This window comes from Phyllobates terribilis, unplaced genomic scaffold, assembly GCF_046119375.1.
Source record: "Phyllobates terribilis strain yellow unplaced genomic scaffold, ASM4611937v1 Scaffold_2__4_contigs__length_985480577, whole genome shotgun sequence".
NCBI classification, from domain to species: domain Eukaryota; kingdom Metazoa; phylum Chordata; class Amphibia; order Anura; family Dendrobatidae; genus Phyllobates; species Phyllobates terribilis.
This window is the reverse complement of record NW_027362762.1, coordinates 661,649,409-661,793,587: the sequence shown is the minus strand read 5'-3', so window position 1 is coordinate 661,793,587 and position 144,179 is coordinate 661,649,409. Positions and strand designations below refer to the sequence as shown.

General features: G+C 44.9%; 1 protein-coding gene across 1 annotated transcript; it reads left to right on the top strand.

Moving 5' to 3' along the window:
• Positions 1-50,360: 50,360 nt before the first annotated feature.
• On the top strand, positions 50,361-106,418 carry SORT1 (sortilin 1). The gene is made up of 20 exons (XM_073666807.1): positions 50,361-50,679; positions 64,188-64,244; positions 65,764-65,837; positions 70,082-70,184; positions 76,581-76,745; positions 77,733-77,806; positions 77,909-77,961; positions 78,038-78,174; positions 81,231-81,378; positions 82,613-82,768; positions 82,862-82,968; positions 84,443-84,545; positions 84,617-84,785; positions 85,169-85,359; positions 87,079-87,268; positions 87,362-87,478; positions 90,548-90,656; positions 95,115-95,230; positions 102,737-102,857; positions 104,405-106,418. Exons 1-20 carry the CDS (start codon positions 50,443-50,445, stop codon positions 104,417-104,419), a joined length of 2,442 nt encoding a protein of 813 aa, XP_073522908.1. The 5' UTR covers positions 50,361-50,442; the 3' UTR covers positions 104,420-106,418.
• Positions 106,419-144,179: the final 37,761 nt, after the last annotated feature.

Here is a 144,179-nt window from a genome sequence, read left to right as displayed (position 1 = left end):
CCAGAGCTTATTTTATATGAAGGGGGAGTTACCAGTGTGAGACAAGTAACTAACACAGAACAGGAGAACTGAAATTTGTCTTCTTGCAAACACATATTTTGCTTCTCTCTCAGCTCTGAAGTATTTCAACAATATTGCAACTCTGTCTGTGAGCTGGAAGCTGAGAGGAACCTGCAGATGTGTCAGTTATAATCACACACAGCTCTGCAGTGAGATCAGGAGAGCAGAGAGCGGCCATTACATATCACACTGGGAACTTCCCCTTCGTGTATAATAAGCTCTGGAGTCAGAGTTATCTTCCGGGCAGCTTCCTCCCCATAGCCTGGAAGAGGTCATTTACATAAAGTGATAAAAGATGATTTCTCAACAAGACATCTGACATGAGGCATACGGGTATCACTGTCCTCAGCAGTCTATAACCTGTATGCCCATATTAATAGTTTAGATAGGTCAAATGTGATGACAGGTCCCCTTTAAGGCTAGATTCACACATCCGTGTGTTACCATTTGAGAGAGACTGACTGATTTTTTTCACTGAAGCATGTAAACTGTTTGGACTTAACTTTTTTTTATCCATTGATTCTTAATAATGTATCACTCAAGGGCTTATCCAGCACTTTTTTCCCCTATGGGGCTAAGAACTTACCAGCAGTTAGCTGTTATAGGAAACCTGTCACCAAGTTTGACCGATATGAGATATGGCCACCACCTTTCAGCCCTCATATACAGCATTCTATAATGCTGTATATAAGCCACCGATCTGACCTGCAAAACAAGAAAAAAAGCTTTTATTATATTCACCTGGGGGGCGGTCCAGTCCGAGGGGTGTTGCTTATCTTGGTCCGGCTCTTCCCTTCTTCTTGCGATGCCGTCCTCCTTCTTGCTTCGTGTGGATGACACGTCCCTACATCATTCACACATTGTCCCTGGCATTGAGCTCCTGCGCAGGCGTAAAGTACTGCAGTGTGCATGCGCCTGGGCGCTTTCACCTTTCCCCAAAGAAAAAATTCCCCACTCCTGTATTAGGGTGTGTGTTCACATCGACTTTTTCAGGAGGCCAAAGACGTCTGTTTTGCAAGTGAAGATGTTTAGGGAATCTCTCCTTTTCTCTGTAGTTTTGTAAACCTGAAGATTTTTTTTTAGCATTTTTTTGGTTGTTTCCTAAGCACTTTTTCAACATTTTTTTCAGCCGTTGTTTTTTTTTTAGCATTTTATCAGTGTTTTCGGACAACTTTTTATGTTTCCATTATACAATGAAGAAGTCGCAAGCTTGCTTCCTCTGAGCATCATTTTTAGATTTCCTATTGACCTCTATAGTAAAGTATTGACCGTCTGTTAAGTGAAAAACACTTGAAGAATAGTTTGCTCACTTCATTTAGTCGCATGGCGGTTTTGGAAACCTGAAGTGGTTAAAATACGTTCAATAGTCTGAACATACTGTATATATAGCAAGATTTTATTTTTTACATAGAAAATAATGGAAAGATTCTTTTTAGCGTCTTGTGGAAACAATTTCAGGCGGCTTTCAGCGCAAGCCTGCTCCAAACCTACCACAGAAAAAAACACTGTTGAACATACCCCTAACATTCTAGGATAGGTTTCTGTTAGTGTAACAAGATTATGGCCATTTTAATACTATAGTTATTACCTCCTTAAACAAATGGAAAGTAATTTTCTCATTAAAGGTATTTAGGAATTTTTTTAAATTACATTTTCTTTATTTTTTTTCTATTCCTGAACAACTTTTCAAAGGTGAATGCACATGGTGCATATTAGTAGGTTATAGATATACGGCACTAGTATGGAGGGTTTCACTCTGTCAATAATGTTATAAAGGCCTTCAGAAGAAAATATATGCAGACTATGGTTTTATTATAGGCAATCCAAAAATAATATAACGTTTCGGTCCTATAATTGGACCTTCTTCAAATGTTAAAAGAACTTTATAACATGTTGCATATTAGTCATGGATTTGCTGCCCAGAGTTTCCAGAGATTTAAAACAAATAATTGTTGTCTACACGTTAAAGATATGTCCTACATGGAAATTGACATGAGTTGTGGATTTTCTAACCTTCAGCATGTGAATTCTGTTTGCGGAAATATTTGTGAACTTGACAAAATCTACTGTAATTTTTACTACAAATTCTGTGGCAAAAACCCAAAATACAAATGCAGATTTTGCGTCGATTTTGCTGCAGATTTGTCTTGAGTGCAGGGAACGTAAGGGGTTAAGATAAGCGCCATAAATACTGAAGTCTTTGCAGAGCCAGAAAGTAAACATCCACTACCACTCCCTTTACAATGGTAATTGCTGCTGAGTCTAAGTTAATGAAAGTATATAATTACTGTCTTTTATAATACGAGGGTTGCGTGATGACATCAGAGTGCACCTGTATATACTTACAAAAATGGAGCTGGTTAATTTATAGCAGTGAAGCCCAACCAAGGCAAGCATTTAGGCTAGTGTAGGACACCCACTCCTTTGCAGATGTTATGATGCATTGATATCCCTATGACTCCTTTCAATGAGCAGCATTTACAGCACATATGCATCATAACAATGTATCCCCTCTTAACTTTTTCCTTAACTTGACATATCCCAGACTGTGTGTCATGAGATTCTATTGTCAGCATAGCATCCTATGTTAAAAAAGGTGTATTTGTAATCGGTGTCAGAATGTTGCGGCAAGGGCCCACTAGTAACATTGATTAAGGGGCCCACCGTTCAGCTACATTCAAGTATTATATTACTCTCTTTCACAAATTTCCTATGCTTCTATATAATAATACACTGGGAAGTTTGTTACATGAATGATGAGATGCTGACTTTGTCATGTAGCGACTGTGGACAAACCACATGTCCTGGGTAAAGCTGCCACCAGAGCAGTGGCCGGAGCTGCTGGACCACTATCTGACTGGTGAGCCCCAAAAGGCGTATTATGACCTGGCCTTACAGGATGCCCAGGAATATTCAAAGTTAAAAACTGAGATACTGGCTCAGGGGTGACTATGTCCTAAAGAGCTCAAAGGGTCCATCACTGGGCATATTGCAGTGATAAACCCCCTCGCTCCCCAATGTTCGATCTCCTGCATCTGGCACAGAAGTGGTTGCAACCAGAGTCGTGATGGACAGGTCGTGATGGACAGGTTTATCCACTCCCTCCCTAGGCCGGTGCAGACCTGAGTTGCCCAGGGGGACTCCCGAAATGCGGATGACCTGGTTGGCCTACTAGAAAGGTACTAGGTGGTTGAGAGGTCCCTAAGGAAGCTGGGTGGTGTTGCATCTCCATACTAGGGTACCCAGAAGGAGCCCGAACCTCTACAGATGGGTAGTAGAGCCACAACTGGGAGAAGTCCAAGGTCCCAAGGGACTGCCAAAGGCCACTGGGAAAGACATAGTCTGCTGGAGATGTCACGGTCCTGGACACATAGCCGACCGGTGTCCTATGTGCTCCGAGCAGATGGACTGGAGCCTAGAGAGGTGCCGTTCGTACTATGCCTACCCTGCCTGCAGTGTGGACTATCAGCCCGGCAAGGGGCCACAGTCCCGTGACCATACATGGGGTACTGGTGTCGGGACTTTTGAACTCGGGGAGTTTGGTGACTCTAATAAGGGCCACACTCCCTAACCAGTTGATCCCCGGCAAAAATATGGGCGTCCACTGTATTCACAGGGACGCCAAGGACTACCCTGTTGCCAGATTGACTATAGAAGCTAACCGTGGAGCTGAGTCCCATGAGGTCAGGATGGCTAAGGACCTGCTACACTAGGTAATAATAGGGCAGGACTTTAGCCTGTTCTGGGACTTATGGTGGAAAGCGGGGGTACCAAGTGACTCAGATAGGAGCCGTTTCCATCATGATGAATCCCCATCGCAGTCGGAGGCGGAAGAGTTCCCCATGTGCGTCCTTGCCAGTGACGAGGACGAGACTGTGACCCATGAGGCTGAGATTCCTGAGTTGGGGATTTCTGGGGGGAATTTTGGTACTGCTCAAATGCAGGATCTAACGTTGAAAGCTGCATACGATAATGTGACTGTGATAAATGGATTTTCTCAAGTGCCGGGGGCTGTCACCAGATTCCCATATTTCTGTTATGGGTCCGGATGGTGGAACCACTGTGCCGTGGTACAAGGAGGGACCGGAGGGGCATAACTAGGGGCCTCACATGGACTGACCTTGGCTATATGGCGGTTTAGTCGACTCCGAGATCCAAGGAAGGACCGGGTAGGTGTGCCAGGTGCTACTCCAGGACCGACCTCGTGTGAGAGCAGGCGACTACCACGGGACTGATGACAGGCGCAGACTGGCACGGCAGATAGGCAGGTAGATGAGCATGGCTGATAGGCAGGCTCGGCTGGTAGGCAGGCTTCGTGGGCACGGCAGGTAGGCAAGCTGGCGGGCACGGCTGATAGATAGGCTGCTGGGCATGGCTGATAGACAGGCTGGTGGACAGCACTGGGACCTGAGAACTAACAGGACGGTTAGGAACCAAACTGACAACATTGCACAGGCACCTCCATGTTGGGGGACGTGCCTCAAGCCATTGGCCGGGTACATCTTAGGATGGCGCGCATGGTCCCTTTAAGAGACAGGGAGCACGCCCGCGCCGTTCGCACAGTGCCTGGGGATCTGCTTGCGGTGTGCGCACCCCGGACACAGCCAGCGTGGGAGACAGCCGGCGGAGCGGGAGACACCGGCTGGAGGCCGCGTAGGTAAGGGGATCGGCGTCTCTGCCAGGCAGATATACTGACGCTACAGTACCCCCCCAGAATCTCGAAAGGACCAATGAACCGCGGATCCAACTTGTATGAAGGTATTTTGAGACGAATATACTTGGGGGATAACCAGACCTTGTCCCCTGGACGGAATAGAGGCAGATCCAGACGTCTCTTGTCTGCATGTTTCTTCATCCGCTCAGAGGACTGCAGTAACGCGGACTTAGTGTCCTCCCAGATCACAGAAAATTTTTTAACAAGAGACTCTGCAGCAGGATTGTCAACAGAAGTGGAAACAGGAAACGGGCTATTGGGATGCTGACCGTATACCACAATAAACGGAGATTTGGCAGAGGATTCACTTACATGATTATTGTAGGAAAATTTTGCCCAAGGCAGGAGTTCCACCCAGTTGCTATGGTGGGCGTTGACGAAGTGCCAAAGGAAGCTAGTAAGGATCTGATTTATATGCTCAACTTGGCCATTAGATTTTGGGTGATAGGCCGATGAGAAATCCAGTGCGACATTCAGAAGCTTGCACGTGGCTCTCCAGAAGTGTGAGGTAAACTGGACCCCTCTATCCGAGACAATATGAAGAGGTAGGCCGTGGAGACGGAAGATGTGAAGAATTAACTCTTTAGCCAGCAATGGCGCAGAAGGTAGACCAGGCAGAGGAATGAAGAGAGCCATCTTGGAGAAGTGGTCAGCTACCACCCAAATGACAGTACAACCGTCCGATACTGGGAGATCCGTGATGAAATCCATCGCAATATGCTGCCACGGAGCAGAAGGCACAGGTAAAGGAAGCAGTCGATCCATCAGAAGTTGCCTAGGAGGCTTGTTTCAGACACAGGAAGAGCAGGCAAAGACGAAATCAGCAACATCCTTACGTAAGGTCGGCCACCAATAATGTTCGGAAATAAGCAGAGCCGTTTTCTTCTGTCCGGCGTGGCCTGCCAGTTTAGACGAATGACCCCAGAGTAGGACCTTCTTCCTATCCAGAGCCACAAAAGTCTTACCTGGGGGAAGATGAGACAGATCAAACGGAGCAACCGTAATAATTCTGCAGAGCTCAATAATGTGTTGAGGCTCCTCCTCTTGGTCAGTCGACAGAAATGATCTGGAGAGCGCATCTGCCTTGATATTTTTATCCCCCGACCGGAAGTGGAGAATAAAATTGAAGTGGGCAAAGAACAGAGACCATCTGGCCTGACGAAGGTTAAGTCGTTGAGCGGACTGCAAGTAGGCGAGATTCTTATGATCCGTGTAGATGACCACCAGGTGCAGGGCCACCTCTAGTAAGAATCGCCATTCCTCCAGTGCCAGCTTGATGGCAAGCAGTTCCCAATCTCCAATGGAATAATTGCGCTCAGACGCCCAGACGAAGATTTCTGAGTGAGGACTGCTCCAGCCCCAGAAGAAGAAGCATCTACCTCCAGGAAGAACTGCTTGTTACCGTCAGGACGATGCAGTACTGGAGCACAAGAGAAGGCTTGTTTCAATGACACGAAGGCACTTTCCACCTCGGGAGTCCATTCCTTGGGATTTACCCTTTGCGGGTCAGGGCAGAGATGGGAGCAGTCCGGGAAGAGAAATGAGGAATGAATAGGCGGTAATAATTTGTGAATCCAAGAAACCGCTGATTAGCTTTCAGCCCCTTGGGTCGGGGCCACTTTAGAACAGCAGACACTTTTTCGGGATCCATTTTTAGGCCGGTCTTCGAGATTACATACCCCAGGAATGCAAGAGAAGTCTGCTCAAAAATTTGGAATACAGGCGATTCTTCCTGAACCTCTGCAATACCTGTTGAATGTCTTCCCAATGTGAAGCAAGATCAAGAGAGAACACCAGGATATCGTCCAGGTACACCACCAGGCATGTGTAGAGAAGATCTCGGAAGATGTCATTCACCAGCTCTTGAAAGACTGCTGGTGCATTGCAGAGACCGAAGGGCATCACACGGTACTCGTAGTGGAATCCCGAGTGTTGAATGCCGTCTTCCACTCATCACCCTGGTGAATCCGGATCAGATTGTATGCGCCATGGACATCGAGCTCATTGAAGATTTTTGCGCCTCTGAGGTGATTAAACAACTCAGTGATGAGAGGCAGAGGATACTTATTCTTTATTGTGATTTGATTTAGTTCCCTATAGTCGATACAAGGGCGAAGAGAACCGTCTTTCTTTTTGACAAAGAAGAATCCTGCTTCAGCCGGAGAGGTGGATTTCAGGATAAATCTCCTAGCAAGATTCCCCTCAATGTATTCAGACATGGCATGGGTCTAGGCCAACAACCGGTGGTAGATAAGACCATGGGGAGGGGCACCAGGAATGAGGTCGATGGGACAATCATACGGCCTATGAGGAGGTAGTGTCTCAGCCTCTTTTGTGTCAAAGACGTCAGCGAATGACCAGTAGGGTGCCGGCAAGCCGGGTAGATTAGCTGGAATGGACGGAGGTCGAGCAGGACGAACAGAAACCAGGCAGGTTTTGTGACACTCTTGACCCCAGCGTAGCACCTCTCCCGAACTCCAATTCAAGACCAGTTCGTGTCTCTGTAGCCAAGGCAATCCTAGCAGCAAGGGATGAGAGAGTGTAGCATGCCAATCTGAAGAAATACGGGCTCAGTGACGAACAAGATGGACTCGGAGAGGGGCCTCCCATCCACCGAGGAAACCGCCAAAGGATCCGGGAGACGTTGGATAGGGATCTGATACTGCTCCACAATGGCTTGTTGGATGAAACTCCCAGCAGCAACGGAATCCAGATAAGCAGTCTCGAAAAAATGGATGTTGCCACAGGAAACCGATACAGACAGAGTCAGGGATGGAGAGGAAGAATTCTTGCCCAGGATGACCTCTCCAAGCGATCCTAGGCACTGGAGTTTTCCGGTCTCTCTGGACAGGAGCAGATTATGTGCTCCAAACTGCCACAACCTCCTGACAAGTCTTGACCATCGTCACCTGGTCTATCTGCATAGATTCAGGGGTGGATGCTAAGGCAGAGGCTTGTTGCGAGACCGGCCTTTGGAAGGTGGGTGCAAGGCGTAGAGATCTTTTCTTACGAATCACTTCCTTAGAACCATCCTGGAACCTGATGTTGATCTGTGTGGCCAGAGACACCAGGTCGTCTAGAGAGATGGGTATGTCACGACCGGCCAGTTCGTCCTTGATCTGCCCAGAAAGGCCCTCCCAAAAGGTAGCCAACAGAGCCTCGTTATTCCAGGCGAGTTCAGATGCGAGGGTGCGGAAAAGCACAGAGTACTGGCACACTGTGAGGTTCTCCTGGCACAGATGAAGAAGAGAAGAGGCTGTTGATGATGTGTGGCCGGGCTCATTGAAACCCCTCTGGAAGGCCTTAAGGAAAGCCTGGAGGTTGGACACCAGAGAATCCACTCTCTCGCATAGGGGACTGAGCCATGCCAACGCCTCTCCAGTGAGATGAGACATGATGAATGCCACTTTAGCCCGGTCAGAAGTGAGCCAGGAGCTCAAAGTGCAGCGTGCACTCATTGATGAAGTCCAGACATAGAGCGGGATCACCGCAAAAGCAAGGAGGAGCAGACAGTCAGGGTCCAAAGCTGGGTGCCACATCGCCACTGGGTTGAGGTGCCACCGGATCGGACACTGCTTGGTTAGAGGCAGATACAGCCAGGGTGGACAGTGCCTCCAAGTGGCAGTTTACAGTCCGCAGAAAGGACAGGATTGTATCCTGTTGAGATCTCTGGCGGGAGACCTCTTGGTACAGGTCCGAGACCGAGGGAGCCTGGGAGCCACCGGATTCCATGGCCTGTGCAAACTGTTACAGGTCCAGATGGTGGAACCACTGTACCATGGTACAAGGAGGGACCGGAGGGGTGTAACTAGGGGCCTCACCCGGACCGACCTTGGCAATACAGCAGCTTAGTCGACTCCGAGAGCCAAGGAAGGACCAGGGAGGTGGGCCAGGTGCTACTCCGGGATCGACCTCGTAAGAGAGCAGGAGACTCCCACGGGACTGATGACAGGCGCAGACTGGCACGGCAGATAGGAAGGTAGATGAGCACGGCTGGTAGGCAGGCTCGGCGGGTAGGCAGGATCGGTTGATAGGTAGGCTCGGCTGGTAGGCAGGCTGGTGGGCACAGCAGGTAGGCATGCTGGTGGGCACGGCTGATAGGCTGCCAGGCACGGCGGACAGCACTGGGACCTGAGAACTAACAGGAAGGTTAGGAACCAAACTGACATTGCAGAAGCACCTCCATGTTGGGGGAGGTGCATTAAATAATACCTGTCCTCCGGCCATTGGCCGGGGACTTCTTAGGACAGCGCGCGCAGCCCCTTTAAGAGACAGGGAGCACACGCGCGCCATAATCATAGTGTCTGGGGATCTGCGTGTGGTGTGCGCACCCCAGACACAGCCAGCGTAGGCCGGAGGTCGCGGCGGTAAAGGGATCGGTGTCTCTGCCTGGCTGCTTTATTTGGTCACCAGACCAAGAGGGGAAGTGATAGAGCAGTTATTGGTGCTAGGTCTCTATAGGCATAGGGTATTAGATTTGGCCCATTCTCATGTCTTAGGTGGGCATCTGGGAGTAGACAAAACCCAAGAGTGAGTCCTGCAGAGGTTCTACTGGCCTGGATGTCACCGAAACATTGTGAATTTCTGCTGGTCTTGCCCTACCTGTCAGCTAACTGCTTCAGTATCCCACGTCCACAGTCCCCTAGTGCCATTGCCCATTGTACTGTAGAGGTCCCATTTGACCGGATTGCCATGGACCTTATCGGTCCCCTGGTTAAGTCAACCAGGGGGCACCAATATATTCTAGTGGTGATGGACTATGCGACATGATATCCGGAGGCGTTACCACTGAGAAACTCCTCTGCCAGGAGAATAGCCCGAGAGCTGGTACATATTTTCCCCCGGACGGGCCTGCCAAAGGAGATCCAGACAGACCATGGAACTCTTTTTATGTCCAAAGTGATGAGGGACTTGTGTAAGGCTCTCCAGATTACACAACTCAGAATGTCAGTGTACCATCCGCAGACGGACAGCCTGGTGGAGAGGTTCAATAAGACCCTAAAGTCCATGCTTAAGAAGGTCATGGAAAAGGATGGCCCAGACTGGGATTGCCTACTTCCCTACCTGCTATTCTCAATTAGGGAAGTTCCCCAGGCTATATGGATGGCACCCTTAGGGACCTCTGGACATTGCAAAGGAGACCTGGGTAGCCGAGGTAACACCCCACCAGAGCGCCATCGAGCATGTGGCCCAGATGCAGGACAGGATTGCGAAGGTGATGCTGATTGTGAGGGACAGCCTCTTCAATCCCAAGAGACCCAAGCAAGGGTCTACAATTGGTAGACGAGACTGAGACAGTTTAACCCTACATACTGGCAGGCGACCAGTCCATGTATTATTTATCCTATATAGTATATCAAGGCTGCATTATACAATATATGTACATTCTACCTTTTGTGTCTCCCCCATTTCCTCATAGACTGTTAGCTTGCGAGCAGGGCCCTCACTCCTTTCGATATGAGTTATGTTTATTCAGTATTGTTTGTATAAGTCCCCCCTAAAATTTGTAAAGTGCTGCGGAATATGTTGGCGCTATAAAAATAAAAATTATTATTATTATATTATTATAACCCTGGAGACCGGGTGTTGGTGTTGATTCTCACGGTGGAAAGTAAGTTCCTGGCCAAGCGGCAAGGGCCATACGAGGTGGTCGAAAAGTTGAGTGATGTCAACTACAAGAAGCACCAACCAGGGAGAAGAAAGTCATAGATGATTTGATTATGATATGGAATGATGATTTTTCTGTAATTCCTTGTTTTGTTAACTTCCTAAACAATAATCCCTTTAACTTAAAATTGACCTCCTTTCATCATCGGGACACAATTTGTTTCTAGATTTATGTCTAAATGCGAAACCAGGAGAACCTGTACACAGTAGCACTTACAGAAAAAAAGTAGCAGGCAGCATTCTTCTGCATGCATGCAGTCATCATCCGTCCCATACAATTAAGTCCATTTCGGTGAGAGAGTTGATAAGGGCCAAATGTAATTGTAACAACACACCAGCATTTGATAAAGAAGTAGGCATCATTAAAGATCGATTAAAAACTAGAGGATATCCTAACTGAACTCTGGAAACAGCAACTCATATAGTGAATTCTAGAAGTAGAAAAAAATTGATGTCTCAGAAAACAAAAATCAAAAATTTAAAATCACCACAAAAACCCACCTTAGTTTTGACGTACAGCTCTAATTTTGAATCGATATCTAATATTATTCATCAAAACCTAAATATACTAAGAAGTGACGAAACCATGGACAAAATCCTTGGTGAAGGTATTAGAATTGTCTCTAGACGAGCCCCCACTATTGGCAGTTATCTGTCACCTAGCTTGTATGTTTTGCATAATAAATCTCACTCACAACATTGATTATTAACTACAGGTTACCACAAATGCAGCCAGTTTCCTGGCAAAACCTGCACGGTTTCTCATAAAACAACCACTTTTTCAAATTTAGATGGAACCAAATCATACAATATTAAGGGCTTCTTAAATTGTAACTCTGAATCAGTTCTATTATAGAATGTCTAGCTTGTAAATTAAAATATGTTGGCTCAACAATTAGAAAATGTAAAACTAGGGTGAGAGAACATCTATACGATATAAATCAATCCTCCAACCATAATATTTCAAATGTTTCCAAACACTTTACCAACATTCATGACAGGCAAATTACAAATTGTGCAGTGTATGCCTTTGAGTACATCCCAAAGCACACTGGAGGCGGTAATAAGGAACGGCGGCTACGTGATCGCAAAGCCTTTTGGATTTACTTACTAAACACTCGCGTGCCTGCAGGCTTAAACCTAAGGAGAGAAATTATGCTGCACTATTTACAAATTAACCAAGGCATAACATATATTAGTATGTAATGCATATTCTCACTTTGACTTTTCTGGATGATTTTATTTAATGTTTTATTTCAATTAGTGTTGACTTTAAAACGTCTATTCCAATGGTTGTTCGTTCACGTGATGCATAATGAGAAGTAATTACATTCACACAGAATGTTAAATATCTCTTTCCTGTCTCTCATTTTGTTAAACTGAGTTTAAGAGCACAGGGAGTGCTCGAAACGCATTCAGTTATTCTTTACTGACACTCCTCCACTTTAATGATATGAATTCGTCTGAACAATTACCTATATTTTAATGGATTTTTCCAATAAAGACATATTTTTAATTTCATCTTATTGGAGCTGGAGTACCATCTTTTCTCCTTGCAAGAAGAAAGTCGTACCAGGTGTACCACATTAACCTAATCAAACCATGGTGAGACAGGGAACTGGTGGAAGCTACATGCTTGGGGGCCCATCTGGGAGCCATGGGTCGAGGATGTCACAGTGGCAGAAACACTGTCACCAGCCCAAAAGCAACAGGTTGTACGCAGGTTGTGAAGCATGAAACTGATGGAACTGCATGTGAGGGTGAACCAAAGCTGTTTCGGATTTCCAAATCCTGCTGCGAGATGATCTCCAAGCAGGTGAGGAGAATGTTGAGCCTGGGAGTCATCGAGCAGTCAAAGAGCAGCTGGTCCAGCCCTATTGTCCTTGTGCCGAAGCTGGATGGAGAGTGGCGTTTCTGTAATGACTACAGGAAGCTGAATGATGTGTCCAAGTTCGACGCATATCCGATGCCCCGGGTCGATGAGCTCATTGAGAGGCTAGGGTCAGCCAGATATATTACCACCCTGGACCTAACCAAAGGGTACCGGCAAATTCTCTTGTCCCCAAGTGCCAAGGAGAAGATGGCCTTCTCTACACCTGAAGGCTGCTTTCAGTATACCAGGATGCCGTTCGGTCTGCAGGGAGTCCCAGCTACCTTCCAGAGGGCAATGGACCAGATCCTAGCCTCTCACAAAAAGTACTCTGCAGCTTACCTGGATGACATTGTGATCTTCAGCCCAGATTGTGAAAGTCATCTACACAAGGTCCAGGCGGTAATGGATGCGCTGAGGAAGGCAGGGTTTACCATAAACCCATGGGGAAAGAAGGAGGCAAAACACTTTGGCTACAAGGGGTGAAATAAAGCCGCAAGTAAATAAAGTGGAAGCTATCCAAAATTGGCCGCAACTGGTTTCCAAGAAGCAAGTTTGGGTGTTTCTGGGAATTGTGGGATACTATCCGCGATTTATCCTGAATTTCGCCATGATAGCTGTCCCCCTGACTGATCTTCTTAAGGTCACAAAGATGTTGATGGCCAAATGGTCCTCTGAAGTGGAGATGGCATTCCAGGAGTTGAAGCTCGCCCTATGAAACAACCATTCTTGGTCGCACCTGACCACTTAATAGCTTGTTGTTCAGACAGATGCCTCTGAATTTGGTTTGGGAGCTGTGTTGTCCCAGGAAATAGATGGGGACGAACTATGCCATTGTAGAGAAAGAGTGTTTGGCCATCAAATGGGCAATTGACACGCTGAGGTACTAGCTGTTAGGCCGTAAGTTCAGGCTAGTATCAGATGATGCGCACCTGAGAAGGATGAGGGAAAAGAAGGGGAAGAATGCCCGGGTGACTAGGTGGTTTCTAGCGCTCCAGGGCTTTAGTTTTCATGTGGCGCACAGGCTCGGGAAACTACATGGTAACGCAGATGCCCTGTCCAGACTTCTCTGTTTAGCAAGTGAAGGTGCCAAAACCCCCTGCTTTGGGCAGAGGGGGGAGGGATGTGTGACAAAGTCACTGGCAAAGTGCTAGAGGGGAGTTATGTTTCACTGAGGCTATTAGCTTCAGTGATTTGAAACCCAGAAGATTTTCTCTAGCACACTAAGTGTTGAGAGGAGTTAAGCAAACGTTTTAAGGGCTGGGCTTTTGAGAACAATCATAGAGTGGGTGGGAGGTTGTTCTCCATATCTCCACCCCAGGGTGTGGTCTGGAGAGGCTAACAGCAGAGAGGTGGTGTTGTGCTAACCTGAACAGTTTGTTTGCTAAACTCTGAGCGGGCGAATCCCCATTACCACAAGGACTATGCTTTGTGTTACCACTTTGTTTTGTTTTCCTGTTTTGCCCAAAGGTCCCTGTTTATTTTGATAGACTCTATATTGGTTTATGCTGCAATCTAATAAACCAATAAGAAATGTAAAAGGAGACAGCGTACCTGTGTCTACCTCCGTGTGCAGCCGAATGAGCCGATCTACCATAATATGTACTCCAAAACAGCGTCATTGAAAAAATACAAGCTACAGCAAAACAGGCATTGTATCGACAAGTCGATGGAAAAAAAGGAAACTTATAGCTTTTGAAATGAAGTAATTAAAAAAATCTAAATAAAAAATTACTGCACATTTGACCTTTTCCCGACAGAAGTCAGAAGGAGTTATGGTGTTCTAGACTCCAGTGTACCTGAATCGTTTTGAAGCAGAAGACGCCTATGTGATGTCTTCACAGCAGGGAGACATTTTTTTCTTTATTCCATATATAAAAACGAGCAGCTTCTAAGAGGAAGCCACCAAAATAATGTTTAGGTCACTTCTTTTAGCCGTTTCTTGGCTTATGAAGCTTGAAGTAGTTAAAAGAAATGACATAGCATAGCATAGCAAGTTGTTTTCACATTGCTGTGCATGTGTTCATTCTTTTAGGCATATTTTTTCTCCTTTTCAGGTGAGATTCAGGTAGGATCCACCTGAAAAAGTCATTGTGTGCACATACCCTTGATGTTAGTGTTCTACTGTTGACTACTACCTACAATTCCCTGATTGGAGTTCAGCAGTGCAGCATAGTTTCTTATGTTGTGGTAAATATTTATACTTTGCTTTGGTTATTATTTTAGACAATTAAATCTACCTATATATTTGATAATTTAATATTAGCTTTATAAGTGTTATTCATAAAAGCGATAACACAGGGTGTAGAGCTGTGTTTCTGCTACACTTTCCTCTGTTTTTTTTAAGTATAGTTAATTGTTAGAGAGCTACTTTTAGTTTCAAGGACATCTGCAGATGATTCCATAATTTGCGATTTTGTTATTTCCAATTAAAATGCTAAGTAATGTAAAGCCTGTAAAGACATTCCCCTTTTCATATCTCGGTTGTTGTAATAAATATACTGTATGTGACTGGGCTTCTGAGACTCAGACAAGAATTGTACACTCAGACACTGGCTGTGTGTTATTTTTCTTTTCTCTGATGCATCGTATTGATTCTATTTATCTAATTTGAACCAAAAATGGCAGACAGATTTAGAGATAATTTGATATCTCCATCCAAATTAGCTCTTCTTGGAAGGGCTACCACGACACTTAGATGACGCAGTCAACATTTCTATCACCCCATTAGTTCACAATGTGATTGCAGGATAATGTTTAGTTGTCATGTCATAGAAGTTTGGGATAAAAAATCTACCACTTTTGTACTCCTATTTAAGGGGTATTCTCAAATGTGAAAATTAGCCTCTATCAATGGGATAAGGGATAACTATCCAATTGCTTGGGTCCAACTACTGAGACTACAACCAATTCCGAGAACCGGGACTTTGAAGAGCCCCATGTGAATGGAGAGGTCGTCGATCATGCACAATACCGCTCAATTCATTCTTATTGTAACATACCTGGCGGCGTCCTTGCATGGTGGTCCATCTCCCACTGTGCAAGAGAGCGCACTTGATCTCCTGTCCAGAGTGTCTCTCTGGCTTCCCTCCATGCTGTCTGTTTGTGTCTGTCTCTGCTGCTTAAGGGCGGCGCCCGATCACTTCCTGCTTTTTGTACCTGCTGTGGGTCACACCCCTTGTGCGTCCTCAGCCTATTGCTGTCTGACACTTGGTATATAGCTCAGCAGCTCCCTTCTATCCCTGCCTGAGCATAAGTGTTTCCTTCAGTGTGTGCTTGCACTCTGAAGGTGCCAGGTCCCGTCCTTTGTTTCCTTGTCTGCCTTTCCTGGAGGCTGTTTTTCCAGGCCTGTCTGAACTGTGTCCTGTATGTCTCCTGCTTTGCGGTATTAGTTCCCGTGTCTGAACTGAGTCCTGTATGTCTCCTGCTTTGCGGTATTAGTTCCCGTGTCTGAACTGAGTCCTTTCTGTGTATCTTGTCTGTCCTGTCTGAACACGCTCCTAGCCTGTTCCTCCTGCCTTCTAGGGGCCGATTACCTAGACCCGTTCCTGTTAGAACCTTGCTCTTAGGTTTTTTTTCCTTTGCTGGTCACATGACTTTGTTGGCCTATTTAATCCTGCTCCGCCCTTCTGGCTTTGCTGGACTTCATTGTATATCTACTTTCTAGCTAGCCTGTGCTCTGTATCTAACTCTGTTAGTTTGCTTGGTCTACGGACCTCTATGTTCTATCTATTTTGTTTGTTCGTCTGTCTGCTACTATTTCTGTTAGGAGGTGTCCCATATTCCTCCCAGTCCTTAGTACTTGTAGGGATTCCCTCCCCACATCTATAGGTCTTCGTACAGACTAGATCAGGACTTTAGCAGGTCTGATCGCAGGATCAGGTTCCCTGTTACATCGTAGGGATTCAGCTGAGTCTTATAGTAGGGACAGATCTCCTCTCTTTCCTTAGCTTTGGTAGCAGAACATAACAGTAAGTCCAGCCTGCAAATTCTCTAAGGAAAGATTTTTCTGTTCCATCATGGTGTCGGTTCAGGATTTGGCTCATCGCCTGCAGGGACTCTCTCTGGAGGTGGCCGAGCTCCGTCAGCACGTGAGTAACTGTCCTGGAGCACATTTCTTGGAGCCTAAGGTATGTTTGCCGGATTTATTTTTTGGTGAACACCGAGAATTTTTTTCATTTAAAAATGCTTGCTTATTGTATTTTCGTTTGAGACCTAAGTCCTCTGGGGATGAATCCCAGCGCGTAGGGTTCATAATGTCACTTTTGCGCAAAGAGCCTCAGGAGTGGGCCTTTTCTTTGCAACCTAGTGATTCATGCTTCAGATCAGTGGATAGTTTTTTTTCTGCTTTGGGACTATTATATGATGATCCTGACCGTGTCGCATCAGCTGAGACTGAGTTGAGACGTCTAAAACAAGGATCGGGTAATGTGGAAAAATATTGTACACATTTTCGTCGTTGGTCCACTCAAACAGGGTGGAACGATTCTGCTCTGAAAAGTCTATTTCTTGCTGGGCTCAGTGAAAGGGTTAAAGACCTGCTAATTGCTTATCCTACACCTGAGGATTTGCAACAGGCTATGCAATTAGCTATACGGGTGGATAGAAGACTGCGTGCTAGGGTTAATGAGAGCAAATCCTCTGCTATGTCAGTTTCTGGTTATGATAATGTGTGTACTAACAGTGGTGAACCGATGGAGATTGGATCGGTGGCACCTCGCTCTCAAGAAAAAGACCGTCGTTTTTCGGAAGGCTTGTGCTACTATTGCGGAAAATCTGGTCATTTGATTAAAGGCTGTGAGCTTCGGATGAAGAAAGAAAAAAAAATGGTCAGTCACGCCCGTATTGCCTGTTTAAATTCCAAGGGTATATTTTTGGCTGCTTCCACGATTGCTCAGGAAAAATTAATGGAATTTCGGGTGTTTGTTGATTGCGGGTCTACACTGAATGTAATTGATGGGGGATTCGTGGAAAAACTCAATTTAAAACCTGAACCTTTATCATCCCCCATTGCTGTGGTTTCTGTGGATGGCTCCCCTTTGAAGAATATTACTCTCAAGGTCAGTGAATTTCCTCTCACTATTAATGGTGTTCACCATGAGAAATTGGATTTGGTAGTGTTGAATAACTTGCCTTCTCCAGTAATATTGGGTTTGCCCTGGTTAAAATTTCACAATCCTGTACTGGATTGGTCTACCAGTGAAATTAAATCCTGGAGCCATAAATGTTATGACAAGTGTTGTAATGGGCGTATTGCAGCTTTGGATAGGGGAGAATTGCCTGTTCCTATTCAGGATTTTTGGAGAGTTTTTTCTGAGAAGGAATCGCAGGTTTTGCCTCCCCATAGAGACTATGATTGTTCTATTGAATTTGTCCCTGGAGCGACTCTTCCTAAAAGTCGTTTATTTAACCTTACTATTCCTGAGAGGAAGGCTTTGGAGGAATACATACAGACAAGTTTGGCCGCCGGTCACATTAGGCCCTCTAAGTCTCCTGTGGCGGTTGGATTTTTTTTTGTAAAAAAAAAGGACGGCGGTTTACGTCCTTGTCTGGATTTTCGTGAGATTAACAAAATTACGGTACGCAATCCTTACCCACTGCCATTGATTCCTGATCTGTTTAACCAGTTATTGGGGGCCAAGTGGTTCTCTAAAATTGACCTTAAGGGGGCATACAATCTGTTGCGCATGAAGGAGGGTGATGAATGGAAGACTGCTTTTAACACTCCTGTGGGTCATTTTGAGAATCTGGTTATGCCTTTTGGTCTTACTAATGCTCCTGCATTTTTTCAGAATCTGATTAATGACATCCTTAGACCTTTGATCGGTAAAAATGTGGTTGTGTATTTGGATGACATTTTGATTTATTCGCCAGATCTGGAGTCTCATTGGCGGAGCGTGCGTGAGGTATTACAGTTATTAATGGACAATTCGCTTTTTGCTAAGCTGGAGAAATGTGAGTTCGCTGTACAGAGAATTAGTTTTTTGGGCTACATTATCTCCAGCAAAGGTTTTGAGATGGATCCGGTTAAGGTTCAGGCTGTGCAGGAATGGCCTAGGCCTATTGGTTTGAAATCGATACAGAGGTTTTTGGGTTTCGCCAATTACTACAGAAAATTCATAAAAAATTTTTCTAGTATTGTCAAACCTCTGACTGATCTCACCAGGAAAGGTGCTGATGCGGTTCAGTGGTCTTCTGAGGCCATTGAAGCTTTTGTGTATCTCAAGGAGAGGTTCACCTCTGCTCCCATCCTTATGCAGCCTGATGTTACTAGGCCGTTTTTGGTTGAGGTTGATGCTTCCTCTGTGGGGGTTGGCGCAGTATTGTCTCAGGATAACGGGGATGGATTACATCCCTGTGCCTTTTTTTCAAAAAAATTTTCGGAGACTGAACTGAATTACGATATTGGTAATCGGGAATTATTGGCTATTAAACTCGCATTTGAACACTGGCGCCACTTCTTGGAAGGTGCGGAATTTCCCGTTCAGGTTCTTACGGATCATAAAAATCTGATATATCTTGATGCTGCCAAGCGCCTGAATGCCCGTCAGGCTAGGTGGGCACTGTTTTTCTCGCGGTTTAATTTCTCCGTTACTTACATCCCTGGTACTAAGAATGTTAAGGCGGATGCCTTATCTCGCAGTTTTTCTCCCATAGTCGGTGCTGAGAAAGAGGAAAACATTTTACAAGAAGGTGTTGTGATAGCTGCTTTAGACTCCGTTTTGGAAGATGAGATTCTTAAAGCTCAGGAGAATGCCCCATCTAACACTCCTCATGGGAGGTTGTTTGTGCCTGGGACCTTTAGGAGAGATTTGTTTGTTGAGTGTCACGAATCTCGGTTGGCAGGTCATCCCGGAATCTCTGAGACCAAGAGACTGGTGGGTCGCAGTTTTTGGTGGCCTGGATGGCAGAAGGAAGTCATTAAGTGGGTGCGCCAATGTACTATATGTGCTAGATCTAAGTCCTCACATACTCCTGCTGCGGGGTTGCTTTGTCCTTTGGAGGTCCCCAGTGCTCCTTGGACACATTTGGCTATGGACTTTATAACTGACCTTCCCCCCTCTGAGGGTTTTACTGTCATCTGGGTGGTCGTGGACCGTTTTAGCAAGATGTGTCACTTGGTTCCCTTCGTCAAACTGCCCTGCGCTAAAACTCTCGCTAAGGCCTTTGTCAAGGAAATTGTCAGACTTCATGGCGTTCCTACTGACATTGTTTCTGATAGGGGTCCTCAGTTCGTGGCTCGTTTTTGGCGTGCCTTTTGTGACAGGTTGGGAATTCATTTGTCGTTTTCGTCCGGATATCATCCTGAATCTAATGGCCAGACAGAAAGGAAAAACCAGGATGTTGAGCAGTTCTTGCGGTGTTTTGTGGCAGACAATCAAGAGGGGTGGTCTGAGTTTCTGCCACTTGCCGAATTTGCTCTGAACAATCATACATCTTCTTCTGCTGGTTGTTCGCCTTTTTTTTGTTGTTCTGGGAGACATCCGTCGTTTGGGTCGTTCTCCAAGTTGGGATCTGCCGTGCCTGAGGAGGAGAATTTTTCCGGTGATTTGGAAAGAGTTTGGACGGATGTGCGTGGTAATCTTCAGGAGGCCAACAGAAAATCTAAAGACTACTTTGATAGGAAACGACAGGAGGTTTTGTTCGCTGTTGGTGACATGGTTTGGTTGTCCTCTAGGAATCTGCGGTTGAGGATTCCTTCTAAGAAATTGGGTCCCAAGTTTGTAGGGCCCTTTAAGGTGCTTCAGGTTGTCAACCAATCTGCTGTTAGGTTGGAGGTTCCTACCTCCTGGAGAATTAATCCGGTCTTTCATGTCTCTCTGTTAAAAAAAGCTGTTGTGTCGGATGGTGACGCCTCTGCCTCTGTTCCTCCGGTGGTGGAGGACGGGGAATATGAAATTTCTCGCATCCTTGACTCTAGACGGTATAGAGGTAGTTTGCAGTATCTTGTGGCCTGGAAAGGTTTCGGACCCGAGGATAACTCTTGGGTGAGGTCAGATGATGTTTCCGCGTCCAGACTTATCAGAGCGTTTCACAGGAGATTTCCTGATAAGCCTGGTCCTAGGGGATCCGGAGGATCCTCTTAGAAGGGGGGGTACTGTTAGAACCTTGCTCTTAGGTTTTTTTTCCTTTGCTGGTCACATGACTTTGTTGGCCTATTTAATCCTGCTCCGCCCTTCTGGCTTTGCTGGACTTCATTGTATATCTACTTTCTAGCTAGCCTGTGCTCTGTATCTAACTCTGTTAGTTTGCTTGGTCTACGGACCTCTATGTTCTATCTATTTTGTTTGTTCGTCTGTCTGCTACTATTTCTGTTAGGAGGTGTCCCATATTCCTCCCAGTCCTTAGTACTTGTAGGGATTCCCTCCCCACATCTATAGGTCTTCGTACAGACTAGATCAGGACTTTAGCAGGTCTGATCGCAGGATCAGGTTCCCTGTTACATCGTAGGGATTCAGCTGAGTCTTATAGTAGGGACAGATCTCCTCTCTTTCCTTAGCTTTGGTAGCAGAACATAACAGTTCCTGTATCTTGTCTGACCTGTCTGAACTCGCTCCTAGCCTGTTCCTCTCGCCTTCTAGTGGCCGTTTTCCTAGACCCGCTCCTGTGTCTGGTCTGTCCTGTCTGAACACGCTCCTTGCCTGTTCGTTCCGCCTCTCTGGGGGCCGTATTCCCAGACCCGCTCCTGTATCCCTCTGCAGTGTCGGTCTCCTCCGTACACTCAGTTCCAGTCTGAACTCTCTCCTGTCCTTTACCTGTTTTGCCTCTATGTCCGTTCCCTTCCTTTTTCTGCAGAGTCTGAACTCGTACCTAACTCCTGCTTATTGTCTCTGCAAGTACTGTGTGAGTATCTGGCTCTGTCTTTCCCTTCCTGTCTGTTCCGTGTGAACAGAGCCCTGTCCTCCCTGCTCAGCCTTGTCGGCACTCTAGCTGTGCTTGCCTGTAACCCTCTGCCTGTATTGTTCCTGAGTCCCGGTGTGTACTGGGTCCTATCCCGCCTGTGTTCCTACCTGCTAGTGCCTCCCTGTCTGCACTCTAGCTGTGCTTGCCTGTAACCCTCTGCCTGTATTGTTCCTGAGTCCCGGTGTGTACTGGGTCCTATCCCGCCTGTGTTCCTACCTGCTAGTGCCTCCCTGTCTGCACTCTAGCTGTGCTTGCCTTTACCCCCCTGCCTGCATACCCGCCTGCCTGCATACCAGTCGTGCCTGCCTATACCCTCCAGTCTGTGTGCCAGCCTACCAGCCTGTTCCTGTATTTCCCTGTGTGGGTCAACAGCCGTGTCCGGGGTCTGTCCTGGAGTAGCACCTGGTCCCTCTGCTCGGTTCCTCCTTGGTGCACTGGCGTCGTATGCCGTCGTGCGACCCTGGTCGGATCGGGTGAATACTTAGTCACGCCCCTCCAGGCATTCACTCTCCGGCACGGTCCAGTGGAATCACTACCAATCACACGCACACGCCGCTTAGCCCGGGCGTGTGCATAACAGCATGCTCAGGCCATGGTTCCCGTTGAGCCCCACGGCCTTCGCTCTCTGAGAAGTTTTTCCAGCGAATACATGCATTAAAATAAATAAATTTTTTTTCCCTTAGCTGAGTTCCAGGCGAATTACGCACCGTCCAGATGGATCTATCAGCTCTCGTTCCTGCGGATCCGCCACGTTACTATGGGGATCCAAGACAGTGTCGTGCATTTGTGGAGCAATGCATGTTACACTTTAAGGCCTACCCTCTTTATTTTCCTTCCGATTGGGCTAAAGTGGCCTTTATGATGTCTTACCTGGCGGGTGATGCCTTGGAATGGATCAACCCCCTATATGAAACACAGGATCCGATCCTCCGGGACCTAATGGCCTTCCTGGTGGCCTTTCTAGTGGTCTTCGATGATCCTAACCCGGAGGCTCCTGCTGAAGCTTCACTTCCCAATATCCCGGAGCAGCCCCAATGGGTAATGTGTGTGGGTAGCGCAATAGTCCTCCAGCCCAATGAGACTACTGCCCACCCAGAATCCTCACAGGGTGACTACGCTTTCCGGAATACTTCTCTCAACCTCAAGAGGCAGTCCAGACGTGCTAGACTTAGAGGCAAGCCGTCACACCAGGGTCTGTCCTCCCTGAGACCTCCTGACCCCAACCTTGAAGTCCCTACTGAAGCTTCATCTCCCTGTATCCCGGAGAAACCCCAATGGGTAATGTGCGTGGGTAGTGCACCAGTTCTCCTGCCCGAAGAGACTTCTGCCCATCCAGACTCCACACAGGAGAACTTCCTGCACCCGGCATCAGATGCTTCTCTCTCTTTAACCGGTGTGCATGTCCAAGGATGCTCCAAAGCTGTGGTTTCCTCTGAGTCTGTGCACCTCTACTACCTGGCGGAGGATCCCCTGTTGCCTCCTGAATCCTCCGGGATACCACTCGATGACAAATGGAGAGAGACTTCTCTACACCCGGTACTCAATACTTTGTCCGCTTCGTCCTGTGAGCCTGACAATGGGTACCCCAAAGTGGTAGTTACCTCCGAGTCTCTACACCCCTCCGACCAGGCGGAGGATCTCCAGTTGTCTCCTGAACCCTTCGGGGTGCTACCTGGTAGCGAAAGGACAGAGACTCTCCTATACTCTGTACCTGATACCTCGCTCGCTTCGTCCAGTGAGTCCAACTTAGTGTACTCCGAAGCAGAGGTTACTCCTGAGTCTCTACACCCCTCTGACCAGGCGGAGGACCGCCAGCTGTCTCCAGAACCCTTCGGGGTGCCACCTGGTGGTGAATGGACAGAGACTTTCCTATACTCGGTACCCGATACCTCGCCTGCTTCCTCCAGTAAGTCCGACCTAGTGTACTCTGAAGCAGAGGTTACCCGTGAGTCTCTACACCCCTCTGACCAGGCGCAGGACCGCCAGCTGTCTCCAGAACCCTTCGGGGTGCCACCTGGTGGTGAATGGACAGAGACTTTCCTATACTCGGTACCCGATACCTCGCCTGCTTCCTCCAGTGAGTCCGACCTAGTGTACTCTGAAGCAGTTGTTTTCTCTGAGCCTCTGCACTCTTCTGACCCGGCGGAGGACCTCCAGTTGTTTCCTGAATCCTCCGGGATACCACCAGATAACAAAGAGACAGTGACTTTTCCTCATTATGTACCTGATAACCCGTCTATTTTTTCCTGTGAGCTTGACAAGATGTACCTCGAAGCAGAGATTACCCTCAAGTCTCTGTCCCCCTCCAACCCAGTGAACGACTGGTCCTCGAATTCCCTGCGGAAGATTCTGGCAGGCCTGAAGAAGAGGGGGCGTAAGGGGGGAGGTACTGTAACATACCTGGCGGCGTCCTTGCATGGTGGTCCATCTCCCACTGTGCAAGAGAGCGCACTTGATCTCCTGTCCAGAGTGTCTCTCTGGCTTCCCTCCATGCTGTCTGTTTGTGTCTGTCTCTGCTGCTTAAGGGCGGCGCCCGATCACTTCCTGCTTTTTGTACCTGCTGTGGGTCACACCCCTTGTGCGTCCTCAGCCTATTGCTGTCTGACACTTGGTATATAGCTCAGCAGCTCCCTTCTATCCCTGCCTGAGCATAAGTGTTTCCTTCAGTGTGTGCTTGCACTCTGAAGGTGCCAGGTCCCGTCCTTTGTTTCCTTGTCTGCCTTTCCTGGAGGCTGTTTTTCCAGGCCTGTCTGAACTGTGTCCTGTATGTCTCCTGCTTTGCGGTATTAGTTCCCGTGTCTGAACTGAGTCCTGTATGTCTCCTGCTTTGCGGTATTAGTTCCCGTGTCTGAACTGAGTCCTTTCTGTGTATCTTGTCTGTCCTGTCTGAACACGCTCCTAGCCTGTTCCTCCTGCCTTCTAGGGGCCGATTACCTAGACCCGTTCCTGTATCTTGTCTGACCTGTCTGAACTCGCTCCTAGCCTGTTCCTCTCGCCTTCTAGTGGCCGTTTTCCTAGACCCGCTCCTGTGTCTGGTCTGTCCTGTCTGAACACGCTCCTTGCCTGTTCGTTCCGCCTCTCTGGGGGCCGTATTCCCAGACCCGCTCCTGTATCCCTCTGCAGTGTCGGTCTCCTCCGTACACTCAGTTCCAGTCTGAACTCTCTCCTGTCCTTTACCTGTTTTGCCTCTATGTCCGTTCCCTTCCTTTTTCTGCAGAGTCTGAACTCGTACCTAACTCCTGCTTATTGTCTCTGCAAGTACTGTGTGAGTATCTGGCTCTGTCTTTCCCTTCCTGTCTGTTCCGTGTGAACAGAGCCCTGTCCTCCCTGCTCAGCTTTGTCGGCACTCTAGCTGTGCTTGCCTGTAACCCTCTGCCTGTATTGTTCCTGAGTCCCGGTGTGTACTGGGTCCTATCCCGCCTGTGTTCCTACCTGCTAGTGCCTCCCTGTCTGCACTCTAGCTGTGCTTGCCTGTAACCCTCTGCCTGTATTGTTCCTGAGTCCCGGTGTGTACTGGGTCCTATCCCGCCTGTGTTCCTACCTGCTAGTGCCTCCCTGTCTGCACTCTAGCTGTGCTTGCCTTTACCCCCCCTGCCTGCATACCCGCCTGCCTGCATACCAGTCGTGCCTGCCTATACCCTCCAGTCTGTGTGCCAGCCTACCAGCCTGTTCCTGTATTTCCCTGTGTGGGTCAACAGCCGTGTCCGGGGTCTGTCCTGGAGTAGCACCTGGTCCCTCTGCTCGGTTCCTCCTTGGTGCACTGGCGTCGTATGCCGTCGTGCGACCCTGGTCGGATCGGGTGAATACTTAGTCACGCCCCTCCAGGCATTCACTCTCCGGCACGGTCCAGTGGAATCACTACCAATCACACGCACACGCCGCTTAGCCCGGGCGTGTGCATAACACTTATGGGAGTGCCGAAGACCAGCGGGCTGCAGCGTTCGGTTATCTATGGTGCACTACCACTTCATTCATTCTTATGGCAGCGCCAAAAACCAATGCAGTGCAGCACTCGGCTATCTGTGGCGCACTATTTATTATTATTATTATTATTTATTTTTAGAGCACTACTGTATTGACAACATGGTGCTGTACATGAAAAGGGGTTACATACAAAATATAAACAAAAATTACAGTAAAAAAATATAACAATGACAAACTTGTACTAAAAAGAGGGCCGTGCCCTTGAAAGCTTATAATCTACAGGATAATGGGGAAAGAGACAGTAGATTAAAGAGATTGCGGCAGCTACTGTGGTAGCGAGGTCGGCTATTGCAGGCTATAGGCTTTAATGAAGAGATGCATTTTCAAGTTCCATCTGAAAGTTCTGAATGTCATGTATAATCGTACTAGTTAGTGAATAGAATTCCACAGGATAGGGGATACTCGGGAGAAGTTTTGGAGGTGATTGGGTGAGGAACAAATAAGTGTGGCAGAGAGTGTGACGCTGAGTCACTTCTCACGGACAAGCCGTGAGTCAGGGAGGTTGAGGAGTCTGAGGTCAAGAGCCAGGAGGGTACATCATAAACAGAGGAAAGTGACAAAGGCGTAGTCAGGTCACAGTCCGGAGTCAGAATTCCAAAGTCAGGGTGCATCAAGGCAAAAGGGGTAATACAAATGGGTAGTCAATACGCAAATCCAGGGTCCGGCAACACAGGGTCAGAGCACAGAGAAAACAGCACACTGAGCTGAAAGCTAAGACTGGCAGCCATCTGAGACTGACAGCTTAGCTAAATACCTTGGTAATCACTAAGAACAGGGAACACCTGAAGTAAGCTCAGCACCTCACAGTCTCAGATTGAACGGCTGAGCCATCAAAATACCAACAGCTCAGCACGTCCCTGCACTATATTGGATGACTGAGCAGTCATTCTGCATCCAAGACACACTGAGCGGTGGACAGAGAGAAGGAGGTTTTGGGAGGACCAGAGATTACATATTGGAAGATATCGGTAAATAAGTTTGGAGATATACGGAGCAGACAGATTATGGAAGGCTTGTTGGTCAGTATTAGTAGATTGAACTGGATATGTTGGGGATTTGGGAGCCAATGAAGGGATTTGCAGAGGTGAGAAGCGGAAGAGTACCGAGGAGAGAGGTGGATTAGTTGGGCAGCGGACCGGAGATGTGCAAGAGTGTTAGCAGGGAGACCACAGAGGAGGATATTGCAGTAGTCGAGATGGGAGATAATGAGGGCATGCACTAACATTTTAGTGGATTGAGGGTTGAGGAAAGGACCGATTCTGAAAATATTTTTGAGTTGGAGGTGGCAGGACGTAGCAAGAGCTTGGATGTGTGGTTTGAAGGACAGGGCAGAGTTGAGGGTTACTCCGAGGTAGTGGAATTCCGGTATAGGGGATAGCATGATATGATTTATTGTGAAAGATAGATCAGGTAGGGGAATTAAGTGGAATGGAGGAAAGATGGTGAGTTCAGGTTTGTCCACATTGAGTTTGAGGAAGAGAGAGGAGAAGAAGCAGGATATGTTGGGATGCTGGATAGCAGAGAGGTGGCATCTGAGCCAGGGAGGTAGATTTGAATGACATCAGCATATAGGTGGTACTGGAAGCCATGGGACTTCCTGAGTTGGCCCAGGCCAAAGTTATAGTTTGAGAAGAGTAGGGGTCCCAGGACAGAGCCTTGAGGGGCACCATCGAAGAGAGGGCAGGATGAGGAGGTAGTATGGGAGTGGGAGATGCTAAATGTGCAATTAGAAAAGTATGAGGAGATCTAGGAGAGGGCAAGGTCTTTGACGCCAAGGGAAGATAGGATTTGTAGTAGGAAGGAGGAGTTGACTGTGTTGAAGGCAGAGGACAGGTCTAGAAGGAGGAGTATAGAAAATTGTTTTTTAGCATTGGCAGTAAGTTGTTAGTAATTTTGGTTAGTGCAGTTTCGGTGGAGTGGTGGGATAGCTCCATTCATTCTTAAGATCAGCAGAAAAAAGTTTGGCACACCTTCTCATTTAAAGATTTTTCTGTATTTTCATGACTATGAAAATTGTACATTCACATGAAGGCATCAAAACTATCAATTAACACATGTGGAATTATATACTTAACAAAAAAGTGTGAAACAACTGAAAATATGTCTTATATTCTAGGTTCTTCAAAGTAGCCAACTTTTGCTTTGATGACTGCTTTGCACACTCTTGGCATTCTCTTGATGAGCTTCAAGAGGTAGTCACCGGAAATGGTCTTCCAACAATCTTGAAGGAGTTCCCAGAGATGCTTTGCACTTGTTGGCCCTTTTGCCTTCACTCTGCGGTCCAACTTACCCCAAACCATCTCGATTGGGTTCAGGTCTGGTGACTGTGGAGGCCAGGTCATCTGGCGTAGCACCCCATCACTCTCCTTCTTGGTCAAATAGCCCTTACACAGCCAGGAGGTGTGTTTGGGGTCATTGTCCTGTTGAAAAATAAATGATGGTCCAACTAAACGCAAACCGGATGGAATAGCATGCCGCTGCAAGATGCTGTTGTAGCCATGCTGGTTCAGTATGCCTTCAATTGTGAATAAATCCCCAACAGTGTCACCAGCAAAGCACCCCCACACCATCACACCTCCTCCTCCATGCTTCACGGTGGGAACCAGGCATGTAGAGTCCATCCGTTCACCTTTTCTGCGTCGCACAGACACGGTGGTTGGAACCAAAGATATCAAATTTGGACTCATCAGACCAAAGCACAGATTTCCACTGGTCTAATGTCCATTCCTTGTGTTATTTAGCCCAAACAAGTCTCTTCCGCTTGTTGCCTGTCCTTAGCAGTGGTTACCTAGCAGCTATTTTACCATGAAGGCCTGCTGCACAAAGTCTCCTCTTAACAGTTGTTAAAGAGATGTGTCTGCTGCTAGAACTCTGTGTGGCATTGACCTGGTCTCTAATCTGAGCTGCTGTTAACCTGCGATTTCGGAGGCTGGTGACTCGGATAAACTTATCCTCAGAAACAGAGGTGACTCTTGGTCTTCCTTTCCTGGGGCGGTCCTCATGTGAGCCAGTTTCTTTGTAGCGCTTGATGGTTTTGGCAACTGCACTTGGGGACACTTTCAAAGTTTTCCCAATTTTTCACACTGACTGACCTTCATTTCTTAAAGTAATGATGGACACTCGTTTTTCTTTACTTAGCTGCTTTTTTCTTGCCATAATACAAATTCTAACAGTCTATTCAGTAGGACTATCAGCGGTGTATCCACCAGACTTCTGCACAACACAACTGATGGTCTCAACCCCATTTATAAGGAAAGAAATCCCACTTATTAAACCTGACAGGGCACACCTGTGAAGTGAAAACCATTTCCGGTGACTACCTCTTGAAGGTCATCAAGAGAATGCCAAGAGCGTGCAAAGCAGTCATCAAAGCAAAAGGTGGCTACTTTGAAGAACCTAGACTATAAGACATATTTTCAGTTGTTTCACACTTTTTTGTTAAGCATATAATTCCACATGTGTTAAGTCATAGTCATGAAAATACAGAAAAATCTTTAAATGAGAAGGTGTGTCCAACTTTTGGTCTGTATTGTATATATATATATACACACACACATCTGTAATATAACGCTAGATGCGTCCCTCTGTCCGAAGCCTCTATAGACTGTGCAAGCGCGACGCGCCTGCGCAGTCTGGCTCCAGACAAAAGATCGCATCCAGCCGTTACAAATAAGAGGAGTGTATGGCGCTGGAGATCGCGGTATGCGTAGACACTGAACGCATACTGCAATCTCCAGCACCATAACGCCATACTTACCTGACCGGGAGGAAGGTTGCCGCGGCGCCTTTGTTCTGGCTTGAGGCAGGAGCAGGAGTGCGGCGTCGGAATCGACGCATGCGCATAGCGCCCTGTCCGACGCCATTTTACTGAAGACACATTTTCAGTGTGTCTTCAACATAATGGTGCCAGACAGTGCGGTATGGGCACGCGTGTACTCTGGCGCCACACTCCTCCCCCGGCCTCCGGCAGAACGGGACGTAGCGCTAGAGAACAGGGAAGAAAGGTGAATATAAGTGTTTATTTTTTTGTGTGTGTGCAGAGTGATAGCGATGAGGGGTACCTTACATACCAGGATAGGGAAGAGGGGGCCATACATGCCAGGATTGGGGATGAGGGGTGCCTTGCATACCAGGATGAGCGGGTGCCATTTATACCAGGATTGAGGCTCAGGGGTGCCTTGCATACCAGGATTGCGATGAGGGGTGCCATGCATATCAGGATGGGGATCAAGGGTGCCATGCATATCAGGATGGGGATCAAGGGTGCCATGCATATCAGGATGGGGATCAAGGGTGCCATGCATACCAGGATGGGGATCAGGGGCGCCATGCATACCAGGATGGGGATCAGGGGCGCCATGTGTACCAGGATGAGGATCAGGGGAGTCATGCATACCAGGATGGGGATCAGGGGCGCCATGCGTACCAGGATGGAGATCAGGAGCACCATACGTATGAGGATGGAGATCACAGGGGCGCCATGTGTGCCAGGATGGGGATCATGGGCGCCATGCGCACCAGGATGAGGATCAGGGGCGCCATGCGTACCAGGATGGAGATCAGGGGCGCAATGCGTACCAGGATGGAGATCAGGGGTGCCATGCGTACCAGGATGGGGATCAGTGGCGCCATGCATACCAGGATGGGGATCAGGGACGCCATGTGTACCAGGATGGGGATCAGGGGCGCCATGCATACCAGGATGAGGATCAGGGGCGCCATGCGTACCAGGATGGGGATCAGGGGCGCCATGTGTACCAGGATGGGGATCAGGGGTGCCATGCGTACCAAGATCGGGATCAGGGGTGCCATGCGTACCAGGATAGGGATCAGGGGTGCCATGTGGATCAGGGGTGCCATGTGTACCAGGATGGGGATCAGGGGTGCCATGCGTACCAAGATGGGGATCAGGGGTGCCAAGCATATCAGGATTGGGGACGAGGGGGCCATGCATACCAGGATTGGGGATGACGGGTCCATGCATGCCAGAATTGGGGATGAGGGGGCCATGCATACCAGAATTGGGGATGAGGGGGCAATGCATACCAGGATTGGGGATGAGGGGGCAATGCATACCAGGATTGGGGATGAGGGGGCCATGCATACCAGGATTGGGGATGAGGGGGCCATGCATACCAGGATTATAATAATAATAATAATTTTTATTTTTATAGCGCCAACATATTCCGCAGCACTTTAAGAATTTTAGGGGGGACTTATACAACAATACAGAATAAACATAACTCATATCGAAAGGAGTGAGGGCCCTGCTCGCAAGCTTACAGTCTATGAGGAAATGGGGGAGACACAAAAGGTAAAGTATACATATATTGTATAATGCAGCCTTGATATACTATATAGGATAAATAATACATGGACTGGTCACCTGCCAGTATGTGTGCAGTCCTGACCGAGGCTATTATGTGCATGGTTGGTATGAACCTGAAATTGAAGATTTTAATATGAGGGAAAACTGGGACGGACAACTGGGATGGACAGATAGTTTGTGGAGGCGATACGCCAGTCTAAAGAAATGGGTTTTTAGGGTCCGCTTGAAACTGTGGGTATTGGGAATTAATCGAACTGTCCTGGGTAATGCATTCCAAAGAATTGGCGCAGCACGCGAGAAATCTTGGAGACGGGAGTGGGAAGTTTGGATTATGGAGGATTTAAGTTTTAAGTCACTGGCAGAACGGAGGGCACGTGTAGGGTGGTAGACTGAGACAAGGGAGGAAATGTAGGGGGATACTGAAGCATGGAGAGCTTTGTGGGTAAGCGTGATAAGTTTAAATTGAACTCTATATTGGATGGGTAACCAATGCAATGACTGGCACAGGGAAGAGGCATCGGTGTAGCGGTTGGCGAGGAATATGATCCTGGCTTCTGCGTTAAGGACGGATTGGAGAGGGGAGAGTTTAGTAAGAGGGAGCCCGATAAGTAGAGAGTTGCAGTAGTCCAGACGAGAATGAATAAGAGCGACAGTAAGAGTTTTTGCCGAGTCAAAGGTGAGAAAAGTCCTGATTCTTGAGATGTTTTTGAGGTGTAGATGACATGAACGAGCGAGTGATTTGATGTGGGGAGTGAAGGAAAGATCTGAGTCAAAAATTACCCCAAGACAGCGGCCTTGTTGCTGGGGAGTAATGGTTGAGCCACAAACGGAAATGGCAATATCGGGCACAGGTAGGTTAGTGGAGGGAGGAAATACGAGTAGTTCAGTTTTTGACAGATTCAGTTTTAGACAGAGGGAGGACATAATGTTAGACACAGAAGAAAGACAATCACTGGTCTTTTGTAGTAATGCAGGGGTGATGTCCGGAGCAGAGGTGTATAATTAGGTGTCATCAGCATAGAGATGGTACTGAAAACCGAATCTGCTGATTGTTTGTGCAATGGGAGCGGTGTATAAGGAGAAAAGAAGGGGGCCTAGGACTGATCCTTGAGGAACCCCTACAGTAAGGGGAAGGAGAGAGGAGGAAGAGCAGGCGAAAGACACAGAGAAGGAGTGGTCAGAGAGATAGGAGGAGAACCAAGAGAGAACAGTGTCCTTGAGGCCGACAGTGCGGAGCATAGAGAGAAGGAGCTGGTGATCCACAGTGTCGAATGCTGCAGAGAGATCCAGGAGAATCAGCAGGGAATAGTGACCATTAGATTTAGCTGTTAGTAGATCATTAGAGACTTTAGTGAGGGCAGTTTCAGTAGAATGTAAAGAGTGGAAACCAGATTGTAAAGGGTCAAGAAGAGAGTTGTCTGAGAGATAGAGGATTGGGAATGGACCAGGCGTTCCAAGAGTTTAGAGATAAAGGGAATATTGGAAACAGGTCTGTAGTTGGCCGTGCAGTTCTGGTCAAGGGATGGTTTTTTAAGTAATGGATGTATGCTGGCGTGTTTAAAAGAAGAGGGAAAGATACCAGATGAGAGGGAGAGGTTGAAAATTTTAGTTAGGTGAGTGGTGACAGCTGGAGCAAGGGACTGAAGGAGATGTGAGGGAATAGGGTCACTGGTGCAGGTGGTAGGGCGAGAAGATGCAAGGAGTCTGATCACTTCATCTTCCGTGACTGGTTCGAAATCAGAAAGTGAGCAAGATACAATGCGGAGGGGGAGAGCATGCAAAAGGTTTGGGGATTGGGAGAAAATTTACTGACGGATATGGTCAATTTTTTCTTTGAAATAATTGGCCAGATCATCTGCGCTGAGGTCGGTGATCGGGGCCTGTGCTGTTTGATTGAGGAGAGAATGAAACGTGTCAGAGTCGTTTAGGATTATTGGAAAGTGAGATTATGAGGTTGTTAACCCCTTTACAGCCCATGACGTACTAATACGCGTCTGTGCCCTGGGCTTTAAGAGCCTGACCCGTATTAGTACGTCATCGCGATCGTGCGCGGTCGAAGTCGATCGCAGCATTGCGGTGGCAAGGGGAGGTGATCGGTATACTCACCTTCTCTTCCGGCCTCCAGCGCTGTCTGCCGCGGCTTCCCGGGTGTTGCCATGACGACCCGATGTCGTCATGACTACATCCGGGTCACCAGGCACATTGTTTGGTCTTGCGCAGTGCACGACCAAACAATGTTCTCACTGTGCAGTGCTGACTGCCTGCATGGCACAGGGATGGTGCTCCATCCCTATGCTGTGCAGGTGATCAGAATAAAAAAAGTGAAAGTCCCAGAGTGGGACAAAGTAAAAAAGTGTAAAAACTGTCAGAAAGTGAAAAAAAAAAAAAAAAAAAAAAAAAAAGTAAAAATATTTTAAAAAAATAAATAAATAAATAATCCACCAAAAATAAACGGAACGACCTGACCTATAAAACTGTCCCACTAGTTAACCCCTTCAGTGAACACGGTAAAAAAAAAAAAAACGAAGCAAAACACAATGCTTTATCATCATACCGCCAAACAAAAAAATGTAATAACATGCGATCAAAAAGACGAATATAAATAAAAATGGTACCACTGAAAACGTCATATTGTCCCGCAAATAACAAGCTGCCATACAGCTAAATCATCTGAAAAATCAAAAAGTTATAGCTCTCAGAATAAAGCGATGCTAAAAAATAATTTTTTCTATAAAATAGCTTTTATTGTGTAAAAGCGCCAAAACATAGAAAAACGATATAAATGTGGTACCATTGTAAAGGTACTGACCCAAAGAATAAAGCTGCCTTATCAATTTTACCACACGCGGAACAGAATAAAAAAAAACAAAAAAAACAATTCCTGAATTGTTGGTTTTTGTTCATTCTGCCTCCCAAAAATCGGAATAGAAAGCGATCAAAAAATGTCACGTGCCTGAAAATGGCACCAATAAAAACGTCAACTCATCCCGCAAAAAACAAGCCATCACATGACTCTGTCTGCCAAAATATGGAAAAATTATAGCTCTCAAAATATGGCGATGCAAAAACTAGATTTTACAAAAAATGCGTCTTTTAGTGTGTGACAGCTGTCAATCATAAAAACCCCATATGATTCTGGTATCACTGTAATCGCACTGACCCGAAGAATAAAGTAATCTCATCACTTATACCGCACGAGGAACGGCGTAAAAAATAAACTCTTGGGTTAGGGTTGTGCTAGGGTTAGGTTTTTGCTAGGGTTAGGGTTGGGCTAGGGTTAGGGCTGGGGTTGGGGTTGGGATTTTTTTCAAAAGTAAGAAAAAAAGATGACGATATGGCGACTACTGTTGAGCGCAAGTGCTCGCTACCTGAGTTTTCATCGGGTGCTCTGGTATGCATTGAGTATCGTGGGCATTTGAGTGACATGCTCGAGTCTCCGCCCCATATGCTTCGCGGACAAAAAAACTTTGCGGGGATTGCCTGCCATGCACGAGTGATCCCTGCATGTTTTTTTTTGGGTGTCTAATAACCGTGAAACATTCGGGGCAGGGACTCGAGCACATGCAGTACATGGTGCATACCTGAGTACCCGATGCAAACTCAAGTAGTGAGCACTTGCGCTCAAGACTAATGACAACTTATTCAATATGATGACCTAATGTTATCAAATTCTGTGTCGTACCTCTGGGTTCAAAATGTTCACTATACCCCTTGATAAAATCCTTGAGGGGTCTAGTTTCCAAAATGGGGTCACGTGTGGGGGGTTTCCACTGTTTAGGCACACAGGGGCTCTCCAAACGCGACATGGTGTCCGCTAACAAATTGAATGGAAAATCGGCTCAAATTGTTAGCGGACACCATGCTGCGTTTGGCGAACCCCTGTGTGTCTAAACATTGGAGCTCCCCCACAAGTGACCCCATTTTGGAAACTAGACCCTCCAAGGCACCTATCTAGATGCATAGTGAGCACTTGGAACCCCCAGGTGCTTCACAACTTGATTTGTAAAAATGAAAAAGTGGAAAAAAAAAATACTTTTTTATTTTTTACTGATTAATTTGTGAAGCACCTAGGGGTTCCAAGTGCTCACTATGCATCTAGAAAGGTGCCTTGGGGCGTCTAGTTTCCAAAATGGTGTCACTTGTGGGGGAGCTCCAATGTTTAGGCACACAGGGGCTCTCCAAAACGCAACATGGTGTCCGCTAACAATTTGAGCCGACTTTCCATTCAATTTGTTAGCGGACACCAGATCGTGTTTGGAGAGCCCCTGTGTGCCTAAACATTGGAGCGCCCCCACAAGTGACCCCATTTTGGAAACTAGACCCCCAAAGGCACCTATCTAGATGCATAGTAAGCACTTGGAACCCCCAGGTGCTTCACAAATTGATTCGTAAAAATGAAAAACTGGAAAAAAAAATACTTTTTCATTTTTTACGGATTAATTTGTGAAGCACCTGGGGGTTCAAAATGCTCACCACCCACCTAGATAAGTTCCCAGGGGGTCTAGTTTCCAAAATGGGGTCACTTGTGAGGGGTTTCCACTGTTTAGGCACATCAGGGGCTCTCCAAATGCAACATGGCGTCCGCTAATTATTCAAGCAAATTTTACAATCGAAAATTCAAATGGCGCTCCTTCCCTTCCGAGCCCTGCCGTGCCCCCAAACAGTGGTTTTTCCCCACATATGGGGTATCTGCGTGCCCAGGGAAAATTGCACAACAAATTTTGGGGTCCATTTTTTCTTGTTACCCCTGTGAAAATAAAAAAAATTCGGTCTAAAGTAACATTTTTGTGAAAAAAGTTAAATGTTCATTTTTTTCTTCCACATTCCAAAAATTCCTGTGAAGCACCTGAAGGGGTAATAAAGTTCTTGAATGTGGTTTTGAGCACCTTGAGGGGTGCAGTTTTTAGAATGGTGTCACTTTTGGGTATTTTCTGTCATAAAGACCTCTCAAAGTGACTTCAAATGGAATGTGGTCCCTAGAAAAATGGTTTTGTAAATTTTGTTGGAAAAATTAGAAATCGCTGGTCAACTTTTAACCCTTATAGGTCCATAGCAAAAAAAAAATTTGGTTACAAAATTGAGCTGATGTAAAGTAAACATGTGGGAAATGTTATTTATTAACTATTTTGTGTGACATATCTCTCTGATTTAAGGGCATAAAAATTAAAATGTTGAAAATTGCAAAATTTTAATATTTTTGCCAAATTTCCATTTTTTTCACAAATAAACACAAGTGATATCGAAGAAATTTTACCACAATCATGAAGTACAATATGTCACGAAAAAACAATCTCAGAATCAGGGGGATCCGTTGAAGCGTTTCAGAGTAATTACCTCATAAAGTGACAGTGGTCAGAATTGTAAAAATTGGCCTGGTCATTAACGTGCAAACCACCTTGGGTTGTAAAGGGGTTAAAGTTTGTTTGTTTGGAGAGGTGAAGCGCAGAGTTATATGTTTTCAGCATAAATTTATAATGGAAGAAATCTTCGGGCAGATTAGATTTTCTCCGCAGCCTTTCAGCGCACCTGGAGCACCTCTGGAGAAGACGTGTTTGAGGCGTGTGCCAGGGTTGTCGCCGTCTATGCCGAATTGTTCTTTTTGTAGGAGGTGTGGCTACATCCAGGGTGCATAGCATTATTTCGTTATAATGCTTCAATGCAGAGTCGGGACATGAGAGGGAGGAGATTGGGGCCAATGATTGTTAGAACCCTCCTGTTAGTTTTTTTCTATTTTGTGGTCACATGACCTGCTGCCTATTTATTCCAGCTCCGCCCTCCTGGCTTTGCTGGACTTCTGTGTTACTTTGACTCTTAATCTAGCCAGGTGCTTTGTACCTATCTCCATAGTTTGCTTGGTCCTTAGACCTCTTAGTACTTTTTGTCTGTTTGTCTTTTTGTTCGGCTACAACTTCTGCTAGGAGGTGTCCAATTTTGTCCCAGTCCTTAGTACTTTTAGGGACCCCTCCCTTATATCTATAGGTCTGCGTTCAGACTAGCTGAGGACGAAGGCGGGTCTGTTCACAAGGAACAGGTTGCCCGCTGCATCGTAGGGAATCAGCTTAGTCCTATTGTAGGGACAGTTTTACTTTCTTTCCTTAGTTCTTGTAGCAGATCATAACAGTAAGTCCAGCCCAAAACAAAATAAAACTCTAAGGAAAGAAATCCGGAGATCAGCATGGTGTCTGTTCAGGAATTGGCTCAACGCCTGCAGGGATTGTCTCTTGAGGTGGCCGAGCTCCAGCAACACGTGAGTAGCTGTCCTGGAGCGCATTTTGTGGAACCGAAGGTAGGACTGCCTGATTTTTTTTATGGTAAACAACAAGATTTTTTTTCCATTAAAAATGCTTGTTTATTATATTTTCGTTTGAGACCCAGGTCCTCTGGGAATGAATCACAGCGCATTGGGTTTATCATGTCACTTTTGCGCAAGGAACCACAGGCATGGGCCTTTTCTCTCCAACCTAATGATCCATGTTTTAGATCAGTGGAAGATTTTTTTTCTGCTATGGGGTTGTTGCATGACGATCCTGATCGAGTCTCATCTGCTGAGACAGAACTGAGACGTTTGAAGCAGGGGTCAGGTGATGTTGAAAATTATTGTACACACTTCAGAAGGTGGTCTTCTGAAGTGGAATGGAATGATTCGGCGTTAAAATGTTTGTTTCTTGCTGGTCTAAGTGAAAGGGTTAAGGATCTGCTGATTGCTTTCCCTGCACCTGTAACCTTACAAGAAGCCATGCAATTAGCTATACGTGTGGACAGGAGACTACGTGCCAGGGTTAATGAGGAGAAAACGCCTGCTGTGGCAGCTCCTAGTCATCAGAGGGTCTGCTCGGACGACGGAGAACCGATGGAGATTTTGGCGATGTCACTCCGCTCTCAGGAAAAAGACCGCAGGTGTTCCAAAGGATTGTGTTTTTATTGTGGTAAATCTGACCATTTTATTAAGAACTGTGAGCTTCGGTTAAACAAAGAAAAAAAAAAAGGTCAGTTAAGCCCGTATTGCTTGTTTAAACTCTAAGGGAGTATTTCTTGCAGGCAGTACCTCATTGCAGGAGGAGTTGATTGAATTTCAGGTATTTGTAGATTGTGGTTCAACACTGAATGTGATTGATAAGGGATTTTTGGAAAAACTTAAATTAGAATCCAAACCTTTGTCATCTCCTATTTCTGTGGTTGCTGTTAATAACACTCCTTTGAAATGTATTACTCACAAGGTTGCTGAATTTCCCCGCACTATTAATGGTATTCACCAAGAGAATTTGGATTTGGTGGTATTGGATAATTTACCTTCTCCAGTAGTTTTAGGTTTGCCTTGGTTAAAACTGCACAATCCTTTAATGGACTGGTCTACTAATGAGATTAAGTCATGGAGTCCTAAGTGCTATGATAAGTGTTGCAACGGTCGCATTGCTGCTGTGGAAAAAGGGGAATTACCTGTACCTATTCAGGATTGGAAGGTTTTTTCAGAGGAGGAGTCGCAAATTTTACCTCCTCAGAGGGATTATGATTGCACCATTGAGTTTATTCCGGGAGCTACTCTTCCCAAGAGTCGTTTATTTAATCTGACTATTCCTGAAAGAAAGGCCTTGGAGGAATACATACAGGCGAGCTTGGCTGCTGGTCACATTAGACCTTCTAAGTCACCTGTGGCTGTTGGATTTTTTTTTGTAAAAAAAAGGACAGCGGTTTACGTCCATGTCTGGACTTTCGCGAAATTAATAAAATTACCGTACGCAATTCCTACCCACTGCCGTTAATTCCTGACTTGTTTAACCAGTTAGTGGGGGCCAAGTGGTTCTCTAAAATTGATCTCCGGGGGGCATACAATTTGTTGCGAATGAAGGAGGGTGATAAATGGAAAACTGCTTTTAACACTCCGGTGGGTCATTTTGAGAATCTGGTTATGCCTTTTGGTCTTACCAATGCACCAGCGTTTTTTCAGAACCTTATTAATGACATCCTGAGATCTTTGATTGGTAAGAATGTGGTTGTGTATTTGGATGACATTTTGATTTATTCGCCGGATCTGGATTCCCATTGGCAGAGCGTACGTGAGGTATTGCAGTTATTAAGTGACAATTCACTTTTTGCTAAGCTGGAGAAATGCGAGTTTGCTGTGCAGAGGATTAGTTTTTTGGGCTACATTATTTCCAGCGAGGGCTTTGAGATGGACCCGGTGAAGGTTCAGGCTGTGCAGGAATGGCCTAGGCCTATTGGTTTGAAATCGATACAGAGATTTTTGGGTTTCGCCAATTATTACAGAAAATTCATTAAGAATTTTTCTATAATTGTTAAGCCACTGACCGATCTCACCAGGAAAGGTACGAATACGGTCCAGTGGACTACTGAGACCATTGAAGCTTTTGTGTATCTCAAGGAGAGGTTCAGTTCTGCCCCCATCCTTATGCAGCCTGATGAGACCAAGCCTTTTTTGGTCAAGGTTGATGCTTCTTCGGTGGGGGTCGGTGCAGTTTTGTCTCAGGAGAACAAGGATGGAGTTAATCCCTGTGCCTTTTTTTCGAAAAAATTTTCTGAAACCGAACTTAATTACGATGTTGGTAATCGGGAATTGCTGGCTATTAAACTCGCATTTGAACATTGGCGTCATTTCTTGGAAGGTGCTAAATTTCCCATTCAGGCTTTCACTGATCATAAGAATCTGATCTATCTAGATGCTGCCAAGCGCTTGAATGCCCATCAGGCTAGGTGAGCACTTTTTTTTTTGCGGTTTAATTTTTCTGTTACTTACATCCCGGGTACTAAGAATGTTAAAGCCGATGCTTTATCTCGCAGCTTTTCTCCCATGGTTGGTACCGAGGAGGAGGAGAGCATTTTACAGGAAGGAGTTGTGATAGCAGCATTGGACTCTGTTTTAGAAGATGTGATTCTGAAAACCCAGGAGGATGCCCCATCTAACACTCCCCATGGGAGGTTGTTTGTACCTAGAACCTTTAGGAGAGATTTGTTTGTTGAGTATCATGAGTCTCGGTTGGCAGGTCATCCAGGAATTTCTGAGACTAAGAGACTTGTAGGTCGCAGTTTTTGGTGGCCTGGGTGGCAGAAGGAAGTCATTAAGTGGGTGAGTCAATGTACTGTGTGTGCTAGATCAAAGGCTTCACATGCTCCTGCTGTGGGGTTGCTTTGCCCTCTGGAGGTTCCTAGTGCACCTTGGACGCATCTTGCAATGCATTTTATTACTGACCTTCCTGTGTCTGAGAGTTTCACTGTTATCTGGGTGGTCGTGGACCATTTTAGCAAGATGTGTCACTTGGTTCCTTTCATTAAACTACCCTGCGCTAAGACACTCGCTAAGGCTTTTGTTAAGGTAATTGTCAGGCTCCATGGCGTTCCCACCGACATTGTTTCTGATAGGGGACCCCAGTTTGTGGCTCGTTTTTGGCGTGCCTTTTGTGACAGGTTGGGAGTCCATTTGTCATTTTCATCTGGGCATCATCCAGAGTCTAATGGACAGACAGAAAGAAAGAACCAGGATGTTGAACAGTTTTTGCGTTGTTTTGTGGCAGACAATCAAGAGGGGTGGTCTGAGTTTTTGCCACTTGCTGAATTTGCTCTTAACAACCATACATCCTCTTCTGCTGGGTGTTCTCCTTTTTTTTGTTGTACTGGGAGACATCCGTCGTTTGGTTCGTTCTCCAAATTGGTGTCGGCTGTGTCGGAGGAGGAGAATTTTTCCGGTGATTTGGAGAGAGTTTGGACTGATGTACGTTGTAACCTTCAAGAGGCTAACAAAAAGTCCAAGAAGTATTTTAACAGGAAACGTCAAGAGGTTTTGTTTACGGTTGGTGACATGGTTTGGTTGTCCTCAAAGAATCTGCGGTTGAGGATTCCTTCTAAGAAATTGGGTCCGAAGTTTGTGGGACCATTTAAGGTGCTTCAGGTGGTGAACCAGTCTGCTGTTAGGTTGGAGGTTCCCACCTCCTGGAAGATTAATCCGGTGTTTCATGTTTCCTTGTTGAAAAAAGCTGATGTATCGGATAGGGATGCCACTGTCACCGTTCCTCCGGTGGTGGAAGACGGTGAATATGACATTTCTCGTATCCTGAATTCCAGAAGGCATAGAGGGAGATTGCAGTATCTCATCGCTTGGAAAGGTTTCGGTCCTGAGGATAACACCTGGGTAAGGGCGGATGATGTCTCTGCCCCTAGACTTGTCAGAGCGTTCCACAGGAGGTTTCCTGATAGGCCTGGGCCTGGAGAATGCGGAGGATCCTCATAGAAGAGGGGGTACTGTTAGAACCCTCTTGTTAGTTTTTTTCTATTTTGTAGTCACGTGACATGCTGCCTATTTATTCCTGCTCCGCCCTCCTGGCTTTGCTGGACTTCAGTGTTACTTTGACTCTTAATCTAGCCAGGTGCTTTGTACCTATCTCCATAGTTTGCTTGGTCCTTGGACCTCTTAGTACTTTTTGTCTGTTTGTCTTTTTGTTCCGCTACAACTTCTGCTAGGAGGTGTCCAATTTTGTCCCAGTCCTTAGTACTTTTAGGGACCCCTCCCTTATATCTATAGGTCTGCGTTCAGACTAGCTGAGGACGAAGGCGGATCTGTTCACAAGGAACAGGTTGCCCGCTGCATCGTAGGGAATCAGCTTAGTCCTATTGTAGGGACAGTTTTCCTTTCTTTCCTTAGTTCTTGTAGCAGATCATAACAATGATGATTGCAACTTTTTCATAAATTTCTGGGTGTTAATGGCCCGTATATTTCTATAAGTGTGGAAAGTGGGGGGGGGGTCTTGAGTAGAGTCACAGCTCTTGACAGAGAATGAAAGAAGATTATGGTCAGACAGTGGAAGTGGAGAGTTAGTAAAGTCATGTACTGAGCAAAGCCGGGAGAAAATCAGGTCCAATGTGTTCCCATCCTCATGTGTAGGAGAATTAGCAAGCAGTGAAAGGCCGAAGGAGGAGGTTAGTGATAAAAGGTGAGCGGCAGATGGGGAAAGAGGATCGCCAATTGGGATGTTAAAATCTCCCATGATTATCGTGGGGATGTCGCAGGATAAAAAATTTGGAAGCCAGGCAGCAAAGTGATCCAGGAACTGACGGGAGGGACCCGGAGGGCGATAGACAACCGCCACTCGCAGGGCCGAAGGGCCAGTAGAGTCTGACTGTGTGGGCCTCAAAAGAAGGGAAGATAAGGGAGGGTACTGGGGGGATAACCTGAAAAGTACATTTTGCTGAAAGAAGCAGACCAACACCTCCACCTGATCTGTTGTCAAGTCTCGGAGTACGAGAGAAGTGTAGGCCACCATAGGTGAGAGCTGCAGCGGCGGTGGTGTCCGACTGCTGGATCCAGGTTTCAGTGAGAGCCAGAAGGTTGAGGGAATTAGAGAGGAAAAAGTCATGGATGTAAGAGAGTTTATTACATGCTGAGCGCGCATTCCAAAGGGCACAGTTGAATGAGACAGAAGATATGCAGGGTGTATTAATGAGATTAGCAGGGTTTCTGAATGTAACAGGGAAAGAGGTAGTGTTATTATTACTGGAGGGTCCTGGATTAGGAGAAATATCACCTGCGACTAAGAGAAGGAAGATACAGAGAGTGAGCAGATGGTTGAGTGATTTGTGAGAGTGTTTCCTGTGTTGTATGGTGGGAATGAATGGATCTGTGTGGTATAACATTGTGAAGAGAGCATGACAGCTGTACATAGGAGAAGAGAGGAGTGAGGGGTTAATATGGATGAAGAGTGCCGAATTTGTGGGAGAACGGTGAATGTGGATGCTTGTAGCAGCCAGAATATAAATGGCACAGATACAAATGGTGAATACTGTTTGCCAAAAAGATGACCTGGAAGCAAGTTTGTTTAATTGTCTTGCATGTCTTACCTGTCTCCTACCTGTCCAACTGCCATATCTAACTGCCGAGACACTTTGATAAATTATGGCACTTCGATAAAGTATGCATAAATGCTATATGTAATGCACACGCCCGGGCTGAGCGGCGTGTGCGTGTGATTGTAGTGATTCCACTGGACCGTGCCGGAGAGTGAATGCCTGGAGGGGCGTAACTAGGTATTCACCCGATCCGACCAGGGTCGCACGACGGCATACGACGCCAGTGCACCAAGGAGGAACCGAGCAGAGGGACCAGGTGCTACTCCAGGACAGACCCCGGACACGGCTGTTGACCCACACAGGGGAATACAGGAACAGACTGGTTAGGCTGGCGCACAGACTGGTGGGTATAGGCAGGCACGACTGGTATGCAGGCAGGCGGGTATGCAGGCAGGGGGGTACAGGCAAGCACAGCTAGAGTGCAGACAGGGAGGCACTAGCAGGTAGGAACACAGGCGGGATAGGACCCAGTACACACTGGGACTCAGGAACAATACAGGCAGAGGGGTACAGGCAAGCACAGCTAGAGTGCAGACAGGGAGGCACTAGAAGGTAGGGACACTGGCGGGATAGGACCCAGTACACACTGGGACTCAGGAACAGAACCACAGATGTGGCGGACAAACACAGCAGAGTGAGGCCGCCCAGAGAGGTGAGCGAGAACAGGGCAGGACAAGACCGCCTGGAGCGGTGAGCATGAGTAGAGCAGGACAAGGCCGCCAGGAGCGGTGAGCAAAGGGTCAGAGCTGAGCGAGACTGCTGGAGCAGTGAGCAAGAGTAAAGCAGGACGAGGCCGCCTGGAGCGGTGAGCAAGAGTGGAGCAAGACTGCTGGAGCAGTGAGCAAAAGGATAAGAGCGGAGCGAGACTGCCGGAGCAGTGAGCAAAAGGATAAGAGCGGAGCAAGGCTGCCGGAGCAGCGAGCAAAGGAGTCAGAGCAGGCTAGAACCGCCGGAGCGGTGAGCAAAGGAGTCAGAGCAGGCTAGAACCGCCGGAGCGGTGAGCAAAGGAGTCAGAGCAGGCTAGAACCGCCGGAGCGGTAAGCAAAGGAGTCAGAGCAGGCTAGAACCACCGGAGCAGTGGGCAAAGGAGTCAGAGCAGGCTAGAACCGCCGGAGCGGTGAGCAAGGCAGAGCAGGGGGGACAGGGCTCTGTTCACACGGAACAGACAGGAAGAGAAAGGCAGAGCCAGATACCAACAGGGTACTTGCAGTGAAGTAGCGAGTGGACCACAAACTCACAAACGGGAGTACAGAGACAACAAGCAGGAGTTAGGTACGAGTTCAGACTCTGCAGAAAAAGGAAGGGAACGGACATCGGACATAGAGGCAAAACAGGTAAAGGATAGGAGAGAGTTCAGACTGGAACTGAGTGTACGGAGGAGACCGACACTGCAGAGGGATACAGGAGCGGGTCTGGGAATACGGCCCCCAGAGAGGCGGGACGAACAGGCAAGGAGCGTGTTCAGACAGGACAGACAAGATACAGGAGTGGGTCTAGGTAATCGGCCCCTAAAAGGCGGGAGGAACAGGCTAGGAGCGTGTTCAGACAGGCCTGGAAATACAGCCTCCAGGATAGGCAGACAAGAGAACACAGAACGGGACCTGGCACCTTCAGCGTGCAAGCACACACTGAATGAAACACTATGCTCAGGCAGGGATAGATGGGAGCAGCTGAGCTATATACCAGGTGACAGACAGCAATAGGCTGAGGACGCACAAGGGGTGTGACCCACAGCAGGTACAAAAAGCAGGAAGTGATCGGGCGCCGCCCTTAAGCAGCAGAAACAGACACAAACAGACAGCATGGAGGGAAGCCAGAGAGACATTCTGGACTGGAGATCAAGTGCGCGCTCTTGCACAGTGGGAGATGGACCACCATGCAAGGACGCCGCCAGGTATGTTACAGTACCCCCCCCCCTTACGCCCCCTCTTCTTCAGGCCTGCCAGAATCTTCCGCAGGGAATTCGAGGACCAGTCGTTCACTTCAAGGAGATCACTTCCACTGTCCACAGGAAAAACTGATCTCATCTGGTTAGCTAGGATGCTACCTCCTATCCAGCCATCCTCAGCAACAGACGAAACGGGTGGAGTACCAGGAACAGCACACAAGGAAGTCTCTCTCCACATATTTTCAGGTGGCACCCCAGAGGGTACAGGAGACAACTGGAAGTCCTTCACCGGGTTGGAGGGGGACAGAGACTTGGGGGTAATCTCTGCTTCGAGGTACATCTTGTCAAGCTCACAGGAAGAAATAGACGGGTTATCAGGTACATAATGAGGAAAAGTCACTGTCTCTTTGTTATCTGGTGGTACCCCGGAGAATTCAGGAAACAACTGGAGGTCCTCCGCCGGGTCAGAAGAGTGCAGAGGCTCAGAGAAAACATCTGCTTCAGAGTACACTAGGTCGGACTCACTGGAGGAAGCAGGCGAGATATCGGGTACCGAGTATAGGAAAGTCTCTGTCCATTCACCACCAGGTGGCACCCCAAAGGGTTCTGGAGACAACTGGAGGTCCTCCGCCTGGTCAGAGGAGTGTAGAGACTCATGGGTAACCTCTGCTTCAGAGTACACTAGGTCGAACTCACTGAACGAAGCAAGCGAGGTATCAGATCCAGGATATAGGAAAGTCTCTGTCCATTCACCACCAGGTGGCACCCCGAAGGGTTCTGGAGACAACTGGAGGTCCTCCGCCTGGTCAGAGGGGTGTAGAGACTCATGGGTAACCTCTGCTTCAGAGTACACAAGGTCGGACTCACTGGACGAAGCAAGGGAGGTATCAGATCCAGGATATAGGAAAGTCTCTGACCATTCACCACCAGGTGGCACCCCGAAGGGTTCTGGAGACAACTGGAGGTCCTCCGCCTGGTCGGAGGGGTGTAGAGACTCGGGAGTAACCTCTGCTTCGGAGTACACTAGGTTGGACTCACTGGACGAAGCGAGTGAGGTATCAGGTACAGAGTATAGGAGGGTCTCTGTCCTTCCGCTACCAGGTAGCACCCCGAAGGGTTCTGGAGACAACTGGAGGTCCTCCGCCTGGTCGGAGGGGTGTAGAGACTCTGGGGTAACTACCACTTTGGGGTACCCATTGTCAGACTCACAGGACGAAGCGGACAAAGTATCGAGTACCGGGTGTAGAGAAGTCTCTCTCCATTTGTCATCGAGTGGTATCCCGGAGGATTCAGGAGGCAACAGGGGGTCCTCCGCCAGGTAGTAGAGGTGCACAGACTCTGAGGTAACCACAGTTTTGGAGCATCCTTGGACATGCACACCGGTTAAAGTGGGTGAAGCATCTGATGCCGGGTGCAGGAAGTTCTCCTGTGTGGAGTCTGGATGGGCAGAAGTCTCTTCGGGCAGGAGAATCGGTGCACTACCCACGCACATTACCCGTTGGGGCTTCTCCGGGATACAGGGAGATGAAGCTTCAGTAGGGACTTCAAGGTTGGGGTCAGGAGGTCTCAGGGAGGACAGACCCTGGCGTGACGGCTTGCCTCTACGTCTAGCACGTCTGGACTGCCTCTTGAGGTTGGGAGAAGTATTCCGGAAAGCGTAATCACCCTGTGAGGATTCTGGGTGGGCAGTAGTCTCATTGGGCTGGAGGACTATTGCGCTACCCACACACATTACCCATCGGGGTTGCTCCGGGATATTGGGAAGTGAAGCTTCAGCAGGAGCCTCCGGGTTAGGATCATGAAAGACCATTAGAAAGGCCACCAGGAAGGCCATTAGGTCCAGGAGGATCGGATCCTGTGTTTCATATAGGGGGTTGATCCATTCCAAGGCATCACCCGCCAGGCAAGACATAATGAATGCCACCTTAACCCGATCGGTGGGAAAACATAGAGGGTAGAACTTGAAGTGTAGCATGCATTGCTCCACAAATGCACGACTTTGTCTTGGATCCCCATAGTAACGTAGCGGATCCGCAGGAACGAGAGCAGATAGATCCATCTGGACGGGTGCGTAATTCGCCTGGAACTCAGCTAAGAAAAAAATTTTTTTTATTTATTTATTTTAATGCATGTATTCGCTGGAAAACTTCTCAGAGAGCGAAGGCCGTGGGGCTCAACGGGAACCATGGCCTGAGCATGCTGTAATGCACACGCCCGGGCTGAGCGGCGTGTGCGTGTGATTGTAGTGATTCCACTGGACCGTGCCGGAGAGTGAATGCCTGGAGGGGCGTAACTAGGTATTCACCCGATCCGACCAGGGTCGCACGACGGCATACGACGCCAGTGCACCAAGGAGGAACCGAGCAGAGGGACCAGGTGCTACTCCAGGACAGACCCCGGACACGGCTGTTGACCCACACAGGGGAATACAGGAACAGACTGGTTAGGCTGGCGCACAGACTGGTGGGTATAGGCAGGCACGACTGGTATGCAGGCAGGCGGGTATGCAGGCAGGGGGGTACAGGCAAGCACAGCTAGAGTGCAGACAGGGAGGCACTAGCAGGTAGGAACACAGGCGGGATAGGACCCAGTACACACTGGGACTCAGGAACAATACAGGCAGAGGGGTACAGGCAAGCACAGCTAGAGTGCAGACAGGGAGGCACTAGAAGGTAGGGACACTGGCGGGATAGGACCCAGTACACACTGGGACTCAGGAACAGAACCACAGATGTGGCGGACAAACACAGCAGAGTGAGGCCGCCCAGAGAGGTGAGCGAGAACAGGGCAGGACAAGACCGCCTGGAGCGGTGAGCATGAGTAGAGCAGGACAAGGCCGCCAGGAGCGGTGAGCAAAGGGTCAGAGCTGAGCGAGACTGCTGGAGCAGTGAGCAAGAGTAAAGCAGGACGAGGCCGCCTGGAGCGGTGAGCAAGAGTGGAGCAAGACTGCCGGAGCAGTGAGCAAAAGGATAAGAGCGGAGCGAGACTGCCGGAGCAGTGAGCAAAAGGATAAGAGCGGAGCAAGGCTGCCGGAGCAGCGAGCAAAGGAGTCAGAGCAGGCTAGAACCGCCAGAGCGGTGAGCAAAGGAGTCAGAGCAGGCTAGAACCGCAGGAGCGGTGAGCAAAGGAGTCAGAGCAGGCTAGAACCGCCGGAGCGGTAAGCAAAGGAGTCAGAGCAGGCTAGAACCACCGGAGCAGTGGGCAAAGGAGTCAGAGCAGGCTAGAACCGCCGGAGCGGTGAGCAAGGCAGAGCAGGGGGGACAGGGCTCTGTTCACACGGAACAGACAGGAAGAGAAAGGCAGAGCCAGATACCAACAGGGTACTTGCAGTGAAGTAGCGAGTGGACCACAAACTCACAAACGGGAGTACAGAGACAACAAGCAGGAGTTAGGTACGAGTTCAGACTCTGCAGAAAAAGGAAGGGAACGGACATCGGACATAGAGGCAAAACAGGTAAAGGATAGGAGAGAGTTCAGACTGGAACTGAGTGTACGGAGGAGACCGACACTGCAGAGGGATACAGGAGCGGGTCTGGGAATACAGCCCCCAGAGAGGCGGGACGAACAGGCAAGGAGCGTGTTCAGACAGGACAGACAAGATACAGGAGCGGGTCTAGGTAATCAGCCCCTAGAAGGCGGGAGGAACAGGCTAGGAGCGTGTTCAGACAGGACAGACAAGATACAGGAGCGGGTCTAGGTAATCGGCCCCTAGAAGGCGGGAGGAACAGGCTAGGAGCGTGTTCAGACAGGCCTGGAAATACAGCCTCCAGGATAGGCAGACAAGAGAACACAGAACGGGACCTGGCACCTTCAGCGTGCAAGCACACACTGAATGAAACACTATGCTCAGGCAGGGATAGATGGGAGCAGCTGAGCTATATACCAGGTGACAGACAGCAATAGGCTGAGGACGCACAAGGGGTGTGACCCACAGCAGGTACAAAAAGCAGGAAGTGATCGGGCGCCGCCCTTAAGCAGCAGAAACAGACACAAACAGACAGCATGGAGGGAAGCCAGAGAGACATTCTGGACTGGAGATCAAGTGCGCGCTCTTGCACAGTGGGAGATGGACCACCATGCAAGGACGCCGCCAGGTATGTTACACTATATGCATAAATGCCCCTGCATAAATGCTGTCCCTTGACTATGTCTCAATATATATAGGACGTATCTGCTTAGATCTACACAGATTTAACTCGTTAGCAATCAACTAGCTTAAGACAACAGGAGACCATAAAACTGCAGAAAAAAAAACAGACTGGCAACTCTACATGGATCATAAACTGTTAAAGTAAGTGTGATGACCTTAAAGTATCATGGATTAAACAACGTAGAGGAGTGAGAAATAGATACCAGTGATAGGCTGCAGAGCATTTCATGGAGGTACAAGGCAGTTTTCAGAATAGATCACACATAGGAGTGAGAAATATATACCTGTAAGAAGAGAAGAAAGATGAATATTAGCAATGCCATATCTAACTGCTGCGCCACTTTGATAAATTATGGCACTTCGATAAAGTATGCATAAATGCTATATGCATAAATGCCCCCGCATAAGGATTGAGGATGAGGGGGCCATGCACACCAGGATTGGGCATGAGGGGGCAATGCATACCAGGATGGAGGAGTGCCATGTGTACCAGGATGGGGATCAGGGTGCAATGCATACCAGGATGGGATGGGGGACCACGAATAATAAGAAGGGGGGCATATATACCAGGATGGGGGATATTAACAGTATTGGGGACATCTATAATATAATCAGGGATGCGTCCTTCTGTCCAAAGCTTCTATAGACTGAGCAGGCACTATGCGCCTGAACAGTCTGGCTCCAGACAGAAGAACGCATCCAGCCGTTACAGGTAAGAGGAGTGTATGGCGCTGGAGATCGTGGTATGCATAGACACTGAACGCATACTGCGTTCTCCAGCACCATAAGTACATACCTGACTGGGAAGAGTGCTGCTGTGGCGCCTCTGTTCGGGCTGGAGGCCAGGGGGAGAGTGCGGCGTTGGAAACGGCACATGTGCATAGCGTGCTGTCCTGCACCATTTTACTGAAGACACATTTGCATCAAAATGGCGCCGGACAGCGTGTTATGGGCACGCGTGTACTCCGTTGCCACACTCTTACCCCGGCCTCTAGATGGGGGCGCAGAATGGGGGCAGCACAAAAGAGGATGGAGGCGCAGGATGGGGGCAGCATATGCCAATAAAAATGCTTGCCACCCGGGCATAGAACGGGTTCAATAGCTAGTATATATATATATATATATATATATATATATATATAGAGATATATATCTATATCTATATATATAGATATAGAAATATGGACAAATCAAAGTTTAAATTCTCTTTTTTCCCAGTTGTTATATAAAAAAATGTAAACAATAAAACAGACTTATTTGGTATTAAAATATCACTTTGTTTATTGTGTATGGTAATTGCTGTATCAAAAAGCTGCACGATCCCCACAATAGCACCAAAAATGCCAAATCCGCACACATCTCCATCAACGGAAAAATAATAAAGTCACAGGGCTGAGAATATGGAAACATGGAACAAATATTTTCAATATTTTCTACATTTTTTTCTATTTAGTCAAAGCAGTAAAATCTGAAATGATACATAACAAAGCAATAGCAACAATAGCTGAATGGTTTTTGTTTCTTATTTCAACCCACAATTTTTTTTCAAGTTTTTAACATATTGTATTAAAAAATTAAATTCGTCCCATATTAAAAAAAAAAACTAAAAAAATATATAAAAGTAATATGTCTATGAATGGAGAATGAGAAATGAAATGAATAAAATCTAACCCGCCCCAGCGCCCAAAGGGTTAAAGTTCCTCACGGAAGAGAGACTTTACCTGACACCAGATGTGGGCGGCGCCTCAGACTTCACACGTGAGCTGCACATAAATATTGTCCTTGCCAAGCCGACCAATCACAAGTGACCACTCATGAAATGACCAATCAGAGGCGAACGTCCGAGCTTGACACCTGCTTAGCCAGAATGTTGACTGTGGGCGGAGCGCAGCAGGGCGCTGTTAGATTTTTGACCAATAGAATTACAGGCGCAGGAGGAGTGACGTCTTCTTGAACCAATCAGTAGCCAGCCGTGGTGTACCTGTCAGTGTGCTGGCTGCGGCTCAGGATAGCTCGCCTAGTGATGGCTTTCCTTGCAGGGACGGGGCTGCGAGCGCTTTTGTTTCTATTCTCTGTGTGGTCAGCGCGGGCTCTGCTGCAGTCTGCTCAGCTGGATGGCCGCGCTATAGTCTGGCGGCGAGATGCGCCATGGCTCTCCCGGGTGCGAAGGAGTGCAGTGCCCGACACGTCGCCGAGCACCGATGGGACCTGCCGCCAGCCCATGGCCGTCCAGGAAATCCTCCGAAACGAGACGCACCTGGTAAGGCAGCAGAGGGCACTGGCGGGGAGCAGGCTGGGAAGTTTATCTGCAGAGTGCCACATGTGAGGGCACCAATGGCACAGGAATGTCATTGCAGGGGGCAGTGTGTGTGTGTGTGTGTGTGTGTGTGTGTGTGTGTGTGTGTGTGTGTGTGTGTGTGTGTATGTATGTATGTATGTATGTATGTATGTATGTGTATATATATATATATATATATATATATATATATATATATATATAATATATATATAATCTGCACATCGGCATCTGTCAGTGACTACTTACTCTATGTCCTTCCTGGTTACCTCTAGTCTCTGCCACCCAGGGTGGGCAATTCCCAGTGTAGGGACCATGGAGAGTCCTGAAGTCGCTGCTGCCCCTATTTGTGATGTGGATTGTGTCCGGTCGGCGGTGACCTTCACACCCCTCCTATGATCAGGAGACATGGTGGTGACCCCGATTATTTAGTCATCACTACGCCTCCTTACAGGCTTCTCCCCATCTTCGTGCACTTTTGACATTTACTGCGTTGTAAAAATTTTCAGCCGTTCTTGTATCAAAGGAGTTTCCTAGTTTTGAAAAAACGAGCAATCCCTGCCGTTTGTGGAAAACAAACAAAATGTCCGGGTCTGGAGATGAGTCCTCGCCGCTGTTCCGGGTGTTGGTTATTGTCTGCAGCGCTGATGTCACGTGTCACCTACTACTGGCTGCAGTGCTTTTTATGTGACCTCGGCGCTGCAGCCAGTAGATGAAACGTGGCATCAATGCAGCAAACAATAACGGACACCAGAAGCAGCGGTGAGGACTTCTCTGGACCTGGGCAGGGTGAGTAAAGCTAACCCTTTTGTAGGCCTCATTCACACATCAGTATTTGTATGCTAAAGCCAGGACTGGAACTTATCGAGCAGAACTATAATTGAAAGATTGACACCTGTCCTGTGTTTTGGAGACATTCCTGTTTTTGGAATAAAAATACTGACATGTGAATGAGGCCTAACAGTTTTATTTACAGCTCGTTGCCTTCGAGACCGACCACCACTACCACATAGCTTGTAAGCACTGTGCTGAAGTTGGCAGCGATTGGATGGCACCAGCACGCTCCAGCAATCCTGGCCAGCTTCCAAACTGTGCTTACAAGCTCAGTAGAAAAGTACTTGTAAGCACTGCACATGTTCCATTGTTTAGCAGCTGTGGTCAGTTTCCAAGGCAATGAGTTGTAAACAAAAGAAAATTGTTAAAGGGGTAGTCCCAGTTTAAAACGAATAGACTGTTTCCGGCACGCTCCATGAAAGTGTATTGTGCGAGCTCGGAACCAGTCTAACCAGATTCTGGCCGGGATATGCATATGGCATGCTTGTGGTCATGTGACCGCAGTTCCCGAGATTAAGTGGCTGCAGACTTGTTTTAGACCGGCCAACCCCTTTAAAATTTTCAGCTGTTCTTGAGATATTATCAAGCAATAAACTGCAAAATTGTATGTATTTACAAGCCCTATCCAACAATACCCATTTATTAAGATGGGAACAAACCTTTAATATTATCTGACAGGTAAAAATTGGTACTTTGTAACCTTATGATGTTGGGCACCGCTCACATGACCATATTTTGGGACGATGTGGTATGGATCTCTCATATAATGCCTCTAGAGGTCTATGAGGCCACACTGTATCTCTGTATATTGGCCATCAGCTCTGTCACATCATATAGATAGACGTCTGCATTATATTATGATGGAAGTAAGATGTATTGCTGGAGATCCTCTGCTCATCAGCTAGTACATCATCAATCACACTGAGCGTTCCCTAGTGTGCTCTTCATACAATCGCCCTGTGCTGCTCCAATATCCACCTCTTCTGTAAAGCGCTCGTGCTGTGTAGATAGACCCCTCGGCAGAGTACTGGCTGCAGGGCTTGTATTCTGCCAGTGCAGAGTCTGGTGTAAAGTCTGGCATTAATATGTAGGGCGAGCCCAGGGGTCCTGAGGTGGGCTGCAGGATATGGGAAAATCCCGGAAGGTACTGAGAGCTTATATGATGGAAGCTCCACCTTTAGTGTAACATATAGAGGTATCATCATCTCCGCTATTCATGGGAATATCCGTCTCTGTATAGGCTACAAAACCAGCCAAGTGGGCTGCGCTATGCTGCTCTGTACTAGCGGGGACTATGGGCGTTGTAGAAAGCGTGTAGCTCAGCTTACTCTGTATCCAGACAGGCTGGTTCCATTATCCTTAAAGGGAGTCTCTCACCAGGTGTTTGCCACCTAATCTAAGAGCAGCATAATGTACAGATACCTTGATTCCAGCAATGTCAGAGCATAATGAAGAGACAGAGATCCTGATTCCAGCAGTGTGTCACTTACTGGGCTGCTTGCTGTAGTTATGATAAAATCCCTGTTTTATCCCGGATTATCACTTGAGGACTAGTAAACCTGCTGCTATAAAGTCCTTCATATTCCTGAGCTCTATATAACCTCGTCCCAACTACTGACCAGCAGCTTTCTGCCTATGCACAGTGCACACAGAAAACTGTCAATCAGTGGTGGGGGCTAGGTTACAGTATACAGAGCTCATGAATATGCAGGACTACATGGCAGCAGATTTACTAGTCCTCTAGTGATAGATAATCTGCTAATAAAACAGGGATTTTATCATAACTACAGCCAGCAGCCTAGTAAGTAACACATCACTGGAATTAAGATCTCTGTCTCTGCATTATGCTGCTCTTAGATTTGGTGACAGATTCCCTTTAATGTATAAATGTCTAAAAAGGGGAGAAAAGCAGGAGATGATGATGATGTCTGTAAAGTTCAGAGAAATTAATGGTTCTATATAAGAATGTAGAATAAAGTATAGTAAAGGAACATTGGGGAGTGGCTCCAGGTAGCCAGCCACAAGACCACGCCGAGAGGTCACTCCATAGGGTGCGGCGAGCCCATTGAGCCCTATCATTAATCCTGTGATGGATACAGGGATAATGTGGGCAAGACAATAGGGCACAGGGTCGCCTGAGGGGGAGATAGGGTCTATGGGGGGGTGTGCATTTTAGTTCTTGGAGGTGCAGTGTTTCACCTACGAGAGGTCCAGGCTTGGCTTTCTCTTGGCTGAGGCAATGCATTGTTTGGTTGCCAAGAATACAAATGAGGGCGTGGACGTGCTCGGGAACATTCTGGATACATTTACTCCCTGAAGCCTCCCAGAGGTTCTTTACTTAGTTATCATCAGTCACAGAAAGGATAATAAAATGTACTCTAATCCACAACCTGTGCACTTTGGGGCAAAGACACTGGGTGTGATACTTGTCTCCTTTAGCTTGGTGACCCCAGAAACATTGGGGGAGATAGGCCAGGTACCATCTGTTGGGACTTTATAATGTGTATTGAGGAGACCTCATGAGGTGGAGGACCATATGTGACCATTCTGCGTCTGTCAGAGAGGTTCCATGATCGGACTACCAGTGAGTGTATAGTTATGGTATTGTCTGCGAGTGGTGTGGGATGGATGAGCGTAAGGCCACGTTCACACATTCAGTACTTGGTCAGTATTTTCCCTCAGTATTTATAAGCCAAAACCAGGAGTGGAACAATCAGAGGAAAAGTATAATAGAAACACATCACCACTTCCGGATTTATCACCCACTCCTGGATTTGGCTTATAAATACTCATGTAATACTGAACATGGCCTAAAGGAGTGCAGTGCTGCCTGGTGCATGCGGTTTTGGTGACCATGTTCCTCAAAAGGAGTATAGGAGAATGGGGCAGAGACAAGTGTGAACACAGCCACATCTCTCTAGCTGACTAAATAAGGCTATGTGCCCACGTTGCATAAATGAAGCTGAAAATTTCTGCTTCATTTCCGCATGTCCTTTCCCGGAAAAACGCTTGTGGAATTTGGCAAGCGTTTTTCTCGCGTTTTTAGAAGCGTTTTGCACATGCGGAATTGCCTTGCGTTTTTTATTGCATTGACAAGGCAATTCCGCATGCATAAACGCAAAATTAATTGACATGCTGCGGATTTTTGAGTGCATCAAAAACTTATGGAGGACTATGTGGGGCCCAGTCTTCTGTATGGAGGACTATGTGGGGCCCAGTCTTCTGTATGGAGGACTATGTGGGGCCCAGTCTTCTGTATGGAGGACTATGTGGGGCCCAGTCTTCTGTATGGAGGACTATGTGGGGCCCAGTCTTCTGTATGGAGGACTATGTGGGGCCCAGTCTTCTGTATGGAGGACTATGTGGGGCCCAGTCTTCTGTATGGAGGACTATGTGGGGCCCAGTCTTCTGTATGGAGGACTATGTGGGGCCCAGTCTTCTGTATGGAGGACTATGTGGGGCCCAGTCTTCTGTATGGAGGACTATGTGGGGCCCAGTCTTCTGTATGGAGGACTATGTGGGGCCCAGTCTTCTGTATGGAGGACTATGTGGGGCCCAGTCTTCTGTATGGAGGACTATGTGGGGCCCAGTCTTCTGTATGGAGGACTATGTGGGGCCCAGTCTTCTGTATGGAGGACTATGTGGGGCCCAGTCTTCTGTATGGAGGACTATGTGGGGCCCAGTCTTCTGTATGGAGGACTATGTGGGGCCCGCGACTTTGTCCAACTTTTTAATTTTGGCCCTCTGTGTGTTTGAGTTTTACATTCATGTTTTAGAGTAAAGGCACCCATACCAGCCAAACGCTCATTAGTCTGACAGCAATTCTTCCTCTTTCTTTTGCAAGCAGTGTGCACATTTGTTCTCAATGGGGAGAGGGAAATCTTCATATGACAAATGATTGGGCTTGCTGAAATCCTATGTCTGATTTATTTTTTCTTCTGAAATCTGCCGTCAAGGTGAGCAAGGACATGTTACACTTTAGCTAATCGTCAGGTTCGCAGGATGCTATTTTAATTTGTATAGTCACGGAGTCTAGATACAGATTGAACAGCGAAGTCTTTGTGCATCTGTGTGAGTCACGCCAGAAGTTGCTTCACTTCTGACTTGTTCTGCTGAGACTTCACAATAAGCTGAGATCCCAGCAGTTTTAGATGGCACAAACCACACACTTTTCTACTTATTCTGACACATCAATGAGGCCTTTAAACTTGAAGTGGAAATGGAAGACCGAAAACTGCATTTGTTAGGGGACGTTCACATGGGTTTTCATGGAAGGACTTTTCTAGGTAAAAATCCCCATAAAAAAACACACTAAGGGTATGTGCACATTATGTCTTTTTCAGGCGAAATCTGCCTGAAAAAATCTGAGAGAGCAGCACAAAAAATGACCATACTTCACAGCCATGGAAAAACGACATTGCTGTGCACATGTTCAGGTTTTTGTTACTTCTTTTAACCGCTTGAGCGTTCGGAAATAGTGAAGTGATTAAAAGAAGTATTATGGCCATGCTCCAGGTATGCTAGTTAATAGTATAAATTATGGAAAAAAGACGCCAGTGGCACAGATGCTGCATAACAAGCTGCTGCAGGAAAAAGACTGCCAGCTTGTGCCCATGTCTAAAGATGTTGTGTACACACAGCCTCTGGGTATGTTCACAGTGAGTTGTTTTGCTTTGTTTCCGGAGCAGAAACTCTCAAAGTTGAAAAACCATGAGTTTTGGTTGGAGAGCTTCTGCTCCAAAATCTAGAAAAAACCTCAGTGTGAACACACCCCAAGGGTGTGCACATTTCACCTGAAAAGCCACTAAAAAGTCAGAATCAACAAATGCACAGCAATGTCAAAACAACTTGCTGTACATGTTTCATCTTTTGTAACTTCATTTAACCACTTCATGCTTCATCTTTTTTCAGCTTCAGTTAATTCAGCAGTTACATTTGAAGCATGGGTTTTTTCAAGCAGAATTCTTCAGTAATTGCCATGTTGCCACTTTTTCTATGTGGGGAGAAAAAACCCACCTCATTTGAAATGAATAGGAAGCTGATTCAAAGAGTGTTTGTTTGAAGATGTTGTTTTTTTTCATGTGGAATTTGCTTCAAAATCCACATTGTGAAAACTCTGTGTGAACACAACCTAAGTGATGTTATGTCAATTTTTTTTTGTCTGAATCTTGAGACTTTAAAAGAGAGTATGGGGATGTTGGTAGATAGCTGTTTGTGCCACCTAGCTAAACTGCCCACGGTTTTGTTACGGATTGCGGTTACCGGTGCGGTTCTTTGCCTTGTTGCACAAAACGATACATGTATGGACACCTTATTAATTCAGAGGCCATCTGAAGCCTGCTTAATACCAGGTATACTGTATACAGAGGTGATATACAGGTCTGTGTCACTTGTGTCCTTCTCCTTGTATGCGCTCATTGCCATTATATTTAGTAGGGCTCGAGGGGTCAAAGCTCAGTAGAAATCCTCCTCCGGTGGAATGTTAGATTTTACAGCTGCCTATTATACTTTTGTTTTTAAATCATCCATAGAGATCGTTCTGATCTGCAACTCGCATATCTGGTTCTGCAAGTGTCATATAACAGGCGTAAAGCCAAATGACCTTCCCCAGAGCACTGACCCCTATGGCAATTCTTGCATATGTACTAATTTCTGCATACACGGTGAAAAATAAGAATTGTGGGGTGTACTATATGGGCTGCTATTGTGCAACTTGTATCTAGGTCTTGCCCCTGTGTGAACACAAACTGCATGCCTTAACGTACTGACAACCTATTTATAGTTTTTTTTGAAGATGAGCACAATGAACTCATTTATAGCACTAGAAAACATAATATCTAGAGAGTGCGTGTATACATATTACATACAGTGAAAAACCAAAAACAAGCAAAATACCCAAATAACTGGAGGTAAATGGATATATAGCACAGTGCAAAAATAATGATAAATAATAAAGGGTATTTAGTTAACATAATTTTGATCAAAATAATGTAAAAGCCATCCACCACTTCACGGTAACCCTTATGGGACAGTCCTAACTCTAATATTAAAACCTTACCATTTGTCAAGTGACATACATATGGATAAGGGCAGAGAGACTGAACCCGTAGTAGAAGCATAGACCTAAGAGGCAGAATGAACCTTTCAGCTCAGACAAAGGGCGGCCACACCCTTAAATACACTAAACTGCAAAGAAAAAACCTGGGAGTCCGAACTGAAACTTAAATTGATGTGCATGCAAAATGTAAATGCTTACATTTTGCATGCACATCAATTTACGTTTCAGTTCAGACTCCCAGGTTTTTTATATTACATACAGTGTGTGAGTATGTACAGTTGAAACCAGAAGTTTACATACACTACAGAATGTTTTTAAGGTATTTTTTATTACTTACTGCAAAGTCCAAAGTTTACATACATTTCATTAGTATTTGGTACCATTGCCCTTAAACTGAATGACTTGGGTCAAACATTTGGGATATCCTTCCACAAGCTTCTCACAATAGTTGGTCGGAATTTGGGCCCATTCCTCCTGACAAAACTGGTATAACTGATTCGGGTTTGTAGGTCGCCTTGCTCGCACCTGCCTTTTCAGCTTTGCCCATAAATTTTTAATAGGATTGAGATCAGGGCTTTGTGATGGCCACTCCAAAACATTGACTTTATTATCCTTAAGCCACTTTGTTACCATTTTGGCAGTATGCTTTGGGTCATTGACCATTTGGAAGACCCATTTCCCCCCAAGCTTTAACTTCCTGGCTGATGTCTTGAGATGTTGCTTCAGTATTGCCACATAATCTTTTCTCATGATGCCATCTATTTTGTGAAGTGCACAAGTCCCTCCTGCAGCAAAACAACCCCACAACATGATGCTGCCACCCACGTGTTTCACAGTTGGGATGGTTTTCTTAGGCTTCTAAGCTTTTCCCTTTTTCCTCCAAACGTAACGGTGGTCATTATGCCCAAAAAGTTCAATTTTAGTTTCATCAGACCACAGGACATGTATTTGTTCCTGTGTGCATTTGCAAACATTAATCTAGCTTTTTGTTTCTTTTGGAGTAATGGCTTCTTTCTGGCAGAGTGGCCTTCCAGCCCATGTTGATACAGTACTCGATTCACTGTGGACATTGACACAATCTTACCAGCTTCCGACATCATCCTCACAAGGTCTTTTGCTTTTGTCCTTGGGTTGATATGCACATGTTGGACCAAAGCACGTTCATCTCTGGGACACAGAACCCGTCTTCTTCCTGAGCGGTATGATGGCTGGACATTCTCATCTTGTTTGTACTTGCTTATAATTGTTTGTACAGATGAACGAGGCACCTTCAGGTATCTTGAAATTGTACCCAAGGATGAGCCAGACTTGTGCAAGTCCACAATTCTCTTCCTGATATCTTGGCTGATGTCTTTACTTTCCCATGATGCTACACAAAGAAGCAGTGCGTTTCAGGTGTGCATTAAAATACATCCCCAGGTGTGTCTCTAATTAACTCGGATGCTTCCAAACACATGACATCATTATATGGGCAGTCCAGAATTGTTTAAAGGCATAGTAATCTTAGTGTATGTAAACTTTTGACTTTGCAGCAAGTAATAAAAATGCCTTAAAACATTTTCTCTCTCTCTCTCTCTCACCCTCTCTCTTTATATTGTGTATGTAGACTTCTGGTTTCAACTACAGTGGGGGAAATAAGTATTTGATCCCTTGCTGTTTATGTAAGTTTGCCCACTGACAAAGACATGAACAGTCTATAATTTTAAGGGTAGGTTAATTTTAACATTGAGAGATAGAAAATCAAATTGTATAAATTAGATAAATTTATTTGCATTTTGCAGTGAGAAATAAGTATTTGATCCCCCTACAAACCATTATGAGTTCTGGCTCCTACAGACCAGTTAGACGCTCCTAATCAACTCGTTACCTGCATTAAAGACATCTGTCTTACATAGTCACCTGTATAAGCCAAACCTCCGACTCCTCAATTTCCATGACACCGACTCCACGACTCTGACTCCCTCATACATGGCTCAAGTTTAAGTGATTAAATTTACTGTAGCACAGATTCATCTCAGCTAAAAGTCTAGACCCTTAGATCAGGAATAGGCCAGACATTTATAGGACATTTCATAACTTTCCCAAATTCTTATGAAAAAAATATTCTCCACAAACTGCATTGAACTACTGTACCCAATTTATTATATATTTTAGGAGGTTGTCCATTTTATACCGACTCCACCAAAATGGGCTCCGACTCCTACTCCACAGACTCAATTAATCAGTCGGACTCTAACCTCTACAACATGGGCCAGACCAAAGAGTTTTCTAAGGATGTCGGGGACAAGATCATAGACCTGCACAAAGCTGGAATGGGCTACAAAACCATAAGTAAGGCGCTGGGTGAGAAGGAGACAACTGTTGGTGCAATAGTAATAAAATGGAAGAAATACAAAATGACTGTCGAGGTTTAAAATCCTGCAGTGCCCGCAAGTTCCCCCTGCTCAAGAAGGCACATGTGCAGGCCCGTCTGAAGTTTGCCAATGAACACCTGGATGATCCTATGAGTTAATGGGAGAAGGTGCTGTGGTCAGATGAGACAAAAATTGAGCTCTTTGGCATTAACTCAACTCGCCGTGTTTGGAGGAAGAAGGATGAGTACAACCCTAAGAACATCGTCCCAACCGTGAAGCATGGTGGGGGAAACGTTATACTTTGGGGGTGCTCTTCCGCAAAGGGGACATGACGACTGCACCGTACTGAAGGGAAGATGGATGGGGTCATGCATTACGAGGTTTTGGCCAACAACCTCCTTCCCTCAGTAAGATGGGTCGTGGCTGGGTCTTCCAACAAGATAATGACCCAAAACATACAGCCAAGGCAACAAAGGAGTGGCTCAAAAAGAAGCACAGTAAGGTCATGGAGTGGCCTAGCCAGTCTCCAGACCTTAATCCCATAGAAAACTTATGGAGGGAGTTGAAGCTCTGAGTTGCCAAGTGACAGCCTCAAAATCTTAATGATTTAGAGATGATCTGCAAAGAGGAGTGGACCAAAATTCCTCCTGACATGTGTGCAAACCTCATCATCCACTACAAAAAACGTCTGACTGCTGTATTTGCCAACAAGGGTTTTGCCACCAAGTATTAAGTGTTTGCCAGAGGGATCAAATACTTATTTCTCACTGCAAAATGCAAAAAAATTATTTAATTTATACAATGTGATTTTTTTTTTTTTTTGGATATTCTATCTCTCAATGTTAAAATTGCCCCTAAAATTATAGATTGTTCATGTCTTTGTCAGTAGCAAACGTACAAAAACAGCAAGGGATCAAGTACTTATTTCCTTCACTGTGTATATACACAGATGGGTCTAGAAATATTTGGTCAGTGACTGAATCTTTGTGGTTTGGACTTTGCATGCCACTATTTTGTATTTAAAATGAAACGATTAAGATGCAATTGAAGTGGAGACTTTCAGGTTTAATTAAAAGGGTTGAACAAAAATATTCTGTGAACAGTTTAGGTATTGCAACTATTTTTCTACAAAGCCTCTTCATTTCAGGGGCTCAAAAAAGTAATTGGACAAATGAACTTTACAATAAATAAAATGTTCTCTTTTTAATAGTTTGTAGAGAATCCTTTGCAGGCAATGACTTGCCTGAAGTCTGGAAGCCATGGATGTCACCAAACTGTCTCCTCCTTTTGTGATGGTTTGCCAGGCCTTTACTGCAGCTGACTTCACTTGTTGCTTGTTTGTGGGTCTTTTTGTCTTATGCATGTGAAATGCTGCTTAATGGGGTTGAGATTTGATGATTGACTTGGCCATTGCAGAATATTCTACTTCTTTGCCTTAAATACCTGGGTTGCTTTTGCAGTATGTTTTGGGTCAATTTCTAGCTGTACTGTGAAGCGCTGTCCAATCAACCTTACTTTCTGCTCAGATTCAATCAAATGCAGTATCGCCCTGTACTCTTCCCAAATCATCTGGCTTCTTCTATCTTCAGTCACATGATCAATAAACACTAGTTACCCAGAGTCATTGGAAGCCACGCATGCCCGCACCACCGCACTGCCTCCACAATGTTTTACACAGAATGTGGTGTGGTTTGGCTCATGAGCCGTTCCAAGTCTTCTCCATACTTTGTTCTTCCCAATATTCTGGTACAGGTTGATCCTCATTTCATCTGTCCATAGTATGCTTTTCCTGAACTGGGCTTGCTTTTTTTTTTAGATGATTCTTTTGGAAAAGTCTAATCTGGCTTTTTCTATTTTAAAGCGGATTAATGGTTTGCACATTGTGGTGAACCCTCTGTATTTGCTCTCATGAAGTTTTCTCTTTATGGTAGACTTAGATACTGAAACACCTACTTCCTGGGGAGTGTTCTTCATTTGGGTGGATGTTGTGAGGGGGTTTGTCTTCACCATGGAAAGGATTCTGTGATCATCCTCCACCTAGATGTCCAGGGCTTTTTGAGTTCTCAAGCTCACCAGAGTGCCCCTTCCCCTTTTTTTTTTTAAATTGCAGAAGATAGCAAACTGTCGATTTGGCCACTCCTAACATTTCCATCTCTCTCTGGATTTATTTATTTTTATTTTTTTCAGCCGAATGATGGTCTATTTCTCTTCCTTTTGACCTTATGTTGTGTGTTCACAGCAGCCGCTTCCAAATGCCAATGCCAAACCTGGAATCAGTGCCAGACCTTTTACTTAATTGATGATGGTTTAATGAGGAAATAGCTCTTTCAGCCCATTAAAGAGCTTTTGAGATAATTGTCCAGTTACTTTTTGGTCCCTTTAAACAGGGGCAGCTACATACTAAAATGCCTAAACCCTTACTTCAGTTAGGATGTGAATGCCATCAATTAAAGCCGAGTGTCTGCACTTTAAGCCCATATTGATTATAGAACTGTCTTTAATATGTTTTGGTAAATGGCTAAAATGCCAAAACTTGTGTCACTGTCCAAATATTTCTGGACCAAACTATGTATAATATATATCATGATTGTTTGAGTGTTTTAGTCAAGGAAATGTTCCTTGAAATGTATCTAGATTTTTCTGCAACTTTTCAATGCATGGAAGTAGAGTCTTTAAAAATCCATGCTAATACTTAACTAGAATACTAGATTTTCAATCTGTGAAGTCTTTGCAAGAAAGCTGTTATGGTAGTGAGGACTTTACAGGTGTATAAACACTGTATGCTCCGTTTTTTTTTTTTGGAGGAGAGAGGGGGTAATTATTTGCTTCTTAAATTCAAAGCAACTTTCAACCAGGGTTGTGGAGTCGGTAAGCCAAACCTCCGACTCCAACACCGACTCCTCAATTTCCATGACACCGACTCCACATCTCCAACTCCCTCATACATGGCTCATGTTTAAGTGATAAATTTACTGTAGCACAGATTCATCTCAGCTAAAAGTCTAGACCCTTAGATCAGGAATAGGACAGACATTTATAGGACATTTCATAACTTTCCCAAACTCTTATGAAAAAAATATTCCCCACAAACTGCATTGAACTACTGTGCCCAATTTATTATATATTTTAGGAGTTGGAGTCTCCGACTCCACAGCCCTGCTTTCAACATATTCGTTATTAAAAAAATAAATAAATTAAAAAAAAATCTTACCATGTTGTTTTTAGATTTTGTATAACCCCTTCACATGGCAGGTTGTGCTGCTGATTCTTGCATAGATGCTCTCTCCCCTCTTATTCCCATGGTAGTTATACTAGTAAAGAGGAGGGAGTGGTTGTACATGACATTATCTGGTAGCTAGCTCTCTCGACTCCTCCTGTGTTCTCTGCGAGGTAGCCGCTGCCAGACCGCTTTGGTGGCCCCTTATCTAGTCCAGAACAAAGGGGTCGATTAATCTGTAATTGGATGTGCCGAATCCTTATTTCCTCCGACTTCACCTATCGGGGGATAGTCTAATACCCATTAGACTCTTGAACAAGCCCATTGATATTGAGCGGCTTTAAAGTGGTTGTCCGCTACTTTTACAATCTTTAGGGTAGGACGTCAATGTCTGATCGGCCGGGGTCCTACACCCGGCAACCCCACCGATCAGCTGTTATCGGTGTCAACGGTGGCCGGGAGTACTCACTTCCCGAGTTGCTCTGTCTACTTGTAGCGGCTGCCGCAGGGTACTGTATATCTGCCTCCTATTGATCTGAATAGGAGATGCATGTGTAGTACCCTGCGGCGGCCACTACAAGTAGATGGAGCAGTTCAGCAAGTGAGTACTCCCGGCTGGCTGCCACTGACACCACAGCTAATCGGCGGAGGTGCCAGGTGTCGGACCCTGGTCAATCACACATTGATGACCTATCCTAAGGATAGGTCATCAATTTAAAGATGGTGGACAACGTCTTTTGGCGGATCACATCAATTGTATTGTATCAGAGCATAGATGGGCAGTAGAGCAGACAAGGCAACATGCAGGGAGGGGCAGTGTCTCCTATGCTGTGTGTTTACTATATAGTGAGAGAAAGAAGAGCCCCCAGTGCAAACTGACCAGGGGAGAATTAAATTTGCAAAAAAAATACGCCACTTGTATAAGTTTTCAGTGAATGATTCAAATTTTGGTCTCTGGAATTCCAATTATTTCTTATATTAAGCTATATCCTTTTCTTTCATGATCCAGGGAACGTTTGATCCAAGTGGTGAGCTGTCTTTGGTCTGGGTTGGAGATGAAACAGGCGTAAGTAACTGAAGCTTAATATATATATATTTTTTTTATTTAGCGCTTATATAGATTTACTTTCATGTATTGGTTTCCAATTGGATTTACAATCTGATCTTCCTATATTGTGCATGAGCACACACATGAGATGATACTGGATTGTAGCTAAGGAGCAAGGTGGACACTTGCCTGGGCACAGGATGAGCATGTCTGGAGGTCTTTCCTTTTCCCAAACTCTCCTTCCTGTATTCCATAAAGGAATATTCCCAGATTCAAAATGTATCCTCTAGCTATAGGATAGGGACCAAACTCACTGATTGCTGGAGATTTTGGTCTCTGGGACCCTCGGCAGCCTGTAGGACAAGGCTGTGGATCATGAGAAGCTGGCTCAGAGCACTGTTTTGAATGAAGAAAAGTTGCTCTTGCCCTAACTTTGCTCCAGTCCTTGCTAATAGGACTGTTGGAAATAGTCGAGCACTGTAGTTTCCTTTCTCCAGCAGTCTCATAGGCATTGAATAGAGCAGAATGCGTAACTCCGCTCCATTCAAGACAGAGCTCCGTAGAGCCCAGCTCTCTGGATTTAGGGTCCCATTCTCAGGATTATTGGGGGTTTCAGTGGTCAGTCCTCTGATGGATGAAGGGGATAATTATGGGAGTACAAACTAATTAATACAATACAGCAGGGTAGGGTACATGCCAAAATTGGGGTAACAAGTCAGCGTATGGTACAGCCCCATTATGCATTTCCTATCTACCTCCTGGAGAAGTAGACGTATGGTGTACTTTGGGACTGCTACATTTACTGCGATGGCGCTCTCTTTTTCTAGGCTTATGTCATCTGTAAATGTTATTTTATTGCACATCTATAATAAAATACTGTATGTGTGTGCAGTATGTTCACTGGTTTATTGTTTTTGTGGGTTGTTCTCTTCATTAGTTGGGAATTCTTTAGATCATACGATAAAGAGGCTGCGTGAATTAGAACGTGCTGTCCCAGATTGCAGCACATTTAGCATACACTTTTCTTCAACTGTGCAGACTCTGAAACTAGTATTTTTTTGAAATTTAGGAATTATTTATATTAATAAAAATTTGTACTGCCTCAATTAGAAATCTTGCAGAATCAGAAATTGTTTTCACTAGAAATCTACCGTAGCTGCAAATGTTCGGTGGACCATTACTATGATATTCTGGCTTATAGGATATGAAAAAGCAACACTCACCGATCCGTAAAAGTCATGTTCAGACAGACATCAGAGTGGTAAACAGAAAGTAGCAGATTTGACCAGGCATCATCATACAGAAATCAGTTTGCAGGGAATAGAAGTCACAGGGAAGAGCATCAAGAGAAGGTAGATGAAAAGGGAGGCCTGGGAAATACCCACTGAAATCTGAATCTGCCGCACCCCAAACTAGAAATTGCCATTGATTTTCATTAAATGTTGCAATTATTTATTACTACATGGGGGAAAAAAATAGATTTGCTTGCATTTTTAAAAAAAGTTAAAAGTATAAATATTCCTTTCCCCTCTACTAGGTTATTCTTGTGCTGACAACGTATCGGCTTCCTCTAATTATAGTTACCTATGGGCAGTCTAAGCTGTACAGGAGGTGAGTAAATTGTGTATAGTAGAATTCTCTGTGGTCTTTGTATGTTGTGGTGGACTGTAACTGAATTATATAATGCTTGGCAATACCTGTTGTAGTTATCTGAAAGTTCTGCAAGGATTAGATGACATTTACATGACTTTATTTGATATTCATATTTCCTGTAAATTTGGAAAATTTTGAATTTGGAGTCCGTATTAGTCAAAGTAGAAATAAACATTGACTTAGACCTATGCTGTTCACATCCAAGCCCTTACTGACAGACCACCTCAACCTAGAATCAGCTGGGAAGCTTATGCAAACCCTCATTGCTGCAACAACCTTCTTGTTGGCTTTTCCTCTAACAAATTTGTACATCTCTAATCGTCAACTCTGCTGGCTGGTCAGTTCATCTCTCCCCTCGTTCCTCTTCTCCTCTGTCCTTTCATGACTACCTATTCTCACTAAATATCTTAGACTTCAGAAAATGACCTACAAGACAGCCCTTAATCTCCCAAAACTTAAATCTTGCAAGAACATCTTCTCTGTCCCCCCCTAACATCATTGCCTCCAAGGTACAGGTGCGTCTCACTAAATTAGAATATCATCAAAAAGTTAATTTATTTCAGTTCTTCAATAGAAAAAGTGAAACTCATATATTATATAGAGTCATTACAAACAAAGTGATCTATTTCAAGTGTTTATTTCTGTTAATGTTGATGATTATGGCTTACAGCCAATGACAACACAAAAGTCATTATCTCAGTAAATTAGAATACTTTATAACAACTGCTTGAAAAATGGTTTTAAAATCCAAAATGTTGTCCTACTGAAATGTATGTTAAGTAAATGCCCTCAATACTTGGTCGGGGCTCCTTTTGCATCAATTACTGCATCAATGTGGCGTGGCATGGAGGCGATCAGCCGGTGGCACTGCTGAGGTGTTATGGAAACCCAGGGTGCTTTGATAGCAGCCTTCATCTCGTCTGCATTGTTGGGTCTGGTCTCTCATCTTCCTCTTGACAATACCCCATAGATACTCTATGGGGTTAAGGTCAGGCGAGTTTGCTGGCCAATCAAGCACAGTGATACTGTTGTTTTAAAACCAGGTATTGGTACTTTTGGCAGTGTAGACAGGTGCCAAGTCCTTCTGGAGAATGAAATCTCCATCTCCAAAAAGCTTGTCGGCAGAGGGAAGCATGAAGTGCTCTAATATGTTCTGGTAGACGGCTGCGCTGACTTTGGTCTTGATAAAACACAGTGGACCTACACCAGCAGATGACATGGCTCCCCAAACCATCACTGATTGTGGAAACTTCACACTAGACCTCAAGCAGCTTGGATTGTGTGTCTCTCCACTCTTCCTCCAGACTCTGGGACCTTGTGGAATGTGTCAGTGACTGCCTTCTGGACAGCGTGTGTGTGTGTGTGTGTGTGTGTGTGTGTGTGTGTGTGTGTGTGTGTGTGTGTGTGTGTGTGTGTGTTTTTATAAATTATTCTAATTTACTGAGATAATGAGTTTTGTGTTTTCATTGGCTTTAAGCCATAATCATCAACATTAACAGAAATAAACACCTGAAATACATCACTCTGCAATTACGAACATGATGCACAGAATGCAGAGCAATGGGAAAGCTGGGATAATCCAATGCTCACTCTGTAATAGCTGTGAAAAAGCCACTGTAACCAGCTGTTCCACAACTTTGCAGCAGCAACAGATGGGTGCTGAAGGGTGGAGACCACAAAGCTTTGTGAAAGTTGGGTTACACACGGTGCCTGTGTCAGAGTAAGTGCATGCGTAACCCAGCTTCCACAATACTCAAGTGGAGGAGAGTATGGGAGAATTGTTTTGCTGACTTGTCCGTAGAAAAAAGTAAGCAAATTGATTAAAGCGAAGGAGAGAAACAGAAGAGTTTGTAAACAAAACTGGGGTCGGAGAGGAGGTTAAAATCGCAGGCTTGGCTCAAGTGAAAAAAAACAAGTAAATGACCGCTAAAAGTGCATCAGGTTTCCCACTGTGTAAGAGCCAGGAACAGCTTCAGAATTGAAAGGGCACTCTCTAAGGCTATGTGCCCACTTAGCAGATTTGATGCAGAGCGTTTTTGCCTCTCTGGCAGAAAAAAAATGCATATAAATCTGCATGCGTTTTTTCTGCCAGAGAGAAGCGTTTTTACATGCGTTTTCGCATGCAGTTTTCCAAGCGATTTTGAGCATCACTTGAAAAAGTGCTTGACAAGTTGGTCACACAATATAAATCCATGCAACCGGCATGGATTTATAATATGTGAACAACTGATGCTTTAAATGCAGGATCTATAGTAAAAAAAGAGAATTTAAAACATTAAAAATAATAAAAAACCTGTATACTCACCTCTCCGGTCTGCTCCCGGCGGCGATCCTGCGGTCCTCTCTCTTCGGCGTCCCGCAGTGTACTGTCAGGACCTGCGGTGACGTCATTTAGTCAGCTGATAGTCACGCGACCATCACCTGACCGCCGACATCAGCGGTCGCGTGACTAAATGACGTCACCGCAGGTCGCCAAGGAGAGAGGACGTGGCCGGAAGCAGACCAGGGGCCGCCGGAGAGGTGAATATACAGGTTTTGTTTATTTTTAACTTTTTTTATTTCTTTTTTTCACCGCGTGGTAGCCGGGATGAAGAGGAGTTGTAGTCTCCTCTTCATCCCGGGTACCACACGCACCGCGATTACGCTGCAAATTCGCGGCCATTGAGTTTAATTGAAACACAGCAAATCCACATATACCTGCGGGTTTGCTGCGTTTCAATGTTCCTCAGTGGCCGCGAATTTGCAGCGTAATCGCGGTAGAAATGGTCATGCTGCGTTTTGCAACGCAATGCGAATTCGGCGAGCAAATTAGCGCATCATGTGCACAGCACATCCGAATTCACATTGCTTTGCATGGGAGACTGTTTTACAAGCATTTTCACAGCCGAAAAAACGCCGCAAAAACGCTACGTGGGCACATGGCCTTAGGCTATGTGCCCACGATGCAGAAATGCTGCATATTTTTTACACTTCTCCCTGGCAGGAAAAACGCATGCGGACTTTACATGCGTTTTTCCCGTCAGGTAGAAGCGTTTGTCAAGCGTTTTTGCATGCATTTCTGCATGCGCTTTTCCAAGCTATTTTAGCATCACTTGGAAAAGTGCTTGACAACTTGGTCACACAATATAAATCCATGCAACCAAAAAAGAATAAGAATGGTAAAAAATTAAGATTCTACTTACCTTCCGATGGCCCCCGGTTTCCTTCTCCGCTCCGTTCGATTTTCCCTGGTGTCTCGCGGTTGTGTGAAGCACCTGCGATGACGTCATTGAGTCATGTGACAGGTCACGACGTCAGCAGTCGCGTGACCTGTCACATGACTCGGTGACGTCATGTCAGGTCCTCACACCACCGCGAGCCGCCCAACACATCGCACACATCGCTGAGGAGGCCGGAGGACATCGGAAGGTAAGTATAATCTTTTATTTTTTAATTTTAAATTCTTTTTTTTACAGGTACTATGGTACCTGGGCCCGGAGGAGAGTCTCCTCTTCTCCAAACCTGGGTACCATCCGCATATTGAACCGTGTGATATACGCATGTGCAGATGTAGTGATGCGGATGTCACGCGGTCCAATGCAAGTCAATGGCGGTGATTACGCTGCGTGTCCGCAAAATTAATGGACATGCTGCGGATTGTTCCACAATGATAATCCGCAGCGGAAATTTCCGCAGCATGTGCACAGCACATGCGGATTATCATTGGGGACCATGGGGCACGTATTACCAAGCGTTTTTGCTGCGGAAATTCCGCGGCACAAACGCTTGTAAAACGCATAGTGGGCACGCAGCCTAACTTTTCCCGCTTCCATTTTGCTTGACTGATATTATAGACGGGATATTCTTAACAGGCAGTAGATAGCAACTTGTGGCCATAAAAATATATATTTTGGTAATGAGAGTATATTACATTTTATAATTGTATACAATGGCAATCTAACAAGCAAAGCTTGTTGAAATCACAGTGACCATCTAAACTTTTTGCATATAGAAAAAATAAGTTTTGTTTTGGGCCCTTGTATTCCAAATAGAACTAGAAAAATAAAGGCCTTTCATTTTGATTTGTATCAGTATTTGAGGAGAAATGACTGAAAGATGACCCACACTCCGCTACAACCTCTTTTTGAATGGTATAAAGTCATATAATCCTTTACAGCTTTAATTGTTCTCACTCAGTTTATTACTATTGTTTGTCCTTCCAGTGAGGACTATGGAAAAACATTTACTGATGTAACATCACTCATAAAAGATACATACATCCACACAGACTTTGGTATGGGTCTCGGTCCTGAAAACTCTGGAAGGGTGAGTGTTTGGGTATTTAATTATGTTATCTTCATACTTAGTATTTTTATAATGTGCTAAAAGGGTTGTAAAGTAATCCTCAATCGTCTTTAAAGGGTTACTTAAGCCTAGTAACTTTATGGCTTATCCTCAAAAACCCAAAGAGTGTTATCCCCCCCCCCCCCCCTCCCAAAAAAAAAAAAAAAAAAAAATCATCTAGATCAGCATCCCCTCCTTAAAAGGATTGTCCAGACAGAAACAAAAAGGCTAAGTATTTTTCCCTCTAAGCTATTTTCTAATATACTTGCTTTAAAAGTTCCCTATCCTTCCCTAACTACACCATCTAACTTCTTTTTTTTCTTCTCAACTTCCTGTCTCATGATGATTAGTTTGAGTATCCCCAGTGCATGCTGGGATACTAAAACAAAGCATCATCAGGGGCCAGAGGCTGTGGTCATTGTTACAGTCCCTGCCCCCTCCCTGAAACAAAGGGTCATCAGTGACTCTTGCTTCAGGGGGTGGTGCTGTCCCTGACTGTCTCCCTAAGGGCCCCGTCACACTAAGCGATGCAGCAGCGATCCCGACAACGATACGACCTGTCAGGGATCGTTGCTGCATCGCTAATACATCGCTGGTGAGCTGTCAAACAGGCAGGCTCACCAGCGATCAGGGGAGCAGCGATATCGTGGAAAGAATCGTTCCACGATGTCCTGCTCCCGTTACCAGCCTGCTGCTTAAGCAGGAGCAGGCTGGTAACTATGGTAAACATCGGGTTACTAAGTGCGCGTGTGCCCCTAGTAACCCGCTGTTTACCATGGTTACCACTCTGCTACGGTGCGCGGGAGCCTCTGCGCACCGTAGCAGAGTGGTATCCATGGTAAACAGCGGGTTACTAAGTGCGCGCGTGCCCCTAGTAACCCGATGTTTACCATAGTTACCAGCCAGATCGTTGGTCCCGCTGGTCACACACAGCGATGTGTGCTGGCCAGCGGGAGGCCAACGACCAAAAAATGGTCCAGGACACTGCAGCGATCAGCGACCTCACAGCAGGGGCCTGATCGTTGCAAAGTGTCACACACAGCGACATCGCTGGTGAGGTCGCTGGTGAGTCACCAAAACCCTGACTCAGCAGCGATCTCGCTAGCGATATCGCTATGTGAGACGGGGGCTTAAGACATTTGAAGCTACACTGTGGGAAAAATTATTAGGCAGTTTTATTTTTGATGATTTAACTTTTTTTTTTTTCAACAAATCAGGTGCTGTCAATTTAAAAGGTTAACAAACCTGAATATTTAAGAAAGTAAAAGCGAGGTTTTGTCTTTCTTAGGAGAATTTCTATATGTGAATAATTATTGTGCAACGATTAGTGTGCAGAATCATTATGCAGCTAACTCAAAAAAATGTGACTTTTCCCATCTCGATTGTTTTTTTTTTTATCTTTTAAAGTGACAATAATAACCAAAAATTCAAAATGTACAAAAAAAATATCAGTGACTAATACAGGGTGGTCCAAAAGTAGGTGGACAAAGTGTAATAAGGTTATGAAGGGGGAGATTTATCAAACATGGTGTGAAGTGAAACTGGCTCAGTTGCCCTTAGCAACCAATCAGATTCCACTTTTCATTCCTCACAGACTCTTTGGAAAATGAAAGGTGAAATCTGATTGGTTGCTAAGGGCAACTGAGCCAGTTTCACAGATCTAGTTTTCACAGATAGATCTCCCCCAAATCTGTTTTCCTTTCAGATAATTCAGATAACACATAATGGCAAATAATTTAAATACAGATCAAAGAAAATGGATTTTAACAGAGTATTGGAAATGTCAAAATGCTGAAACCGTTAGAGCAAATTGGGTTGAAACATTTGGTACTCAAGCCCCAAAGAGACAAACCATTTACCGCATTCGTGACAAATTCAATGCCACTGGCTCAATCCTTAATGCTCCAAAAACTGGTCGACCCAAAACAGTCTGTACAGAAGATAATAAACAACTTGTTGCTGAAACATTTGTTCAGAGTCCAAAAAAGTCACCAGAAGAGCCTCTTTGGAATTGGGAATTTCACGAGCTTCTATCATGCAAATCCTGAAATCTATTGGGTGGAAAGCTTATCGTCCACGTCTAATTCATGGTTTATTGGAGGATGATCCAGACAGGCGACTGCAATTTAGTGAGATTATGCTTAACGAAATTGAAGAAAATCCAGTAATTTTAGATAACATTATGTGGAGTGACGAAGCTTCTTTCAAATTATCCGGCCATATTAACAGACATAATTGTATTTACTGGTATAATGAGAACATGCATTTAACATTAGAGCAACAACTAAATGAGCCTGGTGTCAATGTTTGGGGTGGTATTTCAAGTTTTGGTGTTTTAGGACCAATATTTTTTGATGGAACAGTCACAGGAGATAAGTATCTCGAAATTCTAATGAATCAAGTTGTTCCCCAGTTACAGCAACAGCCTAATTCAAATGACCTTTATTTCCAACAAGATGGGGCCCCTCCACATTATTCAAGAGTAGTCCGCGAGTATCTTGATGAAACATTTCCTAATAAATGGATTGGCCGAAGAGGCCCACTTGATTGGCCGGCACGTTCACCAGACTTGACCCCAATGGATTTTTTCTTTTGGGGAGTACTCAAGGACAAAGTTTATAGTCAAAAACCAAAAAGTGTCAGTGATTTGAAAAATTACATAAGAGATGCATTTCAAGAAATTAATACCGAAAGAGACTTGTGCAAAAAAGTTTGTCGAAGCGTAAGAGGCAGACTTCAAAGCTGTGCAAATTGTAATGGAAAACTGTTTGAGCACCTGCGTTGATAAAATTTAAGGGCTTTTGTATTATTCAGAATAAAATGTAATTGTCAATGTTATGCTTGTGTTAGTAAATAACATTTATTTTGATTTATATATAAAATTATATTATTTTCTGGCCACCTACTTTTGGACCATCCTGTATAGCCACCCTACTTTTCAGTAATAGTCATATACTCCATGGATGGGAGACTTATCAGTTGCCGACAACTTTTTGGGCTGCTCCAATCATAGCCCCCCCCCCCCCAGACACTGTTCAGAGAAGTGTACTGTTTTCCTTCACCATAAATCTCCTGTTTAAGAAGGACCTACAAGTTCTCTATAGGGTTTAGGTCAAGTGAGGACTGGAACCATGTCATTATTCTTTCATATCGAAGGCCTTCACTGGCTAGCGAAGCAGTGGAAACTTCAATGAATACAATGGAGCATTGTCCTGTGTAAACATCATTGTTTTCTTGAAAGATGCAGACTTTTTTTCCTATATAAACAGTAAAAAATCAGAGTTGATTTTCGAGTCTGTATTCAACCTGAAAAGGTACATCTTTGTAATACTAGCCCATAACAGTACCCCACCTCCACCTTGCTGGCGTCTGAGTTGTAGTGGAGGTCTGTTCGCATTACTGATCCATCCATCTGGTCTATCAAGTCAATCTCGCCTCATCGGACCATAAAATCTGTCTTCAGATATTTCTTGGCCCAGTCTTGACATTTGAACTTCTGTGTCTTGTTCAGTGGTGGTCGGGTTTCAGCCTCCCTTTCCTTGGCCATGTCTCTGAGCACTGAACACCTTGTACCTTTGGACACCTCAAGGAGGTTGCAGTTCTGGAATATGACAGCATTGGAGGATAATGGGTTCCTGGTCACTCCACTTCACATTTTGATTCTTCTCACACTTTTGGAAGTTAATGCACGTGCTTTACAGGAATGCAAACTTCCAGAATGCAATTTTGAATACTTCACTGGGTGCAGTTGTTAAAATGGTGTCATTTTGGCGGGGGTGGGGAGGTGGCATTCTGATATATAGGCCCCTCAAAGTAACTTCAAAGCTGATTAGGTTTGTAAAAAAAAAAATATATCGATTTTGTTTTTTTTTTTGTTGAGAGAAGGGGAAAAAAAAACATGAAAATATGCTGCTAAGCTTTTAACCCTTCTAACATCCTGAAAAAATATACATTTGAAAAATGATGCCAATGTAAATTTTTTAAATTTTAGGAATTTTTCATGAATAAATTAAAAAAAAATTGTACTTCCATAAATGTACTCCTAACATGAAGTACAAAGTTTCACTAAGAAAAACTATCAAAATCAATTGAGATATGTAGAAGCATACCAGAGGTATGACTGCATAAATTTACACGTCAGGTTTAAATAATGTTGTTCTGTCATAAAGGTGAAAACCAAGCTTTGGTGATAAAGGGTTAAATTTTAAAACATTTCACAGGACTTGGAATTTTTTGCTGTTATTCCCAATACATTGCATGGTAAAAATTTTAATTGTTTTGTTTAAATTGTTGTTCGTTTTTAACACCCTCCACCCCCACGTCGACAGAGTTCCCACCTCTAAACTTCACTGTTGGTATGGTGTTTTTGGGGTCATGTGCAGTGCCTTTTGGTCTCCAAACATGGTGTGTAATATGGCATCCAAAGAGTTCAATTTTGGTCTCCTCTGACCAGACTATATTCTCCCAGTATTTCACAGGCTTGTCTAAATGTTTTTGAGCAAACTGTAAGTGTACTTGAACATGCTTTTCACTCAGCAATGGAGTCTTGGTGACTATGCATACAGACGATGGAGGTTGAGTGCATTACTTATTAGAGAAGCAAGGGTGGGTAGGAGCTCACTGCATCCATTGAACAGGTGCGCTGAGCAATTCCACAGAGGGTGCCTGGATCCAGCTGACAGTGCACAGCCGTGGAACAATGAAGAAGCTGTCCTGGTAAAAGTAATCTTTATTAGATCTACATTAAAAAGCAAGGATCCTAGAAGGGGGATTTAAAACCTGATGTGTTTCTGGCGCACAGAAGCACTCTTAATCATCGGTATATGAAATGAGAATTGACATGTTCAATACTTATTTTACCCACTGCATGTTGTGAAGGGGTTAAAGGCAAATCCAGCACTACCTTTACCTGGCCAAACTCTAAAGGCCCGGTCACACGTAGCGACGCTGCAACGATCCCGACAGCGATACGACCTGTCAGGGATCGTTGCGGCGTCGCTATGTGGTCGCTGGTGAGCTGTCAAACAGGCAGGCTCACCAACGATCAGGGGAGCAGCGACATCGTGGAAAGAATCTTTCCACGATGTCCTGCTCCTGCTTACCAGCCTGCTGAAGCAGGAGCAGGCTGGTAATCATGATAAACATCGGGTTACTAGGGGCACACGCGCTCCTAGTAACCCGTTGTTTATCATGGTTACCACTCTGCTACGGTGAGTGGGAGGTTACCGCTCACTTTAGCAGGCTCGTAACCATGATAAACCACGGGTTACTAGGTGTGCGTGTGCCCCTAGTAACCCGATGTTTATCATGATTACCAGCCTGATCGCTGCTCCCGCTGGTCACACACAGCGATTGTGTGCTGACCAGCGGGAGGGCAACGACCAAAAAATGGTCCAGGACACTTTGCAGCGATCAGCGACCTCACAGCAGGGGCCTGATCGCTGCAAAGTGTCACACATAGCGACATCGCTGGTGAGGTCGCTGTTGCGTAACCAAAACCGTGACACAGCAGCGATCTCGCTATGTGAGACGGGGGCTTAACTCTGTTACTAAGAAATCAGCGCTTGAATTGATATGCATATGAGGCTATAGATCTGAAGCCTCTGTCACTCCAGCTCTATTCAGCTTTCAACAGCACCTCCTCTTGCTTGATTAATGGTCTCTATGTTGTATGACTTCAGGCAAAGGAGCATTCATTCAAATAGGAGGGGGTGCCGGGTGAGGAATACAGCTGGAATGACAGAGGCTTCAGATCTACCAATGTCCTTCAGCCTCCTGATTTCTCAGGAACGGACTGACCACGCAATGGTATTGCTGGACTTGTCTTTAAAAGAGCTTTATGCACATATAAATAGTTTGTGTGTTTTCTGCTGACAGATTCCTTGAAGTCTCTTTATCCCTACACCAGCTGGGAGATGCCCTTTGGAATGTTTTGTTGGAATTTGGTTAAAGCTTCTTACTAAACAAATTAATGTTAATTTTTAAAATTGTAATTTATAGCTCCATTACTGGGTGACCAAACAGACGCATACAGCGTAGGCATCTTGTGACACTGAATATCGCAATCATCATTTTTCTTTTTCTTCTGCATTGTCATTTTGCACCACACGTCTCAGTATATGTGAAGCAAGGAGTAATTCTCTGTGAAGGACACTTATTGAAGATACAGAAACAATTTCTTTAGACTGTGTATCTTTTGGTTAATTTGTGATTTCCCTCTTTTCTATTTCTCACATGGACAAATTCACCGCTTCAATTTTTTTTTTTTTTTTTTTTTCATGCTGGGGTCCCTTCTGTTTTACTGGTGGGATCTTCATCTTAAAGTGTGAGCATCACAGACCCTTTAGACTTGTCTTTATTTTTCACCTTTTTTTTTAGGTGGTTCTGGTAGCAGATGTATCAGGAGGGAGTGGCGGTGGTCGTATTTTTAGATCCTCTGACTTTGCAAAGAGTTTTATACAAACAGATTTGCCCTTCCATCCCTTGAAACCTGTATCTTACAATGCTGAAGATACTAAATGCCTGTTGCTCATCAGTGTTCAGGTCAGTATTTTACATTCAGACTCTTTGGCAGCAGCAAGATGGAAAGACTGGCTGGGGACCAGGAAGCATTGAATCTCGAGCAGTGGGGTATTAATGAGTATATATATATATATATATATATATATATATATATATATATATATATATATATATATATATATATATATATATATATATATATATATATATATATATATATATATATATATATATATATATATATATATATATATATATATATATATATATAATATGGTTGAATTCAAGTTGTCCACTTTCAGAAAATCTCTGTCCCTGGCTGTAGTTTATTAAAAACAAACAAACTGCGCCTTACTCATCATCCTCTGGTCCAGCGCTGAGTGTCTGGTATTGGTCGCGGCGTTGATGTTCACTGATTGGCTTCAACATGGTGTCAGCGCAGCTGCCAATATCGGACACTGGGCGCAGCGCCAAAGACTTGGTTCTGGAATCAGGAAGGTGAGTAAAGTTTTTTTCGTAATACACTGCAGCTGTGGCTGAAGATTTTCTGAAAGGGGTCAACGTAATTAATTGTTTAGCTAATAACAGTACGATATTATATTTTTGGCAATCTACAGCCACCATTTAACCGGAGGAGGGTGAGGGATGATTGCTGCAGAAACTACCATAAATTTTGTTTGGCTGGTTTCACATTTACCATTTAAGTGTACATTGCGTCTTTTTCAGGCATGTCTGCTCAGGAGCCCACCTGAAAAAGCGCTTAAATGGTTAGAAGAATGAACATGGGCATTGCAATGTTAAAACCACTTGTTGTGCATATGTTCCATCTTTTTTTTTTTTTTTTAAGGCTTTTTTCACACGGACTTCATTGTATCAGATATGTTGAATCCGTCATATTTTATGCAATACATCCTTTTGAACTAGAATGAGTCTGTCTGGTTTCTATTTTTCTTGGGAACTTGAGTAAGAACAGTAATAAAATGTAACTTTTCTACTTACTCTTTGCAGCATGATTTGTGGATTTCTAAAGACTTTGGAGAAACTTGGAAGTCAATCCATAAATTTGTATGTTCTGCCAAATGGTACGGGATGCTAAAACCAAAAGAAACAACTTTGCGAATTTAGTAATTTGAAGGTTTCTTGTGGGATTGTTGGTCATTGAAACCACTGTTATTTCATTTTAGGGGACCCAGGAACATGATTTTGCTTACAACAACTACGGCAAATGAATCGTGTTGTAAGTACGGTGTGGGGAGAGTTTGTTTGTTGTTTGTTTCCAATGTTCATGTAACCATGTGTGTCTAATTTTAAAGCGGACTGGTCTGGATTGGCCTCCTCATTGACTATGAAAAGGACATCTGATTTTGGAAAAACATTCAAGGTGTTGAAGGAGCATGTCCACTCTTTTGGGTTGTGGGGTCGTTTTCTACTTGCCTCCGTGATGGAAGAAGTAAGAACACTGAAACTGATTATTAAAAATTAATAAACATCAGTATCCACAATGATTTATAACTGCATTATGTTGTATACTGTGTGTAAATACATACAAATATACAGTGTGTGTATGTACATATACACACAGCCATTTCCTCCCGTATCTTAACAAGATTATTTGCTGCTGTTACTGGATTGATGTCTTGGCTGATTTTGTTTTGACTTTCTCAAGCAAAGGGGTAAGAAAGCCTTGAAGGCAAACCTTAAAATACAGCCACATATACACACCCAATTAAGAGCAAAAGCTTTTGAAGATGTTAGTGTTTTCTACAGTGTAACAAGCAATTTATAGGTTGGGTCAAATTGGTTTATGTAAACGTCTGTCCAATTGGAATTTTGATATGGTGAATTATAAATGAAATGATCTGTTATTAAAGTGGTTGTCCACCTCTGGGGACATAATTATTATTATTTTTTTTTTTTTTCCTTTACGACCAAACATCATTTTTGATATTTTTTGGGTTTCATTAAAAATTTTGTACCACTTTACTTTTTCAGGCTCTTTGTTTTCCTGCACATTCAACTTTGATGTGTCCTATGGTCACAAATCGGCTGCGAGGCGCTCAGAAAAAGACAGCAGCGTTTTGGACGCACCTCACCTTTGATGCGTCCAAAACGCTGCGTTCTACAGTACAAGCACAGTGGATGGGATTTATAGAAATCCCATGCCCACTGTGCTTCTATTTGACGCCGCTTAATCTCACTGGCGGCGCGGGTTTACGAGCCACAGTATGTTAATTTCTGTGGCGGGGACACTACTCTCCGCAACAGAAATTTCCACAATAGAATGTACAGTCATGGCCAAAAGTTTTGAGAATGACACCAAAATTATATTTTCACATGATCTGCTGGCCTCTGGTTTTTATTAGTGTTTGTCTGATGTTTATATCACATACAGAAATATAATTGCAATCATATTATGAGTACCAATAGGTTATATTGATAGTTAGAATGAGTTAATGCAGCAAGTCAATATTTGCAGTGTTGCCCCTTCTTCTTCAAGACCTCTGTAATTCTCCCTGGCATGCTCTCAATCAACTTTTGGACCAAATCCTGACTGATAGCAGTCCATTCTTGCATAATCAATGCTTGCATTTTGCCAGAATTTGTTGGTTTTTGTTTGTCCACCCGTCTCTTGATGATTGACCACAAGTTCTCAATGGGATTAAGATCTGGGGAGTGTCCAGGCCATGGACCCAAAATCTCTGTTTTGTTCCATGAGCCATTTAGTTATCACCTTTGCTTTATGGCAAGGTGCTCCATCATGCTGGAAAAGGCATTGTTGGGCGCCAAACTGCTCTTGGACGGTTGGGAGAAGTTGCTCTTGGAGGACATTCTGGTACCATTCTTTATTCATGGCTGTTTTTTTAGGCAAGACTGTGAGTGAGCAGATTCCCTTGGCTGAGAAGCAACCCCACACATGAATGGTTTCAGGATGCTTTACAGTTGGCATGAGACAAGACTGGTGGTAGCGCTCACCTCTTCTCCGAATAAGCTGTTTTCCAGATGTCCCAAACAATCGAAAAGGGGATTCATCAGAGAAAATGACTTTGCCCCAGTCCTCAGCAGTCCACTCCCTGTACCTTTTGCAGAATATCAGTCGGTCCCTGATGTTTTTTCTGGAGAGAAGAGGCTTCTTTGCTGCCCTCCTTGAAACCAGCCCTTGCTCAAAGAGTCTCCGCCTCACAGTGCGTGCAGAAGCACTCACACCAGCCTGCTGCCATTCCTGAGCAAGCTCGGCACTGCTGGTAGTCCGATCCCGCAGCTGAAACAGTTTTAAGATACGGTCCTGGCGCTTGCTGGTCTTTTTTGGGCGCCCTGGAGCCTTTTTGACAACAATGGAAGCTCTCTCCTTGAAGTTCTTGATGATGCGATAGATTGTTGACTGAGGTGCAATCTTTGTAGCTGCGATACTCTTCCCTGTTAGGCCATTTTTGTGCAGTGCAATGATGGCTGCACGTGTTTCTTTAGAGATAACCATTGTTAACTGAAGAGAAACAATGATACCAAGAACCAGCCTCCTTTTAATGTGTCCAGTGATGTCATTCTTACTTAATCATGACTGATTGATCGCCAGCCCTGTCCTCATCAACACCCACACCTGTGTTAATGGATCAATCACTAAAACGATGTTAGCTGCTCCTTTTAAGGCAGGACTGCAATGATGTTGAAATGTGTTTTGGGGGTTAAAGTTCATTTTCTGGGCAAATATTGACTTTGCAAGTACAGTAATTGCTGTTAAGCTGATCACTCTTTGACATTCAGGAGTATATGGAAATTGCCATTACAAAAAATGAAGCATTAAACTTTGGAAAAATTACTATTTGTCTCATTCTCAATACTTTTGGCCATGACTGCATAGGGTGCGGTAACTCCGCATAGTTCAATGAATACATGCGGATTTACCTGCGTGATCGGATGCATGCAGAGCTTTGGACACAGTGAAAATGTGCTGCTATAGCCTGATCGTGGGCACGTAGCCTTAGTACTAATTCTGAGGTCCAATAGCAGTTAACCCATTCTGCATCCAGCAATAGACAGTGCAACACAGAGGCTATAAAAGGCAAACTGTGCAAAATTTGTAACAAATCCTGATTACTTAAATGATTTTTAGCCAAAAATGCATTTATGAAAAAAAAAATTGGCCCCAAAAGCAGACAACCCCTTTAAAATATTTGCTGGAAAAATTGCTTGTGTCTTGTACAAAGTAGATTTCTGAAACAACTTGCTTGCTGACATGGAATCTGTGTAGCTGAGAAATGATTTTAATGCCTTCAACCTAAGTGTGTGTAAACTTTGAGTACCTCTGAAGTGTGTGTATGTATGTGTGTATATATATATATATATATATATATATATATATATATATATATATATATATATATATATATATATATATATATATATATATATATATATATATATATATATATATATATATATATATATATATATATATATATATATATATATATATATATATATATTACTATATGATCTGTGATATTACAGGACCGATTGAAGAGAAGAATCCATGTATCTCAAAACCAAGGGGACACGTGGAATATGGCTCAGCTCCCGGCTGTAACCCATGAGCAGTTTTACTCTGTATTGGCAGCCAGCGATGACCTGGTGTTTATCCATGTAGATGATGAAGGGGGTAAGATATAAAGGATGGGCAAAGTAAAATGATTTCCAAGGATAAAATCCATGTGCAGTAGGATTTTTTTTTTTTTTACTTACATATGTACCAGTACACTGATGTTAAAAATACAGTCTGAATGCATGCAACTATGGCATCTGGGCATTCACTATGACTGGCAGACTGATGGGGTATCATGACTTTCATATTGCATCTGGCATAATGGGCTGAAAAAAAAACAGGGCACAAAAGTCCTTACAAACTTGCTTCATATTATTGTTCTGATTTAACAAGGCATTAAAAGGTGTGGTGTTATTTTACTGTGCAACCTGATGTAACATTACCTATAGGATAGGAAAAAAAAACAAAAGGCATTTTATTCCTCTTATGCCCATGATTAATTGTTGTGGCCTAAGGCTCAGGGCATCCCATAGTCCAGTCATCTATATAAGTGTATGTATATCAATTTTAAACATGAGTATATAGAAATGTGCGGCACTTGACATGCCATTTAAAGATGACCTTTTAGTTTATTCATGTTGCCCAAACCTTGTGCAGTGTGAATTACAGCCTGGCTGCACAGTTGCACAGAAGCTCCAGCCTTTTAGAAAAAAGCCAAAAATTGGGGACCTTAACTGGAGACTAGACTAGTTTTCTCCCTGCTCCATGTGTACATGGGGAGAGACCGGTCAATCAAGTAGAGCAGTGTAGGGAGTAGCCGGCCCGGGGCATCATCAGATTAGTCAGGTCTCTCAGTTCCCTGCTGGCTTTTTAAAATGTTTTGGTTTTTTTGATATGCTCCAGCGTGTACATCTGCAGTCATGCAGCCAGGCTCTGATTCATGCCGTCCATGGTTTCGGCAGCATTAATTGACTGCTCTTTAAATTTCTTTATTTAAATGGATGCAGACCACAAGAATGGAGTAACAGCCCAACTGGCCTGTGGGTGTTTCGGGTAGAGACTTTCGAGGCCTTGTCTTTTTCCAATATGGCCAAAGTACAGTTGAAAAACAAGCTGGGCTTGTGGAGAAGTCTTTAGGTGGCTTGGCTTGGCTGACAGGTCTCTCCATAGTTGCGCCTCGATTTACAAGCTGCTTTCTTCTGAATCTCTGTCTTGGCAATAAGGGAACCTGTCTGTGCTTTATACTGCCGATCTTTGAGCAGCAAGAAACTGTCGACAGGTTTTCTTTGAAATAAATATATATATTATATTATTGTGCAAACTACTTTTTTTTCCTCTCTTTCTCCTATAGACACAGGATGCGGAACCATTTACACATCTGACGACAGAGGTATTGTTTACTCCAAATCTCTGGAGAGGCATCTGTACACCAAGACAGGCGGAGACACGGACTTCACCAATGTAACATCCCTGCGCGGGGTCTTCATTACCAGTGTGTTATCTGAAGGTTCGCAGAGGCTTATTGTGGTTACGTGTGTACCTGGCGGGGTTTTCTTATACTGCATGTGTATAACGGATTCCTTAACTTTAATTTTTCCAGACAACTCTATCTATTCCGTAATCACTTTTGATCAAGGAGGTGAATGGAGCCGCATCAAAAAGCCTGAAAATACTGAATGTGACTCAACAGCCAAAGATAAGGCAAAGGTAAGTAACTAATTTTCAAGAATTTCTAAAAAAAATAGAAAATCTATTTTTGGAATAATTTACAGTTTTATATTTTGATAGAATTTTTTTTTTTCCTTTTACTTTCTCTTCACCTCTACGTGCTTTTATTGTCAGGAGGTGAAGTGCCAAAGCCACCCACAATTCAGTTATCCCCCTCCCACCCACCTTTTTATGGTGTTTACTGTGAGGATTAATTCCATATTTTTTGATAGATCAAACTTTTATGGATATGACAATACCAAATATTTGCTTTCTATATATTTTTTTCCCTTTTTAACATGGGGGGGGGGGTGATTTGAATTTCATTATTTTATTATAGTGCCAATTATTTCACGACGCTTTACATGTGAAAAAGGTAGTATACATAGCAAAAAATAGGTACAATTATCTTCAGCAAAATCGAGTCACTGACTGGTTCATGAGGAGTGAGGACCCTGCCCCCGAGGGCTTACAATCTACAAGGGATTGGGGAGGATACAGTAGGTGAGAGTAGAGCTGGTCGTGCAGCGGTGTGACGAAGCGAGGGTTACTGCAGGTTGTAGGCTTGTCGGAAGAGGTGGGTCTTCAGCTTCCTCTTGAAGGTTTCCATGGTAGGCGAGAGTCTGATATGTTGGGGTAGAGAGTTCCAGAGTAGGGGGATGCACGGGACAAATCTTGTATGTGATTGTGGGAAGAGGAGATAAGAGGGGAGTAGAGAAGGAGATCTTGTGAGGATCGGAGGTTGCGTGCAGGTAGGCACCGGGAGACTAGATCACAGATGATTGGAGGAGACAGGTTGTGGATGGCTTTGTATGCCAAGGTTAGGGTTTTGAACTGGAGTTTCTGAGCAATGGGGAGCCAGTGAAGGGATTGATAGAGAGGAGAGGCTGGGGAATAGCGGAGGGACAGGTGGATTAGTCGGGCAGCAGAGTTTAGGATAGATTGGAGGGGTGCGAGAGTGTGAGAAGGGAGGCCACAGAGCAGGAGCTTGCAGTAGTCAAGGCGGGCGATGATGAGGGCATGCATTAGTGTTTTTGCAGATTCGTGGTTGAGGAATGTGCGGATCTGGGAAATATATTTTTGAGTTTGAGTTGGCAGCTTGTGGAAAGGGCTTGGATATGTGGTTTGAAGGAGAGATCAGAGTCCAGGGTTACTACGAGGCAGCAAGCTTGGCTTGAGCAGCCATTTACTTTAATGGACAGGTTTGTTGGTGGTATTGAGTGAGATGGGGGGGGGGGGGAGATGATGAATTCTGTTTTATCCATGTTACAGTTTTAGAAATTTAGCAGAGAAGAAAGATGAAGTAGGGGACAGACATTGTGGGATTCTGGTTAGTAAGGAGGTGATATCAGGTCCAGAGAGGTAGATCTGTGTGTCATCAACATAGAGGTGATATTGAAAGCAGTGTGTGTGGGGATGTATTATCTGTGTTTAATGCATTATTTTTTTCTCTGTGCTGTTTGTCTGTCCACAGTGTAGTTTGCATATACATGCCCAGTACAGCATGTCGCAAAATCTTGCAGTCCCACTACCACCAATGTCTGAGTCAAATGCTATAGGAATAGTTATTGCTCACGGTAAGTAAAGTTACATACCCAAATAGTGTAATTGTTTTGTGCTTTTATTGATGTGTATTACTGTGTCACAGGCAGTGTGGGGGATGCTGTGTCCGTTGCTAGTCCCAGTGTGTACCTCTCCGATGATGGCGGCTACTCATGGGCCCAGGTGTTGGATGGTCCTCACCATTATGCAATCTTGGATTCTGGAGGGCTTATTGTAGCGATACAGCAAAGCGATGAGCCGGTCAACACAATCAAGTGAGCGAAAAATGGTTTGTTGGATATCTGTAGAAGTGTAGATTGATCCTCTATACAAAACGTGGCAATTTTCCTGAGCAGTATATGAGATGTTATTGTGAGGGACTAGCAGGTGAGGAGGGACCTCATCGGAGTAGTGAAACAAAGCACCGCCTGATATGTCCGAACGAGATGCTTGAAACTGCTATGTATCCAATATATCACTTTACTTGACAGGGCAAAGAAATGTAACATCAAGGGTGCAAAAGCTAGATGTTGGTTCTAAAGAATAGACCTAGAATCTGGACTGCTTTTTTTCTATGTTGTAACTTGTGTAACCCAATAAATTCTCCTGTGTGAAATGTCTATTTGACATTTTCCAAATATGTTTTCTTTCCATTTAGATTTTCAACAGATGAAGGCCAATGTTGGTTGTCCTATAATTTCTCCAATGATCCTCTGATGTTCACCGGTTTGGCTTCTGAGCCAGGCGCTCGCTCCCTGAATGTGACTGTCTGGGGATATGAGCCTGGTTTATTTCATCGCATTTGGATGTCTTATACTATAGATTTTGCTGCTCTGCTGAAGAAAAGTTGTAAGTGTAAAAATGTCGTGGTGTTTTTTTGTTTTTTTTTCCCATTAACCCCTTCCCAACATATATGAAGTACAGTTACGTCATATGCTGGCTCCGCAACTGAGCCCGCATCTTACCCTTACTGAGTACCACATTTTTTTTCTTGATTTCTTTTAGTGTTTCTTAAAGCCCTAAAGTTGCCATATGAAATGACTTTAGTTTTGTGCCTTGTCTGTGATCTGCTTTTTTTCAACAACATTAAACAACTGAATGAACATCCTCCGAGCCCGGTGATTCCATAATTTTTGTCAGGGGTTGTAGACATAAAAATATAATAAGATATCGCTCTTGGAAGAAGAGGGGAAAAAATACAAAATGGAAAATAGTCTGGTCATTAAGTGGTTAATCCCCCTTTTTTAATGTTTTTATCTAGATGGTTTTTAGATTTTGTGTATAAAATAAGTACACATTTTTTGAAAGTTTAGCAATTCACTGTAATACAGTCAGAACTATTAAAATATTCCATTTTCATGTCATCACCAAACTGTAGTAAGATGTATAGAAGGATAATGCATGGTTATTATCCATTCAAGAAGTCATTTCTAAAGCCAAAACACAAGAAAACCTCTTTAGACTTTGTCAAATCTCCTGTTTTAAAATGTCAAGGGTTCTGGGCATTCATAAATTACTGCTTATGAACCTGATGGTATTCTTAAAGGGAAACTCACTAGGTTTTTGCTACCTCATCTGAGAGCAGCATAATGTAGGGGCAGAGACCCTGAGTCCAACACGGTATCACTTAGGTTTCTGGGTGCAGCAGTTGTGATAAGAATCAGAGCTTTTAGATGTAGCATGCAGCACAGCTGAGAAAGCTAACCCTGCCCACACCAGGCTCTGTATGTACATTGTTTATTGACCGTTCACTGCTTATCAGAGGAGGACGCGTGGTTGGACCAGGGCTCACTTGCTGTAGTCCAAGCAGTGTGCACACAGCCTAATAAGTGACACATCCCTGAAATCTGGGTCTCATCCCTACCTTATGCTGTCCTCAGATTACATAGCAAAATCATGCTGATGGATTTCCCTTAATGTAAAATATTGCAAGATGGAGAAGTACAGTAGAGGTTCATGGTCCCCACCGTGAAATGGAGGGTCATTTAGTACTTCTTCATCCTTCAAAAATGACTCCCAACTTAATTTCAAGGCTGGCCGCCCCTGCTGGCTGTGAGCGGCCACCGATGGCACCGCTCACAGGAAGAAACAGCACCAGGAGGTAATTAGAAAGAAGTTTCTATTTATCATTAAAACACATTGGCATATTTTTAAAAGTACTGGACAACCCCTTTAACCCTACTGAGCACCGGTAGCTTTCTCATCAAGACATAAAGGAGTCACTCTTCATGAGACCATACATCATGAACCCATAGACGCGGTGCTTAAAGTCAACAGTACTTGCTAGTGTTCTGGTACTTATTTGTACTGTGTAGTCAAGGTTGTACTCACTTCTGCAATATTTTTTTTCCCTCTGGAATATGTTTAAAATTTGATAGTTATTATTCTTTAATGAGCTGGAGTCGTGAATATTTAGAAACATATCTCTATGTTCAGAGGGTGTGCTTGTTGTGCGTGTTGGTTTTTTTTGTTTGTTTGTTCAGAGGGTGTGCTTGTTGTGCGTGTTGTGTTTTTTTGTTTGTTTGTTTTATAAGATTATAATATTTTTTAAATTGTACTTTTTATTAGGTGAAGACGGTGACTATACCACTTGGTTGGCACACTCTACAGACGTTGGGGCACCATCTGATGGTTGTGTTTTGGGCTATAAGGAACATTATCAACGCCTTAAAAAATTGTCCATGTGCCAGAATGGTCGGGATTATCTAGTAAGCCGGGAATCTGTGAACTGTATTTGCACTTTGGATGACTACATGTGGTAAATTCAACAATGTACATACAAAATATCAGCACATCAGAATAGTATCTTTGCTTGATTGAGTTTGGAAATTTCCTCTTCCTCTTTATGTAGTGACTTTGGATATTTTCGTAAAGAAAATGAGTCGACATGTGTGGAACAGCCTGAACTCCAGGGCCATGAGCTTGATCTGTGTATAAATGGAGAAGAGGAGAAACTGACAACAAATGGGTTAGTAGGATCATGGAAAATTGGTACCACAATTCACTTGCTTAATGGGGTTGTCCAGTGAAAACATGTTATCACCTATCCTAACTATCAGTGGGTGTTCGACCGCTGGGACCCACACAGATTGGTTAAACTAGGGATTTTTATCTGTGATGGGTAACTTTTATTGAATACCCGATCGCTGCTCCATTTCATTCCTTGTGGGGCTGCCGGAAAAAGCTCAGCACAGTGCTTGGCAGCCCTATAGGAAATGAATGGAGCTCTGGTCAAGCATTCGCATTACTGCTCCATTCTAACAGGGATAAAGTACCCCATTCTGCCAATCGCTGCAGGTCCCAATGGTCGGACCCCTACCAAACATCAAGTTATTGCCAATGCCTTGGATTGGTGACTACTTGTTTTTACTGGACAAACCCTTTTAACACAAACTTACCAGAAGAGCGTTAGAAATAGCCCTACAGTTTACACAAAAATAGCAATTAATATTGAGAGATTCTGATAACCTCATCCCAACATTAACACTGTCGTATGCTACTATTCAAGCCAGTTTGGAACCAGAGAAATATGTATTGGTATGCAAGTTCTCCATGACAAACATCCTGGATTTTGGATCTATCCTGGGGCATTCTGAAGTTGTCCATTTGAAGAGACGGACAAACAGTAAAGTGGCCTACAATAAGTACGATTCAGTGAAACAGTCATAGATCACTGTACTGTTAATATATCTGGTCAAGCCCTTAATGAATAAAAATTGTAATGTGGTTTAAGTGCCATATTGTCTATGTGAATGGATATTTCAATATATAGTGGGGGAAATAATTATTTGATCCCTTGCTGTTTTTGTAAGTTTGCCCACTAAAAAAGACATGAGCAGCCTATAATTTTAAGGGTAGGTGAATTTTAACATTAAGAGATAGAATATCCAAAAGAAAATCACATTGTATGAATTACATATTTTTTTTGCAGTGAGAAATAAGTATTTGATCCCTCTGGCAAACAACAATTAATACTTGGTGGCAAAACCCTTGTTGGCAAGCACAGCAGTCAGACATTGTTTGTAGTTGATGATGAGGTTTGCACACATGTCAGGAGGAATTTTGGTCCACTCCTCTTTGCAGATCATCTCTAAATCATTAAGATTTTGAGGCTGTCACTTGGCAACTCGGAGCTTCAACTCCTTCCATAAGTTTTCTATTGGATTAAGGTCTGGAGACTGGCTAGGCCACTCCATGACCTTACTGTGCTTCTTTTTGAGCCACTCTTTTGTTGCCTTGGCTGTATGTTATGGGCCATTGTCTTGCTGGAAGACTCAGCCACGACCTATCTTCAATGCTCTTAACTGAGGGAAGGAGGTTGTTGGCCAAAATCTTGCGACACTTGACCCCATCCATCTTGCCTTCAGTACGGTGCAGTCGTCATGTCCCCTTTGTGGAAGAGCACCCCCAAAGTATAATGTTTCCCCCACCATGCTTCACGGTTGGGACGATGTTCTTAGGGTTGTACTCATCCTTCTTCTTCCTCCAAACACGGCGAGTTGAGTTAATGCCAAAGAGCTCAATTTTTGTCTCATCTGATCACAGCACCTTCTCCCAATAACTCACAAAATCATCCAGGTGTTCATTGGCAAACTACAGACGGGCCTGCACATTTGCCTTCTTGAGCAAGGGGACTTTGTGGGCTCTGCAGGATTTTAAACCTTTAAGGAATAATGTGTTGCCAATGGTTTTCTTGGTGACTGTAGTCCCAGCTGCCTTGAGATCATTAACAAGTTCCCCCTGTGTAGTTTTAGGCTGATCTCTCACCTTCCTCATGATCAAGGATGCCCCACGAGGTGAGATTTTGCATGGTGCCCTAGATTGATGTAGATTGACAGTCATTTTGTATTTCTTCCATTTTCTTACTATTGCATCAACAGCTGTCTCCTTCTCCCCCAGAGTCTTACTTATGGTTTTGTAGCCCATTCCAGCTTTGTGCAGGTCTATGAGCTTGTCCTCGACTTCATTAGAAAGCTCTTTAGTCTTGCCCATGTTGTAGAGGGTAGACTGATTGAGTCTGTGGACAGGAGTCTTTTATAAAGGTGACTATGTAAGACAGCTGTCGTTAATGCAGGTAACGAGTTGATTAGGAGCATCTAACTGGTCTGTAGGAGCCAGAGCTCATAATAGTTTGTAGGGAATCAAACACTTATTTCTCACTGCAAAATACAAAAAATGTATCTCATTTGTACAATGTGATTTTCTTGTTTTGTTTTTTTTGATATTCTATCTCTCAATGTTAAAATTAACCTACCCTTAAAATTATAGACTGTTCATGTCTTGTCAGTGGGCAAACTTACAAAAACAGCAAGGGATCAAATACTTATTTCTCCCATGGTATATGTTGCTGTATGATTTACTGAGCAGCATTGAACTTTGACATTTTGATTCATGGGAGTCTCCAGTTATATTATGTATATATGTGTGCCACTTCTGGGTTGTCTGCCATGTTGATTCCTTTTTTTTTTTTCTTTTTTGTATGGTTCCCCTTAGAGCATTGCTATCCCAGAACTCCTACTGAGACTCTACAATGTATCTTATGGGATGCAGCTTCAGCCTGACTTCTCTGCCTCCTGCTTGTGATGGGGTTTCTTTTTCCTGTCAGCTCTTACAAGCAGGAGGCAGGGTTAGAAGTGTGGAGCTATATCTCATAGAAATACATTTGAGATTCTGCACACATCACTCACATTATAGACCATGAGGACAACACTGCTATATCACTTTATAAAGCAGAAATTAGATCTTCTGTTGCATGATGTACATACACATCCTCTCTCAAGCCACTCTGTATGAGCAATTCCTGGAGGGATTTGAAAGGTGAGAGGGTGCTATCCTGTCGTTCACATGAAGTCAGAGACTGCCAGCCTGTTACACATAAGAGCTTGCACTGGACTGGTAGGCAGGAGATCACATGAGACATAGCTGCCCATACAGAAAAATTAAAAATGCAGTTATTAAACAAATAAATAACACAACTAGAATATTGCTACTTTAATCTCCATATTGTAATAAAGATTCCTGAATTTCTTACTGACAGGTACCGTAAGATTCCTGGGGATAAGTGCATCGGTGGCATAAGTCCTGTTCGCCAAGAAATGGACATGAAGAAAAAATGTACAAATGACCTCTCCGATAGTTCTACATCGGTAATTGAATTATCTAATCTAGTTTTAGAAAATCTTCTTAATTTGCCTGCTACATTTGTGGAAAAGCCAATAGCTAAAATTTAATTGAACAATGATGGATACTTTAAAAAAATTGTGTGTTGTGTTTGCGCTGTTGTGTTTGATGTGCTCAGGCCTACAAACCAAGTTATGCCAAAGATGTCTACTCTTGTTCCAGACACTATTTCATCTATCTTTGCAGGGGTTATAATACCTTTTAAATATCATATTTATAGTATAAATCCTATAAAATGAACAAGCACAGTGTTCACTTATTTACTTGCTATGGCGGGATCTGTGTGTGTATAGCAATGTGCACGTCCAATTAACGATCTCTGGGCAGACGGTTGCGTATGTCGCTCCTCCTGCAGAGCAGCCTATGGAAATGGCTTATACTCTGCTTATTGGGGGCACTGCAGGGTCATGGACGTATTCCTAAGTAAACTCCTGTAAAAGAATTAAGAAGGGACTATATTAACAGCTGCCAGAGGAAAAAGACTGATTCTGTCCAGATTCCTCTCACCCCTTCCAAAAGAGTCAGAGATTAGTAGCAGCTTCCAAAACCACATAATACTATAACACTTTCATGACCCGGTGAAGTTAAATTTTTTTCACTACTTCTTTTTTTTTTTTTCTTTTTTTTTGTTCCTCCAAGAGCCAGTTTTGGTGTAGTCTTAAAAAAAACAAACAAACAAAAAAAAAACCCCTCAAAGCATCATAAACTTAATTTCAATTGATGCAGTGTATAGTTAACCCTAGAACGCATACCTGGGGCCTCGCAGGCCCGCCCTGTTAATTGTTTTCTATTTTCTGAAAGATTACTTTAGTTAGAATTTTGAAACTCTAGGTATTCCTCAGGTATATAGTTGTTTGTCATTTTTGTTTGAGTTATTCCATGTTATTTGCACACGGACCTAAAAGGCCCCAGGTATGTGAAAAAGTAGATTTTTATGGTAATGTTTTCTAGGGTTAAAGAAGCACTCCCGTCATAGTCGTCTTTTCCGTTAAGTCTATGATGTCACGTGATTAAAAACTGACTAGCTGAATCCTTTCAAGCTCTATTAAGAAACAGGAGGTCAGTTTTTCCCTGTATGAGTCATGAGTCACTGCAAATGTCCCTGGCAGAGGGGAGGAGCGAAGCAGCTGGGTCCAGGGGTTTAAGAGGGGAATGATTTTTGCAGGGATAAGAGACTTCCTGTTTCTACTTGGAGCAGAGAAAAGAGAAGAATTAGCTGGTAGAGGGGTAAAATGAGTAATTGTAAGTACACAGTGCCATATAATATGATGATTGCAATATATTAAGAGGATAAAAACATTGTTTGTAGGAAAAGCCCTTTAAAGAAGCACTCCCAGCATAGTACATTTTAATTAATAGATCTTGGAATAATAAGTTCCACAATTGGATATGTTTTATCTCAGCACAGGAACATTTTTTTTTTAATCTTATAAATGTGCCCCTGCTGTGTACTGTGTAATGGCTGTGTCTGACCGTACAGTAACATGGTCTGATCACACCACATCTCCTGGGCAGGGGAGGAAACAAGAGTATACAGACAGGACAGCAGGGGATCAGAAATGCTTCTTTTTGGGAGGTAAATTATCTCACTGCCTGTTTTTAAGCAATGTTTTACCTCAAAGAAAGAATCATTTACAAACTCATGCTGTCCTGTCTGTATACTCTTTTTCTTCCTCCCCTGCCCAGGAGCTGTGGTATGATCAGACCATGTCCCTGTACGGTCAGACACAGCCATTACACAGCACACAGCAGGGGACATTTATAAGATTCTCAGCAGGAGAACATTTTTTTTTTTAAACAATTCCAGTTGTAGAATTTATTTTTATTCAAAGATCTATTAATTAAAATTAACTTTTTTTTTTTTTTTTTTTTGTAAAACCCCTTTAAATGATGGGCTTCGTAGGAGGCCCACATTGGCAGTGAGATCTTCAGCAGGCTCCTGGTTGCCAAGGCAACCCATTTGCACCCAGTGATTGTGCCTCATGGAGGGAACATGATAATAGAAAATACCTTCCCACATCAGCAACCAGTCCATTTTAATGCCACGGTCAGTGATTATCAGTGACATCCAAATGGTTAAACAGCAATGGTCGTCACACGATACCCTCCATGTACCTGACATAGGATGTATCATTATGTCCTACATCAGAAGGGTTAATACAGCTATTAACAGCATTTCTGGACCTTTTTGTTATCAAAATGATTTAAGGGATAACCCCTTTAACACAAAGCCCTTTTTATGTAATGAACTTGGCCTGTTGTGTCGTGATCTGAAATGATGATTTGGGTGACTTCCATTCCTAGAGATAGTGGCTTTGATTCTTTCATCAGTTTTATGGTGTCAAAAACTTTTGTGACCTTTTTAGTTTTCATGTCTGTTCCGACCAGCTTAGCCAAAATGGGCGAAGCATGGCTATGCCCACAAGTCTAATTCATGAAAAGTTACACGTAACTTTCACCAGAAATGTCCTCCGGTACCTGCCTGGAGTACATTTCTGCCTGTGTCACCCACCAGTTTAAGAGATTTATTTCTAAATGAGTTAGGCACATTATACTCCAGTAGCCCATTGATTAAGACTAGCATGCGTAATGCCAGTCTTAACAAATGGGCCCCAATGTGCAACTTGCCACCTAGTAATAGATTTGATGGACAAATCTGGGTTTGGCAGATGCCTGGAGAATGTTACCTTCCTGAATGCTTGGTGCGCACTGTAGGATTTGGTGGAGGATGGACAATGGCTCAGGGCTGGTTTCAGGGTTTCGGTTATCACCTTTTTATTTCCAGCAAAGAATAAAGTTAATACTCCAGCATTCTAAAAAATTGTAAGCAACCAACTTTGTGGCGACAGGTTGGGGAAAGCCCTTTGTTAATTTAGTGTGAAGGAACTGTAGAGGTTCTACACAGCTCATTATCTCAACCACATGAAACCCTTTGGGGACATATTGCAATGCTGAGTGCACCACAGGTCTTCTGCCCCTACGTCCGTGTCGGACTTCACAAGTGTGTGTTGTTTTTTTTTTTGTTTAATTTTGTTTTTTTTCTGGCTAAATGGGCACAGTTCAAAATTTAGTGCTAAACTTTTTCAAGAAGAGAATAATATGGCTATAAAAGTCATTCCCCCAAATGTATTGCTTTATTGCATTATGATTGTATTGTGCAGTTCATGTTGAAATTCTGTTATTAAATAGGACCTTTCTACAGGATAATCATGGCCAGTTTTGCTCTCTATTTTTCCCTGGAGTATTCCTTTATTTTTAAATCCGCCATCCAGTTCCAGAAATGTGGGCTTTTTTACATAGTGCTTATTTTTATGGTAGTTCCAGGATTCCCCCTGGGCGCGTCTCTAGGGTGCTCTCCATAATTGCCTTGGGAGCAACGCCCCATTGCTAAGTACCATATCACTATAAAAGGCCCAAATCCCTGTAACCGTATGAAGGAGTACGTAGGCGAACAGTGGGAATAAGAGCAGGAACTGGCCACTTTTGACCTGTGACAGATTCTCCTTACAGCGTATATTTCACATCCACATGACTTTGAGAATACAGGTCAGAGTAACTGTATAATCTTTACTAAGGTTTAACTCCTTCTGTGCCCATCTGGCCTGATTGACAGTTGCTGCTGCACGTGGAACTGCACACTGCTGAGTACAAGCTGTAGCTGAAGTCCAGCTGGCCTGGAGGTGACTGACTGACTGACTGACTGCATTGGGTCTCAGGAGCTATTTTATTCTATTGCTGGTATGTAATATTCTCATTTTGATATCCGGATTATGCAGCCATTCTGACCTAAATTTTCAGAGTAAGTACACCAACCCATCTGGTCTAAGATATCTATTTAATAAGGTATACAGTTCTCATATTGAAACCTGCTTTAAATATATTATCCACTTCCAGGAAAGTGGTCCCCAAACTAAGCAAAATACGTAAAATAACAAACTCAGCAGGTACTCTCTCTCTCTCAGCCAAATGCTAGCTCCCCATCGTTGCTCCGGTCCCAGTGTTTTGACTACAGCAATGATCTTTGCTCTACCAGTCTCTGAAATCTGTGCACGGTTGTAGACTGCATGTGACACGGACCTCCGTGCCTGACTAGGATGGTGGCATGTGCTGTCACCTCTCTAGTCTGTCAGTGCTCCGCAACTCGCGCACGGAGCTCAGCATCACACGCTGTCAATCTCCGCGAACGAGCACTGAGCTCAGTAACTGTATAGAGCTGTGACGTGTGCTGATGACCTCTCGTCACCGCTATAGTCAGAGCACCGGGAACGGAGCAGTGACGGGTAGCTGGCACTTTATCAATGGAAGATGAGTACTTGCTGAGTTTACTTCATGTACTTTAAACATTTGGAACCCAATTTGCTGAAAGTGGACAACCCTTTTAAATTAGTAGACCTAAGGAGTATTGATCGCCCATTTCTTTTTAGGGAACAACAAGCAAGCAAACAAGCACCATCCCTCTGATTCTTTCTGTGGTTGTCGTGCTCTTATTTGTTGTTGCTGTGGCCATCTTTATCATCAAGAAATACGTTTGTGGCGGGAGGTAAGATCTCAAAAAAAAGAAAACTGAAGCAAAGTGTTAAAGCGAACCAGTCACAATGTTAAATAAGTTTAACACTTTAAGGATCAAGGAATTTTTCAGGTTCACACTTTCTTTTCCTCCTCTTCTCCCCAGAGCCATAATATCTTTATTTTTCCGTTGACGTGCACGTGAAGTCTTGTTTTTTTGCGGGACAAGCTGTAGCTTTGAATGAGGCAATTTTATTTTATTTTTCTCTATTATTCTATTTTACAACATTCATAATAAAGCAAAATTATTATTTTTTTTTTTATGTCGCCATTTTTCATTCTTCTTTTGATGAGGCTGAGTGAGGGCTAATTTTTTTTACTATTGCCAGTTTGGTGTACGTACAATGTTTTGATTGCTAATTACACTTTTTCTTTTTTTTTTCTAGGGATGTTAGATGACAATCCCTCTCTCCCCCACCCCCCACACAATTCTGGTGTTTTTGATTCCCCCCCCCCCTCCACACACACACCCTCTCCCTTGTTTACTGTGGAGATCCATTCCACATTTTGATAGAATAAACTTTTATTGATATGCCAATTTCAAATATTTAATTTTTTATAATTTCTTCCTTTTATTTTTAACATGAGAAAATGGGGCATGATTATTAGAACTGCTTGAGAGGCTCCATGGAGAGAAATAAGACGTAGCTGGTGTTGGTGAATGAAGGATCCTTACTTTTTTCACTATTATGGATGTGATGCCTCCTTTTTTTGTTTGTTTGTTTTTTTTTTATATAATTTTTTACATAATTTTTTTTGTTTCTCTATGAGACTAGAACCAGCCATTGTTTATACTATATCCTGCTATACCACAGTATTGCAGTATGTACTGAAAATCTCAGTCTACTGTGGCTGGGCTTCCAAGAAGTACTGAGATGACAGGGATGGGGATTTTTTAGCCAGCCCCCTGCTGCCATTGTAACTCATCCTTTTCCTACATTTGCATCGCAGAAGGCCTATGTGAATAAATGCACCAGCACGCGTTCCATTTAAATACTTCTGTCAAAGATTGACAGCGGCATCTAAATGGTTAACAGCTGTAGCAGAGTGTCTGTTAGGCCGGTTTCACATGTCCTGATTTTTCCGGTACTGGAGATGTCCGTGTGTGGGAACAATGTGCCGCATCAGGAGCACATGTACGGGCGAATGGGAATCAGTGTACAGTTAGCGCTGTTCCCAAGAGTTGGATGCTGAACGCTGCCCTCATCCTTGTCCCCTGCTTCCGCTGCGATCGGCACCAGCATGGGACAATGTTGAGAGTAGTAGTCTGCTCCCACTGTGTCCTGGTGTAAAAATAAGAATAAAATAATAAAATCCTTATGCTCACCTGTCCGAAGATGTCCCCCTCTGTAATCCACCTGATCGCTCATGCAAAGGAGCCGGGAAGAATGGCTCGCTCCAGCGAACGAGCTCTGATGCTGCACTGAGCTCAGCAAGTGACAGGACACTGCTCGCTGAGCGCAGCTCCGGGGCCCACTCGCTGGAGCGAGTCATTCTCCCCAGCTCCTTGGCGTGAGCAGTCAGATGGGTTACAGTGGGGGACTTTCCCTGGTTCACCAATTTATTTAAAAAAAAAAACCCAGGCAGGTTGTAAATTTGGTGCTAAAACAATATTTTAGTGGAAAAAAAAATATGTTTTGTGAATCACCTCTAGATTAAAAATGCTCAGTACACCAATAGATGAATTCCTTGAGGGGGTCTAGTCTCCAAAATGGGGTCACTTGTGGGGGCTTTTTGCTGTTTTGGTATATCTGGGGTTCTACAAATGCGACATGGTATTAACAATCTATTCCAGACAAATTTATGCTAAAAAAAATCAAATGGCGCTCTTTCGTTTCCGACCCCTGCCATGTGCCCAAACAGCAGTTTTGTTTTTTTTACCACATTTGGGATAGTATCGCGATCAGGAGAAATTGTGTAACAACAAATTATGGGGTAATTTTTTGTTTTCACATACTTTTTAAAAAGTTCTGGGAAGCACTTAATGGTTCAACAAGCTCAACACACACTTAGATGATTTCCTTGATGGGTCTAGTTTCCAAAATGGGGTCACTAATCAAGGTTTTGGTTCCTCCGGGACTCTGCAAATGAGATGGTATTTTCAAAGTATTCCAGCCTATTTACATTCCAAATACCAAATGTCGCTTCTTCCCTTCTGAGCCCTGTCGTGTGTCGAAACAGAACTTTTTGACTACATGTGGGATATCGTCTGGGTCCGAAAAAAGTGGATAACAAACTTTGCGGTCCACTTTTTTGTGTTACCTCTTTGAAAAGTGAAAAATTTGTCGCTAAAGCAACATTTTCATGAAAAAAATGTAACATTTTCAATGTGACGTCCTAATGTTATCAAATGCTGTGTAATACCTGTGAGTTAAAAATGCTCACAGTAACCCTGGATAAAATCCATTGAAGGGTGTAGTTTACAAAATGGGTTCACTTGTGGGGGGTTTATGCTGTTTTTAGGCACCTTAACCCCTTAAGGACCGAGCCACTTTGTAGGTTAATGACCAGACCTTATTTTTTAAATCTGACCACTGTCACTTTGAGGTAATACCTCTAGAACGCTTCAGCGGATCCCACTGATTCAGAGACTGTTTGTTTTTTTCCTGACATATTGTACTTCATGATAGTGGTAAAATTTCTTCGATATCACTTGCGTTTATTTGTGAAAAAAAAAACGTAAATTTGGCGAAAATTTAGCAATTTTCAAACTTAGAATTGTTATACCCTTAGAGATATGTCAGACAAAATAGTTAGTAAATAATATTTCCCACATGTCTACTTCACATCAGCACAATTTTGGAAACAAAATTTTTTTTTTGTTAGGAAGCTATAAGGGTTAAAAGTTGACCAGTGATTTCTCATTTTTTCAACAAAATTTACAAAACCATTTTTTTAGGGACCACATCACATTTGAAGTGACTTTGAGGGACCTATATGACAAAAATACCCAAAAGTGACACCATTCTAAAAACTGCACCCATCAAGGAGCTCAAAACCACATTCAAGAAGTTTCAGGTTCTTCACAGGAACTAAAGCAATGAGGAAGAATTAAAAATTATGTAACTTAATTTTTTTTTGTAAAAAAAAAAAAAAAAAAAAAATTTAGACCCAATTTTTTTTTTTATGTTCACAAGGGTAACAGATAAAAATGGACCCCAAAATGTATTGTGCAATTTCTCCTGAGCACGGCAATACCCCACATGTGGGAGAAAGCCACTGTTTGGGCACACGGTGAACTCATCTAGGGGTGCAGTGTTCATATTGACACCACAGGGGGGTCACAGAATTTTATACCATTGGGCAGTGAAGAAAAAATGAATTTTTACTGCAAAAACTTTGTTTTAGCCACAGATTTTACATTTTCAAATGGGGATAATGGATAAAACTGGCACCAAAATTTGTCCCACAATCTCTGCTGAATGTGGCAATACCTCGTATGTGGCTGTACAGTACTGCTTAGCCATACGGCGAGACTCGGGAGAGACAGAGCGCTATTTGCCTCCTGGAGCGCAGATTTTCCTAGAATAGTTTGCGGACTCCATATACAGAGCCCCTAAATGCTGGAAGAGTCAAGTGACCCCATTTTGTAAATTATACCCCTGCCAAATATGTGGATGCTAAATGTGGTTTAGGCACACACTGGAGCTCAGAAGGGCGGGGGGTGGTGGGGGCATTAGAATTTCAGAGCGCAGAATTTTGCTGAATTTCTTTTGGGGGCGAGAAGCCATTTCACTTTTCCTGAGCCTTTGTGCTACCAGGAATGTGGAAACCCCCTATATTTCCATTGACAGATGATGGACCTGTGTGGGGACTTGCTTTTTTTGTGGATTGATTTGAAGCTTTTATTGGGAACATTTTACATAACATTTGGGATCACATTTATTCTGTGCTCTACGCTGAGCAATTGCTTTGGGATTTTCATCTAAATCTCTGAGTGACGTGATTCAGGTGACACTCCCCAGGGGATCCATTCACTATAATGAGGCAGCAGAGTTACTCTGGACTCCGTCTGGCCTCTGTCAGCGTTGTCCTTCTTTTCAGAGGTGCACAAAATTGCGGTCGACCGCTCTTTTATTCATGCCTGATAAAGATGGACACCACCGGATCATAGGTTAGACAGCTTCCACAGTGCCTCCATCTGCCTCATTATAGGGAATTTTCCTCCGGAACAGTCATGTAAGGGCTTGTTTTTTTGCGAGTAGTTTTTCTTTTTTTTTGTACCATTTTCGGGCACATGACATTTAATCGTTTTCTATTCCAATTTTTGGGGAGGGAAAATGAGCAAAAAACGTCAATTCGGGAATTGTGTGTTTTTTTGGGGTTTTTTTATGCTGTTCCGCGTGTGGTAAAATTGATAAGGTTATTCTTCATGTCGGTGGGATTACAGCGGTACCACTTATATAGCGTTTTTTTATGTTTTGGCGCTTTTACACAATAAAAACTTTTTATAGAAAAAATATATATATTTTTTTTTGCATCACTTTATTCTGAGAGCTATAACTTTTTTTATTTTTCCGATGGTGGGGCTGTATGGCAGTTTGTTTTTTGCAGGACTAGATGACCTTTTCAGCGTTACCAATTTTATTTATATTTGTAATTTTGATCGCGTTTTATTCAACTTTTTTGCTTGGTCCCTTTTATAGGACTTTCACTTTTTGCCCCTCTTTCCATAGGTATAATGTATTGCAATGCACTAGATTGCACTACATGTATACCTATACTGAGAGCATGCTGTGAGCATGGTCTCAGCAGATTTCCGTAGCTTGGTGACCCGGGGGTCACAATGACGACCCCGGGTCACCATGGCGACCCCGGGTCACCATGGCAACGATCGGACCCCGCGATTACATCACGGTGGCTCCGATCTGAAGGCAGAGGGAGCTTCCAGCCCTTTGCCTTCCTCCTGAACGCTGCGATCGCGCTCGATTGCAGCATTCAGGGGGTTAACAGCCGGGGCGGTGCTGACACCACTCCTGGATGTTTAGTGCCGGAGCTCAGCCACCAGCAGCGCTGACCTCCGGCATTGATCGGGCAGGAGGTGCTGATATTACAGCATCTCCTGGGCGATCATGCTGAGATCGGTCATTCAGGTTGACTGACCGATCGCAGCGATCTGGGTGCGGGGACCACCGGCATAGGTCCCTGCACCCCTTCGCCTGCCGCTCAGCTGTCAGACAGCTGTCGGCACTTAACTTTCACTGCATGTTTACACTCAGTGACAGTTTAAAGCTATGACAGACACTTTACGGCAAGGAGCGTCAACTAGCACCCACTCATGACATGCAGTGTCCATCTTTGGGCGTTATGGTGTTAAAGGCCCTGCACATGTGACATCTATTTCAGCCGAATTTGTGTTCCAAAATCCAAATGGTGCTCCTGCCCTTCCGAGCCATGCCATTTGTCCAAATTGAGATTTCAGCGCGCTCAGAAGAAACTGGGTAACAAATTGTGGGGTCTATTTTCATGTTCTATTCCTTGTAAAAGTGAAAAAATACTAAAGCAACATTTTAGAGGAAAATTTAATATTTTTTTAGTGCATTATACTATATCTAGTATAATGCATCCCCCATAGGTCTCCATATAGTATAGTATAATGCACTCCCCATAGGCCTCCATATAGTATAATGCACTACTATGTATACTACTATACATAGTATAATGCACCCCCCCCTAAGCCGACTCTATACACTGTGTTCCAAATTATTATGCAAATATTTTCTCAGATTTTCCCAAATTACCTATATGAATTGCAGTCATTGTAATTTTCCAGTCAAATAACTATTAGAGTACAACTGAAAGTTTTTTGTACAAACTGCCTATGATAACAGTATATTTTTAAAAAAATAAAAAACCCAAACTGCACTCAAAATGCATGTTCCAAATTATTATGCACAGCAGAGTTTTCAACCTTTTCATTTTAATAAAGAACAAAAAAATGGTCATTTTTGAAATTCTAAGCATTAGCAGGTTATTACAAACTGAAATCAAACAGTTTTCAACTCAAAACTTTATTCTAGGTGATGTTACATTTGCACATAGGACCCCTTGTTCGAAAGGAGCTTCTGAACTCTCTCGTCCATTGAATTTGTCAGGTTTTGGATGGTTTCTGCTTCAATTGTTTTGCATGAGGACAGAATACCCTCCCAGAGCTGTTGCTTAGATGTGAACTGCCTCCCGCCATCATACACTCCTTTTGATGATGCTCCAGAGGTTCTCAATGGGGTTGAGGTCAGGGGAGCATGGGTGCCACACCATAAGTTTGTCCCCTTTTATGCCCATAGCAGCCAGAGATGCAGATGTGTTATGTGCAGCATGAGACGGGGCATTATCATGCATGAAAATGATCTTGCTGCGGAATGCACGGTTCTTCTTCTTGAACCATGGAAGGAAGTGCTGTTTGAGAAACTCAACATACATTATGGAGTTCATCTTTACCCCTTCAGCGATCCTAAAAGGGCCGACAATCTCTCTCCCAATGATTCCAGCCCAAAACATTACTCCACCACCTCCTTGTTAGCGCCGTAGCCGTGTTTGCATGGGGTGTCCATCAACCAGCCATCCTCCACTCCATCCATCTGGACCATCGAGATCATTTTATGCATGATAATGCCCGGCAGTGGCAGTGCAGGGAGATATTCTCATACAGTTACACTAGCGTAGCTCTGGGTGGGTCCCTCAGAGAGCAGGGTACGAGGCTTCTACCCCTTCCCACGGTAGCTACTCTACTGTATCCCTCCCTTTCTTGACTGCATCGCCTAACTATAGTGGTCTGTTCGAGCAAGATAATTAACCCAGCCACACTGCAAAAATTGTTCAAGATTAGTTTGAGGAACATTACAAAGAGTTCAAGGTGTTCATTTGGCATCCAAATTTCCCAGTCACGATCCTATAAAAAATCTGGGATATGGTGGAAAATCAGTCCAATTCGTAGAGACATCTTGCAACTTTTAGGATTTTTATATTGGTATTCGTGTCCAGTGAAATGGGGCTTGTTGAAAACTTTTTCGAGTCCATGCTTGAGATCACGACCGTTTGTGACACAAAGAGATGGATTTAATTCTATGGATGATCTATTCATGATCCATTAAATAAGGTATACTAATAGGTACGCTGGGGTGGGAGGTTGAAAAGGAAGCACTGGCTAGTTTTCTGGATTAACGTGTATACAATTTTATGGAGGTTGTAGCACAGTGTAAGTGAAGATTCATATTCTAAAAACTTAGCCCTACAAATCTTTTACATAGACATGGCTAATAAATACAGTGCACTCTACTTGCTAAAGGGAAACAGAAGCTCATTGTTTTGCTATTGAGTTCAGTGTATGATAAATCAAATTTCATTAATTTTTATGGACATAAAATGATAAAATATAACACAAGCCTACGTATCGCTACATTTCCTTTAGGCGACAATGTGCCATCATTTTCTTCCTTTATTATTTAAGGAGAAATGTAGCCTCTGTCCTTTTCTTCCACAGGTTCCTTGTGCACAGATATTCTGTTTTGAGGCAGAACATGGATACCCATGGTGATGAGCACCTGGATACCAACATTGGGGATCCTTGCCGAAGAAGTGGTTACCATGATGACTCTGATGAGGTAAGAAAAGGCAGTTCTAGACATTACACAATGTTGTATTGAATGACTTCCAAGGACTGTAGTAAGAATTAAAGGGAAATTACTTTTCAAGAGGTTTATGGCATATCAAGTGTATGCCATAAATGTCTAAGAGATGCAGGTTCCACTCCCAGGACTCCCACATGTCAGGACAATGGGGTGCTCTTCTCCCCCAATCGGTACTCTAGAGAGGAGGTGATCTTACACACATGTAACTTTCCATTTGAGTACTATGGGTGTTGTAGCAGCTGGCTGCATTTTACAATTCCCTCTAGGAAATCTGTCACCAAGTGTTTGCTGTGAAATCTGAGAGCAGCATGATGTAAGGGCTGAGATCCGGATTCCACCGATGTCGCTTGCTGTCATTTTGATACAATCACAGTTTTCTCTGCTGCAGATCTAGCAGTGCTCAGAATGCTGATACCCAGGGCTGTGGAGTCTGTATAAAATGGACCGACTCCTAAAATATATATAATAAATTGGGTACAGTAGTTCAATGCAGTTTGTGGGGAATATTTTTTCATAAGCGTTTGGGAAAGTTATGAAATGTCCTATAAATGTCTGTCCTATTCCTGATCTAAGCGTTTAGACTTTTAGCTGAGATGAATCTGTGCTACAGTAAATTTATCACTTAAACATGAGCCATGTATGAGGGAGTCGTGGAGTCATGGAAATTGAGGAGTTGGAGTCTGAGGTTTGGCTTACCGACTCCACAGCCTTGGTATACCTCCCCACAACACTAATTAGCAGCTTTCTGTTTACTCGGTACATTGACAAAAAGCTGCGAATTAGTGATGGGGACAGGGTTATTCAGAGCAGTTTACTAGGAGGCACTAGACACCTAGTCCTGTAGTGATAATCTCCTGCTGATAAAACACTGATTTATATTGAAACCATAACACACAGCCTACTAAGTGACACATTTCTGGAATCAAGCTCTCAGCCCCTACATCATGCTGCTCTCAGATTCCTTGTCAAAAACCTGCTGACATATTTCTATTAAAGGAGAATAGTGAGAGCTGCACATATAACTTGCATAGGCATGTGTGAAGTGCTCAGCAAGGGTCAAGGAACTTTAGTCTCATGATATATGGTTACAAAGTGCTCTATTCATGCTTGCTGATTCCTACTCCTGAACAGTGGGCTACTCTTCTTCCCATTAACATGGAAACTACTGTATACAGAAGGTTGTGGGCAGCACAAAACTGCATAATGAGTGGGATACATTCGATTGTGCACCCATTGGGGTATGTGCACACGTTAAGAAAATAAGCCGCTACAAATCTGCAATGTGTGCGCAGGCCCTTATTGGACATATGGACATGGGTTAGTTCATTGGACACGCAAACTAGGTTGCATACAAGGAAATAGCTGATGTCCAGCTTGGTTTTTGAAATCCACTTGGATTTCACTTTTTATATCTGTATGTCATTTGATCTGTAAGTATAAAAGGCTTGTCTGATGAAGACCACCCCTGTTAGGATATTGGTCCTGCTGGGAAATTAAGCTGTCACATTTCTCTCTTCTAGGATCTTTTGGAGTGAGGTTGCAAGATACCTGAATGATTGATTGTACCATGTACAAGATTGTGCTCCGGTTTTCTCGTCTGGATTTACTGTAGAATGACTTTTGCAGTACAGATGAAGGATCCTCGCTGGTTTAGCCATTGCTGGTTTAAGCAGATATCTGTGAAGTTGCGTGCTGAGAAATAATTACAGTAAAACACTGGAAAATGTAGAACTTGCTTGGGTGCTAATGTTCTGGGAATCACACAACTTTTATTATTGCATTTATATTGATACATTTTTTTTTTTCCTTTGCAACTTCTGGAGCTGAGATTTGGTGGGTAAGAAATTACTGAATGATGAATCTGTAGTATTCAGCTGCTTTATTTCAGCGTATTTAATGCACTAATTTCTGTCTCAGGTCTTTTATTTTTTTTCGACACAAAAATAGCTTGTGATGCACGGTAGAGCTTTAGTCCATGGTCATCTACGTCTTTATAGCTGGTTATTCTTAATGAATTGATTCATTTTTTTTTATGCAGTTGTTTTATATCTATTTCTTTTCCTTGTAATTGCTGGAGAGTGGACTCCACTTTATTCTGTACAAATATTGCACTTGCCAAGAAAGCATGTGAATAGACAGCAGACATTTTGCAGATTGTCACAGAATATAGCGTTTTATGTTTTTAATGTCTTCCCATTTGGTTTCAACAGTAACCAGTTATTATACAGGCAGGAGCCTGATGAATTACATTGGTCGCATAGTGATCAATGGTGTGAAATAAGTTTAGGCACTACGTCGTCCATAAGTATGCCAATTATGAGTTAATTTCACTTTTTTATATAGTTTGAATGTGTCTGACCAGCCACAAAAATCATAAACTGGTAAGAATACATAGAGATTTTTACCAGTATTGAAAGGAAAATTGCATCTTTAAATGGTTCACATAAATTTGGGCTGACTTAAGATATGAATTTGATCATTTATCGTTAAAGGGGTTGTCTGGTCCAAACTGATAAGTCTGAAGTAACTCTGTGGGACTGCAGACCTGTGTATCCCCCCCAGCGCACGCAATGTGTGCTGCATGGATTTGCCGGTCTCTGAGCTGGGACCAGAGGGTATGTATGATTTACACATACTCCCGGCCAGAACCAGTCTGGTGGTCTCGGCCTCACTCTCTACACTTGTATGGAGCGAGGCAACACCCTCTAGTCGGCCACGCTCAAAACCAGTGTATTGAGCAAGGCCGTGCCCCAATACAAGTGTATAGAGTGAGGCCACGCCAACCGGACTGGTTCTGGCCGGGAGTATGTATAACTCATACATACCTGCCAGTCCCAGGTCAGAAACCAGCGAATCCCCGCAGTGCACAGTGCGTGTCCTGGTGGGGTACATAAGTCTGTAATCACACAGAGTGACTGCAGACTTATCGATTTGGCCTGACAACCCCTTTAAGTGGGTTTTTTTTTTCTCGTGCACAGGGGGGGCGGTATGTATAGTTGTTGATATGAAATAAGAGTGGTCTCTTAAAAGTTTTATTCTGTGTATTTAGAGAATCAGATTTAGTTTTATCTAGATTTAGCTTCAAGTGTGTAAATATCAGAAGTAATGTTCTAACTGAATGTTTAAAGGTAAATTATCATTCAATACAATTTTCTATTTTATTACAGAGCACCAATACTTTAGTCTATAACAACCATTTCATATTCACATGTTATAAGGTAACAAAGGGGAGTATTGCAAATCTAAGTTGGAGGGAATTTAGGCAATGAACAACCTATCTGACGAAGCGAGAAACGTAAAGGATTCGATCACGAGGCTGGACTCACGGGACGATTTACTAAACTAAATATGACAGATTTCCAGCTTAGTTTGTGCCAAAAACGGTCTTACATGCTGTGCATCACAGACTACTATAAAAGGGCTCGATCAAGAAGAGGGGAGGTTACCTGGTGCACAGTAAGCCAACTAATAGGTGGTGTAATGTTAGAGTACCAGGCATTTTAATTTCTTTTTTTTTTTTTTTTTCAAAAATAAGAAACTTTGTAATATATCTTATCAGAGAAATGTGCTTCTTTCGCCTGGATTGTTCATTCAATTCGTGGGATAATCTGTCTTGAATACAGATTTTACCCATTACTGAGATTCGGGATGACTGTTTGTGTTCATATAGTTCTCTGAAGATGGGAGAGAGGAGCTGGAGACATTCTGCTACAAGTTCTCCTGAAACTGCAAGTGTATATTCATTGTCGTCTTCAGGCGGATTGCGCCTGAACATGGGTGCCATAAAATGAACATGGTGCACAGCAGTGTCAGAAAGACTGTCTGACTAGATTAAGAACGCTCTGTCTAAAAAGAAGACCAGTGTAGTAAATCTAAGGGTTTTTTTTATTTTTGCAGTGATTTTGTGATGAAGTTTTAAAAAGTCTACATACACAGGGTGGAATTTTATTTCTGCTTTGTGAGTTTCCTGGCATCAAAAAATCTCAAAATTTGGTGAAAGGGGCCATTGTGCAAAAATTCAGCAATTTTTCTTTTTTGCACTCTTTCAATTACCCCATCACCTTAGGCCACTTACACACGTTCAGTATTTGGTCAGTATTTTACCTCAGTATTTGTTCCACTCCTGGTTTTGGTTTACAATCAGAGGAAAAGTATCTAATAGAAACACGTCACCACGTCTGTATCTATCATCCTCTCCTGGTTTGGCTTATAAATACTGAGGTAAATTACTGACCAAATACTGAACGTGTGAACGTGGCCTTATGGTTTTCACCCATTTAAAAATAAAGGTATTAAAATGCACATGTGGTATCACTGCAGCCATAAGTCTGATCTATGAAAATATAAAATGAAATATCCTGATCAGTAAACGCTACACAGAAAATGTAAAAATGCCAAAACTGTTTTTTTGGTTTTTTTTTGGTTGCCACAACACCGCAAAAAGATTTAAGAAGTAATCCAAATGTTATACCCATCTTAAAATAGTGTCAAGAAAAACATAGCCAAGCCCCATAAAAAAAAAGCCCTTGCACAGCTCCATGGACCCAAAAATGAAAAAGTTACGGGTCCAGGAAAATGAAAAAAAAAATCATTGAAAATTGTATTTCCATCACTAAAATAATAATAAAAAAAAAATGTATTGCTGTAATCCTACTGATGAGAAGACTCCTGTTTCCAGGTAATGCTTACCACACAATGTATACCATAAAACAATTCCCCAAAAAAACACTATCAGAAGTGTTTTTTTTTACGTAGTTTCACTGCACTTGTAATTTTGTTCCCATTTTACAGTACATAGTACATTATGTGCTAGGATGAATGGTGCCACTCAAAAGGAAAACTCATCCCGCAAAATAAGCAAGCCCTCATACATCTATGTGGACAAATACAAAAAAAAAAAGTTTATGGCTCTTGAAAGAAGGGGAGGAAAAAAACTAAAAGAGAAAAAAAATGGAAATTGGCCATGTTGGAAAAAGTTAGGTTTTATGGTGAAAAGAAGTAACTTATAGACTGATGGGCGTCTGACGGCTGGGACCCCACTGATCGACAGAATGGGGCAGTTATCCCCATTAGAATGGATTATCAGTGCACATGCTCAACTGCCAGTCTATTCATTATGTTTGGCCTTAGAGAATGAATGGAGCAGTGGGGATAAAAGTGCCCCATTCCCTCGATCATCCTCCACTGATCGAAGTCACTGCCTATCCTACGGATAGTTGATAACTTATAGCTAAGGGACAATCCCTTAAGCCAAATATCAACACCTTTACAAGCAAGGCTATAGGCAAACTTCTTCTGACCACCCTGTTTTTCCCACATCCAGAGTCCCGTTCAAAACTGGCTTGTGTATAATAATTTAGTAATTACCTATTTACACAATGCTGAAGTTGGTTTCTTATTCGTCAGTTTCTTATTCGGCTATTTCTTTTTATTCTGAGGTTTGTTTTTTTTTGTTACAGGTTTAATTACAAAAAGAAAAAAATTACAATAATAAAATACAATGCAGCGAGGTGCCCTGATGTGAATACGCTTAAAAGCGGCTACAAAAGTCAGAAAACTGGCACCAAAGTGGGCGCTGAAGGGCGTTATTAAAAGGGTTAAATGACTTTGGACCACTGATGTCACACTGCAAACACATAAATCAGGGTGACCCACATCTAACTCGAGTCACTCCAGCCTGGCCCAAACTGGTTATGGGCCTCACAATGGGCATCAAAGTGGGAAGACAGTCGATTTTGATGAGCCACTGATCTCACACCACCATTACATACATAGTGATGGCCCACATCAAATTGATGTCACTCAAGCCTGGCCCAAGTGGGTTCTGGGCATCAATCAGTGGCCCAAAGTCATTTAGCCGCTGAAAAACACCAGTTACTTATTTAACTCCTCAAAATCGACTGCCTGCCCACGTTAATGCCCGTTGTGATGCCCATAACCAGTTATGTGTTTGCAGTGTGAGATCAGTGGCCCAAAGTCATTTATCCCTTTCAATTACGCCCTTCAGTGCCCACTTTGAAGCCCACTTTTGTGCCAGTTTTCTGACTTGTAGCCGTTTTTAAGCGTATTCACATCAGGGCACCTCACTGCATTGTATTTTATTATTGTCATTTTTTATTTTTGTAATTAAACCTGCAAGAAACAAAAGCAATTGCCGAATAAGAAACCAACTTCAAACCAACTTCAAGTCCTATTTACTGTAATACTTTTCACCCCACATTTTTTCCCCATTTTCAGTACATCATAAGAGATTTGGTGAGATTCAAAACTACAACGAATCCTGCAAAAAACAAACTGTCTTATATTTATGTTGTTGGGAAAAAATATGATATGACTCTTGAAAAAAGAGGGAAGGGGAAAAAACAAAAATTTGCCGTTGTGCAGAAACCTAAAAATGTATAAAAAAAAAAAAAATATATACACCAAGTAATTACAGAAACCTTATTTAGATGTATGGAGTGACTTTTCACTTCCTTTCTGAAATAAATGTGCAATATGGGAACACACATTAATGCTGAATTCACATATCCGTGCGAGTGTCGCCATCCTAGAGAAGCAGCACTTTCTTTTCTGGGTGGGGGCTGGAGATGTCCTAGCTGTATCTGATTTTTTATTTTTTTTTCTCAGTGAAGAAAGGAGACAGGCTGAACTTTTATTTATCCATCGGCTCAGAAATTGATCAGTACAAAGTATATCGTCAGTATTTCATCTGTTTTATACCCATCCCCATAGACCTTTTAATAGCGGAGTCTGATTCACAGAATCATACTAGAATAGGACCTACTCTGAGTCCCACAGATCCCTCTCTCCGATCTGGAGTTTAACGAATGTGTTATTAATAATAATCTTTTAATTTATATAGCGGCAACATATTCCGCAGTGCTTTACAATTCAGACAGTTTTACAGACATTAACGGCACTGTCCCCACTGGGGCTCACAATCTACATTCCCACACGAGGAGAACATACAGACTCGTTGCAGATGTTGTCCTTCGTGGGATTTGAACCCAGAACCCCAGCGCTGCAATGCTAAGCACTGAGCCACCGTGCTACCCATCTATTCTTCGCTATGGGTCCTAGTGCTGTTCGATTTAAAAAAATAAATAAATCAGACCGCACTGGGATATGTGAATGTAGCCTATAGTGTTAGATTACAGCAAACTATGCTCCTTGGACCCTCACTGATTTGCAAAATAGGAACTCATAGACTCCTGGGGCTCATGCAGACATCCGTGCAAATTGATCTGGTCTCAGATTGGTGGCGGCTCTCCCGACACTAGCGTGATGGCACGGAAGTTGAGTCCTTAGGATTTTAAACATTGAGCTTGCAATGTCAAGGATTCTACACAACCTGACATGAACTGAAAATTTCTGTGTTGTAGATGCTATAAATCTCCAAGCAGCTCCATTTCATTACTCTGCAAGGTGTCCTGGATTGTCATATGAGGAATTTGTTGGATCCTGGTTTTTAAACATCCATTTATGTGAGATATCAGACATTTATTTTATTTTTTTTTCTTATGAGGAATTTCTCTTTAAAATATGATACTTGCTGCAGAAACACAGCATATGAACAAGTAATCAAGGACTATCGTCTATAAACTATTTACCAAATGAATAAAGCAATTTTAATGTGTAAATGTGTATGCAATATTTTTATTTTTCAACCTTGCCTTTATCGACACAGACCCTCAATGCTATTCTAGAGCTAATACTCGTTACTTATAATTCTACTCTAATATGTTGTTCTGATTTCACATGTTAATTGAATTAATTTATAATATAGGAGATTAATAAAATATTGGTGCCGCCATAACAAGTAAAGAAAATGATGTGTTGTCTCTTTATTACATGAATCTATAAAGGTGTTTGTGGACAATTTTTTTTTTTACATGCATGCAATTGAGGCAAAAAAAAATCTTTTTTTCAATTGGGGTTCATTATAAATTTCCCTCCTATAGTGACTGTATTACACAATATACACTGCTCAAAAAAATAAAGGGAACACTCAAATAACACATCCTAGATCTGAATGAATGAAATATTCTCATTGAATACTTTGTTCTGTACAAAGTTGAATGTGCTGACAACAAAATCACACAAAAATCATCAATGGAAATCAAATTTATTAACCAATGAAGGCCTGGATTTGGAGTCACCCACAAAATTAAAGTGGAAAAACACACTACAGGCTGATCCAACTTTGATGTAATGTCCTTAAAACAAGTCAAAATGAGGCTCAGTATTGTGTGTGACCTCCACGTGCCTGTATGACCTCCCTACAATGCCTGGGCATGCTCCTGATGAGGTTGTGGGTGGTCTCCTGTGGGATCTTCTCCCAGACCTGGACTAAAGCTGCAAAGCCAGCAGTGTTAAGTCTATAGTAAGGTAAGGAGAATCCATCTGGATGTGGAGCTTTCCCTGGTTTTGACTCTTTAATGGCTGCCCTTAGCTCCCCTTCAGTGAACACACGACTCCAGAGCTTCTGTGCCCGCTTCTGATAAAGTGGGTAAACCAGACTCTTTAATACATGTCTAAATACGGGGCTTAAATGGGTATTCCCATCTCCAAGATCCTATCCCAACATGTAGTAGGTGTAATAATAATACTAGCAAATGCCTCCAATTAGAAATGTAGTTATAGTTTTTCTGATTTGCGATGTCTCTTTCCTCATATGCAAGCATCTGGATTTTGAATCTGGAGAGGGGCTATGATAAGCTGTGGGAAACCTGTAATTTGAAATCTTATACGGTTGGCAAAAGTAAGTTTCCTGTAGGAAAATGACATCCAGCCTTCTGTTGTGAAGAAGGGGCAGCAGTGTGGATCTTTACCTAGGACTATGTAATCCTTTTGATATTCAAGGAACTCACAGTCAATTCTGATTTATAGTCTGAGGACATTCTTACACACAACCAGGTATAACCATATTCAGGGGGTCCAAAGAACCCCCCTCCCCAAATCGCCTCCCCCATCCTTCCCGTCCTCCAACCAACAACCAAACTAGAGCTAAAGTACACCCAGATTGTAGGGCATGAATATCAACACCCAAGCATACCAGTCACTGGGTATTAATATCAAAGGACATCGCTTAATCCATCTAACCAGGAGGGTAACATATACAAAATTTTGTCAGAGTGGGTTATCTTTGAGGCCAGACAGTTATGAAAGAAGGGACCAGATCAGCAAGACCATACGATAGGTACTCACGCCATCTCGGATGTTGTAGCCAAGGAGGATGACTGAGGGTAACGTCGCTTGGATCGCTGCGGCAGGGGATGGTACCCATCTGCTGAGAGCCAGTTAGGAATAGGTATGGGATCCAGGCCAATGAATTGAAAAAGAGCAGACAAGTCCTTACGACTTTTGAGATAGAAGGTGGAGCTATCCTTTTTTACGATGAGATGAAAAGGATGTCCCCATCTGTAGGAAGTGCCAACCTCTTGGACCTTTGACAGATGCGGTTGCAATAGGCGTCTCATGGACAGGGTACGACTGGAAACATCTGGGAAGCGCTTAATCACTGCGCCATCCATAGATATAGGGTTGAATGACCAGGCAAAGCAAAAAATATACTCTATCAGTGTAGTAATGGAGTCTGCATAAAACATCTTTTGAATTGTTGGGGTCATTTTGGCTACTTGGTGCACTCTGTCGATGACATAGGATGTATCTGAACTCTGTAACTTTATTAAATAAGGAAATGATCAGTTATTTAAGTTCTTCCTGACCCGCATTCTCTAGAAGCCATTTTATGTCTATATTATTTATTCGTTCACCCATGACAGCACCACGAGAGAGGGGATCCGCCCACCAAGCACAGGAAACCTACAGACTTAAAAGGGTGGCGCCTCTCTCTCGCCTCAGTTTGGTTTCCTGTCCTTGATGGGAGAACCTGTTCAGTCTACTTACTTGAAGATAGAAGACCTTCCTGTCCCAGGCCTGGCCGGCCGCTTCAGGCACGGATGCATTCTCTGCCTTGGCCGGCGCATGGTCCCTGGAAGCGCCACGATGGGCTCAAGGGGGCCTACTCCGTGAGTGATGGTGGTATGAGCTGGCCTCCCCTTTCTGGGGATGGACCGCTCACGCGTGGCTCAGATGGCGGGTGGATGAAGCATGCAGATCCGCAGTTCTCCCTGGCAGCTCAAACAGGAAGTGCGGGCCGCGCCGGAGGGTGACGCGGGTGGGCTAAGACGGTGGCCCACAGGATCATATGTAAGTACTGGCGTTTTTGGCCGACGACACGCCCAGAGGGGGTGTGCTCGCTTTTAGGGTGGTGTTCCCCGCTGTGTAACCTATACGGAAGCGAAGCCACGCAGGGGGTCAGGTGACCCAAAGATACCGGGCATTAGTCAGTATAAGAATGACTGGCTCCACTGGTGGGGTGCTTCCCAGCTCATCACATGTGGTTTCATGATGGAGCATTGCGAGCATAAGCAGCAGGAGCAGCAGCAACAAAATCAGCTACTGCCTTTGGAGCCCCAAGAGCAAGTGATCTAGCGCCGCCCTCGTACCGGAGGTACCAGCTGTTCCACATAGAGGCATGGATCCACATGGTCCAGCCAGAAAAGCTCAAGCAGGAGGAAGATTTATGCAGCCCTGAGGGAAAGTCCTCTGGCTAAGAAAGATCCTTCAGCAAACTCGGTACCGTACACTTGAGCAGAGGGTATGTGATCTTCGCTAAAGCTCACTTGATGATTGTCCCTTCTCCTTGTTAAATTTTTTCCAGGGTAAGAAGAGTGGTGAAGAGTGGTGCCAAATCAAAGCACAATGAGTGTGTCTTATGTAAAATCCCTCTGCCAGATTTTTGCCTTAAAAAGCTCTGTTGATCTTCTATTGATCAGACAGTGGCTTAAGAAACCCCTGATTTCTCCTCAGGGTTGAGATCCTTGATTAAAGAGGAGATAGGCAAGGCCCTCTCCAAATAGACGATAGGGGGAAAGGAAAGGGAGCTTTCTCCAGTGTCTGAAAACATTGATACCAAAAATTTGCATGATTCCTCCCTGTTTACATCCTCTTCAGATAGAAACTCGGGCTAACCCTGTTTCCACCTGAATTAAGTTGACGCTCTAGTTAAAGCCCTCTGCACCACGATGGGTATCGTGGCCTCTAAGACAGAAACATCTGTTGAGGGTGGGATGTTCGGGGGCCTAGACCAGAAAAAGGAAAAAGAAAAGATGTTTTCCCTTGAATAGTAAAACACTGGTTAATTCAGATAGAGTTGAAGAAGCCAGAAAGAAAGGGCTTTCTTCTACCTTCATTCAAGAGGAAGTACCCTTTTGAAGATGCATCATCCTCCTATTGGTCCAAAGCCCCTAAATTAGATGTGGCCATAACCAAAGCCTCCAGGAAATCTTCTCTACCCTTTGACAACATGGGGGCATTGAAGGATTCGCTTGACACAAGGGCCAATACCTTTCTAAGAGGCACATGGGAGACTTCAGCGGGGACCTCAAAATCTGTGGTTGCAGCTACATGCAATTCCAGGTCTTTAATGATTTGGTTGGAGCAGTTAGAACCGCAGTTAAAAGAGGGGGTATCAAGGAGTCAAATCCTGTCCTTTATTCCCCTCGTTCAGGGTGCTGCAGCTTTCCTTGCCGATGCATCGGCAGACTCTGTAGGACTAGCAGCGAGATCAGCTTCTACAGAAGGCAGGGGATTCTAAAAAAGTAAGTAGATTAGAAAAACTCCAGCACCTTCTCTGTATCCATCACAAGAGATATAAAGTTAAAACGTCCATTTTATTAGTTCCATTAAAAAAGCGCCATATGTGAGGCAGACCTTACGCGTTTCGAACCAAACAGGGGTTCTTAATCATAGGTTACATTGCTATAGTTAAAAGACATATACAGGGTAGTCCAAAAGTAGGTGGACAGAAAGTGTAATAAAGTTATGAAGGGGGAGATTTATCAAACATGGTGTAAAGTGAAACTGGCTCAGTTGCCCTTAGCAACCAATCAGATTCCACTTTTCATTCCTCACAGACTCTTTGGAAAATGAAAGGTGGAATCTGATTGGTTGCTAAGGGCAACTGAGCCAGTTTCACAGATCTAGTTTTCACAGATAGATCTCCCCCAAATCTGTTTTCTTTTCAGATAATTTAGATAACACATAATGGCAAATAATTCAAATACAGATCAAAGAAAATGGATTTTAACAGATTATTGGAAATCTCAAAATGCTGAAACCGATAGAGCAAATCGGGTTGAAACATTTGGTACTCAAGCCCCAAAGAGACAAACCATTTACCGCATTCGTGACAAATTCAATGCCACTGGCTCAATCCTTAATGCTCCAAAAATTGGTCGACCCAAAACAGTCTGTACAGAAGATAATAAACAACTTGTTGCTGAAACATTTGTTCAGAGTCCAAAAAAGTCACCAGAAGAGCCTCTTTGGAACTGGGAATTTCACGAGCTTCTATCATGCGAATCCTGAAATCTATTGGGTGGAAAGCTTATCGTCCACGTCTAATTCATGGTTTATTGGAGGATGATCCAGACAGGCGGCTGCAATTTAGTGAGATTATGCTTAACCAAATTGAAGAAAATCCAGTAATTTTCGATAACATTATGTGGAGTGATGAAGCTTCTTTCAAATGATCCGGCCATTTTAACAGACATTATTGTATTTACTGGTATAATGAGAACATGCATTTAACATTAGAGCAACAACTAAATGAGCCTGGTGTCAATGTTTGGGGTGGTATTTCAAGTTTTAGGACCAATATTTTTTTGATGGAACAGTCACAGGAGATAAGTATCTCGAAATTCTAATGAATCAAGTTGTTCCCCAGTTACAGCAACAGCCTAATTCAAATGACCTTTATTTCCAACAAGATGGGGCCCCTCCACATTATTCAAGAGTAGTCCGCGAGTATCTTGATGAAACATTTCCTAATAAATGGATTGGCCGAAGAGGCCCACTTGATTGGCCGGCACGTTCACCAGACTTGACCCCAATGGATTTTTTCTTTTGGGGAGTACTCAAGGACAAAGTTTATAGTCAAAAACCAAAAAGTGTCAGTGATTTGAAAAATTACATAAGAGATGCATTTCAAGAAATTAATACCCAAAGAGACTTGTGCAAAAAAGTTTATCGAAGCGTAAGAGGCGACTTCAAAGCTGAGCAAATTGTAATGGAAAACTGTTTGAGCGCCTGCGTTGATAAAATTTAAGGGCTTTTGTATTATTGTTCAGAATAAAATTTAATTGTCAATGTTATGCTTGTGATGGTAAATATAATTTTATATATAAATCAAAATAAATGTTATTATTTTCTGTCCACCTACTTTTGGACCACCCTGTATATACATATGGACTGAAAACAAAAGAGAAAATAGGGTGGAGACAACAAAGAACAGGAAGTTCATTAGTGAATGAAAATCCTCCTGAGGATAATTGCTCAGTAATAAGCATAAATTAAACTTATGTGCATGGTATGCTGGCAAATTAAGTACACCATTAGAAAAAAGTATCAAAAAATGTACATTAGATCATTGCGAAAATTGAGACCATTGTGAATGCGAGAGTTAAGTTTAAGGCCATGTGCCCACGTAGCGTTTTTGTAGCGTTTTTGCGGCATTTTTACGGCCATGAAAACGCTTGTAAAACAGTCTGCCATGCAAAGCAATGTGAATTCGGATGTGCTATGCACATGATGCGCTAAGTTGCGCGCCGAATTCGCATTGCGTTGCAAAACGCAGCATGACCATTTCTACCGCGATTACGCTGCAAATTCTCGGCCATTGAGGAACATTGAAACGCAGCAAACCCGCAGGTATATGTGGATTTGCTGCGTTTCAATTAAATTCAATGGCCGCAAATTTGCGGTGTAATCGCGGTGCGTATGGTACCCGGGATGAAGAGGAGACTACAACTCCTCTTCATCTCGGCTACCACGCGGTGAAAAAAAGAAATAAAAAAGTTAAAAACAAACAAAACCTGTATATTCACCTCTCCGGCGGCCCCTGGTCTGCTCCCGGCCACGTCTTCTCTCCTTGGCGTCCCGCGGTGTACTTTCAGGACCTGCGGTGATGTCATTTAATCAGCTGATGGTCACGCGACCGCTGACGTCAGCGGTCAGGTGATGGTCGCGTGACCATCAGCTGAGTAAATGACGTCACCGCAGGTCCTGAAAGTACACTGTGGGACGGCAAGGAGAGAGGACGCGGCCGGGAGCAGACTGGAGGAGACCGGAGAGGTGAGTATACAGGTTTTTTTTTATTTTTAACGTTTTAATTCTCTTTTTTTTTTACTATAGATGCTGCATTTAAAGCATCAGTTGTTCACACATTATAAATCCATGCCGGTTGCATGGATTTATATTGTGTGACCAACTTGTCAAGCACTTTCCAAGTGATGCTCAAAATCGCTTGGAAAACTGCTTGAAAAAACGCATGCGAAAACGCTGAAAAAACCCATGTAAATCTGCATGCGTTTTTTTCTGCCAGAGAGCGGCAAAAACGCTCTGCATCAAATCTGCTATGTGGGCACATAGCCTAAGAATCCATGAGGCTTCTCTGGCTAAGAGAAGCTTGCCTCTATCTCCTCCAGTATTTGTCTTTGCACCTTATCTATACCAATACCGGGGGCTGCCATCTTGCTTTTCAGGAGTGTAAGAGTTACTACACTACACTCACACTCCTTCAAATACGGCAGCCCTGGACATAGGCTTCAGCGGTCGGATGCCGACCCTATCTGTAACATTGTAGCCACATTAGCTGTGAACTGGGCATGCCTCTGTGGGCTGCTCAATTCACAGCTGTAGGTGTGTCTAGGTGCCATTTCATTGTGGCCCAGAGCTTCCACACTGAGGACATGTAATTGGAAGCTTTTTACACACACACACAAGCTCCCCCAGCTCTGCTCTCATATTCTCCCATCCTCCACTGCCTGTGCAGTAAAGCTATGGACCCTCACCACTGCACTGTTTAGTCTACTCGGTCCTGGCCTCGCAGCTGCTCTCTTCTCCACTGCGTGCAGCTCTGCTCCTCAGGTCCACGTTGCTCCACAGTCCGTTGTCTTCCTTCTGCTTGCTGTTCTGTAAATATACTGAGATTCACTTCCTGTTTAGCAGCTGGATGAGATTAGAACACAGTGCAGTCACCAAGAAAATGGCGGTGCATTGTCTCTAGTCTTTATTCTGCCTCCCCCACTTTTGGGTGTAGTATAACACCTAAAAGGAGAGGGAAACATTGATGTCACAAGGACACTGCCCCAATTTTGCAGCTAACGTAATGCAAGTAAGCATTACTGTAGCTGCTTCAGGTCTATACAGGAAGATGCTCCCCCTAGCTGCAAGTATAGGTAATCTTTTTTTTTTTATAGATATTTTGCATGTTGCAGTGTTTGCAATCTATGCAAACACTGCATTACAAAGCTTAAATTAATATTATAATGTTATTTTCACAAAAAGAAAAAAAAAAATTGATGGCACCTTCCCTTTAAGTGTGGAAGGATTACCACAGTGAAAATCACAGAGCATGTTGCTGGAGGATTCTGAATCCTAATGCAGTGAGTCCTCCATGTCAGGGCTCCGCAAACATTTTGCTGATTTTCACTGTGGTGATCTTTCCACACTTAAGGTTATTGGTATAGACAAGGTGCAAAGACAAATACGTGGAGGAGATAGAGGCAAGCTTCTCTTAGCCAGAGAAGCCTCATGGATTCTTAAACTTAACTCTCTCATTCCCAATGGTCTCAATTTTCGCAATGATCTAATGTACATGACATGACAATGTGCTGTCATGGGTTCCGAAAAATCCCGTTACCGGTAAGTAACTAAGACTTTCTCCGACCCCTATTTTTTTAAACTTCAAGCAGCGGGGTTACGTTTTGTACCTGACAGTTGAGAGTCTCATGTTTTCCTTCGAGGTTTTGGAGTCAGTCAGAAAGGTCCTTAGAGATGTTTTCTTTCTGTCGTTGTCCTGGAGGAGAGCAGATTAATGTCTCTCTGTAAAGCATCCATGGCCTGTTGGTGGGAGGTTTCTATTCTTTGAGCTAAGGAGTCGATCTTCTGTTTTGTTAGCAAAGCTTGTATCAAGTCCCGCAGTGCCTGAAAATCTGAGCGCATCGGGGGAGTGGAGCTTCTGCTTCTGTGGTTGCATGACTCTGTGAACTTGTCTGCGAGGGCTGTGAAGCATCTAGTCCCTCCATGTCGACTGAATCAAGGGCAGCCTCCACAGGAGGAGAAGGGTATCCTCTATAAAGGCGACAGTCGTACTCCTGCAAGAGGTCTCCTTGGGTCTCTTGGGAACTCCATGTGATCCAGTCGGTTGATTAGGCATTCCTGGCATTTTAGATGATGAGATGAGGTGTTGCTTCCGCAATAACAGGTGTGAAGAACTGCCCTATGGAGTTATTCTGCAGGTCTGAGAAGCGTTAAGTTGATGCCGAAGGTCTTATCTCGTAGTCTCAGCATTTCCCGGGCATCCCTGAGGGCATTGATACAGAAAAGAGTCCATGTTAGGTGTCTGGGTCCATTTAGCACAAGTGCTATTTATTCTCACTTCATCATGTCTGAGCCTCATACCCAAGCTAACTGGTTATCGGATCAGATGTGGTGCAGTAGTGATTTATAGTTGGTGAAAATCTTATGTTTTCCAATGGGTAACCACCAGGAATTAGTCCAAACTGTCTATGCACAAATACAGCAGAATGTGGGCCTTCAACAGTAATTGATGTTGTAGTAAAAGGCCACTAGATGCCAGCAGAGTACTGTAAGATAAAATTAACACTCAGTGCCAAAATCATCTAGGTTTTGTTAGCGTTTTAGCAGAACAATCAGACCTATGTAAAGGGACTACACCAGCTATCTATCTATCTATGAAAAAAATAGTAGAAACAGCACTCCATAAATAGATGATTTATTAGCTCAGCAAGAGCTGTGGCAACGTTTCGGCTGAATACAGCCTTTTTCAAGCTGTCTATCTATCTATCTATCTATCTATCTATCTATTCATAGATAATAGATATATATATTCACATATCTATTTATCTATTATTTATCTACCTAATTATCTATCTGTATATCTATCTATTATCTATATGTATATCTATCTATGTATCTATATATATTTATACAGTACAGACCAAAAGTTTGGACACACCTTCTCATTTAAAGATTTTTCTGTATTTTCATGACTATGAAAATTGTACATTCACACTGAAGGCATCAAAACTATGAATTAACACATGTGGAATTATATACTTAACAAAAAAGTGTGAAACAACTGAAAATATGTCTTATATTCTAGGTTCTTCAAAGTAGCCACCTTTTGCTTTGATGACTGCTTTGCACACTCTTGGCATTCTCTTGTTGATCTTCAAGAGGTAGTCACCGGAAATGGTCTTCCAACAATCTTGAAGGAGTTCCCAGAGATGCTTAGCACTTGTTGGCCCTTTTACCTTCACTCTGCGGTCCAGCTCACCCCAAACCATCTCGATTGGGTTCAGGTCTGGTGACTGTGGAGGCCAGGTCATCTAGCGTAGCACCCCATCACTCTCCTGCTTGGTCAAATAGCCCTTACACAGCCTGGAGGTGTGTTTGGGGTCATTGTCCTGTTGAAAAATAAATGATGGTCCAACTAAACGCAAACCGGATGGAATAGCATGCCGCTGCAAGATGCTGTGGTAGCCATGCTGGTTCAGTATGCCTTCAAGTTTGAATAAATCCCCAACAGTGTCACCAGCAAAGCACCCCCACACCATCACACCTCCTCCTCCATGCTTCACGGTGGGAACCAGGCATGTAGAGTCCATCCGTTCACCTTTTCTGCGTCACACAAAGACACGGTGGTGGGAACCAAAGATCTCAAATATGGACTCATCAGACCAAAGCACAGATTTCCACTGGTCTAATGTCCATTCCTTGTGTTCTTTAGCCCAAACAAGTCTCTTCTGCTTGTTGCCTGTCCTTAGCAGTGGTTTCCTAGCAGCTATTTTACCATGAAGGCCTGCTGCACAAAGTCTCCTCTTAACAGTTGTTGTAGAGATGTGTCTGCTGCTAGAGCTCTGTGTGGCATTGACCTGGTCTCTAATCTGAGCTGCTGTTACCCTGCGATTTCTGAGGCGTACTTGTTTAAATATGTATGTTTATATATTTTATTGCATTATTCTAACTTGTATGTGTAGGTGGCCAGATATAGACACAGTGGCATTATGTGACACACAGTGTGTGTGTAGCTTCCACACTTCTAAATCCTGACTGCACAGATGAGAGCTCATAGGTGTAAACATATCGGCAATCATCCAACGAACGAGCAAAATTCTGTTCATTCATCGGGTGATTGGATTGTTTATGGAAGAACAAACATCATTGTTCTCAGCAGCACATCGCCCGGTGTAACCTGCAGATCTGCTGCTGATAATATGATACTGTATGGGGACAGATTGATCATTCTGTCTCCATCATTCTTCCTCAGCCGGTGTAAAGTGGCCGGGGAAAAACTGTAGAACCTCTTCAGTGTTGTCAATCACGCTCGTTTAATGGCCTGTGCTCAGAGCATGTAAATACAACCAAAATCTTTGAGTGTGATGGTGCAATATGTGAGCATTTGTGGCCCCACTTTAAACTTTTGCCTAGGGCCACACTTTATCTAAAACCGGCCCTGCCTCTCCCATCATTCCCCCTCTGTGTTTGACGCAGCGGCGCAATGACGTCACTTCACCGCGGGTCAGACAGTGGAGCTGAGAGACTGAAGCAGCGGGGGAACGAGGAGCGGTGAGTGTGTATTTATTTAAATGTGGTGCCCATATTACTAGAGGACTGTGGCCGCACTATGCCCTATGGGTCCGCATTATACTGTATGGAGGACCACGGGGGCTGCAATATATTGTGTGGAGAACTATGAGGAGTGCAATATACTATATGGAGGACCATGGGGTGCATTTCATTGCATGGAGGACCATGGGGAGTGTATTTTATTGCATGGAGGATTATGGTGGGCGCATTATACTATATGGAGGATTATGGTGGGCGCATTATACTATATGAAGGATTATGGGGGCGCATTATACTACATGGAACGCTATGTGGGGCCATTATAATATTTGGAGGATTATGTGGGACCATTATACTGTGTGAAAGGAATTATACAGTATGAAGGTTTGTGTGGGGGCCATCTTACGGTTTGGAGGGCTAGTGCGGGCCATTACAATGTACGTAGGCCCTTTAATGTGCATGGAGGGCTGTGTGGGAGTCACAGTCGGGGGAATCATACTGAGTTGGGGTCACCATACTTTGCCTTGGGAGTTGAGGTGGGGTACAGTAGGGTCATTATACTGTGCATGTGGAGGAATTCACTATGGGGGCACTTTTGTTGGCATCATACTTTTTATGGGGGCAATGAAAGAGGACTCTAGGACTTCAGCAGGAGGAAAATTACTATGTAAAGCCTGGAAAGTTGTGAGATTTGCTCTTCTGTGACCCCGACAATTATTTAATTTTTGTTTTATTATTTTTTCGGAGTATGGGCCCAATTGGAACTTCTGCTATGGGGCCCCATGATTTCTATGTACGCCCCTGCCGGGAACTTGAAGTTCCCGCGGAGGCCCGGGCACATCGCTGGCGGCGGCTCATCTCAACAGGCAGCGCCGGTAATTGTGTCCTGTTGTGATGTGCCATTGCGCCGACACTGCCACCAGGGCCGTGGTGCCGGTGCATGATGCTGGCTGAGGAGCTGCCGCTTCTGCAGACAGTCTGCTCTAGACTGCAGCATAATTGATGATGGCGGGCGGCGGGATCATAGTTTAGGCGCAGTCAGCAGCTGCCGCCGGTACTGTGTTCTGTGCTGTGCACAGACAGTACAGCCAGCGGGCAGCAGTGCCAGCCTGACAGAGCCCAGACTACCTGAGTCTCTGAGGAGTCTGACTAGTCTGTAACTGTTGTCACTGGTCAGACATGATGGCAGGCAGCAGCAAGGAGGGACACAGTGGGGTCTGAATCCCAGACATGGGCTGCATCAGGCACTGCAGCATTGCATATGGGCCATATGCAATGCTGCAGTGCCTGCTGCAGCCCAGTTCTGTGTGGAACGCTCCCACCCCACCCCCATATACAATGCTGCAGCCCTGTGGTCTGTGTGGGCCGCTCCCAACCCCCCCACCCCCATATGCAATGCTGCAGCCCTGTGGTCTGTGTGGGCCGCTCCCCCCCCCCATATGCAATGCTGCAGCCCTGAGGTCTGTGTGGGCTGCTCCCACCCCCCCATATACAATGCTGCAGCCCTGTGGTCTGAGTGGGCCGCTCCCATCCCCCCACCTCCATATGCAATGCTGCAGCCCTGTGGTCTGTGTGAGCCGCTCCCATCCACCCCCACCCCCATATACAATGCTGCAGCCCTGTGGTCTGTGTGGGCCGCTCCCAACCCCCCTCCCCCATATGCAATGCTGCAGCCCTGTGGTCTGTGTGGGCCGCTCCCATCTCCCCCCCACCCCCATATGCAATACTGCAGCCCTGTGGTCTGTGTGGGCCGCTCCCATCCACCCCCACCCCCATATACAATGCTGCAGCCCTGTGGTCTGTGTGGGCCGCTCCCACCACCCCTCCCCCATATGCAATGCTGCAGCCCTGTGGTCTGTGTGGGCTGCTCCCACCCCCCCCCACCCCCATAAGCAATGCTGCAGCCCTGTGGTCTGTGTGGGCCGCTCCCATCCCCCCACCCCCATATGCAATTCTGCAGTGCCTGCTGCAGCCCTGTGGTCTGCAGGAATTTACCCCTACAAACCTTTTATATGTGCTACATGGAATGGGGGGGGAAGCTACATGAAACTTGGGGAAACGACAGCGACGGGGGGGAAGATATTGGATGCGAGGGGGGCACGACGTGGGGGGGATGGGGGGGGTGGGTCGACCACTGACAGTGCCTAGGGCAGCAGAAACTCCAAATACGGCCCTGTATACAGTATATATCAGAGCTAGGCAGGCAGGCAGTGTATGTGGCAGACGGCAGTGTATAATACATCACAAGAGGCTCCATTCCAGTTCTGTTTGCTGCTTCTGTTACAGATATTTCTACAAATAGCCCCAGGTATCAGGGGCCAGGGAAAATTATTGTTTTGATCTTAATCCTGATTATTTGGTTAAAAAGCAATCCAGGGAACCCTATATTTCTGCACCATTTGCTTGTTGCCACAGCAGAAAACAGCCAGTTTCTTTCCATATTACAGCGATAAAAATCCAGAAATTTGTAGTGAACGTGGAAAATATTGGCCTCCATTTAAATGTTGTTGCAGTGTGTTAGTGAAGTTATTGACACCAGTTTGCTGTGAAAAATAGTAACCTACAGGCCAGCTATTTAAAACTGTGGATTTCCATCACACGTATCACATATAAGTTTGCTCCAAATTCAGGCATTTCTGGCCTCCATTTAAATTTTGTTGCAGTGTGTCAGTGAAGTTATTGATACGAGGTTGCTGTGAAAAGTAGTAACCTATAGGCCAGCTATTTAAAACTGTGGTTTTCCGTCATACGTATCACATATCACTGCGGTTCAAATCCAGCAGTTTGTAGTGAACGTGGAAAATATTGTCCTCTATTTAAAATGGGCAAGGCACGTGTCAAGGGACGGGGAAGTGGACGTGATGGTGATGATGGTGCATATAGAGGACGAGGCCGAGGCCGTGAGCAAGCTGAAATTGTGCAGCAACAAACACCCACATCTTCTCGCTTGACCTTCCTGTCTCAATTAATAGGGGACCACAGAACACCACTGTTGAACACAGAGCAGTGTGAAAAGGTTATTGGTTGGATAGCAGATAATGCTTCCTGTCACTTAGCCACCACCATCACCACCCTGTCTCCCACAAGGTCAAGTCTCAGTAGCCGTGAGTCTGGACTGCATATTCCTCACCCTGATCCTCCTTCCTCCCACCATGCCGAGTGCCCAGAGACAACTGATCCCACACTTGGATACTCCGAAGAGCTGTTCACTTTTCCATTTATAGATTCGTGCCTGTCGCCCGGTCCACTTCAAGCTGGGCAAGAGGAGATTGCATGTAGCGATGCCAAAATATTTGAGCAGCCACGGTCACATGGAGGCAATGGTGGGAAACTGTCACAAGAGGTGGATGATGATGAGACACAAATGCCAGAAAGTCAGGAGGAGGACCAGGGTGCGGAAGTGGAAGATGAGGTGGTGGACGATGAAGACACTGACCCAACCTGGCAAGGTGACATGCAGAGCGAGGACAGCAGCACATAGGGGGAGGAAGGCGTAGCACCATAACAGGCAAGAACAAGCACTGTGGTGGCCGCAGACAGAAGGCGGGAAAGCGCTCCCCGTAATATCAACACAACCGTAGTTGCCAGCACAATTGTTCGGTCTTCCCGAGTCTGGTTGTTTTTTAAAGGCTCTGCCGATAACCCCAACAAGGCCATTTGCACCAACTGCCAGGCCAGCATCAGCAGGGGTAGCATAACTAGCAGCCTGATCCCCACTAGCATGATTAGGCACATGGCAGCAAAGCACCCGACTAAGTGGGCTGAACCCCAGGGTCTAGCAAAAGTGACACCACTGCTTGTTCCTCTGTTGTGCATGCACGCCAATCCCCTGTCCATGGCGCATGCCAAGATGACTCCCGCCCTGTACCTGTCGTTGAACACTCTCAACTAGCACCATCAGCAAGCACATCCACGTCCTTGTACCAGTGCAGCGTTCAGTTATCCCTACCCCAGTCCTTGGAACGCAAGCGCAAATACGCAGCTAAAGCCCCACAGGCTACAATACTAAATTCACACATTTCACGAATGCTTGCGCTCGAAATGTTGCCTTTTAGGCTCATGGAGACAGAAGCTTTCTGCAACCTCATGGCGGCGGCCGTCCTTCGGTACTCACCAGCCACCACTATTTCTCCCGGTGTGCCGTCCCCACATTACACAAGCACGTGTCCCACATTAGCCGTGCCCTCAACAACGTAGTTACAGGGAAAGGCCGCCTAACCACGGACACGTGGACAAATGCTTGTGGGCAGGGACGGTACATCTTGCTGACCGCACACTGGGTTAACATAGTGGAAGCCGGGACCCAGTCAGACCTTGGGACGGAACACATCCTCCTGACGCCAAGGATTGTAGGCTTTGGGTCAATCAGGGTTGCTTCCATATTCTACAGCTCCTGCACCACCTCCTCCTCCTCTTCAGCATCCATCTCCGAAATGATCTTATCAGTTGCAAGCTGGGACCACTGCAGCACTGCCTCGGCCAAGCGGCAACAGGCTGTGCTGAAGCTAATATGCTTAAGTGACAAACCACACAATGCTGAAGAGTTGTGGTCAGCTCTGAAAGAGGAGGCAGATCAGTGGCTGACACAGCTGAACCTATAGCCAGGCATGGTCATGTGTGACAATGGCCGGTACCTGGTGGCGGCTCTGAGGCAAGGTGAGCTCACACACGTACCATGCCTGGCCCATGTGCTTAACCTCGTGGTTCAGCGGTTTCTCAAAACCTACCCAGGTCTGTTGATCTGCTTGTCAAAGTACGCTGCCTGTGTGCCCATTTTAGAAAGTCAGCTACAGCTTCCGCCACTCTTGCTGTGCTTCAGCAGCGTTTGCAGCTTCCGGCTCACCGACTGGTGTGTGATGTCCCCACGCGTTGGAACTCTACATTGCAGATGTTGGAAAAGATTTGTGAGCAGAAGAGGGCAGTTGTTGACTACCAACATCAACAAGGCCATCGGTATTCAGGTCAGACTCCACACATAAAACCTCGGGACTGGACATGGATGTTAGACATCTGTACCATCCTCCAAAACTTTGAGGACTCCACCAAGATGGTGAGCGGCGATGACGCCATAATTAGCGTCACCATCCCACTTCTCTGTCTTCTGAAACGCACTCTGCTCTCAATTAAAGAGGATGCATTGCAAGCAGAGCACAATGAGATGGAGCAAGGAACCATACAGGGTGATTACACACAGCCCAGCCTCATCTCATCCCAATGTGGATTGGGTGACAATGAGGAAGAGGAGGAGGAGGAGGAAGAACAGGAGCTAGTTTCCTGCGCTATAGACAGTACTACCTGCACAACTGCCATACCGTATGTTCATCGTGGATGGCCTGAGGACAGGGAGGAGGAAGAAGAGGAGGAGAGCATGGTCAGTCATCCTCTTGGTGAGGACACGGAAGTCTTGCCTTTGCAGTCTGGCACACATGGCTGAGTTTATGTTACGCTGCCTTTCCCGTGACCATCGCGTTGTCCAAATTTGGGTGACAGTCATTACTGGTTGGTGACGCTTCTAGACCCACGCTAGAGTTTGAACTTTATGTCTATTATTCCTTTGCAGGACAGGCCTAATAAAATGTGGCAGTACCAGAAGGTCCTTGTTACGGAATTAGTGAAAAAATTCCCATCTGAAAACACTGGCAGCAGAGGTCACAGTTCATTGGACAACCAAGGAGTACAGGCGAGAGAGACACAAATGCAATCCAGCAGAGGCAGGGGAACACTGTCAAAGTTCTGGGACAGTTTTCTCAGACCCTCCCATCGCCCTGAGGCGGGGGGTTCTCTCAAAAGGAGTGCAAAGTTTCGGAAGATGGTGAGGGAGTACCTTGCCGAATGTCCTCAGTGATTCCTCTGTGCCTTATAATTATTGGGTATCCAAGCTGGACACCTGGTATGAACTGGCTCTCTACGCCTTGGAGGTCCTGGCCTGCCCTGCCGCTAGCATTTTGTCAGAATGGGTTTTTAGTGCCACCGGTGGAATTATGCCCGATAGGCACATTCGTCTGTCAACTGAAAATGCTGACAGGCTGACTCTTATAAAAATGAACAAGGTCTGGATTGGGCCACACTTCTCAACACCACCGAATGATAGCAGCGTAACATAAACTCAAATACAGTGTCTTTTATGTGGAAGTCTAACTCTATTCCCATGCACCCGTCTTCACACCCAGACATGGGTATACGCTTCCTGATTTTGTCTATTTGCTCTTGTCCTCCTCCTTATCCGCATCCTCCACCACCATATCACCACCATATGTACCATATCAACATATCTACAGTATATCTCTTGCAAGGGGCATTGGCGTTCCTCCAAAATTTTGGCAGCTATTGCTTCACTACATAGGCAAACACTATGAGAGACCCATTTCCTAATAATGGGAACATTATTTTTAGGAGGCTCTCTGACCTCTAGGTCTCTTGCAAGGGGCATTGGAGTTCCTCCAAATTTTGGGCAGCCATTGCTTCACTGCATAGGCAAACACTATGGGAGACCCGCTTCCTAATAATGGGAACATTGTGTTTAGGAGACTCTCTGACCTCTTGCAAGGGGCATTGGAGTTCCTCTAATTTTTTGGCAGCAGTTGCTTCACTGCATAGGCATACTCTATGGGAGACCAACTTCCTAATAATGGGAACATTGTTTTTAGGAGGCTCTCTGACCTCTACGTCTCTTGCAAGAGGCATTGGAGTTCCTCAAAATTTTTGTCAGCCATTGCTTCACTGCATAGTCAAACACTATGAGAGACCCACTTCCTAATAATGGGAACATTTTTTTAGGTACTCTCTGATCTCTACATATCTTGCAAAGGGCATTGGAGTTCCTTTAAATTTTTGGCAGCCGTTGCTTCACTGTTTTGGCAAACGCTATGGGAGACTCACTTCCTAATAATGGGGACATTGTTTTTAGGAGGCTCTCTGACCTTTACATCTCTTGCAAGGGGCATTGGAGTGCCTCCAAATTTTTGGCAGCCCTTGCAGTCACTGCATATGCAATAACAGTATAGGAGACCCACTCATTAATAATGAGAACAACAAAGCATAGCCGGCTGATGGCTCTCTAACAATAGCAAGCGCCGACTGCTAGCCCTTTAACAACAGTAAGGGCCGCCTGATGGCCCTATAAAAATAGGTTTGTAACTTTCAGAGTCCCTCCATCATAAATTAAACAGGATGTGTCTGATGATGTCTCACACACCACATGGCCAGATGTTACGCTCGCGCCCGGACTGACTGGCGTGAGCGTGATTAGTGATCCCACTGTACCATGAACCGAGGAGTGCCTGAAGGGGCGTAACTAAGTATCAACCCGATCCGACCAAGGTCGCACGGCGGCTTAGTCGACTCCGTGGACCAAGGAGGAACTGAGCAGAGGGACCAGGTGCGACTCCAGGTGAGACCCCAGTCACAGTTGTTAACCCACACCGAGGAATGCAGGAACAGGCAGGTTAGACTGGCATACAGGCAGGTGGGTATTGGCAAGTACGGCTGGTATGCAGACAGGTGGGTACTGGCAAGTACGGCTGGTATGAAGACAGGTGGGCACTGGCAAGCACTGCTGGTATGCAGGCAGGTGGGCACTGGCAAGCACGGCTGGTATGCAGACAGGTGGGCACTGGCAAGCACGGCTGGTATGCAGACAGGTAGATACTGGCAAGCATGGCTGGAGTGCAGACAGGGAGGTACTAGCAGGTTGGAGTGCAGGCTGGATAGGGTCCAGTACAGACTGGGAGACAGGTACAGACCCGCAGAGTAAAGCGAAACCGCCGGAGCGGAGGACAAGGCAGAGCAAAAAGGAACTGCTGGTGCGGTGAGCAAGCACAGCGGAGCGAAAACTGCAGGTGCGGAGGGCAAGGCAGAGCAGAGCGGAACCGCCAGAGCGGTGGACAAGGCAGAGCAGAGAGAAACCGCAGGTGCGGTGGACAAGGCAGAGCAGAGCGGAACCGCCGGAGCGGTGGGCAAGGCAGAGCAGAGAGAAGCCGCCGGAGCGGTGGGCAAGGCAGAGCAGAGAGAAGCCGCTGGGGCGGTGGGCAAGTCAGAGCAGAGAGAAACCGCTGGTGTGGTGATCAAGGCAGAGCAGAGAGAAACCGCTGGAGCGGTGAGTAAGGCAGGGCAGAGGGAAGCCGCCGGAGTGGTGGGCAAGTCAGAGCAGAGAGAAGCCGCCGGAGCGGTGGGTAAGGCAGAGCAGAGGGAAGCCGGCGGAGCGGTGTGCAAGTTAGAGCAGAGATAAACCGCTGGAGCAGTGGGGAAGGCAGAGCAGAGGGAAGCCGCCGGAGCGGTGGGCAAGTCAGAGCAGAGAAAACACCGAAGCGGTGGGCAAGACAGAGTGGAGCGAAACCGCAGGTGCGGTGGTCAAGGCGGAGAGGACAGGGCTCTGTTCTCATGGAACAGACTGGAAAATGGGTAGAACACAGGAGGAAGATACGGAGGAAGGGAAAAGGGACACGCAGAACTAGATACACACAAGGTACTTCCTATGAAGTAGCGAGTGGACACAAAACTCACAAACAGAAGTACAGAGACAACAAGTTGGAGCTAGGTGCAAGTTCAGATTCTGCAGGAAAAGGGAAGGTATGGACATAGAGACAAACAGGTAACAGGCTAGGATACAGTTCAGACAGGAACTGCTACTGCAATGAGAAACAAGAATAAGCCTGGGTATACAGCCCCCAGAGTGGCGGAAACAGACTAGGAGTCACAGGTAACAGGCCTGGGTATACAGCCCCCAGAGTGGCGGAAACAGACTAGAAGTCAGAGATAACAAGTCTGGGTATGCAGCCCCCAGAGTGGGGGAAACAGACTAGAAACAGGACAGGACCTGGAAATTCAATAGCAAAGACTAACTGAGTGAAGGTGATGCTCAGGCACCTCCTTATGGGTGGAGGGGGTTTAAATATCCAATGACTCACAGCAATAGGCTAGAGACGCATTAGGAGTGCGCCCACAGCAGCCATAAGAATCAGGAAGTAACCGGGCCACCGCCCTAAGCAGTCAGTCAAGAGACATGCACACAGCATGAACTGGGGAAAGGTTTGTAGGCTGGACTGACAGGTAAGATTGCGGTCTTGCATAGTGGGAGGTGGTGCACTATGCAAGCACACCACCAGGGATGTTACAGTACCCCCCCTTTACGCCCCCTCTTCTTCAAGCCTGCAAGGGTCTTCTGCAGAGAATTTGGAGGCCAATCCTTCTCTTCAAGAGCATTACCTCTTCTGTCCATTAGAGGAAACGAAACTGATCTCATCATCTTGGTGACTAGGAAGCTTCCTCCTATCAAGCCATCCTCAGCAACAGATGAAGTGGGTGAAGTACTAGGAACAGCACACAGGAAAGTCTCTCTCCATTTGTTATCAGGTAGCACCCTGGTGGATTCAGGAGACAACTGGTGGTCCTCCGCCTGGTTGGAGGGGTGCAGAGACTCGGGGGTAACCACCGCCTTGACGTACACTTTGCCAAGCTTACTGGATGAAGTGGGCGAAGTACCAGGTACAGGGTGTAGGAAAGTCTCTCTCCCTTTGTTATCAGGTAGCACCCCGGAGGATTCAGGAGACAACTGGAGGTCCTCCGCCTGGTTGGAGGGGAGCAGAGACTCGGGGGTAAACACCGCCTTGATGGACGTAGGACCAGATTTATTAGAGACGGAGGGTCCTTGCTTTAGGACCATCTTCAGACTGGTTTCAGAGTTGACATGTCTGTAAGGCGGGACGGTACCTGAAGCCAGATCATTGGTACAATCATCGAGACTGTGTGGGGACATCGCCTCCGCTTCTCTTCCCTCGGAGACTTCAGCGCACAGCGAGTCAGCGACTAGCAGATCTGGTGAAGAAGAAGAAGAAACTGCTGACTGTCCTGAAGATGTGGGGACTGGACACCCCTTGTACCTCAGCAGTCCCCCAGGATACACCATGCAGGATCTCCAGACCTGGGCTGGCACTAGATCTCTCGGCTCTGGACGACCTGTGGTTAAGCCAGTCAGCACCTGGAATGTGAACTTCTTCATGTGTAATGCTCCAATCTGGAGCTTAATTTGTACAGACATATTTTGACTGTTTCTGAGTAGGGCTCGTCCTTCTGCTGACAATGCCCAAACCGGCTTCTGGAGTTGTCGGACGGGAATCAGACACCGACTCTTCAAGGCTTTAAGCCCGAAAATTCCGGTTAATCCGAGGCCTTCACTTGCCATGGAGACAGTCATGGTCATCTGTGGAGAGGAAACACTAACGCCAAGGGCAGCCTCTCCTACAGGCCTAATGTCTTGGGATTCTCCAACCCTCGCTGGACAAAAACCGTCAGGGGGTCCCAAACCACCGCAGCGGGACCGCAATCCGATTTTGTGACTGAGATCTGGCTTCTGCTTTGCCTGACGAACATAGTCACCCTTCATGGATTCTGTGCGGAAAGCTGCCTCTACAGCCTGGGGAACAGGAGGTCTTTGAGAGGACAGAACCTGGCGTGACGGTTTACCTCTACGCCTTGCACGTCTGGACTGCCTCCTGAGGTTGGGATGAGAAGTATTCTGTGGAGCATAGTCATCCTGTGTGGATTCTGGGTGGGCAGCAGTCTCTTCGGGCTGGAGGACTGGTAGGCTACCTACACACATTACCCATCGGGGCTGCTCCGGGATATTGGGAAGGGAAGCTTCAGCAGAGGCTTCAGGATTAGGGTCATCGAAGACCATTAGAAAGGCCACCAGGAAGGCCTGCAGGTCAAAGACTATAGGATCTCATGCTTCCCATAGGGGGGTGATCCACTTCAAGGCATCACCCGCTAGGTAGGACATCATGAATGCTACCTTAACCCGATCAGTAGGAAAATAGTGAGCATAGAACTTCAAATGCAGCATGCATTGCTCCACAAATGCACGGCTTCGTTTAGGATCCCCATAGTACCGTGGTGGATCCGCAGGAACGAGTGCTGATAGATCCATTTGGGCTGGTGCGTAAATCGCCTGGGCCATAGCTTGAGAATTTTTTTTTTTTTTTGGAGCACGTATTCGCAAGACAAGGATTCAAAATGTCTCTGAGAGCGAAAGGCCGTGGGGCTCAAAGGGAACCATGGCCTTTGCAAACTGTTACACTCGCGCCCGGACTGACTGGCGTGAGCGTGATTAGTGATCCCACTGTACCATAAACTGAGGAGTGCCTGGAGGTGCGTTACTAAGAATCAACCCGATTCGACCAAGGTCGCACAGCGGCTTAGTCGACTCCGTGGACCAAGGAGGAACCGGGCAGAGGGACCAGGTGCGACTCCAGGTGAGACCCCGGTCACAGTTGTTGACCCACACCGGGGAATGCTGGAACAGGCAGGTTAGACTGGCATACAGGCAGGTGGGTATTGGCAAGTATGGCTGGTATGCAGACAGGTGGGTACTGGCAAGTACGGCTAGTATGCAGACAGGTGGGCACTGGCAAGCACGGCTGGTATGCAGACAGGTGGGCACTGGCAAGCACAGCTGGAGTGCAGACAGGGAGGTACTAGCAGGTTGGAGCGCAGGCTGGATAGGGTCCAGTACAGACTGGGAGACAGGTGCAGAGGGAAGCCGCCGGAGCGGTGGGCAAGTCAGAGCAGAGAAAAACCGCCGAAGCGGTGGGCGAGACAGAGCGGAGCGAAACCGCAGGTGCAGTGGACAAGGCAGAGAGGACAGGGCTCTGTTCACATGGAACATACTGGAAAATACAGGAAGATGGCTAGAACACAGGAGGAAGATACGGAGGAGGGAAAAGGGACAAGCAGAACCAGATACACACAAGGTACTTCCTATGAAGTAGCGAGTGGACACAAAACTCACAAACAGAAGTACAGAGACAACGAGTTGGAGTTAGGTGCAGGTTCAGATACTGCAGGAAAAGGGAATGTACGGACATACTGTAGAGACAAACAGGTAACAGGCTAGGATACAGTTCAGACAGGAACTGCTACTGCAATGAGAAACAAGACCGAGCCTGGGTATACAGCCCCCAGAGTGGTGGAAACAGACTAGAAGTCACAGGTAACAGGCCTGAGTATGCAGCCCCCAGAGTGGCAGAAACAGACTAGAAGTCAGAGATAACAGGTCTGGGTATGCAGCCCCCAGAGTGGCGGAAACAGACTAGAAACAGGATAGGACCTGGCAATTCAGTAGCAAAGACTAACTGAGTGAAGGTGATGCTCAGGCACCTCCTTCTGGGTGGAGGGGGTTTAAATATCCAATGACTCACAGCAATAGGCTGGACACGCATTAGGGGTGCTCCCACAGCAGCCATAAGAATCAGGAAGTAACCGGGCCGCCGCCCTAAGCAGTCAGTCAAGAGACATGCACACAGCATGAACTGGAGCAAGGTTTGTAGGCTGGACTGACAGGTAAGATTGTGGTCTTGCATAGTGGGAGGTGGTGCACTATGCAAGCACGCCGCCAGGGATGTTAGTTACACCAGATAAGGTTGTTAAATTGTTAAAATGACATTTCCTGGTGAATGCATTTGTCTTAAAAAAAAACACAGTAGGATCTTTCTTTAGTATAAAAACCAGAGTCGCCAATGTAACCTCAATGTAATCACATTGTTCAGCTCCTGCACCTCCTCCTCCAGTTCGGCCTCCATCTCCGAAAGACCACATCAGTCACAAGCTGAAAGCACTGCAGCACTGCCTTGGCCAAGCGGCAACAGGCTGTGCTGAAAACATGCTTAATGCTTAGGTGACAAACCGCCCACCGCTGCAGAGTTGTTGAAAGCTATAACACAGCAGCCTGATCTGTGGCTCTCACCGGTGAACATACAGCCAGGCATGGTCGTGTGTCACCATAGGCAGAACCTGGTGACGGAGAAATGACAGCCACAGTAGATACGGTTTCCCAAAAGTCAGTCCTTTCACCAAGCTAAAAAATATGGCTGTGGTGAAATACAACTCACCAACAAGCTGTGGACTGGCTCCGTACCGTCCCTGGCCACATTCACTTGACCACGTGTTTGTGGTTAGGTGGTCCTTCCCAGTAAGTACACTGGGGAGGGCACGGGTAATGTTGTGGGACCCATGCTTGTGGAAGGCGGAGACGATACCGGACAAATAGTGGCGTCTGGGGACCGAGTATGGACACCTGGCCGCCGCCATGAGGTTGTGAAAAGCTTCTGCCTCCACGAGCCTATAAGGCCACATTTCAAGTGCAAGCAGCTGCCCAGAAATCTGGCAGTTTACTATTGCCTTTGGGTGGGTGGCTGGCTGCTTGCATTCCAAGTAACAGAAAACTAAGCAGATGGTGGCCTCTATCATCATCATGACCTCACGTCGGCACTATAAACTCTCCTGATGGAGAAGCCAGGGCCTATCAGAGGAGTCTCCGGTTCTCTGGTGGGCCCGTTCAACCCTGCAGAGAAGCAACCCTGGCTAAGAAAAGTGTGTGGGTGTGGGAAGGTTCCCAGACACTCTATGGATGCTTTTTTAATGTGGATTGGACGTGCTTATGCATGTTATGTCTGAAACTGCATTGCAGATCAGGCCATTGCCCAACTCTGTAGTCATGAAATTAAAGGGCAAAGAAAGATGTTTGTGTGTCAAAACACCACGAACAAGTGCGAGCTGATGTCGGACGGGCTGCCATTGCTTATGCGACAAGCTGCATTAGAGGACTTCCTGGAAAAAATGACAGCTGGAGAAGATACGGTTTCCCAAGTCAGTCCTTTCACTGAGCTAAAAAATATGGCTGTGGTGAAATATAACTCACTGACAAGCTGTAGGCTGGCTCCGTACGGTCCCTGACCACATTCACTTATCCACGTGCATGTGGTTAGGCGGTCCTTCCCAGTAAGTGCATTGGGGAGGGCACAGGTAATGTTGTAGGACCCGTGCTTGTGGAAGGCGGAGACGACACCAGGACAAATAGTGGTGGTTGGGGACCGAGTATAGATTTCCGGCCGCCGCAGCCATAAGGTCGTGGACAGCTCCTGCCATATTTCAAGTGCAAGCAGCTGTAAAAAATTTGGCAGTACAGAATTGCAGCCTGTGAGTGGCTGGCTGCATACTTGCGCTTGCATTCTAAGTAACAGAAAACTAAGCAAATGGTGGCCTCTATCATCATCATGGGCTCACCTTGGCACTATGAACTCTCCTGAAGGAGAAGCCAAGGCCCACTGGAGGAGTCTCCGGTTATCTGGTGGTCCCATCCAACTCTTCCGAGAAGCATCCCTGGCTAAGAAAAGTGTGTGGGAAGGTTCCTGGACACTCTTTGGCTGCATTTTTAATGTGGCCTGGCTCCGTACCATCCCTGGCCACATTCACCTGTCCAAGTGCTTGTGGTTAGGTGGTCCTTCCCAGTAAGTGCACTGGGGAGGGCACGGGTAATGTTGTGCGACCTGTGCTTGTGGAAGGCGGAAACGACACCGGGACAAATACTGGCGGCTGGGGACTGAGTATGGACACCCGGCGGCCGCCATGAGGTTGTGGACAGCTTCCGCCTCCATGAACCTAAAAGGCCACATTTCAAGTGCAAGCAGCTGTCAAAAATTTGGCAGTATAGTATTGCAGCCTGTGGCTGGGTGGCTGGCTGCATACTTGCGCTTGCATTCCAGGGAATGGGGTAGAGACAACTGAACGCTGCGCTCAGACAAGGACGTGGACTGTGATTGTAGAAAGTCTGCAATGACCGGTGCATTGGGGGAGGCATCTTCGCATGCCCCAAGGATCACTTATGATGGGCACACTTTTAGGCAGTAACCTGGGAGTCAGAGATGCTTCCAGGGGTCTTCCCCATGTTGTTTCCATGTAATTTCAGCACTGTATGCATGTATCTGATGATGTGTCACACACCACATGGCCAGATAAGATTGTAAAATGTTAAAATGACATTTTCCGGTGAATGCATTTGTCTTGGTTGAAAGCAATGCAAAAGTGCAAAAACGCATCAAAAACGCTACGTGTAAACATAGCCCAAGGTGTGGAGGAGCATTTCTGTTTTTGGTTACTTATTTTGCCTTATATACAAGTCATTACCCTGGAAAGGATGTTCTTTAACATATTTCCCAGGAAAATTCATTTTGGTTTAGTTTTTGTATGTTTTATTGTGAGTCCGTAAAAGTGGCATAATACCTCTGACAATGTTGTTGACAGCAGTGACCTGGGTGCCAGAAATGCTTCCAAGGGTCTTCCCAATGCTGTTCTCATGTCATTTGAGAACTGTTCCCGTCGATTTGGGCAATTTTTAAGGCCGTCTGCAGACTGCCGGGGGAAGCGCCGGAAAAATGCTCGAGTTTCCCATAGACTTACATTGGGCTTGTTACTCTGAAAGAGCACCCGAGCAGGGTCGGCGTCAGCACCCGGCGTACCTGGTCAAGTGCCGGGGCCCTGGACCATCAGGGGGGCCCACTCGTCATCAGGGCCCGGGCCGCTTCCCCGGCATCTGTGCAGGGTCAGCGGTGCTGTTCAAGCCCTGCTCTGCTTCATGCAGCAGCAGTCAGTGTGCTGCTGCTCCACCAATCAGGCCCAGTGCTGTCACTTACCAGACATGGCTGCGCGCTGTGCGATGTGCAGCTGTGTCTGGTAGTTATGACACAGCAGGGCGACACTGTGTCTTTAATTGTGCTTGTGTGTCACACCTGCCGCATCATTACTACCAGACACAGCCGCACAGCGCGCTGCCATGTCTGGAAAGTGACAGCACTGGGCCTGATTGGTGGAGCAGCAGTACACTGACCGCACACTGCTGCTGTATGAAGCACAGCAGGGCTCTGACAGCACCGGCGGCCATGCACAGATGCCGTGGAAGCTGCCCGGGCCCTGACGGCGAGAGGCCCCCCATATGGTCCAGGGCCATGTGACATGCCGGAGGCCCTGCACTGCCATATGACTGAGGAGCTGCATGGGACACAGGTCAGGGGCAGGTGAGCTAGCTTCCCCAATCCCCATATTAAAATATTTCTAATGTACTGTATGTGTGCATGTATGATGTGAATGTCTGTGTACTGTATGTCAGTGTATATGATTGTGTACATATATTTATGTCTGTTTTATATGTGTTTTTAAGAATGTGTTCAAATATGTATGTGTATTTATCTGTGCGTGTCTGCGTACTGTGTGTGTGTGTGTATCTGTGTACCATGCTCATGTGTGTATACGTGTGCATGCCTGCGTACCATGTACGTGTGCATGTCTGCATACCGTGTGCGTGCGCATGTCTGTGTACTGTGTGTGTGCATGTCTGTGTATTGTGTGTGTGCGTATGTCTGCGTACTATGTGTGTGTGTGTGTCTGCGTACTGTGTGTGTGTGCGTGTCTGCGTATTGTGTGTGTGCGTGTCTGTGTATTGTGTGTGTGCATGTCTGCATACTGTGTGCATGTCTGCGTACTGTGTGCATGTCTACGTACTGTGTGTGTGTGTGCGCATGTCTGCGTACTATGTGTGTGCGTGCATGTCTGCGTAGTGTGTGCATGTCTGCGAACTGTGTGTGCGTGCATGTCTGCATACTGTGTGTGTGCGGGCATGTTTGCATATGTGAAGAATGAGGTGGCAGGCTGGGCCCTGTGTTGTATACCTATATTTCTCCGCTGTATCTGTGCATCATGAATCGTGGTATGTGCTAAAGGGGCCACTGAGACTCTTTCGCCCGGGGCCCATGAAAACCTGGAGCCGGCCCTGCACCCGAACATTCCAATTTGCTCGACCCGAGCAATGAGTACCCGAGCATTTTAGTGCTCGTTAATCACTACCCACAACCACTATGCCGCTATGCTCGTCACAGTCTAACCCGGAAACAGGCTGAGTAGGGAGAGCTGCTGCTGCATCAGGGAGAGATTTGCTTGTTTATAGTTACTATAGGTATTCCATAACATATATATATATACATATATATATATATATATATATACTGTATATGTATACATATATATATATCCATCTGAACTAACGGTCCTTTTGAGGGCTAATCGAGCTGCATATATTCAGTGGTGATAGCAGGAGTTAGGCAGGCAGGGTATGTGACAGACTGCAGTACATGATACAGCACAAGAGGGTCCATTGCACATTCTGACTGCTGCTATTACAGATATTTTTAGAAATAGCCCCAGGTATCAGGGGCCAGGGTTAATTTATTATTATTTTTTTTAAACCTGATTATTTGCTTAAAGCACTGCAGAATACAGACAGATCTTTTCCATATTACAGAGATAAAACTCCAGAAATTTGAACTGAACGTGGAAAATATTGGCCTCCAATTCCATTTTGTTACAGTGTGTCGGTCAAGCTATTCACACGAGGTCGCTGTGAAGAATAGTATTAGTAAACTACAGGCCTGCTATTTAAAACCGCGGTTCTCTGTCAGACGTATCACATATAACTACGTTCCAAAATCAGCCATTTCTGGCTTCCATTTCCATTTTGATGAAGTGTGTCAGTCAAGCTATTCACACAAGGTCGCTGTGAAGAATAGTATTAGTAAACTACAGGCCTGCTATTTAAAACCATGGTTCTCTGTCAGACGTATCACATATAACTGCGTTCCAAAATCAGACATTTGTGGCTTCCATTTCCATTTTGTTGCAGTGTGTCGGTCAAGCTACTCACACGAGGTCGCTGTGAAGAATAGTATTAGTAAACTACAGGCTCGTTTTTTAAAACCGTGGGTCTCTGTCAGACATATCACATATAACTGCATTCCAAAATCAGGCATTTGTAGTGAACGTGGAAAATATTGTCCTCCATTTAAAATGAGCAAGGTGCGTGGCAAGGGACGGGGAAGTGGATGTGATGGTGATGGTGCATGCAGAGGCCGAGGCCATGGCCATGGGCAGGCAGAAATAGTGCCACAACAAACATCCACATCTTGTCGCTCGACCTTCCTGTCCCAATTACTAGGGGACTGCAGAACACCACTACTGAACCCAGAGCAGTGTCAAAAGGTTGTTGGTTGGATAGCAGATAATGTTTCCAGCCACTTTGCCACCACCACCACTATCTTTCACACGGTCAAGTCTCAGTAGCTGTGAGTCTGGACCACATATTCTTCACCCTGATCCTCCTTCCTCCCACCATACCGAGTGCCTGGAGACAAGTGATCCCACACAACGGAAGTTGCCAGTACAACTGTTAGGTCTTCCCGAGTCTGGTTCTTTTTTAAAGACTCTGCAGATAACCCCAAAAAGGCCACTTGCACCACCTGCCAGGCCAGCATCAGCAGGGGTAGAAAAACTAGCAGCCTGACCACCACCAGTATGATCAGGCACATGCAAGATGCCTCCAGCCCTGCACCTGTCGTTGAACACTCTCAACTAGCACCATCAGCAAGCACGTCCACATCCTTGTCCGAGTGCAGCGTTCAGTTGTCCCTGCTCCAGTCCTTGTAACGCAAGCGCAAATACGCAGCCAACGCTCCACATGCCACACTACTAAATTCACACATTTTGCGAATGCTTGCGCTCGAAATGTTGCCTTTTAAGCTTGTTGAGTCACAAGCTTTCTGCAACCTGATGGCGCCGGCCCTCGGTACTTTGTCTCCAGCCGCCATTATTTCTACAGATGTGCCATCCCCGCATTACACGAGCACGTGTCCCACAACATTAGCTATGCCCTCAACAACGCAGTTACTGGGAAAGTCCACCTAACCACGGACACATGGACAAGTGCTTGTGGGAAGGGACAGTACATCTCGCTGACGGCACAATGGGTTAATATAGTGGAAGCCGGGACCCAGTCGGACCTTGGAACGGAACATGTCCTCCCGACAATGAGGATTGCGGGCCCTGGATCAATCAAGGTTCCCCCCCACATTCTACAGCTCCTGCACCTCCTCCTCCTCTTCAGCCTCCATCTCCGAAATGACCACATCACTCACAAGCTGGAAGCACTGCAGCACTGCCTCAGCCAAGCGGCAACAGGCTGTGCTGAAGCTAATATGCTTAGTTGACAAACCGCACAACGCTGAAGAGTTGTGGACAGCTCTGAAAGAGCAGGCAGATCTTTGGCTGATTCCGCTGACCCAACAGCCAGGCATGGTCGTGTGTGACAATGGCCGGAATCTGGTGGCTGCTCTGAGGCGAGGCGAGCTCACACACGTACCATGCCTCGCCCATGTGCTTAAGCTCACGGTTCAGCGGTTTCTCAAAACCTACCAGATCTGCTGGATCTGCTTGTTAAAGTACGCCACATGTGTGAACATTTTAGAAAGTTAGCTACGGCTTCCACCGCCCTTGCCGTACTTCAGCAGCATTTGCAACTTCCAGCTCACTGACTGGTGTGCGATGTCCCCACGCGTTGGAACTCTACATTGCACATGTTGGGAAGGATTTGTGAGCAGAAGAGGGCAGTTATTGACTACCAGCATCAACAAGGCCGTCGGTTTCAGATCAGACTCCACACATAAGACCTCAGGAGTGGACATGGATGTCAGACATCTGTACCATCCTCCAAAACTTTGAGGACTCCACCAAGATGGTGAGCGGCGCTCATCCCGCTCACTGTCTTCTGAAACGCCCTCTGCTCACAATTAAAGAGGATGCTGTGCAGGCAGAGAACAATGAGATGGAGCAAGGAACCATACAGGGTGATTCCACACAGCCCAGCCTCATCTCATCCCAATGTGGATTGGGTGACAATGAGGAAGAGGAGGAAGAACAGGAGTTACAGTAGTTTCCTGCGCTATAGACGGTATTACCTGCACAACTGTCATACCGTCTGTTCAGCGTGGATGGCCTGAGGACAGGGAAGAGGAAGAAGAGAAGGAGGATGAGGAGGAGAGCATGGTAAGTTGTCCTCTTGGCGAGGACACGGAAGTCTTGCCTCTTTGCAGTCTGCCACAGATGGCTGAGTTTATGTGACCCTTGCGTTGTCCAAATTTTGGGTGACAGTCTTTACCCACGCTACGTGGGTCTGGACCCACGCTACGTGGGTCTCTTATTACCAAGCCGGACAGGCCTAATAAAATTGGGCAGTACCAGAAGACCCTTGATGAGGAATTAATAAAAAAATTCCCATTTGAAAACGCTGGTGGCAGAGGTCACAGTTCGTTGGACAAACAAGGAGTACAGGCGAGAGAAACACAAATCCAATCCAGCAGAGGCAGGGGAACACTGTCAAAGTTCTGGGACAGTTTTCTCAGACCCTCCCATTGCACAGGCCCTGAGGCTCAGGGTACTCTCACAAGGAGGGAAACGTTTCGGAAGATGCTGAAGGAGTACCTTTCCGACCATACCAATGTCTTCCGTGATTCCTCTGTGCCTTATAATTATTGGGTATCCAAGCTGGACACGTGGCATGAACTGGCGCTCTACGCCTTGGAGGTCCTGGCTTGCCCTGCCGCTAGCGATTTGTTAGAGCGGGTTTTTAGTGCCGCTGGTGGAATTATAACCGATAGGCGCATCTGCCTTTCAACTGAAAATGCTGTTATAAAAATAAACAAGGGCTGGATTGGGCCAGACTTCTCAACACCACCGAATGATAGCAGCGTAACATAAATTCAAATACAGTGTCTTTTTTTGGGAGGTCTAATTCTATTCCCATGCACCTCTGTCTTCACACCCAGACATGGGTATACACTTCCTGATTTTATCTATTTGCTCTTGTCCTCCTCCTTCTCCTCATCCTCATCCTCCACCACCATATCTACCATATCACCATATCTACGTATCTTGCAAAGGGCATTGGAGTTCCTCCAAATTTTTGGCAGCTGTTGCATTCACTGCATAGGCAAACAGTATGGGAGACCCAGTTCCTAATAATGGGAACATTGTTTTCAGGAAACCCTCTGATCTCTACGTCTCTTGCAAGGGGCATTGGAGTTCCTCCAAATTTTTGGCAGCCTTTGCATTCACTGCATAGACAAACAGTATGGGAGACCCACTTCCTAATAATGGGAACATTCTTTTCAGGAGGCCCTCCGACCTCTACGTCTCTTGCAAGGGGCATTGGAGTTCTTCCAAATTTTTGGCAGCCATTGCATTCACTGCATAGGCAAACAGTATGGGAGACCCACTTAGTAATAATGGGAACATTTTTTTTAGCAGGCCCTCCTCTACGTCTCTTGCAAGGGGCATTGGAGTGCCTCCAAGTTTTTGGAAGCCGTTGCATTCACTGCATACACAAGAACAATATGGGAGACCAGCTCCTTTCTAATGGGAACATGTGGTTACTGTGGCCCAGCTTTATGTGTCTTTAAATTGTTATTGGGGTCTTTCCTAAATGTTGGCAACCGTTGGACTCACTGCATACCCTATAACTGAATAGCAGACCTGCTCCTTTCTAATGGGAACATGTCGTTACTGTGGCCCAGCTCTATGTGTCTTTAAATTGGTATTGGGGTTTTTCCCAAATTGTGGCAGCCCTTGCAGTAACTGCATGGACATTACCAGTATAGGAGACCCACTCCTTTATAATGGGAACATTTATTTTTACTGAGGCCCTCCTCTATGTCTATTCAAAGGGGTATTGGGGTGCGTCCACATTTTTGGCAGCCCTTGCAGTCACTGCATATGCGATAACAGTATAGGAGACCCACTCTTTAATAATGGGAACAACAAAGCATAGCCGACTGCTGGCCCTTTAAGAATAGTAAGTGCCGCCTGATGGCCCTATAAATATAGTCTTTGTGACTTTCAGAGTTCCTCCTTCATAAATGAAACAGGATGTGTCTGATCATGTTTCACACACCACATGGCAAGATAAGGTAGTAAAAGTAAGTGCACGTGCACTGCTCCCACCTGCCAATGTAAGTACGGACAATCACCTATTAGGGGGTTTTATATATATGGGCTGCAAATAGATAGGTACCCAGTGGGGGCTCATTATTTATAGCCACACTAGGGCCACTTTATCAGATATTCAAGCACATAATAGTTACATAAACATCTTATGCATCTCCCTATGTAGTATTGTTGAATTGATAACTTATTGATCCAAAAAGGAATTGACAAAAATTTTTTTTTGGGCACTATGCACTTGGCACTTTAGTTTAAATAGGGTAGAGAAGCAGTGGTCTGAGGTAACCCTCCATATTATATATTCTATATGTACCCTAATCATGTCTGACTGTGACTAAGGGAATATTGGAGCAGACAGTGTCCTCTCTGTGTAGCACTATGGTGTTTTAATTGTGTAATATACGTTTAATAAAGTAATACTGTTGTTTAAAAAAAACCTCTGGTCATCTGGGCTCTCTTATTCTAGGGCTCGTTTTCTGGTTTTGTCAAGTTTTTTGGAGTTTAATATGATATTTTGGAATCCTTATGAGTAGAATGTTGTTTCTACTAAACCATGTAAAAGCACTCCTCATTAGTGATGAGCGAGCGTGCTCATTTAACCCGTTAATCGAGCATGGTCGGGTGCACGCCGAATATTTGCGATGTGCTTGACATCTATGTTTTTGATCCGCCGCGGCTGCATGTGCCACAACTGTTAGACAGCTGCGACACATGCAGGGATTGCCTGTTTGTTAGGCAATCCCTGCATGTGTCGCAGCTGTCTAACAGCCGTGACACATACAGCCTCGGCAGATCAAACATAGATGCTCATCACTACTCCTCATCCATTTTGAGCAGTTCTCCCGTACCGATTGTAATAATTTAGGGAAGTTAAGCGAGTATGTCAAATTTACGTCTCTTGGTAACAGGATCCCCAAATATTTT

Coding starts and splice junctions, on each gene's coding strand:
- SORT1 (XM_073666807.1), top strand. CDS start 50,443: ATGGCTTTCCTTGCAGGGACGGGGCTGCGAGCGCTTTTGTTTCTATTC. Junction 82,969..84,442: donor CAGCCAAAGATAAGGCAAAG/GTAAGTAACTAA, acceptor GTCTGTCCACAG/TGTAGTTTGCATATACATGC. Junction 87,269..87,361: donor ACTTTGGATGACTACATGTG/GTAAATTCAACA, acceptor CTCTTTATGTAG/TGACTTTGGATATTTTCGTA.